This window comes from Ipomoea triloba, chromosome 6 (assembly GCF_003576645.1).
Source record: "Ipomoea triloba cultivar NCNSP0323 chromosome 6, ASM357664v1".
Classification (NCBI taxonomy): Eukaryota; Viridiplantae; Streptophyta; class Magnoliopsida; order Solanales; family Convolvulaceae; genus Ipomoea; species Ipomoea triloba.
Window position 1 is genome coordinate 16927751 of NC_044921.1, and position 110000 is coordinate 17037750.

General features: G+C 33.3%; 5 protein-coding genes, 2 long non-coding RNA genes, 3 other non-coding genes and 1 pseudogene across 13 annotated transcripts; 10 read left to right on the top strand and 1 right to left on the bottom strand.

Moving 5' to 3' along the window:
• Window positions 1-4794: 4794 nt before the first annotated feature.
• Window positions 4795-5100, top strand: LOC116023570 (CLAVATA3/ESR (CLE)-related protein 12). Its single transcript, XM_031264571.1, has one exon. The coding sequence runs from the start codon at window positions 4795-4797 to the stop codon at window positions 5098-5100; it is 306 nt and encodes a 101-aa protein (XP_031120431.1).
• A 16991-nt stretch (window positions 5101-22091) lies between these two features.
• LOC116022609 lies at window positions 22092-22833 on the top strand. Its single transcript, XM_031263379.1, has one exon. It carries the CDS (start codon window positions 22150-22152, stop codon window positions 22582-22584), a length of 435 nt encoding a protein of 144 aa, XP_031119239.1. The 5' UTR covers window positions 22092-22149; the 3' UTR covers window positions 22585-22833.
• Window positions 22834-26617: 3784 nt separating this feature from the next.
• LOC116023571 (protein LSM14 homolog B-A-like) lies at window positions 26618-41113 on the bottom strand. The gene is made up of 5 exons (XM_031264573.1): window positions 40972-41113; window positions 37010-37107; window positions 36790-36864; window positions 36317-36688; window positions 26618-26785 (listed from the first exon to the last, which is right to left on the bottom strand). The coding sequence occupies exons 1-5, from the start codon at window positions 41111-41113 to the stop codon at window positions 26618-26620; spliced, it is 855 nt and encodes a 284-aa protein (XP_031120433.1).
• An 11378-nt stretch (window positions 41114-52491) lies between these two features.
• Window positions 52492-54902, top strand: LOC116022567 (annotated as a pseudogene).
• Window positions 54903-56086: 1184 nt separating this feature from the next.
• LOC116022608 (protein Dr1 homolog) lies at window positions 56087-59065 on the top strand. 2 transcript variants are annotated; one of them, XM_031263378.1, is made up of 6 exons: window positions 56087-56300; window positions 56456-56517; window positions 57139-57228; window positions 57620-57714; window positions 58180-58248; window positions 58594-59065. In XM_031263378.1, the coding sequence occupies exons 2-6, from the start codon at window positions 56463-56465 to the stop codon at window positions 58747-58749; spliced, it is 465 nt and encodes a 154-aa protein (XP_031119238.1). In that variant the 5' UTR covers window positions 56087-56300; window positions 56456-56462; the 3' UTR covers window positions 58750-59065. The 2 variants fall into 2 exon arrangements, with proteins under 2 accessions (XP_031119238.1, XP_031119237.1); XM_031263377.1 differs by having other exon boundaries at window positions 56093-56300; window positions 56443-56517.
• A 1570-nt stretch (window positions 59066-60635) lies between these two features.
• TRNAG-GCC lies at window positions 60636-60706 on the top strand. The gene has a single exon. It is a non-coding gene; the product is annotated as a tRNA-Gly (tRNA).
• A 773-nt stretch (window positions 60707-61479) lies between these two features.
• Window positions 61480-61550, top strand: TRNAG-GCC. The gene has a single exon. It is a non-coding gene; the product is annotated as a tRNA-Gly (tRNA).
• Window positions 61551-69469: 7919 nt separating this feature from the next.
• TRNAG-GCC lies at window positions 69470-69540 on the top strand. The gene has a single exon. It is a non-coding gene; the product is annotated as a tRNA-Gly (tRNA).
• A 9364-nt stretch (window positions 69541-78904) lies between these two features.
• On the top strand, window positions 78905-80030 carry LOC116022621. Of its 2 annotated transcripts, XR_004099247.1 has the most exons (3): window positions 78905-78972; window positions 79516-79559; window positions 79700-80030. It is a non-coding gene; the product is annotated as an uncharacterized LOC116022621 (long non-coding RNA). The 2 variants fall into 2 exon arrangements; XR_004099246.1 differs by lacking the exon at window positions 78905-78972 and having other exon boundaries at window positions 79372-79559.
• A 4860-nt stretch (window positions 80031-84890) lies between these two features.
• LOC116022618 lies at window positions 84891-87158 on the top strand. 2 transcript variants are annotated; one of them, XR_004099243.1, is made up of 3 exons: window positions 84891-85181; window positions 85953-86043; window positions 86592-87158. It is a non-coding gene; the product is annotated as an uncharacterized LOC116022618 (long non-coding RNA). The 2 variants fall into 2 exon arrangements; XR_004099242.1 differs by having other exon boundaries at window positions 84892-85181; window positions 85953-87131.
• A 6316-nt stretch (window positions 87159-93474) lies between these two features.
• LOC116023572 lies at window positions 93475-97778 on the top strand. Its single transcript, XM_031264574.1, has 4 exons — window positions 93475-93577; window positions 94798-95289; window positions 96409-96900; window positions 97378-97778. Exons 1-4 carry the CDS (start codon window positions 93475-93477, stop codon window positions 97776-97778), a joined length of 1488 nt encoding a protein of 495 aa, XP_031120434.1.
• The last annotated feature ends 12222 nt before the right edge of the window (window positions 97779-110000 follow it).

Genomic DNA, 110000 nt, shown 5'->3' on the forward strand with positions numbered 1-110000 from the left:
ATATATATATATATATATATATATATATATATATATATATATATATATATATATATATATATATATATATATATATATATATAACATTTATAGATACTCCATATCTAATTTAAATATAATATACATTTAAATTAATTGTTATATGATGATTTTAATAAAAATAAAAATTAAATAATCATAAAAAGATATATATGGTAGGTAGATGTAGGTGTATATATGTTAATAGTGATGAAGTCATCAATGTTATAATTCATTAAATAACAACAACCTACGTTATAATGATGTAAGAATAATTTTGTCTAATAAAAATGTCGTAAGGACAATTTTGTTCATAAAAATAAAATGTACAAGATTTAGAGTGTAATGTATACCTTTATCAGCAAGAAAAAAAAAAGGACGAAAAGTAGTGGCATAGCCTGTATTGATACATATGATGTTTTAGATATTTGTGTATTATCACAAATCTAAAATTTGACATTTTATTTAAATCTAAATTGAACATCTATGTCATATCATATAATAGAACAACATGTTAGTATGGATAATATAATTTTAACTTTAATATTGCCATTAATAATAATTTAAAATGTAAATTTTAAAAATTTCAACAAAATATAATTAATCAAAACATACTTAGAGATGCATTTTAATTGATTTGATAGTAAGACAATTAAAACATTAGAAATAATTTAGAAGATCAAAATATTATTTATTTAGTCATATTATATTATTCATAATAAACTTATTTAGTCATAAATGTATCCAAGTAACGTGCAGTAATTAATTACATTAGTTCTCTATCTAAAATTGATTTTTTATTTTAGGGTACTTTTAAATTTATTATAACAGAGTCAGTAGTACTAATAATTTTTATCATTTTAACATTATATATTTTGTCATATTATTATTATTGTATCATATATAGTACTTCATTAATTACCACATCATACATTTTGCCATGTTAATTATCATTGTCACGTGATAAACATTATTTGTTTATAAAATTATAAAATTAATAGTATTAGATCAGACATATAAAAATATTGAAAAATGTTCAAAAAAAAAAGTAGTCACATATCTTTTTTTGAGTATTATTGACTCTGTTACAATGTAGTATATGTTCATAACTACTTTCTCAACCAAATGAAGCACAAAGAGCCAATATTGCCTCCAATGAGGTTCGAAACCACCCCTCCCAGGTGCCACTAAACCACAATGTGTTTCATCTTTGACAGTAAGTCGCATATCTATTGATTCAAATAATAATGACAAAGAAATGCATCTCTGGATCAAATATAAGAATGTTTAACATAGTCATACTATTAAAAGAAAAAATTATAGAAATAAGTTAATATTTTATTTTTATTTTATTTTTAAGATATGTCACATAAGCTTTAAAATTATTTCAAAAAATGCAATTCAACCATCAATTTATAAAAAAATTTAAATAGACACAATAAAGCTCATGCTACATTTCAGATTAAATTAATTAGTGCTTGATAGAAAACTACTCACAACGTTTAAATTTTGAAAAGTAATAAAAATAACTTTAACAACAACACAACATAATCAAGTGATTAAAAATAAATAAACTTCATTTCTAAAATAAATCTTTTTTTGAGATGCAATGCCTCCACTCTTTTTATTTTTTTTTTATTTTTTGCAAAAAATAAATATAAAAAAATTGAAAACATTTTTATTATATGCTAGATTTTTTTTTTACTCAATCTAATTAATTTGATGCAACCACTCTTACACTTCTTTATTTTTCTAAAGAGAGAAAATCGTACTAAAAAAATTCATGGTAAAGGTTGTCTCTAAGTGAGCAAGAAATAGACTATTTATATAAAAGTAAAAAGATTGGTGGGTATTATTTGATAATTCGAACTAGAGCTGTCAATACGGGTTGCATTGGCGATATGTGCTTCTGAGTTGTAAATTAAAGAGTTGGGTTTTGTGTTTTTTCCCTAGCTTAGACTGGTTGAAAAATTACGAAGGACTAAATGTGGAAGAATTTATAAGTGGGTCATACTCACTTTTAGTCCCTAAGTTATTATTGGCATTGCATTTTTCGTCCCTTTACTAATAAAACATTACTAAATTAGGGATGAAATTTACAATTTAAGTATAACTCAGGGACGAAAAGTGCAACGCCAATAATAACTTAAGGACGAAAAGTGAGAATGACAAACACCTAGGAACGAAATTTTACAATTGCCCTATTACTGACGAAAATTACAAATTTTATAAATATATATTAAAAAGTAAACATATTTCACATTTGACAACAATATTATATTAATTTTCAAAAGTTTTTTGGTTAATTTATTTATGTTATTTTTTGTTCAATGATATTAAAATAATAATACATAAATAATAAAATTAATATTTTTTTGAATATATCCAAAATAATTTGAAATAATTTCAGTATTTCACTAAGCAAACATATCTAAAAGTTTTATTACATGCACTACAAATCTCTACTCTCTCATTTTTACTCACTAACATGACAACTATTGCCAAGCACCTTGTGCTCAAATGACAGAGTAGTAGTTACCTCATATGGGAGGTCATGAGTTTGAGCTTCAGTGGAGTCGATATTGATTCTTTGTGCTCCAATAGGTTTAATATTTGTAATGTAATTTATATATAGTTGAAAGATGTTTTTAGTTGAAATGTTTGTCTACTAGTGTTTTGAACATAGATGCTTACTTTGTAATCCCAAGCTAAAGTCAAATCGGTGTTTTGTAGGTTGAGGTTCATTATAATTCCAAACTTTACAAGTAAATAATTTTATTTATCATTCCATAAGAAAGCACTACTTAACCTTTTGTCCTTTTTTAATAGGTCGGGATTTGAGCTTCAACAATTTGATAGGGCGTGTTCCAGATCAACTTTTCAATCATAGTCCGCTCATAAATTTGTAAATGATCCTATAAGTTCTTTTACTTTGAGTTTGAAACCATACTTTTACATGTTGTCGTTCCAATCTCCAGGTTTCTTGGTAGTAACAAGTTAACAGGTTCTTTGCCTTTACAGAAGAGCCAAAATCTGCAGGTTAGAAAGCTAAACTTTACCGGTCTAAATATTTATCCCCACTTAGCTCAAGCCATTAATTAACCTTTTAGATTTATATTTATATAACAATTAATTGTTCAATTACTCTTCTTATTATATCCGTTTAGTTAATCTGATTCAGTTTATCTTTCTCTTTGCAGTGCTCTGTCTTCAGGATTGAATTGTCTTCAGAAGAATTTCCAATGCAATCCGGAAACTCCCATTTGTAAGTTAAACCAAAATATGTTTCATTGATTGATATTTGATAGTTTATGCTTGAAACAAATATGGTGAATTTTGTAATGTTTTAAAGATGAAATTTCTACTCATTTCTCACTTCTGTTCTCTAGTTTTTTCTTCTTTTTTTTTTTTGTACTATAATTTTGCATACTACATACTGTGAAAAGGATGGCAAATGTTAGATGTTATACATACATATTTGGTATGCATATATTCAATATCTATCATAGCATGATTTTAGGCTTTTAGGTTTACAGATTGATTTCCCATCCTTACCATATTATTAGTTTAGTGTATATATATGTGTATTCCTTCCTCATAGTATTATGAAATATATAGATTTTTCTCTTGTTTACTGTTGAAACCCTAGGCCCTTTTTGGAATGGGTCCATTAGGTTAATAGTTTATTCATGTATAAATAGTAGATATCCGTACAATTCTTTACACGGAATGCTATGAATCCCTTTATTCTTCATATGATATCAGAGACTTAAAAAACCCTAAACAAAAACCTTAACTAAATTTTTCAAAACACATTTTTGGCACATCAAAATCTTATACAATTATTCTTAAAAATTTCTTTATGTTAGCAAACTATTTCATAACATTTTTAATATTTGCCAATGATCTAACATGCTTATTTTTTTTGTGACGTCTTGTTGCAAATGGAAAATAAAAAACGCAATATTGGTAGAGCCACTTCTCTCTCTCTCTTTTTCTTTTTAAATTCTTTAATATTTAGGGATCAAAAGTAGTAATGTACGTAGTATTAATTTGGGGAAGTGCCAACCCATGAACTCTGCAAAGTGTGTTGACCAAAATTACCAAATATTTTAATTTATTTGCATTTGTGGCCAAATTGGCACATGACCCATCACAAGTACACTCGTATAGTATATACACATATACACACACAGAGGACTATATATATATATATATATATATATATATATATAGATTTTTATTCAAATGTGGTCGCACCTTCCTGTGCGGTCGTGCGATTTACGCCACTCAATGTTAAGAAATGCACCACTCAATGTTACGAAATTCACCACAATGAAAATGCATTTCTTAATATGAAATGCACCACTCAATGTTATTTGTGTGGTGCATTTCTTAATATTGAGTGATGCATTTCGTAACATTGAGTGGTGTAAATCGCACGGCCGCACGGGAAGGTACGACTACACCTGAACATGACCCTATATATATATATATATATATATATATATATATATATATTATAAAAAGAGAAAATAATATAAAATTATCTAGCTAGCTCCAGCTCCATATAACACCTGTTGAAGGAGCTGAGTCTAATGGAAGCAAAACCAGATTTCCCATGTCAACCTTCATCACTTTAAGCTGTCAATTTCTTCCTTCTATCCTCAATTCAAGTCATTATTACCCTAAAACCCGCCTCGTTGCCTCTTCTTCTTGTCTCCATGCCCCCCTCTCTTCTCTTCTCTTCTCTTCTTCTTCTTCTCCTACCAGGAAATGGCAACTTCTTCTCTCACCAAAAACCCTATCTCTTTCATCGCCATCATTCTTTGTTCTCTCTTCTTCTTTTTTCTCCTCTTTCATGGCTTCTCCGATCATCATCATCACCCACGAGCTTTAAGAATAAGCTCTCGGCGGGTAATCATGGGCGTAGGTTTTGATTTTCAGTCGTTTCTGCAGCATCGCGGCCACCGGAAACATCTGGCTTCGGCGGCGCCGGAAAGTGATGATGATGAGATCGACCCGCGTTATGGAGTGGAGAAACGCCTCGTCCCCTCCGGCCCAAACCCTCTCCACCATTGATGAGGTTGACCTCTCCATCTGCAACATGCATTTCCTGTACAATTGTTAGTCACGTTGCTCATGAGTAAAAATATTATATTATTGTTCATGAAATGATTATTATTACCATTATTTTGTTGTCGTTCTATTATTGTTATTACTATAAATATTGTGTAATGATTTTAATTTTTTAAATACTGTAAATAAAATTTTGTTAAATCAACCAGATCTACATTAGTCTGAGTATGGTACAAACTTAAAAGTATCTGTTCACTCAGTCACTTGCTCAGGATACCTCGAGACCTGACAAAATAAAAAAATTAAATATGAGAAAATAACTGCATGTTGTTACTATTTGTTATGCATTTTTCTTATAATCTATAGTAATATATTACATGTATTATCATTATTTTAATTTAAAGGTATTATCATTCATATTATTGAAAATTTTTCTTTGATGGCATGAGAATCTGTATTGGTTTTTTTTCTACGTTTACTAATATTTTATATAATTAAGAATCTTGGATCAAGTAAATGATGAAATAATGATATTAAAATTTGTAAATTATATCTATTATGTGATTCAGCGTAAAGGGTGGTTGTGACGGCACGGCATGTCATGTGGCTGTGGGAAGGTCAGAGACGAAATAATTATAGAGAATTGTGCGCATTATAGTATTAGTATAGCGCATTATAGTATTAGTATATCATTATTTTTTGAGTGTAGTTCAAATTAAAGTTTTCACCGTCAAATACAGTGACCTATTAATATATCATTATTGAGGATTCGTTTTAGTGGTTAAATTTTAATTTTTTTGACAACCAAAAAATGTATGAAGTATTATTACGGGGAAAACGGACGAATACAAATTGGAGGGACAAGGTCCCATGTTTCAGAGCCAGATTGAGAGCCAACTACTTTAGTTAATGCGTGGACAACTTGGTTCGCGGTTCTCCTAATATACACACATGAGATTGAATCAAAATTTGTCATAAGACTAGAACATGATTAAATAATAAGACCTAGATGAGATCGGTTGGAGCCTGTGTACTGGTTAAATTTTAATTAATTTAATAGTATCATAGTTTTATGCTTGTTACTCGAACCCCAAATTGAGAAATATGTATGTACATATACTACAATATAACAGAATCAATAGTACTAAAAAAAGTATCAAAGTTTTATAATTGTTACTCGATTATATATAGTTATATACCGACAATTAAGGTTTTTTTTTTTTGTTTTTTTTTGTTTTTGTTTTTGTTTTTGGTTTTGTTTTGTTTTGTTTTTTTTTTTGTTTTGTTTTGTTTTGTTTTTTTTTTTGTTTTGTTTTGTTTTGTTTTTTTTTTTTTAAGTTGAAGTTTGAAGGTGTTGAGAAGTCAGTGGCATAAATATTGTTAACTTTGTTATATGTGGAATTTGTTTTTTATATTATTCTTTAATTGTGGTATTTTTACCCTACTAAACGTAACTTTTTTTTTTTAGTGGAATGCAAATTTAATAATTCTAACTACTGACTTTTATTAACTCGATTTAACACAAGTAGAATGACTAACACAATAATTGTTTGTTACTTATGTATAAAAATCATAATACATATTACAAAAAATTAATACTAATTTGAAATAAATAAATTGTTACTTATAATAGATATTGTAATATTTATATGTGAAATTGTGATATTTTCTCTATCTCATTTTATCTGTTGTACTTAATATTCATTGGTCAAACCAACTTTTTCTTCTTTGTTTATTTTCTTTATAATTTTTTACTTATTTTTAAATTTTATTTTTTGTGTTTAATAGTACTTTTAGTGTAATTTCTAAATGTATTATTTTTATATATTAATACTACATTTAATATTATGAAAAATTGGATTAAAAATAACTTCGGTCAAGCCTTGTTAAACAAACTACTAAACAAATAAAATGGGACGAAGAAAGTACTATTTAGGCTAAAATGATTGTTACTAATGATAAATATTATAATACTTATAATTGAAATTGTGATATTCAAAATGTAATTCTAATGTAAATATAATACTTATATGTGAAATGTTATTCCTGAAATAAATTATAATACTTATTATAGAAAAGGAAAAATGTTCAAATTAGCCACCCACTACATGCAAAAGTGTACTTGGGTCATTCAACTCAAAAAGTGCAATTAAATCATTGAACTATCCAAAATTATGCAATTCGACGTGTTCCTCAGGTCATCGCTGATGTGATGGTCATCCAAGTAAAAAAATAATATTTTTAATAGGATGTCTGCACCGCCAGCGATAATATGAGGAATAGGTCAATTTGGTCGAATTGTATAATTTTGGACAAAATTTGACCTCAATTTAACCCCTCCATTTGACCAAGTAAAAAAATAATATTTTACCCCTCCATTTGACCTCAATTTAACCAAAATTTGACGAAAGGACCAACATTGGAAAGAATTTGAAAGTCAAGGGACATAAATTGTCCAAATTAAAAGTCGAGGACTAATTTTGAAAAATCAACATAGTCGGAGAACCATTACTGAAATTAACTCATTTCTTAAATCTCCCTCTTATGAGTTTTTCACTTTTATTGATTTGACCATTCTTCAATAAATCGAGCATTTATCTATTTTTACCATTTGCACTATGGTTAAAAAAAAATAGAGTAAAACTGGGAGCCTAAAGAATCAAATTGAATGCATTTTAGCTTCTCTTACTGCATTTGTAAATTAAATGATCACAAGGTTGGTTTTAATTATTGAAATGCATGAAATATTGCATAGAATGCAATTGGGAGCCCTAATGGCTAAGTAATAATGTTATTCCCCGTCTCAACCATAGGCTGGGTTTCTGTATATATTGATTATTACATGCTATAATATATATCACAAAGGTTCATTGGTTGGATGAGGAGACTAATATATACCTTTAGACTGCAAATTATACCATGTACCAATGCTCACCTTTAATTGTGGATTTTAGTCAAAAATGACATTCATATTTTATATATATATATATATATATATATATATATATATNTATATATATATATATATATATATATATATATATATATATATATATATATATATATATATATATATATATATATATATATATATGCTGTTTACATGTTATGTACCTTCCATTAACAAATTATATATCTATAAATAAATCGAACATACATAATATATTAATTATAATAGGTATATAATTTAATAACTGAAGGTACATAATAGGCTAATTATATGTACATAATACATTAATTATAATATGTACATAATTTACTAATTGCAGGTACATAATATGTTAATTATAATATGCATATAATTTATTAAGTAAACGTACATAATATATTAATTACAAGTATATAAATGGAAAAAGGATTTACCATATTCATGGTTGATCATGATCCATAATATAACAATTGCATAAGATGATTTTCAATAGTTATACCATGGACTCGGGTTCACCTTGCAAGTTCGACCCATCACTATTTATATACGGAATGTTCACAATTTAAATTGTGAACATTCAGTATGTGAACGGTGTATTTTGGACTCAGATCCACCTTACAAGGTGGACTCGAATCTACAGAATAAATTGCCGATGACTTCAGTCGTTCTACCATTCCATGTTATTGGGCTTTGGTCTTCCGTTCAATATCGAGGTCCTTGATTTTGGGCTTTGCATGTTTTCTTGGGCATAGGCCGTGCCAAGGGGGAATCTTGATGGGCTGTGCAAGAGGACACATTGTTTGGGCTGAAAGACTGGCCCACTAGGCGGGTTGTTATGCCGTGGACCCAGGTCCACCTTGCAAGGTGGACCTGGGTCTACATTCACCCACACTATACTCTATATTTACAATTTGTAAACTCCACATTCACACATTACAGGATTATATGTTTAGTAACTATACTCTACATTCACATACACTATACTCTACATTCACAATTTGTAAACTCCACATTCAAAACTCTATATTCACAGGTCCTATACTCCACATTCACAACTTGAGAACTCCACATTCACACATTACAGGGCTACAAGTTGCTATAATTTCTTTACTCTATTACAGATTCACACATGTATAACTCTACATTCACGATTTCTATACTCTATATTCACAATTTGAAACCTCCACATTCACACATTTCTGGGCAACTCTACATCCACAAAATCATAAATCTACATTCACGATTTCTATACTCTACATTCACACTTTGAAACCTCTACATTCACACATTTTTGGACAACTCTATATTCAGCAATATGTTTACTAATTAAAAAAAAAAGAAGACAAAAACGACGTAGTTTTGGACCCAGGTCCACCTTGCAAGGTGGACCTAGGTCCACAGCATAATTTGCCGCCACTATACCGTGTGGATATTTTACCATCAAACAATTCTTCACCTGGTTTTTTAATATAACCATTTTAACTTGTCACAATAAATAGGCAATTTATATCGTGGACCAGGGTGCACAATGACGTCGTTTTGGTCATTTTAATTAATAATTTGTTGTTTTGGAAATCACGTTTCCCGTTTTGGCCGGTCAGTGTATTTATGTTAATATTCTGTGTATTATTTGAAGACATTCTGTGTATTGTAGACTACAATTCTGTGTATTCATGTTAGGGGTACTTAAATATAGGTTGTGACATGTTTTGTGTATTCGAATGTTAGGATGATGATTTCTGTATAGTTGTGTCAATATTCTGTGTATTACATCAAGTCATTCTGTGTATTCTAGACAATGATTCTGTTTATTCATGTTAGGGGTACTTAAACATAGGGGTGATGTGTTTGTGTATTTGGTGTTTTCATTTTCTACGTATTCTTTGAAGGCATTTTGTGTATTGTAGACTACGATTCTGTGTACTCATGTTAGTAGTACTTAAACATAGGTTGTGACGTGTTTTGTATATTCGAATGTTAGGATGATGATTTCCGTGTAGTTGTCTCAATATTCTGTGTATTCCCTCAAGTCATTTTGTGCATTCTAGACAAGAATTCTGTGTATTCCCTGAAGTCATTCGCGTCCACTGTCCACTAACATTCGAAACGGCGTCGTTTCGGACCAGGGTCCACGATATAACGATTGCAATAAATATAAGTCATAATAAAATAAAAACGTTATAGTTTCATTTTGTATTAAAAATACATGAATTGAGAACTTAAAAATCCCTTAGATTGGGTGTTATATGTAAGACACCAGGTTTAGTCATCCCTTAGATTAAAAACAACATATTAAAATGTCAACATGAAATTGTGAAGTCAGAAAATGATATAGTTACTTCCTTGTGGTCCATTTTCTACTAGAATTACAAGACTAACTTTATCAAAGCATAGATGAATGAAAATAGACACATTTAGATAGTTTGTGGACACCAATAATAAAACCATTCAATTGAATGAAATATTCTCCATTCTTACAATTTTTTTTTCTATTTTTTAAACTTGGACACACTTTATTTTTAATGTTATTTTTCATCTCTTTATAGAAATATCAAAAATTTCATTTGCTAATAATTAAATACACCCCTTATAGCCCGTTTGGTTGTAGAGAATTAGAATTCCACTCCCATCTAATTTCGAAGGCAAGCAAATTTCTTCATGTGGTTGAGTGAAACATTTTCATGAAATTAGAATCTCATGCTCCCCTGATATTTCAATTTTGCACTGGTTGGGAAGAAAAAAGATATCATGAGACAAAATTACTCTTCTATTTTCTAACATAAAAAAAAGATATCATTGAGATAAAATTATCCTGATTTTTTTATGTAAGCATTTAAAAAGCTAACATTATATTATTTTTAACTAAGTTATGTACTTTTATTTTTATGAAGTATTTTGGTGTGAGCTTATTAAGTTTAACGTTGCATGGTTAAGTAAATTTTGAGAGCTATTAATAAATATGTTTTAGTGGTACAAGTGTATATCCAAAGTGTCCAAATAACAATTGCATTGCATTATAATTTTGACACAAATTTACTTGTTAAATAATAATAATAATAATAATAATAATAATAGACATTTTGATCTTTATACTACTTATTCCCTTCCAATTTTCATGAGTACTAAACACTAGAATTTAAATTCCCAACAATTTTTCTCCTACAAATCTAAATGCTGGAATTAAAAAATTTACACTTTATTCCCATACTATTTCTATCATAAAATTGCAATTCTTTTCCCACATAATTTCCTTATTGCAACCAGACGTTCGGTTAAAGTTTGTCAATAAATTTAAAATTTCCCTTTTTGTTAATTGTATTCCTAGTAAAAAACCATACCTATAGCAACAGACAAATTTTGTGACAAGCATATTCATCACAATAAATGATTATGAGTGTGAAAGAAATTGATATAAAATTGCGACAATTGTGTCAATCTATTGAAATTAAAAAAAACAAAACAAAAAAAAAAACAAAACAAAAAAAAAAAACAAAACAAAATCGTATGTCTGATATGGTTCCCATAATTTTACCAACATATTAATGGCATGCATGTTTTTTTCGTAGATTATGATTTATGACACAAAAAAGGATATAATTCTCATAATTTTATCACGATATAATGTCATGTAAATTCACGGAGTCTTATTAAAATCTTTATCATCAAATACATCAACGGTACGTGTATGCTATAAATTACTTTCTTAGATTATGACACAAAAATTATATATGATTGCCATAATTTTATCAAGATATTAAATAATATTAACGACATGCATGCTCACCGAGTCTTATTAAAATCAATTTTCATAATCAAATACACCATTTGTGTTTATGCTATAGATTTCTTTCTGAGATTATGGCGCAAAAATGATATGATTGCCATAATTTTATCAAGATATTAAATAATATTAATGACATGCATTCATACTCACCGAGCGTTACTAAAATCTTCATCATCAAATACATCATCGGTACATGTATGCTATAGATTACTTTCTTAGATTATGACACAAAAATTATATATGATTGCCATAATTTTATCAAGATATTAAATAATATTAACGACATGCATTCATGCTCACCGAGCGTTACTAAAATCTTCATCATCAAATACATCAACAGTGGGTATCAGCGTATGCTATAAATTAAAGATATTAAACAATTAACTAAATTAGCTCAACTTTGACAATAACATATATATCTTTGTCAAGTTCACTATTTACCAATGAACTCACTCTCATCACCAATTTTAGAGGCTATTAAGAAAATTTATAGTAGTGCCAACTTGACGTATATATGCATTCAATAATGGAAAAAGTCAAATATGTTACATTAATCCAACTAACAAAAACGAAAAAGAAATTAAAAATAAAAAAAAAAAAACAAAAAAACAAAACAAAAACAAAGCAAATCTAAAACCGAAAACCTAACAGTCAACCTCGTATGTTCCTAATTGGGCACGAAAGTCCATTATTGCCTTTTCAAAGGGGTAAAGAGAGCAATTGGGAGGTGACCTAATTAACAAGCTAAGTATGTATACTCATGGGTTATATATATGTTGGCTACCTAAGAAGTCGTAAATATAATGCTTTATTAACTTACATGTTTTGGCCTCAAAGCAAACATACTTATATGCGAATATAAGTATATATATAACCCATGAGTATACATAAAATTTGAAATCATGTACTCTAATATTAGTATTTTAATTTGTGCGTTGTGACTTTGTGTTGTGTTTTGATTCTTTAAATGTATATACAATTTATAATTGTAAATGTTTTTTAGGTTAATATTTACTATTTTAGTATTAACTATTAAATAATTTATAATTATCAAGTCTTAAATAATTTTTTTAAAAAAATCTTCTTAATAAAAATATTTTTAGAAAAAATAGACGTCCGAAGAACGCCTAGCGACTTTCACAACGTTGGTAAGAAGTCCTATGCGCTTTATTGGGTGGTTGGGTGCAAAAATTTAAGAAAAAAAAAAAAAAAGGCAGCCGCCCATTTAAGCCATGGTTGATCACCATCTATTGTCTGCTCTCATCCCAAAAAACTAAAATATATTTTTGATTAAATCTAAAAGTTTAAACTTATAATGATAATATATATAGAGACACATGAAAACTTGTTCTAATTAAGAGAAAAATTAAAAATAAATTTTAGTCATTCATATTAAATTTTTTTAACATATATGATGCAATTTGTAAAAAGATGTGGTGGCATTTAAATAATTTTCTCTAACTTTAAAATTACAAATTTTAAGACTATAAGTAATTTGCATTTGTCAAGAAACTTTTAAAATCTAAACAAAAAACTAAATTATAAACCTAAATTAAATACTAAGCCCTAAATAGTAAAAGTTAAAAGTCCTAAACAAACTAAAAAGAGAAACACTAAAGCAAACCAAATATTTAAATCTTAACCTCTAAAAACTTGTTCTAAGTTACAAAGTGAAGTTGACGATAATTACGAAAATAACACTACATTTTTTTAAAATATGATTTGATCCGTCTGATTTTGTGTAAATAACTCGAACTTTGGTGCAAGTAACATGTGTTAAAAGTGGAAGTAACTAGTGCAAGTGTGCAGTAAAATGTGCAAGTAAAATCACATAAGAGTGCAACCATTCTTACTTAACAAATCATGTAATTTACCTTTTTTCACATTGGTATACCTAATGCTAATGTCTTTCATATTGGTGCAACTAATGATAACGTTATGTGCACTTAATATTATTTGTTGCAGTTTTAAGACATTTGAATTGCACTTAGTGCATGTCATGCACTCTATGAAACTGTTACTTGCACTTTTAAAATAATTTAGTTGCACTTCAAAGTTCAATTATTTACAAAAATGCCACCGTGTTTAACAAAAAAACAGTGTTTCTGATCCGTTAGATCTGGACAGATGGATGACTACGATGGATTCTCATTCCTTTTCTAAGCATGTGGTTCTCAATTGATCCGTCTATATATATATATATATATATATATATATATATATATATATATATATCCTAAATAATGGTTTTCCTTGATTTTATCATCTATAAAGTAGAGACTAGAGTATAATAATGCTTACTATATATTGCCATATTGGATCTTGTTAGCTTTTAGAATACATAATTGACAAAACCTAAAGCTTAGTCCTTCAAATGTTTCTAGACTATTTCTAGTACTAGGGTTTAGGTCCTTAATGGGACATTTATTAAACCTAACTATCGAGAATATATAGAATTCACCATGCTATGCGCAGGTAGTAATTATAACTAGAGCTGCTTAATCCATATTAGGCCAAAAAATTGATTCTTATAACAAACAATTTGTAAATTTGGATTGATATATATGCATCAATTTTTGTCCCTCCATCTCAACGGTATTTACTTAGTGATTCTTATTTAAATTTATACGTTTATAATAGGTCATTATTAATTAGAAATTAGAAATAATAATTGAACACTACAAAAAACTGATTGTTTAGTGACATATACTTAGCGGCGGTTATATATAACCGCCTCTAAATAACTAATTTGAGGCGGTTATAAAAACCGCCTNACCGCCTCTAAATAACTAATTTGAGGCGGTTATAAAAACCGCCTCTAATTTAATATGAAAATCTAAATAATTAATTGTTAGTGACAATTACTTGGGACAATTCATCATAACCGCCACTGAAACTCTTTCTAAAAAATTATGCTTAATATTCATAACCCTCCGTCAGTTTGCCCTTCTCCAATTCTCTAACACTCATTTAAGAATTTGTTTCCCTCAATTTCTTTCATTGCCTTCTTCCATCACCTTGTTTAGACGAGAAATCAAAGAGACATTGAATCCCTAAAAATCTAAAATCCCTAGCTGCTCGCCTCCGATTTCCAGTTCTGCTCTCCGCTAGTTCGTTTCATTGCGACTGCCCTGCGATTTTCGGTCTCTAGTCTCCGCCTCCGCCCTACGTTGCCACAGCACCGACGAGGTGACGAGATGTCGAGAACTCTGAAGTTTGAACTCCACCTTTGACGGAGGTTGGTGTTTCTTAGTTTTCTAGCGATGATGATAGTTTGGTTAAAATTGATGCCAAAAGACTTGAATTGGTGGTTTGGTCCAACAATACAATCACATTGCAGGTGTCCTGTTGTGAATCCATACTATTTGATGAATTAGATCCATGTTCTATAGATTTTGCATGCTTTCTGTCAGCTAGTTTAACACATTAGTATTGCTTTTCATTTTCATATTCTATCTTGGTAGGTTTTCATGTTCATGTGAGCGGCGTGAGAAAAGATTTATGAACCAAATCGTGGCACTCCGAGTACAGCAGAAAATAGGCCAAAAATAAAATTTTCCAGATTGAAATACCTTTCTCTTGATACTCGCTGCAAGTTTTGCTTCCAATAGTTTCACTTGAATCCTATACAATAATTTTGCTATCATGATTGGCTGAATGTTTTCTGTAGAAATTCAACAACGTGGTGGATAGGATCACAGGAGAATAGAAGATCTCTTAACAATTATGGAGCAATGTCTACATGATTATGCCTAAGAGCTAATAGTTGTGGTGTTAATCTGGTTACTGTAAGTTATAATTTGCTTTTGAAAACTTACATTTGCTTGTCAAGTTGCTAACTTGTATTGATAAAGTTATTAAATTCAAATGCAGAAATGGGCTGTTGATTTGAATCAGTATGCATGTGAATGCTTGAGGGACAAATGTAACATTATCCTCTCTAATTCATTTTCTTTTGTATGTTGTATTTAGTTATTTTGCCTTTCTGCTGATCTTTCTTGTTTTATATGCATTTTGTAGGAGATAGAGCCACCTGAAACACTTATGTGTAGCCAAAGGCCTTACCAGAAGCAGTCTCTTTACTGGATGTCAGAATTGGAGAAGGGAACTGAGGCAGAGCAAACAACCTAAGGTGAGGCTGGGCAAACTATAATGACAATTGCTCTAATACTTGCGAGGCTGGGCAAGGGTATCCCTGATAACCAATAACTTGCTAAGGATATGGCTATTACTCAGCATTCTAAGAACAGAAGGATTAAAGGTGACACTCTCATTGTTTGTATTATGGCATTACTTGGTCAATGGATGTGAGTTTATTAGTCTGTAGCCCCTTTCTTTCATGCCAACATGAAAATGTGACTGATATTGATCATAATTCTTATAACATGATGAACTTGAAGCTCCTTCAAAGCCAGATAGCAATTCTGTTTTTGTTCATTAGGACAAAAGTAATGACCCTAGAGTGTTAGCAAAACTAGATTGTTCTTGACAACCTATAGTCTTCTAACTGTTGTGTATAAGTTTGTAAGTGATCCTGCATTTTTTTTAGATCAGTATGAGTTCTGTTCATTTGGTTCTATGCCCACGGCTACTTGTTATGGACTATCTTGATTAACCAATTTCTAACTTTGATTTAGGATGGGGAGAGTAGCATATTCCTTAAAGTTGATTGGGGTCGAATTGTACTGGATGAAGCACACACCATAAAGAAATGGAGGACTATGAGTGCTAGGGCTGCATTCACATTGTCTGCACATTGCAGGTGATGTCTTACTGGTACTTCACTTCATGTATGTTCCACATTTGAGTGCCCCAATTATCATGCTTCTTAAAAAAATTAAGTCTTGTGTAAGACTGTCTCATGTGAAAACAAAGGAAACAAAGGACAAGGAAGGGAGGTAGTACATTACCATTTTTTCCTCATTTTCTTTAATGCCCAAAGTTTACTTGAGAGACAAAGCTTTATCTGGCAGCATATTTATGTCTTGTTCTTTTGAATTAGGCCAATTCTTGTCTTGCCGCCAACTGATATCCAAGTCATTGAGTGTGAACAGTCGAAAGCAGAGCACGGTTTCTATGATGCCCTCTACAAGAAATCTTTACCGGGGAGTCGAAAGAAATTTTCATCTTAAAGAAAATGGGAAATCTCTTGCATGATAGAGTCACGTTGAATGAACTACAATGCTGTGTTATATTTATCATATAATGCATATAATTGATTTTTTTTAATATGTAGAATTGATTTTCTTTTTGAATATTGTTAAACATTAGTATTTGGCAATACAACTTACATTTGATTTTCTTTTAAATTAAATGTGTATTTATTTGTGTTTTGCAATGCATATTTGAAAGTAAAGATTTACATCAAAAAGTAATTTAATGGCAATTAAAAAAAATATTACAAAAAATACCATGCAAATTTGAGTAGCAATTAAAAACAATCGCTATTAGATGAGAAAATACAAATAGAAAATAAAAATATATTTTAGCGACAATTATAAAATCATTATTAATAATACTAAAATTAAAAAGTATTCTTTTACTAGCAACACTTAATAACCGCCGCTAAAATTTATAGTAAATATTAAATAAATATTAGAGGCGGTTTTAAAACCGCCGCTAAATGCACTCAAAACCGTCGCGAAATAAGTTTTCCATTAATTCCCACACTTGTCTAAAACCGCCTCTAAATCCTTCGCGACACACTATTTAGACACGGTTGGGGAACCGCCTCTAAACAGTTTAGTGGCGGTTTTGAACCGCCTCTAAATAACAAATTAACCGCCACTAAATAGCCTTTTTGGTGTAGTGGAACAAGAAACGAAAATATAATTGGTCCATTCAATTTCAAAAAAAAATGTAATTGATTCCATCAACAAGTTAATTAAATTTGTACAATTAGATGCAAAGTGACTGATAATCTAAGTAAAAATTTAAAAATAAAATATCCCTCATCTTTGACTTAGAGACGAAGAGATAAAGAGACGCTCTTTATTTCTAGCTAGTTGGAGATGATTTTTTTAAATTGTTAAAATTTTAAAAATTTAATTTTGATATTTTTGTAAATAACTACTCCGTATTATTGTATTTATAAAAAAATGTCACAATCCATTTATATTTATAGTATTAGGCATAATAGTAATTAACATCTTTCGACATCGTAGACTTTTTTAGTTATATTTTGTATTTGATCATTGTTACTTTAATTTGTGGTATGTTCATCTATTAGTTGTTTATATTATACTGAATACTCATAATATCTAGAACAAAAAATCTTTGAATTCAAAGATATATCAACTTGGAATTTTGAATTCCAAATATGTATTATACTTTTTTAAAAATATGATGTCATAATGCAAATTGTGGCAACTGTAAAATTAAAAAAAAAAAAAAAGAGAGTAAGTTTCCTTAAAACTTTACACTTTAAATTTTTGTAACATTTTTTTTTTCAAAAAAATAAATAAATAAATTTGTAACATTAAACAACAATCCCGGCCACTATATATGGTCTCATTTGTTGTTAGTTCAAACTTTGAAAGTAAAGATGAACTTTTCAAAAGTATTTTCTATCTAGCTCCAAAATTGGGTTGTGGTTTGACTCCATAAATGTTTGATATATTCTTTGACATATTGGAGTTTTTCAGGAACAATTTTTGAGACGTTAAAATGACTCTCAAAGATGATTTTGAAACTTTTAGCCATGTAACTTTGTATACTAATATTAAGTCCTTGCAATTTAGGTTAGGTTAACAAATTCACTTTCGATTAACAAATTCATCAACAATTTATATTTTCAATTATTTTTTCAAATATATTTAATTAGCAAATGAGATACTGAATGAAAATTTGAAAAGAGTTACGTTGTGAAATTTATAGTTGACTAAATGTTGATTAGTTGACCACTACTTGAGCTGCTCCCGCAAAGCTTATATCCTAATATTTACATAGCAATCATTATCATGTTTCAATAACATGATGCTAGACTCGCTTGGCTCTGCAAGCCTGGAAGCAAGACTTGCATATTTCCTTATTAAGATTTTTGGTGGTTTATCATTGGAATGAAAAGCCAAGAAGTAAAAGGAAATTTTGTGGAATGTCTTTGTCACAAGGAATTTGAGGAAGAAAAGCTAAGTAGCAATAATGCAACTTTGTGAAATAGCATAAACACTTGTATTTTTGTATTAAGAGAATTACACTACCCGTCGAACCACTATAAAAACTTGTATTTTTGTATTCCTCTTGAAGATAAGGAGAAAAATAGATTAGGAGGATTACATCCCCGTTGAATCACTATAAAAACTTTCTCTTCTTACACTTTTTTCTTGGAGCATTTTTATCTTATGATTCATACTACACACATGAACACTTTTACAAAAACAATATTACAAACCAAGCTATTAATTTTCACAAATAAGGCAAACAAAAGATTTTCGTTGCACACACTCTTGTGATATTTTCTACAAACTTGAAAAACGTTTAGAAGTCTATTCAATCTCTCTCCCTTCCTTATTAGACTTTTAGTTTGCCCAAGACTGACACCATCTACTTGACAAGTTCTTCCACCAAATGCTAATTTTCATAGTAAAACACCTTTAAGCCTCCTTAGTTTGTTCCGTCATTAAAACCATATATAGCATCGTACCACTAGGCCAGTCTAAAATCTCAACCAATAGACAATTACATGAATACCTCTTAAAACACACTTACACACATCAAACTCTTCGTCACCATATTGACATGATAATCCTAAGTCTACAGGACCTCACCCTTAGAGTCGTTGCAAATGTAAATCGCAAAATCGCGCAATCAATTGACTGATCATACCCGGCCTAGTCTTCAAGCTATGAATCTAATCCACACCTTCCATCATCTTGAACTTTTTTATAATTCATGTGAGGTGACGATACACTATGCTAAGCTCAAGGAACAACAACATATTGACTTGTTAAATAATGTAACATGAATTTCCTTTAAAAGTTTAATAGTGACAACACACCACAAAAGGAAACCGACTATATGCAAAATCGGTAATTGTATTACCAATCAATGTAGACAAACTTTAGTGGTGATTTATATTATTGTGATAAGCACAACACAAAAAACACGAGTCACCAAACTGCACCAATAAATTATTTGGCATTCTTAAGTGGGATGGACAACAAAAATACAACCATTATATTAATTATTATAAACTAATCACACAGTTTACAAATTCTTGATGGAGATTTAAGGATAGAGACCATTGTGATTATGGGTGGGTCCAACCAAAATAAGAGCCCCCAAAACTTGCAAGTTGCAATAATTCTTAGGCATATTTCCATTAAATATAATCTCTCTAACAACATGACCCCATTCACACATCCCTCTTATTTAATCGTTGACTCAACCAACACCGAACGGTCAAACCTTCCCATCCGTTTTGTTTTTTTTTTAGTCAATCATACTTTTTGATAGTTGCAATTTTGCCCCACAAATTCGAGGAATCTGTCTAGGCATTCTACAAGTGGAATGCATCATGCATGCGATGTACACTTTAGGAATGTCCATTGGCCAACTACTTCCTCCAATACAATATCGACACCTACTCTCTCTTCACTCTTTCTAAGATCAAGTTATATAAACCAAAATGAATTATCAAAATCTTGCATTATTTGATATGAAATTATATAATTTGTATTTGATAAATAAGTAAATATTTTTTTATAACTCGGGAGTTGGGATTGACCAAATCATGATAACCAATAAATAAAAAGAAGATATGAATTTTGATGAAATTTTTAGATTCCTATAACTTAATCCTTCTTTCGAGGATACTAATATATATATATATATATATATATATATATATATATANATATATATATATATATATATATATATATATATATATAGCCTTACAACGGGAAAAATTGACTAAATCATATCAAATTTTAAAAAATACGATGGTATTTTTGTAATTATCACAAATTTGAACACTAAAATCTGTACTTTTCATAATTTTTCAAGTTTGCACATTTAGTTGTTACAAAATAGACATTTAATATTAATATATTGCACATCTAATATTAAAAGATTGAAGTTGTAAAAATGTGAAAGTGCATTGCACTTAGGGTTTAGATTTTGGAGTTGATAACTAAGTTTTTTTTTTCTTTGATTTAGAGATTCACTTTTTACTGCTTAGGGTTTAAAATTTATAGTTTAGATTTAAATTTTAGTTTTTCATTGATTTTTTTAAAATATAATTTATGTAGATTCACATATTTAGTTTTTACATAATGCATATTTAAGTGTTTAAGTTTGCAAATTGAAGTTGACGATAATTATAAAAATGTCACTGTTTTTTTTTTTTAATCTTATATGATCCGTCCGATTTTTACATATGTAATATTTAATGGTGTTTTAGGGTAATGAAACTATAAATTTATTAAATATGATTATTTTTATTAGATATCTTAATATAATAAACAAGATAATTTTCAAAGGACAAAGATATATAGATATTATTATTTTCAATTTTGAGTTTAATTAAAACCATATTTCTTACATACATGGAGTGTAAATCTATATATATATAAATAAAGATTAGTATACAATTTTTGCTTTAAAAAAATCACAATTATGTTTATGCACAATGATACATGATATATGAATATTTGACTCATTAAACGTGAATAATTTCATTAAAAGTGACTTAAATACATTTAAAGAAAACCATATGATACTAATAATGTAAATAAGTCATAATGCCTATACAAGACAAGTTTAGATGGATATTAAGTCATATTAGAATTGATATCCTTATTATGGAGAGCATTTGTTTTACTTTTAAAGAAATGTTATTCACTGTTCATCAAATTTTCTACTATTATTTAATTGAATACTTTAGTATGCCATTAAAAGTTGGCGAATTTAGCTAATTTATGAATATCTAATGATCATAAGCCACTTCAGAAAAGAATTTAAGTGCATCTCTAAATCTCAAGTGCAATAAAAAAAGATAGAAAAAGGAATAGCATTCTCTCTGGAGCTTGTATCTCCAGGTGCGTAGTGCGTGCCAATCACGTGCGGCCAAGCCCCAATATTAACCTTTTTTTTTTTTTTTCAATGGGTAAAAAACATTCTCCAATTTTTTATTTTATTTTTTTTGACGAAATTATATGAAGAAAATTGGGTATTAATCCAAACTAAAAACCGTTTACCGACTATTCCCGGTACAATTTTCGTCCTAAGGCCCCACCTTCGTTGCCTAATCCTCTCTATATATACGCCTCGTCCCGCAAACGCCCAAACCTGAATCTCCCGTCGCCAACTACCCACCACCAAAGTCTCAACGGAAAAAATGGCTCTCCTAACGCCCCCGGCGACTCCCGGCCGCGCCGCCGGTTCGGCGAAGCACCACGGCGCCGCTTTACTGGCCTCCGTCAACTCTCTTTGGCACCGCGTCACGAAGAAGCTGGGGAACGGCGGCGGCGCGAGAAGCAGCGGCGGTTGTTCCCCCAAATCGCCGCTCGCGAAGCCCAAGCAACTCCTGGCGACGATCAGCCTTCTGCGGCGGAAAAAGGCGGCCAACGACGGTGTCCTCGACGGCGACGACTTCGGCGACGGCGGGCTCTGGCAGCGCTCCATCCTGATGGGCGACAAGTGCCAACCGCCCGACTTCTCCGGCGTGATTTACTACGACAGCAACGGGAATCGCATGTCGGAGATGCCGATGAAATCGCCCCGCGCCAGCCCGCTTCCCGCTTATTTGCACTGCCCTTCCCCAAAACCATAGAGAGAGAGAGGGAGAGAGAGGAGATTTAGCTTCGCCGGCGATCAACACAGGTCGCCGGCGAGCGGCGTGCAGTCACCGTGTAACTTAGGTGCTTGGTCTGGGCGTAATCTAGCCATCTAGTTTATTTTATCTTATTTTATTTTCTCTTTTATCTTAGGGAGTTGATATATACTATGGTTTGCTTCCCTTTTTTCTTAAACAAAAAAAATAAAAAAAAAATTAATTTTCTGTATATTTTGAATTTCGAAAGGAGTAGTTTGCGACTTGCGAGTAAATTTTCTGATTTTATTTATTTTCCCATTATTTACAACAAAAAAAAAATCAAAATTACAAATTTACGGCCAATTAAGTTTTTGTTTCGAATTCATCGAAAAAATGTAAATTCCATCAATCAAACAACGTTAATTAAACTACAAACATTAAATTAAATTACACACCAAATGAGATGAAATGAGTACTATATCATTGTGCTATATCATATACTTTATCATATTATTCTCACCGCACGATTCACTAAATCTAAACATGTCATTAATAAGAAATAATGTAAATTATGTAATTTTGTGGGATCGAAAACGACACTTTTATCCCTTAATTGCTTTACTTTTTAAAATTTAGTCTATATAAGTTAATTTAAACAAACGTCCCTAAATTATTCGTAATGTTACATTTTTAGTCCTTAATATTATAAAATTGTCAAAATTCATTAATATATGTATCCTCCTATCTGTATCCGTGACCTCAGTGTTTTGCATTAATATACTTAGCTTGTCTTTGTCAAAAAAATTGTGAGTAAATTTTCTGATTTTATTTATTTCATCTTTATTAAAAACACACATACACATTACGGTAGACATCTTGCTTAAGTTTTGTTTTAAGTTCAGTCATTGACCAATAATTTTGAATAAATAAAACACACACACACAATTACGATAGACATCTTGCTTAAGTTTTGTTTTGAATTCAGTCATTCACCAATAATAATAATAATGAATGTTCACATGTTTAAAAGCAGAAATTTAGTTAATATTACTCTTTAAAATCAAGTCATTTATTAAAAAAAATCACTTTTTAAAATTAATTTCTAAACGTATCTTTATTGTATTAAATTTTAATTTTACATTTGATTATTAGTCAATTTTTTATTTTTTATTTTTTTAAAAATTCAGTGTGGGATCATTGGGTCAACCAGTTCATATATGGTCCATAAAAATACAAAGTTTTTTTTTTTTTTTTAAATTTACAAATAATATAACGTAAAGTATGGAATTAATCATGACCATCATTAATTTTACTTTCCATACTTGTCAATCCGTGTAATATATTTTAAAAGATTATTGTTATCATAGATTATATTAATCCGTTCTATAATATGCGACGTTATATATGTGTGTGATCATTTTAAGAGTGATGCTAAATTCTTCTCTTTTTTTTTCTTCTTTTATTTTTTTTTTTAAAAAAATTCTCTTAATTTTTAATTCTTTATTTGGTAATATGTGATTGATTTTTTAAATAATAGTATTTGATTAATAAATTATTTTTAAAAAAAAACTTTAACGCAAGATGTGGTCAGTCAATTTATAGTAATTAATGATTAAAAATGATTTTATTGTCATGAACGTTATGAAATAAAATTAGAAAAAGAATATCATTATTCATTTTAAAATACCTTCTATTGATGTGTCTCTCTCTTTTTTGAACTTAAAAAATTGAAGATATTTTTGTTAAAATACCTTCTATTAAATGGAACGTTGTAATTGGAATAAATTTTACTGATAATTAGTTTGAATATGAATTTGTAATATATTTCTTAAACTAATTACTTGTAAATTTATTCCAACTCACCTTAATAGTTTTTTTTTTTTTTTTACTATTAGTTCTAATTATACTATTAACTTGATTCACCTTATCTAAATAATCCAACTACTAAATTATACTACTAACTTGTGAACGTATTTGTTATTGGCACTGTCTTTGAATTCTTTCATAATCGTCAATTGTTATATTGATAGCTTTTTAACTCATGATTGGATGAAACTCTTTTTTTTTTCTTTTTTTTTTTTTGAAAAGCGATGGAATGAAATTCTTAAAACTAAATATAAGTTTTTAAAGAATTAGAGAAAATGACATTTTTGATTTTTTGGTCATTTAATTTTGGAAAAAGTGTCAATTAGCCCCCTAAGTATAATTGATATTGCAATTGAGCCGCCTAAGTGAAAAAAGCTCTATTAAAGCCTCCTAAACCGGTAAAAAAATGTAATTGAGTCCTAAATGACTTATTTAGTAGGTTACTAAAATTAAGTGTCAAATTTTATAATTTGTATCACATTGATCTTGCAATCAAATTAATTTATATTTTAAAAATGATTTAAATAATTTTTAAATAAACAAATTTTAAGAAAAAAAAAAAAAAGCAAAAGTCGAAGTTACCTTAATTGAAATGCATACAAACGCTCAAATTTTTGAGGAGAAGAGATCAACAAGTGTCTAACATAGTGACTAACTTTTTGACAATGTGCCTCTCTTTCACTTCAATATCACCACTTTAGACCCTTTGGTTCTCTAACCAATCAGTGCAAATGTATTTTACATCTCATATTTTATCTCCCGACGATCTACATAATTTAATTCTAATCAAGTTTTTGATGCATTTGTTTTAATTTTTTTCAATATAATGTTTCCATATAATTTTAAAAATCTAATCTTTAACATCTTTTTGAGCTTGTTTGGCTAATAACTTATCTGCTAATTTTTGACAAATGTGACCATCTTCAGTGGTTCTCTAAAGAAGCTGTTTGGTAACCAACTATCTATCCATTAATTTTTTTTAAAAAATTGTTGTTTAAAGAGAAGCCTTAAGCTTCTTTAATAATGAATCCCAATGCTTCTTTTCTCCTGTCCATCCGATGTGGGAATCGAATGGGCAGGGATGAATAAAGGGACGTTGAGCTCCCCTTTTAATGAGGGAGCTCAACACCATCTTCTTGATTTCTTTTCTTGTTACTGCTACTACTACTATTAAGAATGTTCTTTTGTGTCTTTTACAAATTATTCGCTACCATTAAACAACTAATTTTACCAAACATCTTTTTACAAATCGCTAATACAATTCGCTGGTCAAATCCGGTAACATAATCCGCTAACACAAATCGCTAATCGCTAATTGCTAACCGATGATTGCCAAACAAGGCCTTTGGTTTCATGCGAAGCAAAAAAAAAAAAAAAAAGTGTTTTTTGTGTATGTGTGTGTGTGTGTGTGTTTTTTTTTTAAATAGTGAAAATCTAACATAAAAAATTTATTTGCTTGGACAATTGGTATAAATAGAATACTGTTAAATCTTTTTCTAATTTTTGTTGTTATGTTGAATTTATTCGATATTAAATTTAAACCAATTAAGGGAATAAGAAAGGATTGGTAAAGCTTTTGTTAGGTTCTAACATTTCTATCTAACCATGCATGAAAAGAGCTACCAGGAGAACAATTGAAGGATGAAAAGTGGGCTTTTGTTAGGTTTTAACACTTCTATCTAACCATGCATGAAAAGAGCTACCAGGAGAACAATTGAAGGATGAAAAGTGGATATAAGAATAATTCAAGGATAAAAAATTTCATTTTTTCTAAGTTCTATAAAACTTTTGTTAAGTTTTAACTGTTCCATCTAGATATGACCTTGTGGGTGAAAAGAGCCAAAAACGGTTATGTGAAGAATTCAAGGACTGAATAAGCTATTATGAAACAATTCTAGGATCGTCAATTTTCCTTTATTTAATATGAACTTTATACCTTGAGGTGGTTAGCCAAACAAAGATTTTCAACTAATTTTGAGTTGATTAATTAGTCGAGTTGTACCCTAAAGTCTTATTGTCATATTTTTGGAACTATCATCACAGAGTAATTTTTCATGTACAACATAGGTACATCTTTCATTTTTTCCCCTAATACTTGAAGAGTTGTCTATTTTTGCACGTGTCATGTAGCCTTATTGTCTATTTGATAGGGATTATTTCCCGACCTATCGAACTCTACCCCGGTCTATTCTAAACCAACTGATCTACTCCCTCCTTCTCCATCTTCACTCTTCTTGCTACACAATCGCAACAAACCAAAGGCCTTCTTCATCTTTTCCGATTGAAAACCAGAGCTTATTTCCGATTGAAAACCATCATCTGGTTTCCGACCAGAAACCAGAGAGTAGACTCTCTGGTTTCCAATTGGAAACCAGAGACTCTTTGCTGGGTCTCTAGTTTCCAATTGGAAACCAGTTTTTTTATTTATTTTTATTTATTTTATTTATTTTTATAATACTGACTAATTTATTTGATGATAATAATTAATAGAATGTTTGTAATTTTGATATAATTTTAATTTTTAGATTACAATTTTTTTCATTTTCTAGAAAATGAACCAAACACATCAAAACAGTTTTCTGAAATGCAACCAAACACCGGAAATAAAAACAATTTTTGAAAAATAACTCATTTTTCAGAAAACATTTTCCATAAGTCATTTTCCTTCTTTTTAAACGCACCCTAAATACAAGGGATTTGATATCAATGAGTAATTCTACATGTACTCCCAAATTATATTCCCATGTTTTCTATTTCCTATGACATAGCATGCTTTGATTGCTTAATTTATAGAGAGTCATGATGTTTATCCCTTTCTTGTTTTCTTCCTCCAATCAAATTTGAACACAAGTGGGAGTAAAAGTTGAGGTAGGTTTTTGGGTGTCCATAAAGTATTTTTGCATATGAATCCTTATTCACTTATAATTAAATGTAAAAAATTCTAATTTCTTTCCAGGTGTATAATGTTGATACACTCTCATTTGTACCTATTTTACTTGTGTTTTTATGTAGGATTTATAGTTAATTGTGTGATAAAATGTTGTGTCCAATGCTTATTTCCTTGTTTTCATATTTAAAATGGTATAATGCTTGGTTTAAATGTTTTTGATGTGTTTAGAAGTGCATTAGAACCATTTGGGAGAAAAAGCCAATCCAAAGGAGCCAAAGAGTTGCAATTTCAATTGATTTGATCACAAGAGCAAAACAAAGGAAAGGTGGAGCAACAGATCAAAGAGTTGTAATTCCCGCTACCATGGCGACATCTTGGTAATCGGACCATATCTCTTCCTATGAATATCCAAATGAGATGATTCTTGAGCCATTGGAAAGAAGACTTCAAGGGCTACAACTTTTATACAGACATCAAAGTGTAGATCAAAAGGAAAAATGGTCAAAAGATCAAAGAGTTGTAATTCCTGCTAAATATGGCGACACCTCGGTAATTTGACCATATCTCAGCCTAGGAATATCCAAATGAGTTGATTCTTGAACCATTGGAAAGAAGACTTCAAGGACTACAACGCTTATGAAATCATCAAAGTTTAATTCGAAAGGGAAAAGGGTCAAAATCAGGCTGCAAGTTGGAGCTACGTCCCAGGCGGATTCTTGCCGTGGCGAGAATCCCAAATTTTGGGCAGTGACACTCTCGCCGCGGCGAAAGTTGCAGATCTGCGATTTTGCAGTTCTTTGAATTGCCATTTTTGCCCCCCATTCTCCACCCACTATAAAAGCATCACTTCCTATTAACCCTAACAAGCTTGGCTGCGAATTTGGACCAAAAAGGAGAGCAAGGAAGAAGATTTGAAGCTACAACAAGAGAGGAGAAGAGCTTGGAAGACACATTCGGGAGAATTTCTTCATCTCTTCTCTATTTTAAGCTTTAGTAAATCTTCCTTTGAATTGTTTGTTGTTGAATCTATTTTAGCCATGGTAGGCTAAACTTTCCTTTAGGATTTTTGGATTGATAAGTGTTTATGAACCTATGTGCCTAGTTCTTGAATTGTTGGAATGAAATATCTATTTGGGTTTATTACTCGTGTTGTAATTGTGGTTTAATTTCTTGATGCTTGTAGTTATGGATCCTAATTACTTGTTTCATTGCTAAATTTGTCTATGAATTAGAGCACCCACAATTGCACTTGATTCTTGTACCTCGAGAGAGGACATGTTGATTAAGGGATTTATTATGAATAGCTCACGAGAGTGAGTATTCCAATTGTGAATAGCCCACGAGAGTGGGTATTCCATTTATTGCTTGTTCTTGATTATAGGTTGTGAATAGCTCACGAGAGTGAGTATTCCAATTACTTTGTTTTGGGATTGAATTACGAGAGTAATCTTTCCCTTTTAGATTGCAATCATCCACACTTGTTGAACCCAAATGATTATTTCACTTTAGATTGGCACTAGGTGATTAAACACTTTGACACCCAAAAATCCCGCTCTTAATCTCTTGTATATAAAAGTCCGTTTGCCTTGCTTCATTTATTTTGTTTTCATAATTATAGATAAATACCCATTGTTAACGTAGGAATAGCTTCTCATGAATTAATTAGTAACTAGTGTTTGATACCCCGCTCCCCTGTGGATCGATAACCCCGGAATACTCCGGGTATTTGCTTGTACCTAAAAAAAGTCTACGACCAAATGTCTACATCTACAAATCTAATAAGAGCCAATAAAGTTAGGTCCCTAACAGAAACTAAAAAATGTTGGCGTAATTGTTTATTAAAATGAATAGTTTATATTATTTTGATTTTAATTTTTTTTTTCATACTTTGCCCTCTATTATATCATTTACTTTTCCTAAATACTTTTGTGTTCCGTCGGTATAAATTTTAGTAAAGGAATATTCGTTAACTATTTATTATTCTTAACTTACTGATTGATTTTCATAAAGATGGTTTTAGGTTCGAACCTCATCTCAATTTTCAGAATTGGTAATTGTTGAACATATATAATGAATATGTTAGAGTGTATTAAAAAATACAATATAAAATTTAACATGAACAATTAATTAGAATTGCGCATTGGGCATTGATGAAATTGCAGTGAAGCACACAAGGGACTAGATCAAATCAAGAATTCATTTATGGCAAAAGTGGCATCAAGTGGAAGCATGAATCACGCCTAATAACTTGTAAAATTAGTAGGATTTTGTGTTGCAAAAGCTATGTTTGGGTATTATCTAGTGAGGGTGCTTCGCTCTAAAACTATTATTGCACCCATTAATCCAATATTTCTGTCACATGTCAGATTTATGAATTCTTGAAATATTTACTTGTATGAAGAATTTTATAATCTTGATCTTGCAGTGTAAAATGATACTTTGATAATTATAAGTATGTATATACTTTGATACATTGGACATTGGACTATTCGCGTGTGTTTGCTAACTAGTACTACGTACTAATTATAAGTAGATATTTGAGCTGTGGTACGGTTTTTTGTATTATTCCATTGTTAAAAAGATTATATTAAAAGGACAATAATTAATAGAATAACACCACTTTCTCTAAAATATAAATATGGAGATCAGAGTATCCTTTCCGGTCAACTTTTTTTTTTTTCTTTTGTTGAAAATATGATATCACTAAAAAAAAAAAAAAAGAAGAAGAATTAACCATTCAACCACAGAAAAATACTAAGGGGCAGTGGGACACACTAATTAAAATACTAATAAAATACTATGACATGATATCCATACTATTGTGAGACTAATTTAGATTTGACATGAATTGCGTTTATAATGACCAAAACCAGAACTCTTTAATGTGACACATCTTTAAAAAAAAAACAAAGTTTATTATAGTTATATTAGCATGTTGTCTGCTTACCAACTCATTTAAGCTACTAGGTTAAGTCACAAATACTTAATAAATATAAAATTATACTCAAATATGTAAATTTATATACAAATAATATTATATTTTTCAATAACAAGTTGATTTGACCAATGAATAATAAATAGGACAGGTAAAATGGGACAGAGGGAGTATTATTTTTCTTTACAAAAATTACTTTTTGAGTGAAAATGACTCATCCATCCTTAACCAAATATCAATGGATTGATTATTGGCCTGGGACATGACTGCAAATCTGCAACCTTAAATTTTTAAGTTGGCTGTCTGATCTCACCTTAGAGGTGTCTAGCCACTATGTTTGACGGTGTATATGAATTAATTAGAAGAGTTTGCATAATAACTCAATACAAAAATAAAAAATAAATTAGTACAATGATAATATGTTACCGAGTAAATATTAAGATATAATTTTAGTACAATAATATAATAGTGACGAAGGCGGACTAGTTCAATATCCAGCAAAGCAGACTTTTTTCAGAGTAAGAAGAAAATGACACTTCCAAGTTGAATTTTTTGTAGTCAGCGTTGGGTGCTAAGTCAAATTAATTTCGAATGGGCAAACATGACCCAGTCAAGATACTCTCTTCTCTAGTCTATTCTTCTTTTTAAAATTATTTTTATCAGTTTACTTATATTTAGAAATTATGATATATTTATAGGGTAAGTGGAATTAGGTTGAAATAATTGAAAAAGAAAGCTATTTTTTGCCCCCAAATTTATTATTTTACTATTTATCTTTTGACATGATAATAAAAAAAAAATTATATTAATGATTACTCATAAATTAACCAACTTCACCGTGAATTAAAAAATGAATCTACTTCTTACTTAACTAATTTTACATGAGCATTGCACAACTGACTTAATGTTCAATGTTTATATTTAAATAAGTAATTCAAAATATATCAATGCAAGATTATAAATGAGAAGTTCATTATATAGATGATATTAAAATTAATGTTTAACTTAATTTGCATTTTTCAAAAAAAAAAAATTTAAATACTTATTGTAGTTGGTATGGTATTAGACAGTAGATACTACGTTTGATTGGAATGGCTCTAAGTTTTGTTAATTCGTTTTTGGACAAGTTTGTCACTGTATTCATCTTAATTCATTGCTTGTCTCGTCCACTTCTTTTTTTGTTCGTAGTGTCTTCCTCGTCACTTTGTAACCATTGATCATCCTAGATGGATCGATGGATCAAATGGGTTCACACTTATCACGAGAAACCTAGTTCACATTGATTATGATTATATATATAAAACTTTAATGATATAAGTACAATTTTGTCTGATAAAAAGTAATAATATAATATTTGTAAAGTAATATACAATTGGACCATTATAGAAATACAGACCAAAAATATTAATATCATCATGACATAAATCATTCCCAATAATGCAAAAACATAATTAAAATATTGAGTCTTATTCTAAATAATCAAAAGAAGATTAATTGAACGAAAAAAAAAAAAGAGTAAAAGAACTTAACATAGATTTGTTTTTAAAAAAATGCAAGAAACCAATTTTCAAACTGTATAGCTAAATTGCAACAGTTATTATTCTTTTACTAAAGTGTTCACTAATGGAATGTGAGAGTATTTATGAAAAATAACTAATATAATAGAGGGTAAAGTAGTAGGGCTAATTTTGTTATGTTAATTTCTAAAATAATAAAAAAAATACTAAAATCAAAATAATATGAGCCATTAATTTCAATAAACAATTGGACCAACATTTTTTAATTTTTGTTATAGGAACAAAAAAAAATCAAATATTGTAATATTAGGGGAGCAATGTTCAAAAGTAATTTTAGAAGGGAAATATAATGTAATAGCACTTGTCCCACTTGATACAACATATTCTTAGCACCACCAAAAAGGTGGACTATACTAATAAAATTAGAAAAAAAACTCTACTAAAATCAATTTTTTATCCTTACATAACATTATATATAAGACATAAAATAAAAATTATTTTATTTCATTTGCTATTTATGAATCAATTGATACCATTATGACTTAATAAAGAGCATGCAACAAAAAGAATAAACCTACGGAAGGTTATTATTTTCGGAAAAATAGTCAATCATTTTGAGGCTCATTTTAGGATTTGATTTGCACCCCTATGCACAAGAGAACCTCTATGCTATATTGCTATACAAGTCAATATGCCTTGAAAATGCTCTTGTATAAATAGCTATGCAAACTCACGTTTTTAATCAATGTGGGACAAAATCTACTTTAAAGCTTTTCCGCATTCAATTTCCATCTCAAATAGGTTTTACTTTGAGAACCAATTTTTCATTCACTCATGTATTATCCATTTTGAACGTACAATATATCAATCCTTTCATCTAACTACGAAGAACTCGAATTAACTTTGACCCGACCCAAATTAGAAGTGGACCCCACATATATTTGTACCACAAAATAACCACTTAAAATGCTATTTTGTGCTATTTTTCCAACAATAATAAAATAATTCAATATACTAATGTACCATGCATCATAAGAGTTGATTTCTGGATCTTGGCCACCACGGGCTGGACCACACCCGTGGTGGCACCCATGGTTGTTAAAGTTGCATTCTGATCTTGCCTCCATGGCTTGTACTACACTTGTAATGGTGCCATGGTTGTTAGGGACTACTTTAAAGTTTAATTTTCTTGGATTCTCTTGCTATTCTGGATATTGGGTGTTAGGAAAACACATGGTAATTAAACAAAGAAACAAATCATTTCATGTGTGCATCACATATACTTTACCAATTTCTAATTATCATGTATAAGCCACCTATGTCTCAGATAAAACTTGTGAGATATAAAAAACTGACAAATTACTTAGATTGCATCGAGATAATTCAACAAGAGGAGAAAAAGTTAAAGAAATATCTTAGAATTTTCTTGAAATTATACTGCAAAAACTAGACCTAAAAATAGGCAATAATGACGATAACAAAATCATCCTTTGACAGGGAGATCATGTGGGCTACAGGAAATTTTCAAAACTTTCACTGCCGACCTCTCATAAAGGAGACAATAATTTATGTAAAGTTTCCACAAAGTTTACCTGCAAAGTAAATCAATTTTACGTAAAGTTCTCACAAAGTAAATCAACTTTATGTAAAATTCCCAAAGAGTAAACCAACTTTACGGTACGTAACTATTTTGCACAAACTCCCGCAGGGTTGAACAATTTTGCATTAATTCTTCAGGAATATATATTAATACCATATGCTTTCAAAAAATAAATTAATATTGATCATATACTAAGACCCAATGAATTCCAAAAGGATCAAGACACAGAACAAACTCTTCTCAACAAATGACCAATTAACTTTCTTGATCCATACGTAATAAAACTTCCTACCAATTTGAAATAATATTTTACTAGGCAACACCATAATATTATTTAATTTAAGTTCTTAATAGCCACGATTGAAATTTTAAATACTCATTACTATATAAATCTTTAACAGGGGATTATGATATGACTCTTCAAAGTTTATCTTTTTCATTTCTACAACCTTTCATGACCATCGGAGCACGTTCATGTATGTAAATGGCTTCAAAATTCATCTAATTGAACTCAATCTACATGATTTTGACAATTAATACCTCTAGGCTAAGCCACCTAGAGACAATTAATAACTATAAGCATCCAATCTACATACTTTGCTACGTACTTCACTAGTCCTCTAACCCCTTTGCTTGCAACTTTTTTTTTTTTTTTTGAGTACTACTGACTCTATTACAACGTAGTATCTGTTCATAGCTACTTTCTCAACCTATTGAAGCACAGAGAATCAACAATTGCTTCCACTGAGGCTTTTCATGTGGAGTGTAAATCGGATGCCAGTAGACCACAAGGTCTTTGGTACTTGCAACTTTACTTATATCCTTGCTTTACTAGTCTGAACAGTATTCACCTTTAATTTACTGATCGAACTCTACTAGAGTATGTTCCACTTTACTGCCCTTAAAGTTTTACTCAAGTGCTTCCCTATAGTTCACTTCAGAGGTCATCTATATATATATATATATGCTTTTATTTTCCTGAAGGGTTACTCTACTGATCTGTTGAGAGTTCTACTATACTTTGCTGCTTCAGTAATTTACTACCCTTCACTTTGCTGATTCTGATGGAACTATACTGACTTGCTTTGAAGATAATTGCATCTACTTTTCTCACTACTTTATTATTATTATTATTATTTTTTATCAGAAAGGGACGGTGTAACCCGGAAGAAGGTAAAAGAACTACTATATTACTATATTTTGTTTTTCGCCTACATTATATAATTGTATGTTTTGTGTTGAACATTTTGTATAGATTTATAATATTATGTAATTCAATATTTAGTGTTTCTGGCAAGTTCTACATTCTTAATATAGAGAGAGATGGAGAATAAAGCCTAAATGACGCAACTGTGAAATGGTTAATCCTTGCCTTCCTTGGTCTGCTCTTGAATTGATGTATCTCCTCCATCCATGATGATAAAACAAAATATGAAGACCAAAATCTTGATAAACATGCGCGCGCACACACATGACGTCTTTTTCTTCATGGCAGAGACTTTGTCGAGCCATGGTTGCAGTAAACGCTAAGCCCTAGTCAGGCGGTAGAGGAGCGCCTAGCACCTAGACGGTCTAGGCGGGCACCGGATTAACTTAGTTAACTCGATTGAAATGGACGAGTTAACTCAACCGAGTTAGGCGCTAGGCGGCTGAGTCGGCCGAACTAGACACTAGGCGGGCGCCTAGGAGGGAAATCACCATGGTGTGGGCGCCTAGCGCCTAGGTGGCCATCTAGACCGATTTTTGCAACAGTGGTTTGTTGCAAGAAAAGGAATTATAGAAGTGATAAAAGCAAAGAAAAAATTGGTGGTTTAATTAGTGAAGAGTCTGAGAGAAAATAATCAATTAGGATGTATAATTAGAGGAGAATTGATATTATAGGTGCTAATAATATAATCCTTAGTATGAATAGATCCATTGCATATGAATAATGAGAAGACATAAATATAATATTCTTGTTCATGTTCTTCCGTGTTATTCTTAATTTTATTGGACCTCTCACACGTTCGAAGTGTGAATTTTAAGTTTGCCGTGATTCGAATACGGTTAGAACCAGAAATCTATCTGTTATGGTCCTATCTAGGATCGTAACATAGAATTGAAAGAAATAGGATTGCATAATTCCAAAAGGCAGTACAATATATATAATTTCTTGTGTTGTATACTAATGGATAAAACAAGCTAGCATAAAAGTCACTAGTCAGTATACCAGAAAACAGAACTGAAATGGGATCCAATATAATTTCAATCCCCAAGAGGGGGTGAGCGAGTGCGTACACTTGTAGCTGCTGCAGGTTTTGATAACAGCTTCTTTAATTTGCTTCTTCAACATTCCCATAGGGTTCATGGGTCAGGTTCTAATGCTGATAATTTGATGGTCTGATCTTCGATCGCTTCAGCCATTGGTTCTGCAAGTATTTAGATGAAGGTGAGTCCACAAATCTGGGGTAAATGGAAACTTTAATTTCTTCACACTTTGTCCATAGGTCCAAGAATATAGGCATGCAGCTTGCCCGTATGAGTAGCTCAATTACGGGTGACAGAGGTGAAATTTGTAGGTCAAGTCTCTCCAAAAATGAGGGGTTTTTTGTGCACGGTGAACAACAAGTTCAGCCTCTATTAGTCAATTGAGTTACCCTAATTTATCTCTCTATAAACTGTTGAACTAGGGTATGGGGTGCCTGAGTGAACTATTCCACTTTTTTGTCACAATAATAGATTAGAGGCAGCTTGTGGTAACCCAAACTAAGATGGTCTAATTATTAACTTGGTAACCACAAACTAAGTTACAAGTTCGACACCTAATGGGAGCGGTGTATTGGATGGTCACCTTTAATTTGTTTGAGCCTATAAGTTATGGACAACTTAAGACTGGTTTATCTCTTGTGGTTTTTGCTGGTCAGGGTATAAAAAAAGAAAGAATGGAGGGTTTGTTTAGTTACCGAAGCTGGAACAGCACTGACATTGTCAGCAGTTTTCGAAGCAGAACCCATTATCACTCCAGAAAGAACACCATGTGGATAATTTGGTGAGAGAGGTCCAGAGACAGGTGAAAACCCAGATTGTGGAGTAGCAACCTGTCCAAGACTGGATTGCAGAGACAGTGAAGCTGCAGCAGCCACATTAGGAAGCAAATCTGAGGGCAAGACAAACTTTCTTGACACCTTGTTCATCAGAGATGTACTAGGGACAGGTAGTAGTCCAGGAATAATAGAAGCAGCAGCTTCTTTAGTAAACTGCTGATTAGGTGCTTTAACAGCACTAGTAGATGCCAACAAGCCAGTATGCATCGGTGGAGGAAGTGAATCGCGAGACTATAAAGATTAAAATTAGAAAATAAACATCAGCAGATCGAACTCGGCATATATAACACGCTTTTAGCCTCTCAGATTCATCATATCAAATCAAAGCGTACCTCGATTATAGCAGGATCATCAAGCAGAGATGGGACACTTGGTGGAGAAGATGGCGAAGATATAACGCGCACATCCTGCAAAACCACCAGAACGGTATCATGGGATTGGCTCTGATAACAAATCGAAACATATGTCCCATCTCAACTAAAAAAAGTCTAAGCTGATAATTGAATTGCACATTTATATATTATATATATGCTCAACAATTACAATGCTCACCTTGATATCATTGCCATCGAAAACTATGTAGTCGTAGATTTTGTCGCTTGGAGAAACGACAAAAACAGGCCTTCGTCCCTCGGTTCCAAAAGATTTCACTGCAGCAGGTACAAATGAAGAACATGATTGGAGTACTAGGTAAAATAAGTTGATAATTTTAAGGATCCTGTCACACATAGCAATTCAATTGGCTCTTCTTAAACCTCACACCACAGCTCACTACAAGCCAGCAAATTATTCTGTTGATCCGGGTCCACCTTGCAAGGTGGTCTCGAATCCAAAGATACACAATTTACATACTAAATGTTCACAATTTACTTTTTAAAAATTCACAATTTGTGATTACCTTGTATTGTATTCACAAATTTTTAAAACTTAGAAACACAATTTATATTCTAAAAGTTCACAATTTCAATACTAAAATTACACAATTTAAGACCAGAATCGCCTTGTAAGGTGGACCTGTCCATGGTATAACAACTACTACAAGCCTACCTGCAGAATAATGACTATTATATTGCCTTCCATTATGAAGCACAAATTAATATTCAAGACCATCCATCCTTCACATTTATTTCTATTTTAAGGAGTTGGAAATTAACTCAACTTATACAATTAACTAAATCATCTATTCTTTCCTTTCGTGGAAGCATCTAATTCAAGTGGGCAATCGAAACTTTATAAAGAAAGCAATTGATCAAACAATGAAGTTCAGTTCACTCTCTAGTATAGTATAGTTTGATATATATTTCACTGAAGAAGGAACTCTCAACCACTACCCAATGATATGTACGGGATAAATCCCGCCTTGTGATCTCCAGCCAGTAAAGGATTACACGGAGCTGAGATAAATCAGTCTAAGTTGCACATAGCTGACCAACTCATATCTAGGAGGTTAATAGACCGCTCGAGTTGGAAATTGAACTTGCAAAGTAATCCTAACAAAAGCAACCTGCAAAGTGATCCTAAAAGAGCTGCATATGTCATAGTAAATGCCATAGTATTAACAATAGGCAAAGATGATCATGAATGCAACTTACTTTCTACATCAAAGGAAATAGACCATACTTCTAAGTCCTAACAATATATGAATTTGGAAATTTTTGAATAGGAAACTTTGGCCAAAACTCAATATTCAGCACTGAAATGCATTTAATCATTCATTCCCTGCATGCACATAAAGTCATTCTCTCATAAGGTAATAAGTCAAATAGGCAACCTGGTTGAGTTTAAAACTAAAAATCGTTTAAGAAAGAAAATAATTATATTATTAAGTTTCAACTTAATCGTTCCTCGTAGCTCCTACACTAGAGATCAATGGAGGAGATAAATCGAGAGATGTGCCACAATTGATTTATAAGCTCATAAATGCCTATAAACTAGTGTCACAACAATGCCAAATCCAATTATAATTATATTATTAAAAGTATTCCATGTGGCATTTCAAAACTCTTCCACTACGTTTATTAAACTAAACAACTAACCTTTTTTTAGGTTTATCAAACTTACCGCTCACAATATTAAAAATACTAGACTACTAGTTAAACTTAGTAGAATTTTTTTGGTCCTCAATATAATTCTTAGTTTTATATTTCTATTCCTTTTTTAATTAAAATTATGTTTAGAGTTACAATTTTTCTATTTGCACATTGACTCTCATTCTATATATTTTGATGAGTTAATTTTAAGATTCTTTAAAATATATGTATGTATATATATAGCCACATAGGTAATAGGTAACAAAATTTGAGTGGTGTAAATTAACCCCACTAGAAACAAAATAGCTCTACCTATAGATTCAATCATTGAGAAACCTAAAAAAAATTTCATCCATGCATCCATCTATATAAGACATTGGTGACTTGCACACAAGTGGAAAATAGGATGAAATCGGCTTCTCTAGCAACTTTTCAATTATGATGCCCTTCACTGCAATTTTTAGTCATACAAAGTATAACAACTCCTTGCATATTTAAGTATTGTTATTATGTATATTTATTTATTATTTAATTTTTTATATCTTAGTATTTTTGAAATAATTTTAAATTTTTTCAACAAATGCAATAAATTTTAATTTAAATTATGAAAAATATATATTCAGGATGGTAATAAGAATTGATATAATTAACTATATTAACTCTTTGAGAATTCCAATATGACTACAAAACATTATAACATAAAAAATTTCAAAATCTTTTGAGAATTCAAATATGATTACAAATACTAAAACATTTAAAAAAAACTTTTGAAAAAAAATAAGAGAAAATTATAGAACTAGAGTAAATTTTGTATTTTCGTTGCTTTGATAATTTGATTCAATCATTGATCATTTAAAATGTAAAAAATTAAATCATTTTAGTGCATGAATAACTAGGAAAAGCTAAATTTTAAACAATAAACCTATGCATGAGTGTGTATTTTATATTTTATCAATCATTGATGATTTTATCAAGCAAAAACTTCTTAGGAGATTTTTTTTGGTAGAATATTCAAGTCATTATAAATATTTTAAGAATATTTTATATAGTCAAATCTCCTCTATTTTATCAAACAAATCCTATAGGTTCATTAATAAGGCGAATGCTATATGTAGATGTGAATAATAATGCCAATATTATGTCCTTTCAAACAAAATATAATACCAATACATAATTTTTAAATTACCATTGAAATTTGTGAAAATGTAAAAAAATATTATGTAAATCACCGTTGACGAAGTAAAGAATAGATAAAATGTTATGTAAAAAAGTAAACGTTATTTTGAATTGTTCGGTATAACCCTACTTCTATAAATTTTGATAAGGTTAATTTTAAAATTTTTAAAAAATATATACATAGATAATAAGAAACAAAATATTAGTGGAGTCAAGTGACTTTGGAAATAAAATTACTCTTCTCCTAACCACCTAACAATAATAATAAACCAAGGTAATATGCATTGGTCATAGCAGTCGCCTCTATCATCCTCTATCATCTCTCAAAAACTCAACTCTGATCTTTTATCTTGGCACTCACCACTTTTTCTTTTAAGAGTTTTAAATGTAACAAAGCACTCCTTCCTAAACTCGAACATAAAATCCTTCTACAAGCTAGGGTCTTAATGAAATCTTTAATCAACCTCCTATAAAATTTGAGGTGAACTAAAAAAACTCTTTAAGCATTTGACACCAAATGAGGTGATAGAACTTGGAAGGCCATCTATCACCTAAGTTTTAGTTCTATCTAACTAAAATCCACTCATGACACTTTATGGTCTAGCAATATCTCTTCCACTTTATAGATATTTCATCAATGTATTCAAGCACTCAAGTTTTTCATCTCAGACATCTAATCCACATTCTCACTAACGCTCTAATTTGTGTCATTTCTTAATCTCCACCCGATACAAGCAATTTCTTCAGCTTTTTAAATTTTTAGTTTTCATGCAAGTAATCTTACTTTAAATCCTTCACAAATTAGTATATTCACCATTATTTTCTCTATAGATTAAAACTTAAAAAACTTTACTATAAAATCACATAAAATGAAAATTAATCATATATAAATCATTTTATATATATATATCTATACACACAAACACATATATGTATGAATATATATGAGTATATAACTACTAAAGAAGATAAACTAGGCACAAAAGCTCACGTAATCAAAAAGTGTTTTGCTTTGCTATAATTGTAACCAGTGAACAGTGAAAGCCACACAAATCCAAACAAACAAAGACAGACGCAGGATAAACCAATCAAGATAGTTAAAGATACAAACTTATAACTATAAAATTACAAATTTGAATTTCAGCCCTCTTATCAGTTTAAGCGGTCAGTTAGGGGTAATCAGTAATCTAGACTGATTTATCTCTTGACACCCTCTGATAGTGACTGTGGGTTTATTTCATTGCCTAAAAACACAGAAGCACAAAAACATAGAAATGAAAAGGAAGAAGCTAAGGAGAAGAGCAAAACCATTGTGAAGGGCTATGGTGCATTCCTGAGCGTCGACGTGAAGCATAGAGCCTTCGTATCTCATACCAGACTTCGTTGTTAAGCTTATGAGACTTCCAATGCAAGAATCCGCAGCAGCTTTAATGGCCGCCTCTTCCGCCATTGAACGTCAGCTCCTAACACTCTACTCCACAGCAGAAAATGAGGAAATTAAGAAAGAAAGAAACGGCCGCGGGTCGGTGGAATGGTATACGTGTTGTCACCTTGCCCGGCCCCGTTAATGAGAAATAATACTATTTCAATATAATCTTGGATCATCTTTTCTATATTTAGACTGAATTTTTATATGCTGTATCCATGTAATAAGTATATGATTTATTCATCAATTCATTATACAAACACACATCAAATAATAACAAATTTTACTTTTTTTTTTTAAAAATAAAATTTAGTCTATATAAATAGTCCAGGGGTCATGTATTAATATGAAATATCCAATTTAAACTATATACAACTGATTAAGTAATTTATACCAATAAGCAAACTATTAGACACTCCATATTTAATATGTGCAAAAGAGGAAAAAGATAATTTAAGCATTAACATTTTAGTAAGTAAATTATACCAAAATATACTAGCATAGCATATTTTCGATGGTATTTATTAGCAGTGTTAAAAAGCTTATTTAATTATTACACTTTTAATAATAAGAGTATTAATCGACTAGATTAATAGAATCGAGATTATTTTAGAAAAAAAAAAATGCTATCACATTTTCAATGGTATTTATTAGCGGTACTAAAAAAGCTTATTTAATTATTAGATTTTTATTAATAAGAGTATTAAATGGACAAGATTAATTGTATCGAGATTATTTTAGAATAGTATTTTATATTAAAAAAAATACTACCATATTTTCAATGGTATTTATTAGCTGGGCAAAAACGCAAATTATATCGTGGACCGTGGTCCACAATGCATTGTGGACCGCGCATCAAAACGACGTCGTTTTGATTAATGAAAACAGACAGATGAATTCGCGCCACTCACTTTCAGTTCATATACACTGCAGTTACATTTCAACACAACTGCAGTTACATTTCAACACAACTACAGTTACATTTTGATATAACTATAGTTTCATTCGATAATATAAAAACACAAATGTGAAACTGTTATTCAGTATCAGTTCATATACACTGCAGTTACTATACATTTCAACACAACTACAGTTACATTTTGATATAACTACAGTTTCATTCGATAATATAAAACACAAATGTGAACCTGTTATTCAGTATCAATTCATATACATTGCAGTTACATTTCAACTCATATACATTGCAGTTACATTTCAACACAACTACAGTTACATTTCGATATAACTACAGTTTCATTCGATAATATCAAAACAAATGTAAGGCAATATCTTTTGAGATGAACTGTAATGTCAATTACGGGCTCCGTCTCCCACTTACTGAAATAACGTCGTTTTGGGACCACGGTCCACAATGCATTGTAGACGGCGGTCCACGATATAAGAACTGGGGCAAAAAAGCTTATTTAATTATTACTTTTATATATATATATATATATATAATAATAATAATAATAATAATAATAATAATAATAATAATAAGAGTATTAAATAGTCAAGGTTAATAGTATCGAGATTATTTAGAATAGTATTTAAATCGTTATCATTTCACCTACTAACTTTAATCATATCAATCCTATTATTTACCTCATTATCATTTATCACTTGTGTAATTATCATTACTTACTTTCCTTCACTACAATCTATTTACGTGTAAATCTCACTAATTTCACATATTTACCTACTCAAGCATTATATATGTATTTAAAAAAAAAAAGAGTAATACTCAATTTGATTATATTACAAAAAGAAGTAGGCCATAGATTTTTATTTTTCTCATTTTTTTCCTAATAAAATAAGAGCATATAACAAGAATTTAATTAATTGACCAAAAATACACTTTTTCTTATACGAATTTATATTACCATTACTCTCACCTACACACAATCACCATCACAAAATAGTACTATCATTACCATCAGTGTTTATTACTAAAACTCATGTTGAGAAATTGAATATCATTTCAAAATCTTATTGGTAAAAAAGATGAACGCCAACGGAAAAATTTTGTCCTCTGAACGGTCTGCGGAAGATCAAGATCTTCTGGAGCGCAGTACGAAGAAATCGAAAGTGAATGCTGGTAATCCTGGCGTATCGGCCATGGATATTGTTGATGGTATGGAGGGGGAATCTAATGAGGGGGAGGCGGTGCCGGTTTCGATCGATCAAATGGTCGAGGAACCCTCCTCTGCCCCACCTGCGGACGGTAATTCTACTCCAATCTCTCCGATCGAGATGGTGCCTGAAACTCAAGTCGAGTCGGAAGGTGATCGACCGTTGGAAAATCTAGTGGATCCGATCGCCCCGCAAAACGAGCGATCCGGGGAGGTGTCTGTGAATCCCCTTCCGGAAGTAGGGGCTCAAGCACAACACCGATCGTATCTGGAGTCTGTAGTGGGTACAGGGATTAATACATCCCCTTTCTTTATTCCAAATGTTAGCGACTCAAAAGCCTTGGCGATGCAGATGATGACGATTCCGGGGATGCGAACGACGATCCGACTTGCCCTACCATAAGACTGACTGCTCAAGAGAAAGAAAGGATTAGGGAACCTTGGAGGCAATCTCTTATCATCAAGGTTATGGGCAGGAGAGTCGGTTATGCTTATCTCTCACGTCGCCTAACCTCTATGTGGAGGCCGAAATGCCGTATAGAACTGATAGCTCTGGAAAACGACTATTTTTGGTTAAGTTCGGCTCGGCAGAGGATCTAGAGTTCGCTAAGTTTGAGGGTCCATGGATGGTTCTTGATCATTATTTGATTGTTAAGGAATGGGTGCCAAATTTTGATCCGTTGGTTGATATAATTGAGAAGGTGCTTGTCTGGGTTCGCTTTCCGAATCTCCCTATCAAGTATTATAATCTTCTGACTATGCGCAAGATTGGGAACAAGCTTGGACGGACGGTAAGGGTTGATCACACCACCAGCTTAGTTTCAAGGGGCAAGTTTGCTCGCGTGTGTGTAGAAATCGACATTACTAAGCCGCTAATCTCTAGGTTTACCTTGGAGGGGAAGGTGTGGCAAGTCGCCTATGAGGGTATGCATCTTGTTTGTTTTTCTTGTGGGTTGTATGGTCACCGTAATGAGGCATGCCCGTCCCTTCGAACATCTGCTGAGGAGTCTGCGCCGGCTCAGAGGGACAACGAGGCAGTCCAGAATGGAACGAATCGTGGTTGTGACTCTGCTGATGGGGTTCGTTCTAGGACCACTCTTTTCAACCCGTGCTCGGCGCCTTATGGCCCTTAGATGATTGCGGAGAGGAAGGACCTGGGGCCTGGGCAGCCAGTGGGGCCTGGGCATACAGGGGAGCGGACTGGCTAGAGGGGTAATTCTACTGCTATGACTAATAATGCTAATGCCTCAAGGTCTAGGTTTGCACCCTTGACGGATGAGAATTCAGCTGATCGTGGCCAAGAGGGGAATGCAGTTCCACCACGTCAAACCAGGGACTCTCAATTTGCTACTAATCCGCCTGCTCTTGGAGGGAGATCCCGCCGTGCTAATGTTATAGCAAATGAAAAACAGATTGCTAATGAGACTCATGTACCTACAACGGTGGTGGCGGAAGATGCTCCTGCATCGGGTAGAAGATATATGGGTTCTAGTTCGAGACGAGCTGCAGAGGAGGACGAACATGTGGTAGTTAGAGGGGAACAAGGGGGCAACTTCATTAGTTCAACTAGAGTTTGTACGGGGGAGCCGACGGACGTTGCTATGCCGGTGAACGCGAATCTGCCTCCTGAACACCATGGAGATCCGCCAGATGGTTTCGACGACGAAGGCGATGTTGTTATGGACATTGAGGATACTAGTGATTGCGCTCACAGGGGGGAAGGCTCCGAAGCCGCCCCTGCTTGAGCTTTGTCTTTTTTGTTCTTTCTTTTCATTTCTGTTTGTCTTCTTTCTGTGTTTTGTTTCCATGAATTGCATTATTTGGAACTGTCAAGGCGCGGGGGGTCGAGTATTCCTCCGCGTTCTTAAAAATATCATCCAGACCCATACACCCACTATCTTAGGCCTTGTCGAACCTAAAGTCTCGGGATCCCATGCTACTGCTATTTGCAGGAAACTGGGGTTCACTAATTGGGTTCGGGTGGAGGCCGTGGGTTTTAGTGGGGGGATTTGGCTCTTTTGGAATGATGGTATTCATGTGTCAGTTCTTTTTACTCATCCGCAGTTTTTCATTCAGCAGGTTAAGGAAGGTAATCAGGACGTATGGTACTTCGCGGTGGTCTATGCCAGTCCTACACACCATCTTCGTAGGAGGTTGTGGGCTGAGCTAACTATGTCCAGGCGGGGTTTTACGGGACCTTGGATGGTGGCAGGTGATTTTAATTCGGTTATTTCCCAGGAAGAGACTTCTAATTACACTGCTTTCTCCGTGCAGAGAAGCTCGGAGTTTGCGGATTGGATCCATTCGGAAGGGCTTATTGATATGGGTTTCTGTGGCCCTAAGCATACTTGGGTTAAAGGCAATTCATCGGCACAAGTTAAGGGGGCACGTCTGGATCGGGCTCTGTGTAACACGCAGTGGAGACATCTCTTTCCCGACGCAGCAGTTACCCATCTTCCTAGGATCTCATCGGACCATGCCCCTTTACTTATCTGTATGTATGGGCAGGCGATGAATCGTAGACGGGCTCCTTTTCGTTTTCAAGCTGCGTGGTTGACAGATAACCGATTACAACAGGTGGTGGTCGAGTCTTGGAGCAAGGATTATTCTTTTCAGAATAATGTACCCCTCGTCACTGCCGCGCTGATGAACTGGAATAAACATGTTTTTGGAAATATTAATCAACGGAAGAAAATAGTCTTAGCGCGTCTTGGTGGGGTGTAGCGCCGTCTCGCACTTAATTTCCATGGCGGACTCTTTAAATTGGAAAAGAAACTTAATGCGGAGTATCAAGAAATCCTTTACCAGGAAGAGCTACTGTTGTTCAGCGTTCTCGGGAGGATTGGATTGTTTCAGGCGATAGGAATACTAAATATTATCATGCTACTGCTGTAATTCGGAATTCGCGCAACAAGGTTTCTAGTCTTCGTCTTGATGGTGGGGATTGGATCGTGGATAAGGATCTCCTTCAGGATCATGTCCGAAATTATTATGCTACTCTGTTTTCTTCTGATACGGCCAGCCAGAGGGCCATTGTTGTGGATGGCACCTTCCTGCCTGTCTCGCAATGTGAGTGGGGGGAATTTGGCGTGGCTATTACTAAGGATGAGGTACACAGCGCTCTTTCTGACATGGCACCTTTTAAGGCTCCGGGCCCTGACGGATTACATGCAGGCTTTTATCAACGCATGTGAGATGTTGTGGGGGACAATCTTTATGACCTTGTTCGAGATGCTGTTGACAGCGGTGTTCTGCCCGAAGGCATTAACGACACTTTGCTCGTTCTTATTCCTAAAGTTCGTTCTCCGGAGACTATTGCTCAGTTTCGTCCCATAAGTCTTTGTAATGTTAGTTACAAAGTGATCACAAAAACTATCACGAACCGGTTGAAACGTGTTCTTCCAAAGGTGGTTGGGCCATATCAGAGCTCGTTTGTCTCAGGCCGACAAATTTCGGATAATATCCTTGTCTATCAGGAAGTGCTGCATACTATGCGGACTAAGAGAGGTTCCACCGGACTCATGGCCATAAAGCTTGATTTTGAAAAGGCCTATGATCGTTTGTCTTGGGATTTTATCAAACATACCATCATGGAAGTTGGTTTTGATTCCAAATGGATTCGGATTATTATGAACTGCATCGAGTCCTCACGCCTGTCTGTCATTTGGAACGGCGATCAGTTGCCCCAGTTTCGTCCTGAGAGGGGTATCCGTCAAGGAGATGCCATGTCCCCAGCCATTTTCATTCTCTGTATGGAGAAGCTTAGTCAGATGATCACGCTTCGAGTAGTTTCAAGGGATTAGAAAGGAATCAATTTCACTCCTGATAGCCCGACCTTGTCTCATCTGTGTTTTGCAGATGATATGGTTCTTTTTGCGGAAGCTTCTGTAGATCAAGTTAATATTATTCAGGACTGCCTACATCGTTTTTGTAGTGCTTCGGGCCAGAAAATTAGCTTCGCGAAATCCAAAATTTTGTTCTCTAAGAACACGGATCCTACCCTTGCCATCGATATTGCGAACAGGCTCCAAATCGAACAAATTGAGGATTTAGGGAATTATCTTGGAGTGCCATCTATTCATGGGCGGGTTACGTGCAGCTCCTATAGTGCACTTCTGGAGAGAGTTAATGGTCGACTTGAGGGGTGGAAAGCTAAGACTCTTTCCGTTGCGGGTCGGGCTACTCTAGCCAAGGCAGTGCTCAATGCTATTCCGGCGTATACAATGCAATCAACAGTGCTGCCTAAAGGTATTTGTCAAGCAGTGGAAAAAAGCATAAGGCGTTTTATTTGGGGTAGTGATGGCCTGGATCATTGTAGTAATCGCCTGAGCCTTGTTCGGTGGGAGACTGTCGCTAGTTCGAAAGAGGTCGGTGGTCTGGGTATTCGCAAGCTTCAGGAAATGTATATGGCTTTTATGGTGAAACTAGGGTGGCGTTTACAGCAAGAAAAAGATAGCCTATGGGTTCGGTCTCTATCGTGTAAATATAGGAATGGGAGAGCTGCGAAGGTTTCTAATGCGTGGCGAGGTATTGTGGCAGCTACACCGTACCTAGAAGCAGGCATGACTCGGTAGTCCGCAGCGGGCGTTCTACGCGTTTTTGGATGGACAAATGGATGGGTCAATATCCTCTTCGTCGTTATTTGAGGACTCCTCTGAGTCTCCCTGCGCTTTATGCGTACGTTCATGAATATTGGGAAGAAGAAGTGGGCTGGAAATGGGAGTCCCTTCAGGAGCTCCTTCCTGCTGATGTTTTGCAGAAGCTTGCTGGCATAGTTTTGTTAAATGATGTTACAGCGGCTGATGGGATTGGATGGTCTCATGAATCGAGTGGCGCTTTCTCGATTTCTTCGGCTTATGATGCTATTGCTCCTTCTACACCAATCGGGAAACCGACCGATTGGCGGACTATTTGGTGACTGAAAGTCCCTAATAGGATTTGCTTTTTTCTCTGGCTTGTTAAACATGATCGTATTATGACTAATGCTGAAAGAGGTCGGAGGCGACTCACATCTGATATTTGTTGTGGTTTTTGCGCAGGACAAACGGAGGACTGTGAGCACCTTTTCCGCAGCTGTTGGGAAGCAAGAGGAATGTGGCATGCAGCTTTGAGTCCACACGTTCGAGGCCTCCTAAGACGCTTAACCTGGGACGATTGGTTGCTGGCTAATATTCGAGGTGACAGTAGAGTTGGGCTAGATGCGGAATGGCCAGAGAAATTTGCGAATAGGATTTGGTGGATATGGCGTTGGCGCAATGACGCTATTTTCAGTGGCCGGACAGTTCCCCTACGCCAGAAAGTTAACTGGATTGTCCAGAAAGATCTTGAGATTGCTACTACTTTCGCGAAGCAGTCTGTTCCGGGAGTGTATGCGATACAAATGACCCAGACCCTGTCGCTTGGAGAAAACCGCAGATGAGCTGGTTCAAGCTCAGCGTTGATGGTAGCTGTTCTCCCACGAGTGGTTTGGCGGGTTGCGGGGGTGCGTTGCGGGACCATAATAGCGATTGGGTCTGCGGTTTCATGTACACGATAGGTTGCTGCTCAAGTGATGAAGCCGAGGCTTGGGGAGTGCTACAGGGTCTTCGTATGTTGGAGACTTTGGGGGTTCGAAAGTTAATTGTCGAGAGTGATTCTATGATCATTATTGAAAAGATGCGCAATCGTGAACAATCACTTGGGAATCTTGGAAATATTGTCCACAGATGTCATGCGGCGGCGACTATTTTTGAGGAGATTCGCTTCGAGCACATATACCGGGAGCAAAATAGGCTGGCTGACACTTTAGCCAAGCGAGCTCTAGGTCTATCCAGGGGTTATCTTTTGGTGAATGAGGCTCCGAATGACCTGAGAGATTTGATACGTGCGGATAAAATTGGGGCTTGTTCTCAGCGTTGGATTCCCCGTGATCGGGGTGATAGTAGTTCTCAGTAGCCGTCCTTTGGGTTAACCCCTCTTTATTTATCAAAAAAAAAAAATCACTGTTTATTACTTTCTCGTAGTATGGTTTAAACTTGACACAAATTATTTATAATTCAATATTTGAATAATTTTTTTAGTATTTTTGTTAGACAATCTAGGCCAACAGTGATGGTAATTTAGGATCCAGCTACCATGGGAAGCATTCCCCAAATAAGAATTGTGGTATAATTTGGGTAAAAGTTAATTACATTTTTTGTCCTAAATTTATAGGGGACATTCCACTTTTAATCCTTTTTTATTAGAAAATTTACTTTTGGTTCTAGTATTATTGTGACATGATCATTTTTTGTCTTGTATCAACAAAACAGTTTAAATGTCGTTAAATACAAGGATATTTCGGTCATTAATTATGGATTTTTTTTAAAAAAAAACATATAGTGGGTCAACATATTTTGTATAAAAAAAGATCTAAATGTCATTGTATTTAAAGACATTTCAACGATTTTGTTGACAGACGACCAAAAATGGTCATGCCACAATAATGCCAGGACTAAATAAGGATGTTCTAATAAAAATGACTAAAAGTGGATTGTCACCTATAAATCTAGAACCAAAAATGGAATTAACTCATTTAGGTAATTGAAATTAGACAATCCAAGGTTGTGATCAAATCATCCTAATGTACTAACGCTGATTAAGGAAGATATTAATACATAAAATTGCTATGAAGGGCAATTTGGTCACCGGCTCCCCAACAGGTTCAATAGACTGAAAATATTTTCATTTTCTAGTATTTCGTTGAAAGTTAGAAACTAATCTTTTTCTGTTTGGCTGAAAGTCAGAAAATTGTTTTTTTTTCGTTTGGTTATTTTTTAAAAAATAAAAATAAATCTATCACTAACTTATTTCTTATAAAATATTAATTATTTAATAATGATTACTATTATTTATATTAAATTAAAATTTATAACAGTTATAAAAATTATTAATAATTATAACAAAAATGTAAACAAATGATTTTTGAATTCTAGCTTATTATAATAAAAATAAATACATAAATTATAAATATTATAATTCTAAATTAAAGAAATTGAAGAAAAAAATTTATTGTTTTGAGATGTGAGCTGAGTGCGGTTGGGATGAGATTTTTATTGTGTGACTCGGCCTAGTTCAACTCATATTTAGTTTGATATTGATAAATGTAATGACTTTGAACAAAAGAAATAGAAGAAAAAAGTTTTTTTCTTTTTGGGGGTTGTGGGTTAAACTGAAATTTTTATTGTTTAGTCCAATCTAGTCCAATTCATATTTAATTGACCATGATAAATGTCTAAACTAAGAAATTTAAAAATTAAAAAACTCTCTTCTTTTTAGAAATTCTTCTTTCGATGATTTTTCGGTGCATTATCGTCAGCCTCTAGCCGAAACTCTGATGGAGCTTTGAGTTGATGGTGTCCTTGGTCGCCCTCTGGAGAGTCTCACCAAATCCGAACAGGTTCCCTAACCCCTTTTATTTTTTCCTTTACTTTTTTTCTTTTAAGTTTTCTCTCTCCATTCTCTCTTGTTTGTGCTTCTCAGGTGTAGTTTGTAGTCTGCCCGGTGGCCATGTATTTCTGTCGGCGTGGCCTCTTTGTCCTTTAATATTTCTTTTCATTTTTTGTGGCTTTAAAATCCATACAAAAGTCCTTAATGACTTTGGTTTTGCTTTGGAGTTTGCCAATGGTGCAGGCTGCCTCCCACTTCTCCCTTGTAAAGCTTGAGTGGCTGTGGAAAGTGGTGTGGAGTGTGGAAAGTCTATTAGTGACTTTGAGGTTTCCAAAGCCAACTCGGTCATTGTTATTGTTTTTGTTATTCCACGTTGTTCTGTTATTTCTATGATATTTCTTGTTCTTGTCTTTGTCACAAGATGAGTTTTCCTCTATACCTTTTGGTGGGTGTTGTTGTTGTTCTGTTTTTGTTAACAGTGGAAGTTGGATATGTTCTTAGAGATGAAAATAAAGCTTTCATTACAGCTAAAGGAGTTCAGTGGAGAGGAATCTCTCACAAAGGGAAGCTGAAGCTGTGGCGGTTAGAGAATATTTTGCTAAATCAAACTCTCTACTAGTAGGTCAAGACTTGTACTTAGTAAGTGGAGCTTCTTATTTTCATCTTAATCTTAGAGATATCAAAAACTTAGTGGCGTTTTCTCTCATGTAAGTTTATCTTTCGTTAAGTGATTTACGATCCGAACAGCTCATATGATTATTAGAGCATCCTTATCAATGGAGCTTTTTCGCGGTAATTGATGAGTTTTTGTAAGTGTGATTAGGAAAGAGAAAATGGGGAGATATGGAAAAAAAAACAAAAAAAAATTGAAAAAATAAAAAATCAGACTTTGTCAGGCGCGCCTGACGCGCCCAGCGGGCGCGCTAGTTCGTGGCTGCAACTGGCTTCGAATTTCGTAGACGAAATTACTGTTCCAATCTCCCCATTTTTGCAGAGCAACCTTTTTTTTTCTCTTTCCTCATTTCTCTCCCCTCCAACTATGCATACACTGTACTATGATCTCCCAAATAAGCATTGATGTAGATGCTCTTAGTTAGTCCGTTTATACATCAGATTGTATGGAGTGATTTTCTAATCTATCTTATCTTGTGTAATATTTTATCAATGGAAATGAATTTATCTTGTGTTCAAAAAAAAGTTTTAAACTTTTGGGTTATGAGCAAGGTCGTGCTAAGAGTTTTATTGTTTGACCCAACACAACCAGACTCATATTCTAACTCGATTAACTAATCCAATTCAAATAACAATTAGACTGATATCTGGCCAACTTGCCTATTAGCAATCGTTATGTCGTGGACCCTGATCCAATACACATAATTTGACTTCATAATGTACATAATTCATGTTCATAATACACATACACATATACACGATATAATAAACATGAATTATGTGTATTCATTTTCATTATACTGTGTTTATGTGTATGTGTATTATGAACATAAATTATGTGCATTATGAAATCAAATTCTGTCTATTGGATCAGTGTCTACAATTATATGTATATGTATTATGAACATGAATCTTGTACATTATGAACATGAATTCTATACATTATAAAGTCAAATTCTGTGTATTATAAACATGAATCCTGTACATTATGAACATGAATTCTATACATTATAAAGTCACATTCTGTGTATTATGAATATGAATTCTGTATATTATGAAAATGTCTATACATTATGAAGTCAAATTCTATGTATTCGACCAGAATCGATAGTGCATTGTGGACCACGATATAAATTGCCGCCTATCAGCCTATTTGATATTTGACACCATTTAGAGGGAGAGGAAGAGAGAGAGATTAAATATGAGTGTATATACATATGCATTGTATGTGTGTATGCATAGGGGAACCAAATTAAACGCACGTCCTATAATCAAGGTTAAACGATTGGTTGATATGACTACTCGTTTACTTTCAACAATTACGTTTGGCCATGCCATGGCCAAAACCCAAACACTCAATCACCGGCAGCCACCTCTCCCGTCGTGAACCGCCACCACCGTTTTGCATGCCGCATGAACCAAGTCTTCCCATTTCCAACATAAACAACAATGTGACTCTTTTTCTCCTTTATTTCCCCTACTTTTTCCTGTGTTTCTGTAAATTAACGGTTCGCTATTTTCATGGCGGACATCGTGAAACAAATCCTAGCGAAGCCTATACAACTGGCGGACCTCGTGACGAAAAACGTCGACGGCGTCAGCTCCTTCCGGCAGGACTATTATGAGATCAAAGTGAAAACGGAGAAGCTGGCGGCGCTTCTCCGGCAGGCGGCGCGTGCGAGCGGCGATTTGTACGAGTGGCCTACGCGCCGGATAATTGAGGATGCGGAGCAAGTTCTCGATAAGGCGCTAGGGCTGATCTTGAAGTGCCGCGCGAGCGGGTTGAGCAAGGTGTTCACCATCATCCCCGCCGCTGCGTTCCGGAAAACCACCGTCCAGCTCGAGAATTCGATCGGTGATGTGTCGTGGCTGCTACGCGTGTCCACGCCGGCGGACGACCGCGACGACGAGTACCTCGGCCTGCCTCCGATCGGCGCCAACGAGCCGATCCTCTGCCTGATTTGGGAGCAAATCGCGATCCTGTGCTCTGGATCCTTGGAGGAGCGCGCCGACGCGGCGGCTTCCTTGGTTTCTCTAGCCCGCGACAACGATCGGTACGAAAAATTAATCAAAGGCGACGTGTCGTAGCTCTTGAAGCTCGCGAAAGATGGGCGATTGGAAGGGCAAGAGAACGCGTCGAGAGCGGTAGGGCTGCTCGGCCGCGATCCGGAGAGCGTAGAACACATCGGGAATGCGGGTGTCTGCCAGGTGTTTGCGAAAATTCTCAAAGAAGGGCATATGAAGTTCAGGTCGTGGTGGCCTGGGCTATAGCCGAATTAGCGGCTAGTTACCCTAAATGCCAAGACCATTTTGCCCAAACCAACACTATCCACTTACTAGTTAGCCATCTCGCCTTTGAAACCATTCAAGAACACAGCAAATACACCATCCCTACCAAACACCAGATGTCTATTCACAAAGTTGTGATGTCCAATTCGAATCCTAATGCACAAGAATCCGAATCCAATATTCCTCACCCGTTGAGTAATGGAATAGGGAAACAAATACACAATGTGGTGACAGACACATTGGCCATGAAATCATCTAATTTAGCCCCACAGGGTAATCTGCCTAATGAAGTTGTTGCCAAGGCCAAGGCCAATAACCCAAAAAGGGCCAATAACCCGAACAGCGCCAAGATAGCGAGGCAGCGCCAGGTTGCGTTTGCAGGCTCGAGCATTAAGGGCAGGGAGTACGAAGACCTTGAAACGAAAGCCGAGATGAAAGCCATGTCGGCCCGAGCTCTCAGTTATCTCTGCGGCACAATTTCACAGTCTACAGCTTTGTCACAGAGTCTAGAGCCCTTCTGTGCTTCTCGATTTTGCTCGAGAAGGGAGCTGATGACGTCCAATACTACTCCGCCATGGCGCTAATGGAGATCACACCCGTGGTCGAGCAGCACTCAGACTTGCACCGCTCTGCTTTCAAGCCAAACGCCCCGGCTGCCAAGGCCGTGGTGGATCAGTTCTTGAAAATCATCGAGAAAGCCGACTCAGACCTCCTCATCCCCAACATTAGGGCCTGTTAGTACCCCTCCTCGAGGACAGGGAACCCGAGGTGATTAGCGAGGCAGCCATCGCGCTAAACAAGTTCGCCTGCAACGACAACTTCCTCCATGTCAATCACAACAAGTCGATAATTCAAGAAGGGGGCACAAAGTCCATAATCCCACACATTTACTTTGGGGAGCAAATGGTTCAAATCCCTTCCATAATCTTGTTGTGTTACATCGCAATGAGCATCCCCGAATGTGAGCAGCTAGCGGAGGAGGACGCGTTTATAGTTTTCGAGTGGTCTATGAAGCAATCGCACTTGATGCAAGATGCCACTGTTCAAAGATTAGTACAGGAAGGCAGGAGGAGTTTGGAACTTTATCAATCTAGAAGTTCAAGGGGATATTGATTTTAATTAGTCAGGGCATGTAATGTGCTTTTTGAGCACATATGCCACAGATTTATAGAGCTTTTTAGTAGACATTCTCTTTTTGTGTATACATTGCACATACTGGCTTTTCTTGTTGGACGAACTAAGACTTCTTTTATTATTCCCCCTCCCCCTCCTTATGTGAGAAAGGATATTCGTGCCCGCACGTGTTAAGCTCACTGGTTCAGTAAGGGTCAATTTTATAGCAACATTTGACTGCTACCGTGATTAACGTCATTCCAAATACTCTCTCCGGCTAAAGTGTGGGGACTCCCTTGGGATTGGAGATTCAAAAAGAAGAAAGGATATTGGTGGCAAAAAGTGAAAAATTATATCCGTCGTCTACTCTGTTTGATCCAATAGTTGTAGTGTAGCTGCCTTTCAAGGCTTTATTCAAGGAATTCTAGAATAGGGTTATATGAATGGGAATGAGGACAAAGCTCAGTTTCCACCTTCAAGGGCGATGTGCTTTGTAGCAATTCTCTACTAGGTGGGTTAAGACAAGCGCTAGCCTCTAGCTCAAACACAAAATTTCAAAATAATTAAAAAATATTAAAGAAAATAAATAAAAAAAACAAAAATTGATTTGAACAATGAATGAATAGTAAGTATGATGGATAAAATGAGATAGATGGAGTATTAGATTTATACTTAAAAATTTAAATAATGAGATGCTTTAATTGTTTTGCAATTGTTAATTTAATCCTTTAATTTTCAATTTGGTCGAATTGACCCTCCAATTATTTTAAATTTTGTTAATGTCCCCTAGTCACTATTCCGTTAGTCAGCCCGTTAATTACCAAAACAGTGACTAGGAGATTTAATTTAAAACAATTGGAGGATCAATTTGATTAAATTAAAAATTACAGGGTGTTTGGTTGGAAGGAATGAAAGAATAAAGTAGAAATTTAAATTACATTGTTTGATAGGAAATAATTGAATTATTAGGAATGAGAAGAGAAGAAGCGATATAAAGACTAAAATATCCTTGTGTAATAATAATACAATAATAATCAAGGGTAACGAGAAATATTAATAATAATTAAGGGTATGAATTGCAATTCAACAAAATAAGAGAATTATAATTTGGTGAAATTGTAATTCCTTCCAACCAAACTAATTCAGGTGGTTAAAGAGTTATGTTCTAATTAAATTACAACTAGATACTACCAAATAGTCCATTAGAAACTAAATTGACAAGTACAAAACATTTGACCAACCAAAATAATTATTTTCCCGTAATAATTTGCTCGGAAACTACTCCATATATAAATAGTGAAATTGTATTCCGGTTGCCCCCGACTTCACGCTTGCACTCTCCGCGTGGTATCACGTCCCAATAACCAACCGTTAGATTTTTATCAGTACCTCATGCCCGCCCCACACTTCTTACCTGCAGCGCGTGGTAAATCCGTCCTTCTACGCTCCTTTGAGGAAATTTTGCCCTAATCGCAATTCCTCTGCTCTCTATATTCACCACCACCGGCAACCACTGCTACTTCTCCTCTAATCGGCCGAGCCTTTGCCGGATTTTTAATTTTGTCCCTTCTCCTGTCCGATCTTCTCGTTTTTGTAAGGTAAATTATTTGATCTTGATTTTTCTTTGGTTTTAGTAAGTTTTTCTCATTTCTTATCCTTGCGCTGGTGTTTAGATCTGCTAATCCGTTGATTTCTTCGCTTCTGTAATTGTAAATCTTTGTTGATTTGATTCTGAATCAGATTTTTTTTCAAGGGATAAGATGGAATCGATGGACATCGTTGGTAAATCGAAAGAAGATGCTTCGCTTCCCAAAGGTTTTTATTTTTCCAGTTTTGTGTCTTGAATTATCGATTTGTTGGTGCTGCTGTAGTTGATTCATGGTTTTGCCACAAGGATTTTTATGGTTGAATTATTCTGCAAAGATATTTTCTTTTCCTAATTTTTCCCAGTGAAGCTTATTTTTGTTAAAATTTGAGCTAATGGATGTTTTGAAAAATCAAGTACATGCTGGCTGATTTGTGTTTATTTATTTTGTAATTATTATTATTGCAAGTAAAATCAGCTATAGTGTTGGATGTTGATAGAGATACTCGACATGGATATATATATATCACCTCTAATCAAAATATAATGAGAGCTCAAAATACTGTGAACCAAATTACATGAGGCCTCTTTTTGTGTAGCTCAGAATACTGTGTACCCCTTGGACTTGAGTAAATTCACTGTCTTTGATGATTGAGGTATTTGTGTTGAAGTTGAAATTTACTTTTTGTACAATTTACTAATTTTGATCTTTAGAAAGGCAAATGCTATGATAACTGTACAAAAGGTTGAAGTTGATTTAACATTTTCGTATTTCTGATCTAATTAGACTTTAAACATATTGGTTTCATTACTAATGGTCTTACTTGACTAATCCCTTGATTTACTTGCAGCAACTATGACAAAAATTATTAAAGAGATGCTACCACCAGATGTTCGTGTTGCCCGAGATGCTCAGGATCTGTTAATTGAATGTTGTGTAGGTGGGTAGTCTTTTGCTGGTGTGTGTGGCTCATTGATCTCCTGATCCCTAATAAGATATCTGTTCAACTGTAAAATGACATGTTTTTTGACTTCACATTCTTCGAATACCTTGGTTGTGTCTTGTAATAGCTTTTTGTAGATCTTCACAAGTGCTCATGAAACACATCTATAATACTGTTATATACTTATCCTCCGAAACTTGTTGATACATTATGTAGGTTTTCAAACTTAATTAGTTTTTGCTTATAAAGCAACTTGGAATCTTTTTACACTCCGATGATAAACATAAGCTTAAAATTGCAATCTTACTTTTTTTGGATATTTATTTTTGTACGATAAATAATGATTTCCTTGCGTCTTAGAAATTCTAATTTGTTTATTCTCTTGCAGAATTTATTAATCTAATATCATCAGAATCAAATGAAGTTTGTAATAAAGAAGAGAGACGAACAATTGCTCCTGAGCATGTGCTCAAGGCCCTTGAGGTAATTGACTGATCCTTTGGTTTTTAGACATTGTTGGTTTATTAGCTGTGTGATAACCTTGCTTGTTATTTTATTTCAATGTCATATTGTAGACTGCTGACAGTAGATTACGACCAGTGCCTTTCTTAGTGTCTAATGTTATAAACATTCTTCATGCAAAAAGTCTGCTTTTGGTTTAAATTTTCTAAGTCATGCCATAGTTGTGGTCTTCTATTCTCAATGTTAGTATGTATATTTCATTTTATTATTGTTACTTAAAGTGGATGGCTTGAACTGCATGAATATTGTATTGCACGGGACACCAATTTGAGTTGTAGAGGCCAGTCCATTTTCCTGAGCAAAGTTTTAACTATTCCGAAAGATTTTGAAGTCACCTAAATTTTGACTTTTGCAGTTTTGCTTCTAGAAATGATTTAAATCTAATTTGAATACAACCTCATCATGTTTCAAATACATCTTCACCAGGTCCTAGGCTTTGGGGATTATATTGAAGAAGTTTATGCTGCATATGAACAGCACAGGCTTGAAACTATGGTACTGGCTTCTATTACCTTATTATCTTCAGTTTAGTTTCTATACAAACACAAATTAAATAGCTAAGTTAGAGCCTCAAGAGAGTTCGGGAGTTCGAACCCCCTCCTGTATGGAGAAACCAATCTGGCTAGCACTTTGTCCCTTAATTGTGTTGGTCCGGTGCAAACGAGGATTAATCTGAGTATGGTATGGGCTTAAAGGTGCCTCTTACTGTTAGGGCCTACTTAGGACACCTCGTGGTCTAAAAAAAAACACTAAGTTAGAGCGGTTCAATCCTAGTTTTCAAACTCGTTGATCAGTGGTTATGTGACTATATGTTTTTGGGTGTATGTGCTTCCCGTACAGGATACCGTCAGGGCTGGGAAGTGGAACAATGTAGCTGAAATGACCGAAGAAGAAGCGTTGGCTGAGCAACAGAGGATGTTTGCAGAAGCGCGGACAAGGATGAATAACGGCATCGTGGTCCCCAAACAATCAGACCCAGAGCCGGAACATAAATAAACTGCTAACTTGTGTACCTCCATCTTTAGGTTTAGGCAAGATCTGTTGCTTCATAGTTATTAGGATTCTGTCTTGCATTATCATGTACAGAAATCTCTTAGCTAGCCTGCCCCTCCTTTTGGCCTTACTTGTACTTCATGAATTTATGTCTATATGTTTATGTAGTTAGTGTTTTGCCATGGAACTTTGGTGTATCAGTGTTAGTGCAAAAGGTATTTCCTCTTGCCTGAACTCAGTTCAGCTAAGCATCAATCTAAATCTAGTTGATGTTAGTTGCAACATTGGCTGTTCAATGGAATTACTACTACCTGTTTTATTTTGTGCGTTTAGTTATTAACACTTTAAATTTTTGTAATATTTCATTTAGTGTTGATATATACAAAAAAAGACTTTAAAAAGTATCGTTTGATAAATGGATGGTTTGTAATTAATACCCGGGGACTTCCTTCCACTATGATAGTATTGATTTATATCTTGCCCGGCACGTGCTTACTTCACTAGTTCAATAGGTATTTGTCTAAGAGGTAGTATTTGGAAGAAGTATTGATTTAAATCAATACTATATAACATTCGTTGTTGTGTTTTGTGCTATTCGTTCTTGTGTCTTGTGTTATGTGTTATGTATTTTTTGTTTGCTATGTAATTTTGTACCTTAAGAATATTGATTTTGTACATGAATTAAAGTAAATATAAAACATGTGTATGTTCTTGTATTATGCGTTTCTGTGTCTCGTGTTATGCAATTCTGTATCTTAAGCGTATGGATTCTGTATATGAAATAGATTAGTAGTTGCGTATCACACAACATATTGTGTCATATTTTACGAATTTATGTATTATGTGCCAATAGGACATATATTATCTACATAAATCAAATTTAAGAATAAGTATCAAACATGTTATTCAGTTTTATTTTATAATTTATATACACTTAGTTTCATTACAACACAACTAAAGTATCATTTTAATATAACTACAGTTTCATTTAACAATATATACTCAATATGTAAGACATGTTATTCAGTTTCATTTTAAATATACTGTAATTTCATTATAACACAACTAAAATATCATTTTAATTCAACTACAGTTTCATTTAACAATATACATGAAAAATATGAGACTTGTTATTCAGTTTCATTTTAGATACACTATAATTTCATTATAGTACAATTAAAATATCATTTTAATATAACTACTGTTTCATTTAACAATATATACTCAATATGTGAGACATGGTATTCAGTTTAATTTTAAACATACTGTAGTTTCATTATAATACAACTAAAATATAATTTTAATTCAACTGCAGTTCATTTAACAATATACATGCAATATATGAGACTTGTTATTCAGTTTCATTTTAGATACATTATAATTTCATTATAGTACAACTAAAATATCATTATAATTTAACTATAGTTTCATTTGACAACATACATTCAATATATGAGACATATTATTCAATTTCATTTTAGATACATTATGTTTCCATTTTATTCTGAGCACATCATAAATATGAGATTAGTTAAGCATAACGAACACCATTTTGATTGCACGACTAATCTGGTGACTAATCTACGTCTAATCTCTTCTAATTTTGATTGCACGACTTGTTCAAAAAATTAATTGTTAAACTCTTCCAATCACTAGATTTTTTGTTCAAGTTTCTTATTTAAATTTCTATGCCCTCTAAGAATTTTGTTTTCCAAATTCTATTCCATCAAACATCAATTAATTCCGGAAAGCCCTATAGTATATATCTATTTTAGAAATAATTCATTTAGCTTTTAAGAATCATGATTGTTTACGAGTTTTAAACTTAGCATTCAACCTCTAAAGAATCATTTATTTAGAATTAAATAACTAAAGAGCCAACACATTCAGCACCAGTGGTCTAGTGGTAGAATAGTACCCTGCCACGGTACAGACCCGGGTTCGATTCCCGGCTGGTGCAGTTTATTTCTTTTTGTTTAACTACATGTAGTTTTACGATTTGGCGAGCTTTTTCTTTTACCGAACTAGCACTCTAGCAGATTATACCGATTAGTTATTTATTTATTTTAACAATAGTTATTTTTTATCAAATATAATTTAATAGAGTTTTACCAAGCCAGAGTTTTATTTTTAATTATTATATTTGAAAATTAATTAACTTTTGCATGCTCTTTTTTTCTACATAATTAAATATATTTATTGATTAATTGATTGTGTCATAAAAAATTGACAGTGCTCTACTAAATAAAACATTATTTTCTTAATGTATTTGTTATTTGGTTTTGAACATATATGATAAGAAAACAATATCTTATTGTCAAGATAACTAAATAATATATATTATAGACATAATAACCATAAAAATAATATCTAAATATTTTATGACCTATTTTTTTTATTTATATATTTTATTGATTATCTAGATATTATCTAGTTATATTTTAGTTGTATAAAATAATATTTACATAATGAATACAAGATAATAATTACAAAAATAATTAGTATTTAATAATAAAAACAATATCCAAAATCTAGCTTTACACACAAATACAATTATAATCTGTATAAAAAAAATGTTTTAGCTTTTAAGAATCATGATTGTTTACGAGTTTTAAACTTAGCATTCAGTCTCTAAAGCAGCATTCTACACGTTTTAGTCTTCATGAGGCACAGAAGTGTGAACCAAATATGCATTTAGTTCATTTAGGTCTAACTAAAAAGTGCAGGCATTCAGCACCAGTGGTCTAGTGGTAGAATAGTACCCTGCCACGGTACAGACCTGGGTTCGATTCTCGGCTGGTGCAACATGTATGTTTTGTTCAATTCCATGTAGTTTTACCATTTCGCGAGCTTTTTATTTTACCAAATGTTTTGTTCAATTCCATGTAGTTTTACCATTTCGCGAGCTTTTTATTTTACCGAACTTGCAATGTATAGCTGTTTTATATTCATTAATTATTAATTATTATGAAATAGTTTACTTCATTGTAAGTTAATTTTATAATATTTTTGAATGATAAAAAATTATAATTAAAAATTGTATAAAAACCTTAAGTAGTATTATATTGTTGTTCATACATGTATTACAATTGTATTGAATTTTTTGATTAGTAATATACTAATACGTAATTTTATTTTTTTTTATCAGAAAAGAGTTTCTCCACCCATCTCTAACTAAATTTAGGCAACAGGTCTCTCACATATTCAAGAGCCCACAATGGTTATATCCTACACCACGGTACACATAGCAATGTGCACCACATACGTAAACGACGTCGTTTCGATGTTAGTGGACGCGAACGCGAATGACTCCAGGGAATTCATTATCTATAATACACATAATCATTATCTAGAATACACAGAACGTATGTCTATAATAGACAGAATGTTTGCCCAGAATACACAGAATATTGACACAAAATACACAGATGTTAGTGGACGCGGACGCGAATGACTCCAGTGAATTCATTATCTATAATACACATAATCATTATCTAGAATACACAGAACGTTTGCCTAGAATACACAGAATGTTTGCCCTGAATACACAGAATATTGACACAAAATACACAGAACTCATCCTCCTAACATTCGAATGCACAAACACATCACAGCTTGTGTTAATAACATGAATACACAGAATATTGACACAAAATACACAGAACTCATCCTCCTAAACATTCGAATGCACAAACACATCACACCATGTGTTACTAACATGAATACACAGAACGGTTGCCTAGAATACACAGAATGATTGTCTGAAATACACATAATATTAACATAAATACAGAGATCGGCCGAAACGGGAAACGTGATTTCCAAAAAAACGGACGGTTAGTTTACAATACTCAAAACGACGTCGTTTACGTACGTGGTGCACATTGCTATGTGCACCGGGGTGCACGGTATAATTTGCCACTTAACACCACACAGAATTTTCGACTAGCTGATTTCTAAGCTGCCCGTCAAGAAACTTTTGCATGCTTTTCACATGTTTCATTTGTCAGTTCTAACTATAAGGATTAACTGCAGTATGGTAGTAGTGAAGGCTCTTTCACTACCATATTGAGAGGATTTCCTCGTTGCCTCATCCGTTGTTGCTTCATTCCTTAGGGTTGTTTCTTCCGGTTCCTCATCTCAGGTCATAACATAAATAGGGAATTCGCAGTCAGTTCGGTGGAGTAAATTGGAGACCAAGAATACCTAAATTTGAAATTACTAAATTATCCCTATACTTAACATCCTTTTGACGAATTAACAAACGGATGACAATATTGAGCGATAGCACAAAAGTCAGGGACTACATTATGAGACCAAAGTCGTTTAGAACGAAATTGAGAAAAATTACTATAGTCGATGCCAATTTTGGGTATTAACTCGATCTTATTTTTCATAAGAAAACTATAGATACTAATCATACTATTAATAGGTTAGAGTGTAATAAAAAAAAATTAGTTATTGTTTTCCAAATCCACTTGCATATATAATTAAATAATTAAAGAGATTCTTTGGGGTCAATTTATAATGTTACTACCTTTGATATTAATGGTTAAATGTTATTTGTTACTACATCTAAAAAAAATTACTGAGTAATTATTTATATAAAAAAAAATTAATATGCAAATTGGCCAGTTTAGCGCAGCTCACCTCGCTAGCCCACACCTAAATGGGTTGGGTTATAATTCCCGACCCATCTTAAAATAAACAGGTCGAGTTAAGTATAACTTATTTTCCTACAACTCGTAACAGGTCAGCCTCACTATGGACTTGGATAAGTAAATAGTAATTACTTAGCATGTTTTTTGAATTTGCATTACCCACATACCTACTTAACACTAAAACAACTCTTTTTGAGTTTGACACTAATTGAAGTTCCACATGTATTAATTTCAAATGTAACGATGATTTATCTTAACATATAACATGAGTTGGACAACTTTAACCAATTTTCTTTGAAAAATAACAAAATTTAAAGAACAGTGGTGGCTATGAGCTTACTTAGAACAGATATTGCATATGCGGTTTTACACCATTTTCAGACAACTCACCAAATCAGGTAACCTCCCTTAAATAGATTAATATAATTAATTCAAAGCCATTTATGCATGGATAAGTGGTAAGTAAAAGGCAAATATGAGACAATTTTATTTAAATTCATAACTTTTGCTAAAAAAAATTCCTAATAATGTATCCTAGCTAGTTTGTATTATATGAATTATATGTATTATATGATTACTAATACATTTGTTTGTTCCACCCAAAATGAATACAGGTAAAATACACAAGATGACAACAAAATATACAAATCAAAAAAAAAAAAAAATCAAAATAGTTTCTCTAGGCCAGTCTATATTATATTTAGGCAATGGATTTCGAACTTAACACCTAATGAAATTTTGCCTTGCTGGTTTCTTCGTGGCTATTCTTCGTATTTTGGTGACCGTCATGAAACTTTTGCATGGTTTCCACCTGTCCCTTTGAGTCGGCTCTTCCCACTATAAATTCATAGCTAGGTTATTGAAATCCTACTCAGATCAATAATATACCATTGATATATATTTGAGGTTCTATATATGCGAGTGTTTTGAGATCATCAGCTCCATTGCGTGTATATGGTTAAAGTTTTAGGCTTGTTTTATGTGTGGTAGAGAGGGTTGAGACGCTGGAGGCAGAGGTTTATTGATCTTTTCCTGAAACCCCAAGGATGAATTAGTGTTCAGGATTCGATCGATAAACCTCTGCATCCGGTGTTTCCCTTCATTGTTTGCTTACATATTTGATGTTTTAAAGAACCTAGTTATAATTTTTTTTTTTTTTTTGGGTTCGGTAATAATATGATTGTGTTATGAATGAAAAGGGGTTACAGGGATCATTGGGGGTATCATTTCTAATCTGTTTGGCTTTGATTTTAATCTTTTGTGCTGTCGCTATATATAGGGTTTTACAGTGCTAGAATTTGCGTGGTTAGATTTTAGTCATTAAAATTCATTAAGAAAAATATGTATGTCTTGCTTATTATGTGCTTGCAGATAATTATGTGTTTTCCTTAAGCGATAGTTTTAGTTCATCATGATTTACTAAGACAATCGTGATATTAAAGGGTTTAGTTGCAGATAAAAGTTCACTTTTTAAGTTGAAGACTGCACAAACTGGCTGGGCCAAGTCACTGTCACAGTTTCAGAAAAGTAATAGTTGTTTACAATTTTATTTGTTGCAAAGTTTTTTTTTTTTTTTTTTCTTTGCATGGTGTTTTAATTATGCCAATAAGCGTTTCTGAATTTGAAGGGTTGTTTGCCGAATTGAAGTTTCTTGCATGCTAAGCACAAGAAGAGCGTAAGGATGGTTTCGTGGGATTGCCCTTTGCAGCCTTGTAATCATTTGATGATGTTTCACATGATCCATCCAAAAGAGAGGTTTGTGTGTTTGATCTAATAATCTTATTTAAATTTTGATGACGTTAATGTAAGGTTAAACAAGTTAGAACCCCAATTTTATGTTGGAAGTATTACACTGATAACATATTACTGTAAATGTCTAAATAGGATTTAGTGTATCCATTATTTGTTGATATTGTCCAGAAGATCTAAGAGTGTATTTGTTGGAATGGGTACTAGGGTCTAAATGGTCCGCTTCGGAGTGGTTGCCAGTTGGGTTTGGACAGGTGTTCAGTAGATGACACAAAAGGAGTGAAGGCCCAAGTACATATGGCAGTTCAGTCGGTGAGAGTGATCCAGTTAAAGTTATGGAGAGATGATGATAGCAGCGATCAAATATTAAAGAAAGGCAATTACGGAGTATATAGCAATTGTGCAACTATGAGAAAACAATCATCCCAACCTAAATTAACTCTACTTCCCTAGATATCATTTTCTTCTCTAAATCACCTCCACATCCCATTAATTACACCACTCTACCATAAATAATTAAGACCATAACGAGACCATATTACCATTTGCACTACCTTCTTTTCCACTATAAAAGGCCATAATACGAGATAAGGAGCATTTTCATCAACTAGTTCAATCTTCTCTTCTTCCCAAAATTCCCTAAACTGTCCCAACCCTGAGAGCTCTCTATACAAAAATGCACATGTACAAAATCACTGCAAAAATAGTAGACTTTGGCTTGGCACCGCTGAAAAAGGCCCGTGGTTTTTACCTTAGGGTTTCCACGTAAAAAATATTGTGTCCAATTTATTTTTCCAAAAGTTTATTTTTATTCTATTTCATTATATTATCCGATCGGTTAAGTTGGCCAATTGACGATTGCTTAGAGGTCATAATACCAACAATATTCGTTCATTGATACAAGGAAGGAAATTTTGCAGATAGAATGGGAGTATATTTATTTGTTGATCGTGGTATCCTTACTTCAAGAGAAGTTATTCAATAGATCTTACTACTTACAATGCAACATTGATTCCGGCAGAATTTGATAGATCGAACATCACACCCTTTTTGCAGATACGATTAGTAAATGCTTGCAATAGCATATCTATATTAACAAATATTGCAAGTCAATGACAAATCACTATAAAAATATTCTCACTTTCTCTTCGAATGAAACCAAATCACACACTAAGACTTTTGAACATACACTATACGAAACAAATACAAAACAAGAGCTACGATTAAACTTTCTCAAGTTTAAGACTTTACTAGATTTTCGTGGCTGGTCTTTGTATTTCCACCTGTCCCTTTGAGCCGGTCATCCCCACTATAAATTCGTAGATTATGGTAATCTCACTCAATACTATATAGTTCATATATGAGGTGGAATGCGAGTGTTTGAGACCAACTCCAGTACTTGTATAAGGTTCAAGTTTTAGCCTTCATTTAATTTGTAAATGTCAAAATAAGATTCAGTGTATTCATTAGTAGATATTGTCTAGAAGATTTTATGTAGATCGTGGTCTCCTCACAATAAGTAATTCAATAGATCTTACTACTTATAATGCAACATTGATTCCATCAAAGTTTGATAGATCGACTGGCAAATCCTTTCAACAGATATGACCAGTAAATGTTTGCAATAGCATATCAATCAACTTGGATTAACAAATAATGCAAAGCAACGAGAAACCACTATTAAAATATTTTCTCACTTTCTCTGCGTTACTCTCTTGATCTTTACTTAGTTTCTTGGTTGATCAAACCAAATCCCAAACTAAAACTTTCTAACGCTCTATGAAACAAACACAAAACAAGCTAAGATCAAACTTTCTCATGGTTAAGACTTCTATAGCAAAATACATTGATAATTTATTTTCAGTTAAAAAGATTTTATCTAAACTTTTACTTTCCCTGGACCAACAAGCTAGCTAAGTGATATTAAAGCAATTGTTCGCACGACCAACTAATTAATTAATTAACTGAAAAGATCTTGTGTTTTTAAGAATCAATATTCTCTTTGTAGCTTACTTTTAAATACTTCCAAAATGTCAGATTTGATTTCATCCCAAATACTCGGAAAATTTGACGAATGTGTATTCATATGAATATCCACCTTATTGCACTTCATAGTTGTTTGTGACATGCAACCAAACGAATTCGCAAACTGAATACTGCACCACCATTAATAGATCTGTGCATGGTAAAAGTCTCTCTTTCACTCTCTTGTATTTTACTTTTTATATTATTTATTCGTGTAAACTAACTCCATACTCGTTTTAACGTACACTTATATGCAATCTCACAAAACTTAGCCAAATCACTTTTACTTGACAAGTTCAAGACTTCCGTTGCAAGGAAATTTCATTTCAATACTCTGTTTTTGAAATTCAAGTTCACTTAATTTAGTTTCAAAAAGGCCAAGTCTATTCAACTCCCACCAACACCCCTTCTAGATTTTAACTTGCCCGGAACTAACAAGATTTCACTATTGGAATTGGATCAAAACTTTACTTTTATTAGATAAGTTAAATTTCTCTTTCTTCACTATTTTTGCAATGCTTCTGTTTTCTTATGGCGACTTTGCTCATTGGTCCATAGATATGTGTGAGTAGTTGTCTTAGGGGCATGGTCCTCTAATTTAATGATTATTGCATAAGGGAGCATAATTGCCTACCTAACTAGGGCTATTTGATGTTTGTTTAAGTATTTCTTTAATTAGTTTTCTTGTTAATGTTTGGTGTCCACATTAATTAGCAGGAGGACTAGGAGGAAGTCCAACTTCAATGAGGATTGAGTTTGGGTTTCCAAGCCACACTTTACACACTCTATTTTCTTCAATATAGAAATTTAAATAGGTGATATAGAGGAATTTCATTGCTTAGTGTGCTTCTAGGACTAGAGTTGATTCACCAAGAAAATGGGACAAATCTTAGTACTAATCTCTATTTATATTCTCTGGAAACTACTATGTCACATGACCCTCTCACGTGTAATGGCGCCTCGTGACGTCATTGACCACCTTGCAAATGTTTTCTTCACTCGACATTGTCACGTGTGATAATAGCTAGTTGTAGCAGAAATCACCTTTCTAATGTTACCTTCACGAGCCCAAGCTACCCGTAATATAGCCTTGTGATAGCATAGAAAACCTTTTTGAAGTTTTCCTCATGAGCATCTTGTTATGCATGAGGATCACTCGTGATAGTAGAGACTGATTTTTTTAAGTTATTCCTTACAAGTTGTAGTTATACATAATGCCTCAGCGTGACGGCATCATTTTGACTTTCATCTTATTTTACTCATTTTTCTCTATTTTGCTATTCAAATTTCCCTTTTTCCTAAAAAAAAAAAAACACACACACACAATATTGCTTCCATAAACCTCTCCCTACATACTTTATAATATAACATAATTGACCATTTTGTACACAATTAAAGCAAAATTAACCAATAAATGCATATAAAAAAAATAGAACAATTAAGCACTCGTAAAAATTAAAAAGAAAAAAAGAAAAAAAAGAAAAAAAAAAGCATATCCTCAAAGGCTTAAACTCATACATGATAGGTGGTTTGATTTTGGTGCGTCTCGGTCTGATTTATCTCTGGCCAAACAATAATCCTGTAAATTCTTTGAACTCGAACTTGCTGCAGATGTGGAATTTGCAACTTCTTGTGTGTCAACGGTTGGTGGATTATCTACTCTCTCATTCAAAGGAATTCGATCTATAACTACATCTATTGTGCTATATACATCAACTAGTGCATCTCCTTTCTTCGGTTGAAGCATGGAATGCTAATCAAACTGTGCATCACTGCTAATTACCACCTTCTTATTTACAAGATCCCAAAACTAAGCTAGTATTCTTTTACACCTTTCTTGTTAAACTCTTCCAATCAGTAATTAAATTTTTGGTTCAAGTTTCATATATTAAATTTCTATGCATGTAAGATATATATTATTTTTTTTGGTTTAAAATCTATTCTATAATTCATCGATAAATCGATTAATTCTAGAAAATTCTATACTAAATTCTGTTTAAAAATAATTCATTTAGCTTTTAAGAATGATGATTGTTTACGAGTTCTTTTTTTTTTTTTTGGAAAAGAATTGTTTACGAGTTTTAAACTTAGCATTCAGTTTTTTTTTTTTTTTGAGTACTACTGACTCTGTTACAATGTAGTATTTGTTTATAGCATTCAGTTTCTAAAGCAGCATTCTACACGTTTTAGTTTTCAAGCTAGAGACACAGAAGTGTGAACCAAATACGTATTTAGTTGGATGCCATAGTTCCGTTAAGGACAAACTAAAATTCCTGTGCATCCATCCAGCACCAGTGGTCTAGTGGTAGAATAGTACCCTGCCACGGTACAGACCCGGGTTCGATTCCCGGCTGGTGCAGTCTATTTGTTTTATTCAACTTCATCTTGCGAACTCTTTCTTTTACCCAACTTGCATGGAAGTTTTTTGAAACTATCAACAAGGTTGACATGAATGCTTTTTCCAGACAAAGAACGTAACCTTACTACTTAAAGGAGCTGAAAGGGAACACTTGCATCCACTGCGAACTTAATGAGACTACTTTCATTAGATTTTAGATTCAGTTTCTTTTCAAGATACCATTTAGTAGCTAGTATCATATCATTATAATAAGTTTCAAACTTCTGTTAATGAAACCCCTCAGCCGCTCGCTTGTATGATTTTACTAAGATTATTTGGACTATACATTGTCATATTTTTTAACAGTACTATTTACTAATACATTTGTCAGTTTCACCATAAATAAATTAAATACAGGTAAAACACAAGCTAAGATGACAACAAAATTAAAAAATTAAGAAAAAAATTAACCAAAAAAAGAGTTTCATTCCCTAGGCCAGTCTATATTTAGGCAACGGATTTCATAGTCCACGGTGTTTAACACCTAATCAAATTTTGCCTTGCTGGTTTCTTCGTGGCTAGTCTTGGTATTTCGGTGACCGTCATGAAACGTTTGCATGGTTTCCACCTGTCCCTTTGAGTCGGCTTTCCCCACTATAAATTCGTAGCTAGGTTATTGTAATCCTACTCAATACCATACAATTCATATTTGAGGTCCTATGCGAGTGCTTAAGATCATCAACTCCATTGCTTTTATAGGGTTGGGTTAAGTTTTAGGCTTGTTTTATGTGTGGTAGAGAGGGTTGAGACGCTGGAGGCAGAGGTTTATTGATCTTTTCCTGAAACCCCAAGGATGAATTAGCGTTCAGGATTGGGTCGATAAACCTCTGCATCCTGTGTTTCCCCTCATTGTTTGCTTACATATTTGTGATTTATTTGGGGGCGATATAATGGGTTGTTTTTTCTTAATTTGTGGTTCTGTAATATGATTGTGTTATAAATGAAAAGGGGTTACAGGGATCATTGGGCCGGGGTGTCATTTTTTAATCATTAAATTTTTGCTGTCCCTATAGTATAGGGTTTTACAGTGCTAGAATTTGCGTGGGTACATTTTAGTCTATCAAGATTTATTGCGAAAAACATGTCTTGCGTATTATATATGTGCTTAGCTTGAAGATAATTATATATGTGTTTTCCTTACAAAAGTGATAGTTTTAGTTCATTAAGATTATTTACTAAGACAACCGTGATATTAAAGGGTTTAGTTGCAGATAAAAGTTCAGTTTTACGAAATTGAAGACTGCATGCACAAACTTGGCCAAGTCACTGTCACAGTTTGCTGGTTTCGTGGATTTTCCCTTCTCTTGTAAGCTTAAACTTGTTGATATGTTGAATCCATAAACATTTTCTTCAAGTTTTAGTTTTCTGATATGCTGAACTTGAAATTTTGCAGATAGAGTGGGACGGAGTATCGTCTCTCTTATTTACACTGCCTACTTTTCCACTATTAAAGGCCATAATAGGAGATGGGGACCGGGGCATCTTCATCAACCCGTTCGATCTTTTCTTCTTCCCAAAATTTCTTAAAATTTTCCAAACCCGAGAGCTCTCTATGCAAAAACAAAAAATGTACATTTACAAAATTGCTACAAAAATAGTGGATTTTGGCTAGGCACTGTGGTTTTTACCTTGGGGTTTCCACGTTAAAAATATGGTGTTCAATTTATTTTCCCACAAATTTATTTTATTCTATTTCATTATCGATTGTGTTGACTAGTCAATGGCCACCCAGAGGTCATAAAACCAACAATGTTCATTCTTTGATACAAGTAAGGAAATTTCGCAAATAGAGTGGGAGTGCATTCATTCGTTGATCGATCCACTAGCTTAGCACACACTTTTAGCAATTCAACCAATAAATGCTTGCAATAGCATATCTATCAACTTTGATTAACAAATAATGTCAGTGATTCTCATCACTTTCTTTTCCCGATCTACACTCTTTACTTATTCATTGATCAAATTAAATTACACACAGAGTTTCAAACGCTTTACTACACAAACACAAAACACATCACAATTAAATTTCTCAAGTTTAAGACTTGCTTGTACTGGTTTCTTCATGGCTCGTCTTAATTTGTATTTCAGCCACCGTCATAAAACTTATGCATGATTTTCACCGTCATAAAACTTATTAATAAATTGGACGGTTTCATCACATGCAAATAAGTACATGCATGTAAAATCATAAGATGACAAAAAATTTAATAAAAAATATGATTAAGAAAAGAGTTTTTTGCTAAATTTAGACAACGAATTTCTTACCTATTCCATAGCAGTCACAATTTTACGTCATAGGGAAGTTTGGCCTACCTAATTTCTCTAGGGCTGATCGGCCACCGTCACACACAAAACTTTTGCATGGTTTCCACCTGTCCCTTTGAGTCGTTCTTCCAACTATAAAGTCGTATATGAAGGTTTTATCAATATCTACTCCTACTATACAATATAGATGTGAGGTTGAATTCGAGTGTTTTAGACGATCAGCTCCACCGCTCATCTACGGTTAAAGTTTCTGCCTTTTGTGTGATGTAGAGATGATTGAGACGCCGGAGGCAAAGGTTTATTGATCTGTTCATGGTAAATTAAACTTGCTGTTCCATGGTGTCTGAAGGGCAGAATGGTATATTTGGATTCTGATATTAATCACACTCTTTGGCAAGCTAATCAAGTTTATCTACTACTCATGGACTTAATTTCTTCATGCTAATAATCAAGGTCAGAATGGTGAATTGAAATTTTCAATTCTCTGCAAAGTTTGCATTATTCAAGTAATGGATTTTGTTTTAAAGATGGAAAATTGTACGTGTGTCTATTACCCTATTTATTATTAATTACCATTATGATTTTGCATCCTCGGAATAATTGTAGCTAGCTTAGCTTGTTAATTGCAACTTATTGAGCTGTTAATTATTGCTTTTTTTTTAAAAGAGCTGTTAATTATTGCTAGTTATCATTATGTATTGCTGGTATATTATTGTCAGTAACATTGTTGATATTGAGTATTAATTAACGGCCAAACACATTATATTGTGCTCAGATGGCATGTAGTGACTCTCGAGGTAATGAGATCGAGCCTCATAGCTCCAAAGCTATGACCATTGCATGAGAGTTTGTTTCAGCAAAGATGTTTTGAAACCACGATCTCTCGCTAAAATGAGCGGAACCCATGCGACCCAAACTTGCATGAAAAGCTCCCGATGAAAAAGGAAATTGATATTACTAATTGATTGAAAATTTAAAAACATTAAAAAAAATTAATTACACTCTCGTTTTGAAAACTTTAAATTATTTAAACTTTTAAAAATTAAATAAACATGGATTGTTAGATTTTTTTATAATAATTACAATTAATTCATTCATATATGGAGGAGGAAGGAAAAACTAAATGTGATACGGTGAAAAAGAATATACTTAAAGTATAAAAGTATAATTGCATATATATTAGTCTAATAATTGACTAATAATAATTGTCTAATAATTATTCTTTTACGCAGAATTAAGCTAGACATTGGTCATTGAATTTTTATAATAATTATAATTAAATTATTTCTCATTTTTCCCATATTTATTTTAATAATAATATAATTACATAAGTCATATTACATATCGATATTTTTAAGATAATTGTAGACAAACAAGTCATATGTTATTCAAAATTAATTGAGTAATACTTTTGCACTAATCTTATAATCAAATAAATGTACAAGTTCAATATTAGATTTTTTTTTTATATAATTTCATCTTTCTTTTTTTTTTTTTTGAGAATAATTTCATCTTTATTTTTATTATCTAAATATATAATATAAAAAATGTATCCGTGCACCACACGGGTAATTGGACAATTATTTGTTCTAATTCAAGCAATGAAAACATTAAAAAAACATATTCGATCTAACTAATTTCATCAATTGCGCTATATAATATTTGATGTTATAATTTATATAATTGTATATCGATTCAAATATTCTTACAATATTATAACAAATACATTCCGTGCAACTCACAGATGAAAATACTAGTAATAATAATAATAATCTAAAAACATAATAAGTGTGAATGAAGGTTATACCCTTCGTTTATGTCAGTTTTTTCCGTTAAGTTTCTTTTATACATTATGCTATAAAAGTTATACTTTACAATATATTAGACAACCATACCCCTACCGTTATAACTTTCGTTATCTTTTCCACTATTGTTACCATACACATGCATCTACTATATATTTTCTTATTTTCTTCAATAATAATAATATGTTAGTTATTTCCTAAAATATAAATACACAATTTATAAAAATATTTTACATTATTATTATTATTTACAATAATTTAAATATCTAAAATCTAAAATCTAAAATATAAATATAAAATATAAAATATTAATATTGGGTACCTATTTTTTTGCGCATCGCGCATAAGAAAAACTAGTAATAATAATAAGTGTTGGTGATGGTGGTGGTAATAATAATAATTTGAAAACCAACCTAAAAGAGAATAGAAAATTAAAAAAGAAATTCAAAAAATGTACTACGCTTCAAAATCTAAGAAGACATTTATATCAAAATGTACTTTTTCTTTTAGGGAAAAGTGTTAAATTGGCCCCTAAGTCGGGGGATAGTGCAATTAGGCCTCCTAAGTGGAAAAAAAAAAAAAAGAAGAAGAAAAAAAATTTCATCTAAGTCCCCTAAACTAATAAAACTGTTCAACTAAGTCCAAATTGACTATTTTATCAAGTCAAATTCGTGAGGTGTTGACACGTGTCCTTTTTTATTTTATTTTTCAAAACAAATATATATATATATATATATATATATATATATATATATATATATATATATATGTTACAAAACACACCATTCTACGTACTAAAATACAACAGAGGACCGATAAAACACACCATTCCACATATTCACTTAAAGTTCATCATCAGTATACGTGATAAAACGCATCATTCTACGTATTAAAATGTATCACAACATGCCTCATGCCGGATTATAAGCATACACTACTTACACATTAGAAAATATGTGCTAAAATATGCACCATTCTACGTATTAAAATACACTATAATGTGTGTTAAAATGCACAATTCCACTTATTGAAAATCCCCATCACAGATTATAAACATGCACTATTACACTTATTAGAAAACATGTGTTAAAATACACACCATTCGACGTAATAAAATGCACCGGAGGATGGATTAAAACACTCCATTCTACAACACACTTATTAGAAACACATGCGTTAAAATATACACCATTCTATGTATTAAAACGCACCAGTGAACATATTAAAACACATCATTCCACAACACAGTTACACACCATTTTACATATGAAAATGCACAAGTGGATAGATTAAAACACACAATTTCACAACACAGTTAATGCACCAACATACGTAATAAAACGCACCACAACATGTATTAAAACGCACTACACCATGTACTAAAATGCACCATTTCAATTCACGTAATATAGATACTAAAATTAACATAATAACCCCAATTAAACATATGTGAATTGCAGTTGGATTAATGAAATCGGACGACGCAGAAAAGGCCGCATGACCGCACCGGAGCAATAGGCCGCATATGAATAAAAATCTCTCTGTCTCTGTCTCTGTGTGTGTCTCTCTCTCTCTCTCTCTCTCTCTCTATATATATATATATATATATATATATATATATTTATTTATTTATTTATATTTATATTTATATTTATAAATCTGTTCAAATGTGGCCGCGCCTTCCCGTGTGGCCGTGCGGTTTACACNAAGTGTTGGTGATGGTGGTGGTAATAATAATAATTTGAAAACCAACCTAAAAGAGAATAGAAAATTAAAAAAGAAATTCAAAAAATGTACTACGCTTCAAAATCTAAGAAGACATTTATATCAAAATGTACTTTTTCTTTTAGGGAAAAGTGTTAAATTGGCCCCTAAGTCGGGGGATAGTGCAATTAGGCCTCCTAAGTGGAAAAAAAAAAAAAAGAAGAAGAAAAAAAATTTCATCTAAGTCCCCTAAACTAATAAAACTGTTCAACTAAGTCCAAATTGACTATTTTATCAAGTCAAATTCGTGAGGTGTTGACACGTGTCCTTTTTTATTTTATTTTTCAAAACAAATATATATATATATATATATATATATATATATATATATATATATATATATATGTTACAAAACACACCATTCTACGTACTAAAATACAACAGAGGACCGATAAAACACACCATTCCACATATTCACTTAAAGTTCATCATCAGTATACGTGATAAAACGCATCATTCTACGTATTAAAATGTATCACAACATGCCTCATGCCGGATTATAAGCATACACTACTTACACATTAGAAAATATGTGCTAAAATATGCACCATTCTACGTATTAAAATACACTATAATGTGTGTTAAAATGCACAATTCCACTTATTGAAAATCCCCATCACAGATTATAAACATGCACTATTACACTTATTAGAAAACATGTGTTAAAATACACACCATTCGACGTAATAAAATGCACCGGAGGATGGATTAAAACACTCCATTCTACAACACACTTATTAGAAACACATGCGTTAAAATATACACCATTCTATGTATTAAAACGCACCAGTGAACATATTAAAACACATCATTCCACAACACAGTTACACACCATTTTACATATGAAAATGCACAAGTGGATAGATTAAAACACACAATTTCACAACACAGTTAATGCACCAACATACGTAATAAAACGCACCACAACATGTATTAAAACGCACTACACCATGTACTAAAATGCACCATTTCAATTCACGTAATATAGATACTAAAATTAACATAATAACCCCAATTAAACATATGTGAATTGCAGTTGGATTAATGAAATCGGACGACGCAGAAAAGGCCGCATGACCGCACCGGAGCAATAGGCCGCATATGAATAAAAATCTCTCTGTCTCTGTCTCTGTGTGTGTCTCTCTCTCTCTCTCTCTCTCTCTCTATATATATATATATATATATATATATATATATTTATTTATTTATTTATATTTATATTTATATTTATAAATCTGTTCAAATGTGGCCGCGCCTTCCCGTGTGGCCGTGCGGTTTACACTACTCAATGTTAAGAAATGCACCACAATGAAAATGCATAAAAACACCTCATAACTTCCCGTTTCTAATTGTGCATTTCTGAACACGGTGTGGTGTATTTTTTTCATACGTAGTGGTGTGTTTTTGGTGATGTGTACCTAATAGTGCATATTTGTGTGGTGTATTTTAACATTGAGTGGTGCATTTCTTAACATTGACCGGTGTAAACCGCACCGACCGCACGGGAAGGCACGACCACACCTGATTATGATATATATATATATATATATATATATATATATGATCATAATCAGGTGTGGTCGTGCCTTCCCGTGCAGTCGGTGCGCGTTTACACCAGTCTATATATATAACAAAAAACAAAAAAACAACTGCAGCCATGGAAGAACAAGTTTCTCACATTCTCGCATTCTTCGTCTACCGGTTTACCATATTCTTCTTCTTCGTCTCGCACGTCCGCCCGGAGGGAGAGAGAGACGGAGCTGTACCCTGCCATCGTCGTCGCTGCCAGTTCGACGTTGAAGGAAGAACCAGTTCTCGCCGCATGCTGCTCTTGTCGACCTCCCGCCAGAGATGAAACTAGATCGACCATCGCTCAAGCTTTGCCGTTCACGCCTGCCGCATCTCAGTTTGCCGGTGAGGAGAGGGACAATTTTGTGGTGGCTACGACGGGTGTTCGCGCAGCGAGGGGAGAGGTGTTCACGTTGCCGCCGCTATTTTTTTTAAATATTATTTATTTTTTATTTATAATAAATAATATTTTGTTTGCAAAAAAAAATATTTTAATAAATCCAAATATTTTTTTAAAAAATAAAATAAAAAAGGACATGTGTCAACACCTTTACAAATTTGACCTGATAAACAAGTCAACTTAGACTTAATTGAACAATTTTACCGATTTAGAAGACTTGAAATGAAGTTTTTGTCACTTATGAGGCCTAATTGCATTATCAACCTGACTTAAGGGGTCAATTTGACACTTTTCCCTTTCTTTATTGATGAGAATGAATATTTAACTCATTTCACGAGTTTTCATATGAACCTATTTTATATATTAATACATATAGAATTATAGATTAGCAGACAAGTAAAATTAAGAACAATTTTTTTTGTTTATAAGAAAACAGTTTTGTCCACGGCTCGTGTCTATATTTAGGCGACAGGTCTCACCGGATTCCATAACCCACAGAACCTAACGCCTTGCCACAATTTCCCCTTGTTTTCACTCTCTCTTTTGATCGCTTCACCCAAATATCAACTTGTTAAATTCTGCCAATCCCTACTCCATAGCCGATATTATTATGAAACTATACAGTTCTGTATACGAGAGCTTCCGTATTTTGGCGTATATTATGTATAATATATGAGAGATGTATTTCGGACTTTGCGGGTGATGGATATATGTATGTTAGGGATCTATTGGCTGTAATGTGAGTTCAGATCTGAGTTGATATGCGAGTGTTTTGAGATCAGCTCCATTGCTTTTCTATGGTTTTTAAGTTTTTAAGTTTTTGCTTTTTTTTTTTATTATTAATAATTCTGTTTTTGTGTGGTGGGGATGGTTGAGACACTGGAGGCAGCGGTTAATCGATCTGTTCCTGAAACCCAAAGGATAACAGGAATCGATCGATAAACCTCTGCATCCAGCGCTTTACCCTCTTTGCTTGCCTACATATTTCATATTTCTAGTTTTTTACTTTTTTTTGGTTTGGTATTGATGTTTAAAGAACAAATTGTATAGTTTATTTTTCTTTGGAGCTATGGAATTGTTGTGTATATGAAAAAAGGGTTATAGGAGTTTGGTTGAGACTTCATTTTTAATTATTTTGCTATAGCTATGATAATGATTTTTTGGTTATAAGATTGCTAGAATTTTTGTGGCTAGATTTTAGTTCATCTAGATTTACTAAGACAACCCTGTATCCAGTACCTTCTTTGAGATAGGTTAGTTTATTCATTATCTTTTTGTTTCTGGTAAAAATTCACAGTTTTATTTATCTTGCTCTTGTGGTTTGCAGATTTTGTTGGCCAAGTTATTAATTATTACATTGTGTTTTAATTTAACAGGTTACAATGATTTTATCTGTCTTTCTCATATGATAATTGTGATACCTTTCTTAATTTGCTTGTTGTGCATCAATAAATCTGCAGAATTCATGGCAAAAAAATTCATGGCAACCATTGAATGCAGGTCATTTATGGAAAACCTGTTTTCTCCTTCCTGTTATTAATTGAGATGCGGATAATACTATATATATGTAGCAAACATCAGTTTCTAGTTGTAAGTACGAGGATATCTTTAAATGCAAAGATATGTGAAATAATATTTGCACCAACTTTAGAATTGGGTATAAAATGGAGTTCTGCATTTCTGATGCAAACCTTTTTGTATGTTTCTAATAAACATTTGCTATCCATCTGATGTTGCTGTTAACTTGACTCCTTGATATTAGTAAGTCGGCATGAGATTTTTCTGTATGGCAATTTCTTTTCAAAGTACGACACTTTTAAGCTAAAATTGTGATTACATGGCATATTGGATAATCAATTTTTGAATAATAGTTGAAGCGTTGCAGGGAATTTATGCATCTTTCATGTGCATGTTATTTTATGCATTCTGTCACAAGTTGCTCATTTGGTCTATATAGATTTATGACTTTCATTCAAGAATCCTTCTATCATTGAATGCCTTTGCTACCTTATTTTTAAGAAATGGATTTTGTTGGTTGTCCCAAACTGTACAAACGAGTGGTTTGTCAAGCTTCCTGAATTATTATTTTAATCACTTTTTTGTTTATGCATTCCCTTTTTTGTCTTGTGTCAGGCACCTATATGGATGTAAATCATCATGCTTTTGATATTTATTAGGTAATAGCTCTTCCACAGTTGCGGTGTAATGTTTCAGAACAAAATTTGTAACTCTACAATAAGAACTCTATAGTGTTGGTTCAGTTTCCTTTTCCAGTACACTCTATGTGGTTTTGAAGTTAGATGTGCTATGCTTTAAGGGGGTATATGATTCCGAGACTGCTGCTCATGTCTTGTCGCACAGGGCACATCGTGCTTGTGAACAGAGGTATGACTAGTGTTGGCATTTCATTAGAATAAATGTTCACAGCCTTATTCTTGTTTGTTCACTGATCATAGTTCAGATGACAAATGCAAGAATCAAATTCCATCCTCTTTCATTGTCACAAGTAATTCTTTGAGGAGGAAGAGTTTCGTGTTGATCCGCGTAGTGCATTGAATCTTAGACTTTGTGATGTATTGGATATTTATAAGAGTTTGGAAATGGAATATATCAATATAAACAATGCACACAACTTTTATTTAGTCAGACATAGCTGATAGTTGGACTGCACATTTACTATTTATATTTATGATCAACAAGAACATGACCTTTTGCATGAGACTGAATGCTAAGTTGATAGTTGAACTGCATATCTAGTAGTTATCGGTCATAGAGTAATATTGCATGTATTCCGGTTTATGCGGTGCATTGTTTTGGTTGGTTGACTAAGGTAAAACTTTTACCATTGGGAATGTATGTTTGATGGGTATAAAATTACCTTTTAAAGAGAAAAAAGCCATGAAATTGGGAGGGAAATGTGATCCCCATGACATAGGAGGGAAGTACCATGAGAGGATGATAGTAGGAAATTACAAAATTGCCAGGGAGGAGGGAATCTTTGCTTACTAGGATGATGATGTGAAGGTCTGAGGAATCTGGTATCACATTCCTTTTGCAAACGTAGTCAAGAAATATAGTAAGCTGGACCAATCAAATTGTCCTTGTTTTTGTTGCCGTGATCTAAGTTGTCTCAATGTGATCAGCATCAGTTTAAAGTAAAGAGTGTTGGTCACTTTCAAGATAGAGATTCTTCTTTTGGTTGCTTTTTTTTTTTTTCTTTTTTTCAATGAATATCAATGGTGATTCATGTGGCATGCTCTTTTTTTTTTTCTTTTTTTTAGACCACGAGATGTTCTGAGTAACTGTAAGTTTTAACTGTAAGAGGCACTTTTAAGTCCGTGTCGGTTCAATAACATGGAGAAGCTTTAACTGTAAGAGACACTTTTAAGCCCGTGTCGGTTCAATAAAATGGGAAGCCTTAACTGTGAGAGACACTTTTAAGCTAGTGTTAGCTCAATAAGATAGGGTTCGAACTCTTGACTTTTCTTAAGGGACGAGAATGCACGACTATTTACATCAACCAGCTCGTTATTCAGCATGCTCATTTACTCTGTGTGATTACCTAGATTCTCAGAAAACTATTTATTTTGTACCCACCTTTGTGGGGTGGAAGATTTAGTAATGTGTCGTAGGCATACATGTCATTCAAAAATTTTTGTAGTTGAGCGAGCAAATAGCAATACGTAACTTTAAGGTAACATATCACGTGTTTTTTATCTCTACCTTTTCTTAGATATATCGAAAATAAATATAGTTGTACGGAAAAACATTACGCAATTTTTTGTGCCCAAGAAAAGAAAAAGGTAATAAGTGGGTAGATTGTGTAAATGATACTCCCGTATTACTTTATTACTCCTCATCCCGTCCCATTTTCACGTGCGATTTAGTTAATGAGACTTGATTGGATTTGATTGAAGTTATTTTTAATTTAATTTTTATAATATTAAGATTATTATTGCACTATTTATTAAATAAAAATAATTAAGAAAATTTTAAGGAAAATAAGCAAAAGAGTATATAAGTGCTCTATACATGATGCACAAAATTATAAAATTGTTATCGTATTTTTTCATCTTTATTTCTTTTCAACTATTGATCTGAGCGCATCTAATAGTCTAGATGAATCTGCATGTCCGTATGGGAACAAGGAGTCGTACTAGCATGACCCTATATATAGGTCCTTGAATCCTAATCATCCGAGAACAACTCCCTAGGTGAGAACTTGTGGACAAATCTGAACCATTAATTTGGAAGATCTGATGGAAGAGAAATGAAGTAAAAAATGAGCAGGGTCATTTTCATAAATATTACAAAGTTTTGTTTATTTTGAACTGTTAGATCTATTAGATCAATGGTTTGAATTTTGTCCGCACGTTCTCACCTGGGCATGATTCTCACCTGATTAAGGAGCTATATATATATATACGGAAGGGTTCAGGTACGGAGAAGGTTTTCCGTGCGGTTGTATGGTTATGCACCTAAAGCATTACAATGGCACATCTTAAGTACACAAACCACGCACTATAAGCACACAAACAAAGCACCTTAAAAATACAAACCATGCGCACCTAAAGCTTTAAGCCGACGCACTTTAAGTACACAAATAACGCATCTTAAGTACACAAATAACGCATCTTAAGTACACAAATCATGCATCTTAAGAACACAAACCACGCATCTAAGGTTTTAAAATGCGCACCTTAAGAAGGAAAAACGCACACCTTAAGCTTTAGGTTTACTCACCTTAAGTTTCAACATTGACACACCTTAAGTATACAAATTATATACCTTAAGAAGGAAAATTACGCACTAACAGCACAACCGCCCACTGAAGAAGGTCAACCGCACGAGAACTCATTTATATATATATATATACACACACATGAGACTAACAAAGTAATAATTCAATACGAGGCACTTTGAAACATGTAGTTGCAATAGTGTATTTTGTGTATATTTTAAATCTAAACTTTTTTTTTTGAAACAAAAATACACAATATTTTGTGCCCATGAAAAGAAAAGGGGAATTAAATTGTGTAAATGGTACTCTTTTTGTATTACTTTATTTGCCTAACATTCTTTTAGTGGAAATAAGATTTTTCTTTTTCAATAATACCTTTTTATTTCCACTAACTTTTTTATATTAGTTTCAATTTATTGCTTTTTTAAAGAACAAATTTGAAAAAATTATCACATTTATTTGTTTTTTTTAATTCTCAAATATTAAATATGACAAGTACCTTGTGGTTTAATTTCTTCCATTAGGAAAATTTTAGGTTTGAGTTGCATCCCAATCAGAGTTATATTGAATTTATATCACTAGTAAGTTAGAGAATTGGTTATTGGATTGAGTTGTTGATTTTCTTAATCTTTATAATTTTTCTTAGATTTGAAATGTAATGTCAAGAAAAAAGCATAGATGCAAGATTTTCATGTAGATGTTCACACAATTTGTATGGACAAGATCTATGAAAGCAAATTTGGCATCTTTTTAGAAAATACGCAGTAAGGTTCAATGACCACCTCATTGGCAAATTATACCGTGCACCACGTACGTAAACGACGTCGTTTTGAGCATTGTAAATAACCGTCCTTTTTTTTGGAATCACATTTTCCGTTTCGGTCGGTCTGTGTATTTATGTTAATATTCTGTGTATTCTAGGTAATCGTTCTGTGTATTTAACGTTCTGTGTATTCATGTTAGTAACACATGTTGTGATGTGTTTGTGCATTCGAATGTTTAGGAGGATGAGTTCTGTGTATTTTGTGTCAATATTTTGTGTATTCATGTTATTAACACAGGTTGTGATGTGTTTGTGCATTCGAATGATAGGAAATGAGTTCTGTGTATTTGTGTTAATATTCTGTGTATTCTGGGCAAACATTCTGTGTATTCTAGGCAAACGTTCTGTGTATTCTAGATAATGATTATATGTTTTGTACGTAATGAATTCCCTGAAGTCATTCGCGTCGCGTCCACTAACATTGAAACGACGTCGTTTTTCAAGTCTTCTAAATCGGTAAAATTGTTCAATTAAGTCTAAGTTGACTTGTTTATCAGGTCAAATTTGTAAGGTGTTGACACATGTCCTTTTTTATTTTATTTTTTAAAACAAATATTTGGATTTATTAAAAATATTTTTTTTTGCAAACAAAATATTATTTATTATAAATAAAAAATAAATAATATTTAAAAAAAAATAGCGGCGGCAACGTGAACACCTCTCCCTCGCTGCGCGAACACCGTCGTAGCCACCACAACAATTGTCCCTCTCCTCACCGGCAAACTGAGATGCGGCAGGCGTGAACGGCAAAGCTTGAGCGATGGTCGATCTAGTTCATCTCTGGCGGCGAGGTCGACAGAGCAGCATGCGGCGAGAACTGGTTCTTCCTTCAACGTCGAACTGGCAGCGACGACGATGGCAGGGTACAGCTCCGTCTCTCTCTCCCTCCGGCGGACGTGCGAGACGAAGAAGAAGAATATGGTAAACCGGTAGACGAAGAATGCGAGAATGTGAGAACTTGTTCTTCCATGGCTGCAGTTGTTTTTTTGTTTTTTGTTATATATATAGACTGGTGTAAACCGCACCGACTGCACGGGAAGGCACGACCACACCTGATTATGATCATATATATATATATATATATATATATGATCATAATCAGGTGTGGTCGTGCCTTCCCGTGCAGTCGGTGCGGTTTACACCAGTCTATATATATAACAAAAAACAAAAAAACAACTGCAGCCATGGAAGAACAAGTTCTCACATTCTCGCATTCTTCGTCTACCGGTTTACCATATTCTTCTTCTTCGTCTCGCACGTCCGCCGGAGGGAGAGAGAGACGGAGCTGTACCCTGCCATCGTCGTCGCTGCCAGTTCGACGTTGAAGGAAGAACCAGTTCTCGCCGCATGCTGCTCTGTCGACCTCGCCGCCAGAGATGAACTAGATCGACCATCGCTCAAGCTTTGCCGTTCACGCCTGCCGCATCTCAGTTTGCCGGTGAGGAGAGGGACAATTGTTGTGGTGGCTACGACGGTGTTCGCGCAGCGAGGGAGAGGTGTTCACGTTGCCGCCGCTATTTTTTTTTAAATATTATTTATTTTTTATTTATAATAAATAATATTTTGTTTGCAAAAAAAAATATTTTTAATAAATCCAAATATTTGTTTTAAAAAATAAAATAAAAAAGGACATGTGTCAACACCTTACAAATTTGACCTGATAAACAAGTCAACTTAGACTTAATTGAACAATTTTACCGATTTAGAAGACTTGAATGAAGTTTTTGTCACTTATGAGGCCTAATTGCATTATCAACCTGACTTAAGGGGTCAATTTGACACTTTTCCCTTTCTTTTATTGATGAGAATGAATATTTAACTCATTTCACGAGTTTTCATATGAACCTTATTTTATATATTAATACATATAGAATTATAGATTAGCAGACAAGTAAAATTAAGAACAATTTTTTTTGTTTATAAGAAAACAGTTTGTCCACGGCTCGTGTCTATATTTAGGCGACAGGTCTCACCGGATTCCATAACCCACAGAACCTAACGCCTTGCCACAATTTCCCCTTGTTTTCATCTCTCTCTTTGATCGCTTCACCCAAATATCAACTTGTAAATTCTGCCAATCCCTACTCCATAGCCGATATTATTATGAAACTATACAGTTCTGTATACGAGAGCTTCCGTATTTTGGCGTATATTATGTATAATATATGAGAGATGTATTTCGGACTTTTGCGGGTGATGGATATATGTATGTGTTAGGGATCTATTGGCTGTAATGTGAGTTCAGATCTGAGTTGATATGCGAGTGTTTTGAGATCAGCTCCATTGCTTTTCTATGGTTTTTAAGTTTTTAAGTTTTTGCTTTTTTTTTTTTATTATTAATAATTCTGTTTTTGTGTGGTGGGGATGGTTGAGACACTGGAGGCAGCGGTTAATCGATCTGTTCCTGAAACCCAAAGGATAACAGGAATCGATCGATAAACCTCTGCATCCAGCGCTTTACCCCTCTTTGCTTGCCTACATATTTCATATTTCTAGTTTTTTACTTTTTTTTGGTTTGGTATTGATGTTTAAAGAACAAATTGTATAGTTTATTTTTCTTTGGGAGCTATGGAATTGTTGTGTATATGAAAAAGGGTTATAGGAGTTTGGTTGAGACTTCATTTTTAATTATTTTGGCTATAGCTATGATAATGATGTTTTTGGTTATAAGATTGCTAGAATTTTTGTGGCTAGATTTTAGTTCATCTAGATTTACTAAGACAACCCTGTATCCAGTACCTTCTTTGAGATAGGTTAGTTTATTCATTATCTTTTTGTTTCTGGTAAAAAATTCACAGTTTTATTTATCTTGCTCTTGTGGTTTGCAGATTTTGTTGGCCAAGTTATTAATTATTACATTGTGTTTTAATTTAACAGGTTACAATGATTTTATCTGTCTTTCTCATATGATAATTGTGATACCTTTCTTAATTTGCTTGTTGTGCATCAATAAATCTGCAGAATTCATGGCAAAAAATGCTTATTTTTGTCTTCCATTGAATGCAGGTCATTTATGGAAAACCTTGTTTTCTCCTTCCTGTTATTAATTGAGATGCGGATAATACTATATATATGTAGCAAACATCAGTTTCTAGTTGTAAGTACGAGGATATCTTTAAATGCACAAAGATATGTGAAATAATATTTGCACCAACTTTAGAATTGGGTATAAAATGGAGTTCTGCAATTTCTGATGCAAACCTTTTTGTATGTTTCTAATAAACATTTGCTATCCATCTGATGTTGCTGTTAACTTGACTCTTGATATTAGTAAGGTCGGCATGAGATTTTTCTGTATGGCAATTTCTTTTCAAAGTACGACACTTTTAAGCTAAAATTGTGATTACTATGGCATATTGGATAATCAATTTTTGAATAATAGTTGAAGCGTTGCAGGGAATTTATGCATCTTTCATGTGCATGTTATTTTATGCATTCTGTCACAAGTTGCTCATTTGGTCTATATAGATTTATGACTTTCATTCAAGAATCCGTTCTATCATTGAATGCCTTTGCTACCTTATTTTTAAGAAATGGATTTTGTTGGTTGTCCCAAACTGTACAAACGAGTGGTTTGTCAAGCTTCCTGAATTATTATTTTAATCACTTTTTTGTTTATGCATTCCCTTTTTTGTCTTGTGTCAGGCACCTATATGGATGTAAATCATCATGCTTTTGATATTTATTAGGTAATAGCTCTTCCACAGTTGCGGTGTAATGTTTCAGAACAAAATTTGTAACTCTACAATAAGAACTCTATAGTGTTGGTTCAGTTTCCTTTTCCAGTAGCACTCTATGTGGTTTTGAAGTTAGATGTGCTATGCTTTAAGGGGGTATATGATTCCGAGACTGCTGCTCATGTCTTGTCGCACAGGGCACATCGTGCTTGTGAACAGAGGTATGACTAGTGTTGGCATTTCATTAGAATAAATGTTCACAGCCTTATTCTTGTTTGTTCACTGATCATAGTTCAGATGACAAATGCAAGAATCAAATTCCATCCTCTTTCATTGTCACAAGTAATTCTTTGAGGAGGAAGAGTTTCGTGTTGATCCGCGTAGTGCATTGAATCTTAGACTTTGTGATGTATTGGATATTTATAAGAGTTTGGAAATGGAATATATCAATATAAACAATGCACACAACTTTTATTTAGTCAGACATAGCTGATAGTTGGACTGCACATTTACTATTTATATTTATGATCAACAAGAACATGACCTTTTGCATGAGACTGAATGCTAAGTTGATAGTTGAACTGCATATCTAGTAGTTATCGGTCATAGAGTAATATTGCATGTATTCCGGTTTATGCGGTGCATTGTTTTGGTTGGTTGACTAAGGTAAAACTTTTACCATTGGGAATGTATGTTTGATGGGTATAAAATTACCTTTTAAAGAGAAAAAAGCCATGAAATTGGGAGGGAAATGTGATCCCCATGACATAGGAGGGAAGTACCATGAGAGGATGATAGTAGGAAATTACAAAATTGCCAGGGAGGAGGGAATCTTTGCTTACTAGGGATGATGATGTGAAGGTCTGAGGAATCTGGTATCACATTCCTTTTGCAAACGTAGTCAAGAAATATAGTAAGCTGGACCAATCAAATTGTCCTTGTTTTTGTTGCCGTGATCTAAGTTGTCTCAATGTGATCAGCATCAGTTTAAAGTAAAGAGTGTTGGTCACTTTCAAGATAGAGATTCTTCTTTTGGTTGCTTTTTTTCTTTTTCTTTTTTTCAATGAATATCAATGGTGATTCATGTGGCATGCTCTTTTTTTTTTTCTTTTTTTTAGACCACGAGATGTTCTGAGTAACTGTAAGTTTTAACTGTAAGAGGCACTTTTAAGTCCGTGTCGGTTCAATAACATGGAGAAGCTTTAACTGTAAGAGACACTTTTAAGCCCGTGTCGGTTCAATAAAATGGGAAGCCTTAACTGTGAGAGACACTTTTAAGCTAGTGTTAGCTCAATAAGATAGGGTTCGAACTCTTGACTTTTCTTAAGGGACGAGAATGCACGACTATTTACATCAACCAAGCTCGTTATTCAGCATGCTCATTTACTCTGTGTGATTACCTAGATTTCTCAGAAAACTATTTATTTTGTACCCACCTTTGTGGGGTGGAAGATTTAGTAATGTGTCGTAGGCATACATGTCATTCAAAAATTTTTGTAGTTGAGCGAGCAAATAGCAATACGTAACTTTAAGGTAACATATCACGTGTTTTTATCTCTACCTTTTCTTAGATATATCGAAAATAAATATAGTTGTACGGAAAAACATTACGCAATTTTTTGTGCCCAAGAAAAGAAAAAGGTAATAAGTGGGGTAGATTGTGTAAATGATACTCCCGTATTACTTTATTACTCCTCATCCCGTCCCATTTTCACGTGCGATTTAGTTAATGAGACTTGATTGGATTTGATTGAAGTTATTTTTAATTTAATTTTTATAATATTAAGATTATTATTGCACTATTATTAAATAAAAATAATTAAGAAAATTTTAAGGAAAATAAGCAAAAGAGTATATAAGTGCTCTATACATGATGCACAAAATTATAAAATTGTTATCGTATTTTTTCATCTTTATTTCTTTTCAACTATTGATCTGAGCGCATCTAATAGTCTAGATGAATCTGCATGTCCGTATGGGAACAAGGAGTCGTACTAGCATGACCCTATATATAGGTCCTTGAATCCTAATCATCCGAGAACAACTCCCTAGGTGAGAACTTGTGGACAAATCTGAACCATTAATTTGGAAGATCTGATGGAAGAGAAATGAAGTAAAAAATGAGCAGGGTCATTTTCATAAATATTACAAAGTTTTGTTTATTTTGAACTGTTAGATCTATTAGATCAATGGTTTGAATTTGTCCGCACGTTCTCACCTGGGGCATGATTCTCACCTGATTAAGGAGCTATATATATATATACGGAAGGGTTCAGGTACGGAGAAGGTTTTCCGTGCGGTTGTATGGTTATGCACCTAAAGCATTACAATGGCACATCTTAAGTACACAAACCACGCACTATAAGCACACAAACAAAGCACCTTAAAAATACAAACCATGCGCACCTAAAGCTTTAAGCCGACGCACTTTAAGTACACAAATAACGCATCTTAAGTACACAAATAACGCATCTTAAGTACACAAATCATGCATCTTAAGAACACAAACCACGCATCTAAGGTTTTAAAATGGCGCACCTTAAGAAGGAAAAACGCACACCTTAAGCTTTAGGTTTACTCACCTTAAGTTTCAACATTGACACACCTTAAGTATACAAATTATATACCTTAAGAAGGAAAATTACGCACTAACAGCACAACCGCCCACTGAAGAAGGTCAACCGCACGAGAACTCATTTATATATATATATATACACACACATGAGACTAACAAAGTAATAATTCAATACCGAGGCACTTTGAAACATGTAGTTGCAATAGTGTATTTTGTGTATATTTTAAATCTAAACTTTTTTTTTTTGAAACAAAAATACACAATATTTTGTGCCCATGAAAAGAAAAGGGGAATTAAATTGTGTAAATGGTACTCTTTTTGTATTACTTTATTTGCCTAACATTCTTTTAGTGGAAATAAGATTTTTCTTTTTCAATAATACCTTTTTATTTCCACTAACTTTTTTATATTAGTTTCAATTTATTGCTTTTTTAAAGAACAAATTTGAAAAAATTATCACATTTTATTTGTTTTTTTTAATTCTCAAATATTAAATATGACAAGTACCTTGTGGTTTAATTTCTTCCATTAGGAAAATTTTAGGTTTGAGTTGCATCCCAATCAGAGTTATATTGAATTTATATCACTAGTAAGTTAGAGAATTGGTTATTGGATTGAGTTGTTGATTTTCTTAATCTTTATAATTTTTCTTAGATTTGAAATGTAATGTCAAGAAAAAAGCATAGATGCAAGATTTTCATGTAGATGTTCACACAATTTGTATGGACAAGATCTATGAAAGCAAATTTGGCATCTTTTTAGAAAATACGCAGTAAGGTTCAATGACCACCTCATTGGCAAATTATACCGTGCACCACGTACGTAAACGACGTCGTTTTGAGCATTGTAAATTAACCGTCCTTTTTTTTGGAATCACATTTTCCGTTTCGGTCGGTCTGTGTATTTATGTTAATATTCTGTGTATTCTAGGTAATCGTTCTGTGTATTAACCGTTCTGTGTATTCATGTTAGTAACACATGTTGTGATGTGTTTGTGCATTCGAATGTTTAGGAGGATGAGTTCTGTGTATTTTGTGTCAATATTTTGTGTATTCATGTTATTAACACAGGTTGTGATGTGTTTGTGCATTCGAATGATAGGATAATGAGTTCTGTGTATTTTGTGTTAATATTCTGTGTATTCTGGGCAAACATTCTGTGTATTCTAGGCAAACGTTCTGTGTTTTCTGGATAATGATTATATGTTTTGTACGTAATGAATTCCCTGAAGTCATTCGCGTCTGCGTCCACTAACATTGAAACGACGTCGTTTTGGATTAGGGTGCACATTGCTATGTGCACCGTGGTCCACGATATAACGATTGCCACCTCATCCATTCATTTTTTTAGGTGGTAATAATGCAGTTTCAACTTTTAAATTATATCATTTTTTAGATGTTTTATATTAATTTAATTTTGAATTTATTCTTTTGATTATCACTTATTTATAATTTTAGTAATTGGCTTTTAAATTTACTAAATTTAGTCTTTCAATATTGAATCATTTTCATTTGTAATCCACTATAAGTTTTTTGTTTTGTTTTTTTTAATGTGTAAACTGTTATTGAGGTTGAAATTAGGATTACTAGACTAATAAAATTGACATAATGGCCATCACTGAAAGCTAACAATATATTACAATTGGAAATGATTTAATAATTAAGGACTAAATTTAGTAGTTTTAAAGTCAATGACTAAATTTGAAAATGAGTAATAGTTACATGACTGAATTCAGAATTAATTCGTTTTTATTTAATGAAGTTGTATTACATGCTAACCATTTTTATTAAGCGTGACAAAAATTTAAATAGAGATTAATTGTGACAAACAAACAAAAGTTAATGATGTAATTAGATAAAATTAAAATAATAGGATTAAATGTAACAACGTCACTATAGTTGATAATTAAAAATGTCATTTGATCTTTTTTCAATATAATAGAAGAATAGTCATTTGAAAGAGTAGATGAATAGTCTCTTAATAGTAATTTTGATATTCAATCAAATAATATTTCACTGATATAAATGCTTCTATAATATTTATAAACCTATAGGAATTTTTATTAAAAAATCAAGCTATAAATCATAGTGGAGAATAACTACAACTAATATATATTAGCACAACATGCACCCAACTAATCCCTTTTAAAAAAAATCTTATAACTTTTTTTTTAATTTAAAATTAGTTTTTTTCTTTTTTTACATAAAATTAACATTAAAAAATATATTATTAAAAAATTCTAATTAAGATCTTTTAAATTACACTCATATTGATATATTTTTAATTTTTTTAAAAAAATAAATCTATAGGTATGTAAATTCATTACTCTAGTGTAATGTTTATTTTTTTGGGAGTACTCTAGTGTAATGTTTATGTACATTAAATTTTATTTTTATGAACATATAGATGGAACATTATTATGAACAAAGTGAATGGAAATACATATAATGTATATTTAGTTTAATGTTTATGAACATTAAGATTTAAGTTTATTGGCATATAAAATAAATATTATGAACATAGTACAGAATGAATGTTATTTGACATTATGCATCTATAATATAATGTTCATGTACATTAAGCTTTGTTTTTATTAACATATAAAATGAAAATTACGAACCTACTATAGAGTGAGTGAAAGTACACATGATGCACATTTAGTTTAATGTTTATAGATATCAATGTTTAGATTTATAGACAATTAGGCATATAGAACAAATATTATGCACATAGTACGAGATGAATGTTATTAAACATGATTTGTCTGTAGTATAATGTTTATATATGTATATTAAGCTCTGTTTTTATGAACATATAGAAGGAACATTATAAACATACTATAGAGTGAATGGAATATATATATATATATATATATATATATATATATATATATATATATATATGATGTACATTTAGTTTAGTTTTATGGAGATTAAGATTTAGATTTGTGGAGATATAGAACAAATATTATGAACATAATACATGATAATGCTGTTAAATAATAAATATGATGCACTAGTTAAAAATCAATATAAATTGGCGTCGTTTGGACCAAGGTCTACAATGCAAGATGGACCTTGGTCCACACATCGCTGTGTGGACCATGATCGTCGAGTGAAACTGTAGTAGAATTAAAATTATACTTTAATGTTACTATAATGAAACTAGTGTGTAGAAAATGAAACTAAAAAATAAAGCACATTATTGTCAAAAAAAATATATTATAATTAAAATGATACTTTAGTATTACAATAATGAAACTAAGTTTGCATGGAAAATGAAACTAAAATTCAGAGTCATACAATAACATATATTGCCAAAGGCTTTGTGGTCAAGCAGCATAGTTGTGGCCCTCCCAAGTGAGAGGTCACAAGTTCGACCCCCAGTGGGGGCGTTGGCTCGTGTTGGCTCGTTGTGTTTCAGACATACTACATTGTAACAGAGTCAATAGACTAGTGTGAAAGGAAAATTAACTAAAAACATAACAATATTTTTAAATGAAACTGAAGTGTAATTAAAATGTTACATACTTCATGGTTCATGATGCTACATAGACGATGATCCACAATAAAATTTGCCAGTTTAGGTGAGAACATCTCTCATTGTAAAAAGTGTGGACACTTCTAAACTCTTCATCGTAGAAATCAAATGCTAGGATCTTACCATTATTAAATTTTTAAATTTGCAATAATTATAAGATGAACCATACTCTTAAATTTTTTTAATAATTATAAAGTTGACCCGTATTTTTGTTTTTACTAAAACCCTCAGTCATTGATAAACCATACCATGGTGGACGGCTTAGATTAGTCCTCATTTTTTTTACGCGACAACTTTTTAATTATTTAAACTGTAGTCAAATGGTAAAAGTTAAGAGTAATGCCACCCCTAAAAATTCTCCCCTCAATGTTTTTTTTCTCTTGACATGTCATTATTTGATTGGTTATTTTACTTTTTTATTAAAAGTTAGTGGAGGCCACCAATTCATGGCATCCAATAATTAGAAGTCATGTCATGGAGATAATTTAGGAAGGAAAAAATTAGGAGGGGTAAGAAGAGTTTTTCAAAAGTTAATCAAAATAATTAAAAAATGTATATAATAATAACAATTTTAAGGTGTTGGTACTTGATTCAATTGTATGTCATACTATATGGACCGGGGTTCATATTGCATTGTGAAACCTAATATAAAAATTGTGTACCTTCATTTAACACATCCTATACTTACAGTTTACAGTTCCGTAAACAAATAACTTGATAATTGCTGACACATAATATGACAGCTACAGGTACAGAAATTGTCAACTGCAGGTACAGAATGTATCAATTACAGATCCAAAATCTGAAGGTTATTTATGGATCAGGATCTATAATGCAAGGTATATCCTGGTCCATGGTATAATTTGCCTACTTGATTGGCCTGAGTACTTATATTACTACAGACTTTTCCTTAAAATATAGGGTAACACTTGTGTCAATCGTTATACCCTGCACCACGGTGCACATAGCAATGTGCACCACGTACGTAAAACGACGTCGTTTCGGTGTTAGTAGACGCGGACGCGAATGACTCAGGGAATTCATTATCTATAATACACATAATCATTATCTATAATACACAGAACGTTTGCCTAGAATACACAGAATGTTTGCCCAGAATACACAGAATATTGACACAAAATACACAGATGTTAGTGGACGCGAATGACTCTAGGGAATTCATTATCTATAATACACATAATCATTATATAGAATACACAGAACGTTTGCCTAGAATACACATAATGTTTGCCCATAATACACAGAATATTGACGCAAAATACACAAAACTCATCCTCCTAACATTCGAATGCACAAACACATCACAACTTGTGTTAATAACATGAATACACATAATATTTACACAAAATACACAGAACACATCCTCCTAAACATTCAAATGCACAAACACATCACAACATGTGTTACTAACATGAAATCACAACATGTGTTACTAACATGAATACACATAACGGTTGCCTATAATACACAGAACGGTTGCCTAAAATACACAGAATGATTGCCTGGAATACACAGAATATTAACATAAATACATGACCGGCCGATACGGGAAACGTGATTTCCAAAAAAAACGGACGATTAGTTTACAATGCTCAAAACGACGTCGTTTAGGTACGTGGTGCACATTGCACATTGCTATGTGCACCAAGGTGCACAGTATAATTTGCCCACTTGTGTGACATCGTCTAACGGGTCTCAATATGTGAGACGGGTCGGATCTTTGACCTCATCAATCAAATATCCAACCCCTCTATTGAAACTCTTAGACGGTCCCACACAAGTTTTTGCCTTAAATATAATATAATATGCATCTTTATGTTAAGAAATTTCAACTTGAGACTTTAAGTAATTAAATGTAGTATGTTATAGTTGATACAGAAAAGTTAAATTGTATTATTATATTCTATCAACTTACAAAGCAATTTATAAGTATTACTATAATTTTAATTGTAAAAGAAAATAATTACTTTAAAATAAATTATCAATTTAAAGCCCAAAAATTTGGTATATGCTTTTGAGTGCCAATCATATTCGAAAGGTCTTCTTCCATCAGTGATATGTGAAGAGGACCCCTCACCACAAAACCCTACTGATGGGCTTTTGGCCGTGTCCGACCGAGCGGTCAGTTCCGTGCTTGTCCGTGAAGAAGCTAAGGGAATTCAGAAGCCGATCTACTACGTGAGCAAAGCTCTTCAAGGAGCAGAGCTGAGGTACACAAAATTTGAGAAGACCGCGTTGGCGCTCTGGGTGACGGCCAGAAGACTTGCAGCTTACTTCCAAGCTCACCCGATAGTAGTGCTAACCGATCAACCGTTGGGGACGATCCTCAGGAATCCAACATCATCAAGGCGATTGATCAAATGGGCCATGATGCTCACCCAGTTCGCGATTGAGTATAAGCCCCGTCCTGCCATCAAGGGTCAAGCATTGGCTGATTTCATCGTCGAATGCACCGCATGCGATCCGGAACCTGACCGACCGACTGCCCTAGAAGAACCATGGTGGGAAGTTTCTACTGATGGGTCGTCAAGTAAGAAGGGATGTGGGGGTGGAATTGTGCTCACATCCCCCGAGGGCTTCAAGATTTATCAAGCCTTGATTTTCAAATTTCAANGAATGACTCAGGGAATTCATTATCTATAATACACATAATCATTATCTATAATACACAGAACGTTTGCCTAGAATACACAGAATGTTTGCCCAGAATACACAGAATATTGACACAAAATACACAGATGTTAGTGGACGCGAATGACTCTAGGGAATTCATTATCTATAATACACATAATCATTATATAGAATACACAGAACGTTTGCCTAGAATACACATAATGTTTGCCCATAATACACAGAATATTGACGCAAAATACACAAAACTCATCCTCCTAACATTCGAATGCACAAACACATCACAACTTGTGTTAATAACATGAATACACATAATATTTACACAAAATACACAGAACACATCCTCCTAAACATTCAAATGCACAAACACATCACAACATGTGTTACTAACATGAAATCACAACATGTGTTACTAACATGAATACACATAACGGTTGCCTATAATACACAGAACGGTTGCCTAAAATACACAGAATGATTGCCTGGAATACACAGAATATTAACATAAATACATGACCGGCCGATACGGGAAACGTGATTTCCAAAAAAAACGGACGATTAGTTTACAATGCTCAAAACGACGTCGTTTAGGTACGTGGTGCACATTGCACATTGCTATGTGCACCAAGGTGCACAGTATAATTTGCCCACTTGTGTGACATCGTCTAACGGGTCTCAATATGTGAGACGGGTCGGATCTTTGACCTCATCAATCAAATATCCAACCCCTCTATTGAAACTCTTAGACGGTCCCACACAAGTTTTTGCCTTAAATATAATATAATATGCATCTTTATGTTAAGAAATTTCAACTTGAGACTTTAAGTAATTAAATGTAGTATGTTATAGTTGATACAGAAAAGTTAAATTGTATTATTATATTCTATCAACTTACAAAGCAATTTATAAGTATTACTATAATTTTAATTGTAAAAGAAAATAATTACTTTAAAATAAATTATCAATTTAAAGCCCAAAAATTTGGTATATGCTTTTGAGTGCCAATCATATTCGAAAGGTCTTCTTCCATCAGTGATATGTGAAGAGGACCCCTCACCACAAAACCCTACTGATGGGCTTTTGGCCGTGTCCGACCGAGCGGTCAGTTCCGTGCTTGTCCGTGAAGAAGCTAAGGGAATTCAGAAGCCGATCTACTACGTGAGCAAAGCTCTTCAAGGAGCAGAGCTGAGGTACACAAAATTTGAGAAGACCGCGTTGGCGCTCTGGGTGACGGCCAGAAGACTTGCAGCTTACTTCCAAGCTCACCCGATAGTAGTGCTAACCGATCAACCGTTGGGGACGATCCTCAGGAATCCAACATCATCAAGGCGATTGATCAAATGGGCCATGATGCTCACCCAGTTCGCGATTGAGTATAAGCCCCGTCCTGCCATCAAGGGTCAAGCATTGGCTGATTTCATCGTCGAATGCACCGCATGCGATCCGGAACCTGACCGACCGACTGCCCTAGAAGAACCATGGTGGGAAGTTTCTACTGATGGGTCGTCAAGTAAGAAGGGATGTGGGGGTGGAATTGTGCTCACATCCCCCGAGGGCTTCAAGATTTATCAAGCCTTGATGCTCACATCCCCCGAGGGCTTCAAGATTTATCAAGCCTTGATTTTCAAATTTCCCGAGGGCTTCAAGATTTATCAAGCCTTGATTTTCAAATTTCCCGAGGGCTTCAAGATTTATCAAGCCTTGATTTTCAAATTTCAACCTACCAACAACGAAGCAGAATACGAGGCACTCATAGGCGGGTTGCGACTGGCTAAACAGATGAAGGCCGAACGGTTAAGGGCACGGTCAGACTCCCGGTTGATAATCGGACAGCTATCCAGCATGATCGATGCAAAGGAAGATCGAATGATACAGTACAAGGATATTGCGCTCGAATTGTTGCAACAATTCAAAAAATACGAGCTGATCCAAGTATCAAGGATGGAGAACACGGACGCTGACATGCTCTCCAAGTTGACTCAAGAAGCTCCTGAATACGTGTCCAAGATTGCACGCATTGAAGAAATTGAAGCGCCAAGCATTGATGTCATAGAAGTCCGATCGGTTGAGATAGGCGAGCCAGATTGGATGTACGACTTGAAGACGGTTGAGATAGGCGAGCCAGATTGGATGTACGACTTGAAGAATTACATCGCCAACGAGCCAGATTGGATGTACGACTTGAAGAATTACATCGCCAACGGCACTCTACCGGACGACTCCTCCCGGGCAAAGAAAGTTAAGTTAAGGGCACCATGTTTCCAATTGGTTGATGATAGGCTCTACAAAAGATCATACGGCGGACCGCTTCTCCGGTGTTTAACCAGCGACGAGGCAAAAGTTGTGATGGAAGAAGTTCATGAGGGGATTTGTTCTGCTCATCAATGACCGAGAACACTCGCGCAAAAGATCATTCTGATGGGTTACTATTGGCCTTCGATCAACCTGGATTGCGAGCAATACGTTCGACGATGCGCCACTTGTCAAGAATTTCACAGGTTACCCGGTCGACCAGCCACCTACTATCAACTAGTGAGCGAAGTAATACCTTTTGCAAGGTGGGGTGTAGACCTGATCGGAGCATTCCCGATGGCAGCCGGACGCAAAAAGTATGTGATAGTGGCGATCGACAACTTCACCAAGTGGCTGGAAGCAAAAGCGTTGGCAACCATCACTTCTCAACAGTGTCAAAAGTTCCTTTGGAAAAATGTGATTACTCGTTTCGGGGTACCTGTTCAATTGATCACAGACAACGGGACGCAATTTGACAGCCGACCGTTTAAGAACTTCATGGCTCATTTGGGCATAAAGCATATCCGAGTGGCCGTAGCATACCCGCAATCAAATGGTCAAGTGGAGAACACCAACCGGACGATCTTGGATGGATTGAAAAAGAAGTTGCAAACTGCAGGTCAAGGCTGGGTTGATGAGCTTTCATATGTTCTTTGGACATACCGAACCACCCCGCGTCCGGCAACGAATGAGACACCCTTCTCGCTGACATATGGATTCGAGGCAAGAGTCCCGATTGAAGCATGGCTCCCTACCACCCGGGAAAAAAAATTACGATCCAGAAGTGAATGATGAGATGCAAGGTACGGAACTCAATTTCATAGACGAAAAAAGGGACATGGCAGCTCGAAGGTTAATAGAATATCAGAGGAATGCCAAAGTAGCCCATGACGGTCGAGTGAACCCACGATATTTCCAAGTAAGAGATCTGGTCCTACGGCGGAGGGAAGCTAGCAAACCGACTGATCACGGAAAATTTGCCAAGAAATGGGAAGGACCCTACAAGGTCTCTGCAATGGTTCAACCAGGTACCTATAAGTTAGAGACTCTTTCTGGTCGATTAGTCGCCCGAGTGTGGAACTCTGAGCACCTTATTAAATTTCACAAGTAGTTTGGTTGTTGGAATGTAACTTGCATCTAGAATAATTAAGTCGCAGTGTNGAGATCTGGTCCTACGGCGGAGGGAAGCTAGCAAACCGACTGATCACGGAAAATTTGCCAAGAAATGGGAAGGACCCTACAAGGTCTCTGCAATGGTTCAGCCAGGTACCTATAAGTTAGAGACTATTTCTGGTCGATTAGTCGCCCGAGTGTGGAACTCTGAGCACCTTATTAAATTTCACATGTAGTTTAGTTGTTGGAATGTAACTTGCATCTAGAATAATTAAGTCGCAGTGTTTTTGGAATTTTTCACTGTAATCTTGCTTGGTGTAAGTAAAAAAAAAAAAAACGACCTGCACGAATCTTCGTTTGGGGTTGTGCTCGACCTGCACGAATCTTCGTTTGGGGTTGTGTTCGACCTGCATGAATTCTCGTTTGGGGTTTTTGTTCGACCTGCACGAGTATTCGTTTGGGGTTTTTCGACCTGCACGAATCTTCGTTTGGGGTTGTGTTCGACCTGCACGTTTGGGGTTTTGTTCGACCTGCACGAATCTTCGTTTGGGGTTGTGCTCGACCTGCACGAATTCTCGTTTGGGGTTTTTGTTCGACCTGCACGAGTATTCGTTTGGGGTTTTTCGACCTGCACGAATCTTCGTTTGGGGTTGTGTTCGACCTGCACGTTTGGGGTTTTGTTCGACCTGCACGAATCTTCGTTTGGGGTTGTGCTCGACCTGCACGAATCTTCGTTTGGGGTTTTGTTCAACCTGCACGAGTATTCGTTTGGGGTTTTATTCGACCTGCACGGATCTCCGTTTTGGGTTTTGATCGACCTGCACGGATCTTCGTTTGGGGTTTTGATCGACCTGCACGAATTTTCGTTTGGGGTTTTTCGACCTGCACGAATCTTCGTTTGAGGTTGTGTTCGACCTGCACGAATTTTCGTTTGGGGTTTTTCGACCTGCACGAATCTTCGTTTGAGGTTGTGTTCGACCTGCACGTTTGGGGTTATGTTCGACCTGCACGAATTTTCGTTTGGGGTTTTGTTCGACCTGCACGAATCTTTGTTTGGGGTTGTGTTCGACCTGCACGAATCTTCGTTTGGGGTTGTGCTCGACCTGCACGAATCTTCGTTTGGGGTTTTGTTTAACCTGCACGAGTATTCGTTTGGGGTTTTATTCGACCTGCACGGATCTCTGTTTGGGGTTTTGATCGACCTGCACGAATCTTCGTTTGGGCTTTGTTCGACCTGCACGAATTTATTCAAATAAATGTGCCATCAGAGCAGCAAGTTGTGCAAGTTTGATTAGCGGTATTGAGTGGAAGAATATACTACTTGAGAAATTACAAGAAAGCATAGAGAAGCTTGAAGAAATTAAGAGAATGTACTACTTGGAAAACTGCAAGAAATCATAGAGAAGCTTGAATATTATCTTATGTCAAGGAATTTGCAAGATGGTTGATCGGTCGAACAACACCTTGGAAGTCAAGCAACCTGTACCAGTCGGCTAAGCACTTCGTGCAACCAGCCCGGAAAATTTGACCACTTGGACGCCATGCAATCTGCTCGATCATCCACTTGGAAGCCTAGCAACCTGCAACGATCGACAACCACTTCAATGTCAAACGACTTGCAACAGACAAAGTGATATGTTGACCGACCATCCACTTGAATGGCAAGGACAAAGTGATATGTTGACCGACCATCCACTTGAATGGCAAGCAAATTGCACAGGACTACCAACGATACCAAGCGACTTGCACCAGAATAGAGTCAGCAATGCAACATGAACAAGTGTTATCAACTTTTAGACCACATGTAATTTTTTGGTTTGTGTAGATTGGACTAGTTGTACCACTTGTACTGGTTGTTAAAAAAAAAAATCGACCGATCCAATCGGTCGACGTCAACCGACTGGTCGACGTCGACCAGGGCTGGTCGACGTCGACCAACCAGTCGGCGTCCGCCGACTGGATTACAGGACCAGATCTGGTCCAAAAAAAAAAGTGTTTTTTGTTTTTTGTTTTGATAGCTTGGAAGACTACTGGTGGGAGCATTGTTCTTGGCAAGTCCAAAGTGTCAAACTGGAGGAAATATACACGCAGGTGGTCGGATCATAAAAATCACTCAGCTGACCGATAACAATCATGGTCGGATCATAAAAATCACTCAGCTGACCGATAACAATCACCCCATTTGGTCTGGATGCGCCTGGTCAAGTCAACCACTCGGTGATTCGTATGTGCTACCTTCCTCATCCCTAGCCGTGGAGAACTTGATTGGTCCGTCAACTATTACTTGACCAAGGTATCACCAAGGGAAGACCCATCTCCAAACCATGGAAAAGATGTGAACAAAATCCGCTGAATGATCCATTGCTCGACGATCGGAAACAACCAAGACAAACCCGTCTTTAATGATTATGCTTTCGGTTGTACTCTTTTTCCCTTAGCTAGGTTTTTTCCCATAGAGTTTTTCTTAGTCTGAGGTTTTTAACGAGGCAACCCGCGTAAATCACGCCCCTGCTCAACTCAAACTTGAGGGGTTCATCACGGACTATCAAGGCATTCAAACCAGGGAGACTTTACTCGCAACAAGTTAGCCGCCTAAGAGCATATTCTACTTCTCGAACCTGACGACTCTCGCAGATTCAAGAAGTGGGGGACTTGTGATGGGTAAATATGCACATGTACTAGTCGGTCCGTAAATCACCTGTCCGTCAACGGTCACCCAACCTGTCCGTCAACGGTCACCCAATCGGTCCGTCGACGGTCACCCAACCGGTCCGTCGGCCGCATGATTGGAGCAACACACCTTGTGGATTGGAGGCTCACGAGCGCAACAGTTGCTTGATGTGACGACCGACAACTTTTCGGGAACAAGGGATCCGTGTTTTCATCACCTCGAGTAATTCAACCACTTCGAGCGAATCAATGCGCATTTTGCGGAGTGACTGTTCAGCCCATGCAAATATGCCATCCACTTGCATATCAGACACCATGTGCATAGTGATCCACTTTGTATAAATATAGGGGCCATTCCCCTCACTAAGGATAACTCATCAATACTACACTAATACACTTGTGATTTGCTCATTCGTCTCTCTTGCTCTCTCCTTGTTACTGTTCGTCACCCTAGAGCTACATAGCTTCTTACCGCTCAGTCGTTAACCGGTAGACCGACCGATTGACCGGCCGAGCGACATTCTTCACCACACGTAACACACGTATTCGTAGCGTAATCGTAGACCCGTTTACATTTACGCTATCACCCCCAATGTCAAACGCTGTTTGGAGTTTTATGAACAATATTGTTTATACATTTTTATCTTGACATATTCTTATACAAAATTGACATAACTTTATCTACAATTGATGAACTATGATAGACGCACAAGAGATCTGTTCACTTTGAGCATAATCCTCACACTGTTACTACTGAAATTTAAATATTAATCTTTTTTCTCGAATACTGCTTACTAAAGTAATAAGCTAAGTCGGTACAGAATTATTACTCATTTTCTTTATTTTATGTTTTGATGTATAAAAATAAAAAGAAATAAATAAAGAAGATGAATATATTAACATCCACATGTCATAGTCATAGATTGTCACGCCTTTAAAAACATTTAATTTTATATTGAATAATGTGGACAAGTGGTGCATAGATGTATAGCGTGAGTGGCCCCTCCCCCACAAAGGGGCCAAAACACATTATGCAATTTGATAGAAAGGTGATAAGGAATATGACAATAATTATGACCATATTGACAAGTACCATGTGATAATTCAGTAGAAGAAAAGTATATGATAGATGGAAAATCATTATATAGTATCATTAAAATATCATGACAACTAAGGAGGGCTAATTTACTAGTCGTTAATGGGTTAACTGTGATAATTTTTTCTTCTTGAAATTTATTATTCCATTTTTAATGCGATAATAAACTTTTTATAGTAATAAGTTACTTTTAAATTTGTTGATTTTATCATAAACAAAAAAGAGTTTGCTTAATAATATTATACAAAAATAAAATATAAAACTAATTGAGTGATACCACAACAAGAGATGAATATTAAGAGATAAATTTCAAGAAAAGAATTTAACATTACTTAAGTAAAAATGTAGTTCTGATATATAAATTAATGTTAGACATAGGCCGGGGTGTGCATTTGGTTAACCGAAACGAATTAACCAAACTTTTTAAAATTTTAACTGTTAACCGAATCAAACTTTTTATTATTGAATTAATCGAATTGAAGTTTTTTTTGGGTTGATCAGTCGGTTAACTGATTAACCAAATCTTCTTTTTTTTTAGCTAAATTTCAAAATCTTTAAAATTATAAATAAAAATTAACACTACCAATTACATCAATACCTATAATAATACATCTATAAAAAAAAATATACAAAAACAATACAATAACAAAATTACAAATATAAAAGCACAAATTTAAAATGTAAGTATAAATAATAGTAAACAAAAGAATATATTTTATGTGTGTGTGTATTCTACTATACAATACAATCAATGCATGGAAATTACTATGCGTTTTTTTTATTTTTAATTTGTTTCTTGCCCAATGTGATTAGTACATATGTTTTTAATAATCTATGTTTTGATGTTAATAAATCATGTGGCTAATGAGTTTACTTAAGTTGGGAAGTTATGTCCTAATTTACTAATTATGGTTCCCTTTGGTTCAATGGTAGTGCAAATGACTCTAACACACGTGGTAGGTTAATACTTGTAAAGGTTGGGTGCTTGATTGTAAGCTCAAGTGATTTTCTATTCCTGACCTACCTTTAAAGTTCTTTAAGCTTAAAAATTATTTATAAAATCTTTAAAAACATATCTTCATAATAATTTTGATTCCATATTGATTTTTCTCTCCTATATATCAAATTTATTTTATAGCAAAAACTTTAAATTTAGCAAGCTTCCTTAGCTTACGACTTTTAGTTGTGTGTACTTCATAGACTATCAGGGGAGACTTTCAAGTTTCTATTCAAATTTTAAAGGTTATGAGCCTTATTTAATTATGTTCAAAAGAACGTTTAAAGTTCCACTCAAAGTTCTATTTAAATCAAACGTTAAAAAAAATTGTTTTTTGAACTTACCTCAAACATGATCAATTTATTAAACATGGTCAAACAACAAAAAACTAATTCAAAAAGTTGTTTAACAAAAGGGGTTTAAGGCAATAGAAAAATAAGTTCTAAATACAAGAACTAAACACCACTATAAGCAAAAGAAAATCCAACAAAGAGTGTATATATATTGCTAAACTGTGAATAGAATATTGTGTATATATCATGGAGATAAAGATTATGGCCCTGTTTGGTAAATAATCAGCCTATCAGCCAATTTTAGCTTATTTGACCACTATTAGTTGTTTGGTTAATAAGTTTTTTTGTAACTCCAAAATGCTAAAATTCAAAAGGCTACTCAAAGCAGTCTTTTCAATTAGCTTTTTGAGAAAAGAAATTATACCAAATAGCTATCAGCTAACAGCCAATTTATCAAACAACTTTCTACAATCAGCTAATATTATCAACAAATCATACCTTCTAACCCAAACAGCCAACCCAATCAGCCAACAACAATCTACCAAACAAGGCCCATATGCATATAGATATCGCATCTCCATTCACTAGCTGTACTACTATGACTAAATTCCTAGATTATTGTTAGTTATATCACACTTGTATAATGTCATGCATGGACACCTATCCCAACTACAAGAATCTCTTGACCAGCTTTCTCCCATGCAAAATTAAACAATGGCCACCAACTACCACAAGCCTTAGGTCGATTCCCATGCACACCTAGCTAGGTTGATACCCCCACCACACTCTCATATACTTCTTACTCCTTAGAGCATCCACAATAGAGTTTTTAGAGTGAATTTTGAGGAAACTTTTGATGACCATGGATCAAGATGTACCTTACATTGTGGATCCTGGTCCAAAATAAAATTCAAATTATGTGCATACAGTTGACATATTCTGTACCTACATTAACAGTTTATGTGCATGTAAATAAATTGATAACATATCACATGTTAACTATAAACACATAAACAGTTAAGTGCAGGTACATGCACATAATATGTTAACAATATACAGAGTATTATGTATCTACAGTTAAAAGTTAGTCTGTAGTTACCATTTTATACGTTTGTAATTAACATGCTATATGCCTTCAATTTATTTACAAACACATAAATGGTTGCTTAATTGCAGTACATAATATATCAAACTGCAGGCAGAAATTTTTTGACTAAGGTCCACAATGCAAAATGAACTCTGGTCTATGGTATAATAATTGCCAAAGCCCTTGACACGGAAAATTATACTATGGGCCAATGCATGTCCACCTTACATTGTAAATCGTAGTCCAAAACAACATTCAGATTATTATGTACCTACACATGATGTTTCATATTGTGTATCTTTAAATAACTGATTATGTGGTTTTCAAAAAAAAATAATAATAACTGATTATGTATTTGTAAAAGTGTAAATAAATTAAATGTACAGTGTGTGCGTGTGTGTGTGTGTTATAACTGCAGGTACATAATATTTTATTTGTAATATGTACATATAATTTTTTAAATGCAAGTATATAATTTGAATTGGGTCTACCATGCACATGATAGCACAAGTTATATCATGGACCTTAGTCCAAAACAACGTCGAAACTAGACACTTTGGTCCGGCCATTTACTAAAGAATTGGAGATGGAACAGAAAATCAAAGCATGTTTACTAGCACCATTTTTCATTTTGAAAACTAGAAACATTTTCCAATTTTTTAGAAAACTGGATCGGAGAACATCTTTTTTATATTCTAAATTGAAAACAGAATCAAAGTATCATCTATTTAATTTGGCTATACATCACTTACAACCATATTATCACCATTATCTATTTACATATTTATTCATTACTATGATTACATTCATTATCATCTTTTTTACTTATTATCAGTATCTTCAATTCTATCTTTTCTACTCGCATTTACTTATATAAACATACAAAGTAACTTATTTGCTTATTCTTAAAGTTGGACATTATTTACATTATCACAACTAAACCTTGAACTCTAAACAAAGTTTTAGATTTTTGATTGAACTTGATAGATTGTTGATTCATATATTTTTTGTTATGTTATATCCTAATCTAAGTTTGATATGGATATCATATATTGAAATTTCACATATATTAGACGTCAAAGTAAAAATTATATATGCATTTCACTCAAATGAATATATCCAAACGTATTTTAAATATTAGCTCAAAAAATATTAATAACATATTATTATCTAAACTAAATTTTATGTAAACTTAATAGATTATTGATTTGGATATGTTTTTAGTTATGTTATATTTAGATATAAATTTGGTTCAGATATCAAATATAAAACTCTTACGTATATTAGACTTAAAATTAAAAAATTATAAGTATTCCATTTAAACCAAACATATACAAAATATTTTAAATATAACGTTTAAAAATTACTCGAATTTAACTTGTGTTAATTTTATAACGTCAATCTAAAAAATAAATTTAGAAAAATGAATGTTAGTAAAGAAGTTTAGACTAAACAGAAAACAAAAAATGAAAATTGAAAAATTAATTAGGAGAGTGAACAGATGTTCATTCAGGAACATGTTCAATGCAATAAAACCCTAGTCCACAATTGCCTTGCCTTGACACCAATAGTTATACCAAGAACCTGAGTCCATTTACATATTGAATGTTACATTGTAGTAGCATCAATCTCATGACCTTCTATATGGAAAAGTCATTACATGTCATCTGAGCACAAGATGTTTGGCGAATGTTTACAATTTAAATTGTAAACATTCAATATATAAATTATGAATATTTAGTATGTAAATTGTGGACTTTGGACTCGGGTCTACTCCACATAATAATTTCCCCCTTGACACAAACTGGGTCATGTATGTTTAATTTGCATTAAAGCAGGCCTAAAAGGCTAAAACCATGATAGGCCTATAACACATACGACTTGGCCCAGCATTGCTAGCCCGCACCTGGATTGCACCCAAACCTGCTTTACACGCTTTCTACTTGTTATAGCCTACACGCACATATCGCACAATACAATTGTTACTCAATTAACAAATAGCCGAGGTAGCGTTATGCTGTTATGGCGTTGTAACCCAGGCCTATATAATCCCTTAGTCCATCGATTTTTGCTCCTAAGATAATGTTGTTACATCAGATTTGCACACTTAATATAAAACGGTGTCATTTTAAACCAAAGTTAACTATGCAAAGTAAATCATGTTTCACAATATAATTTCCTGCAAATTATCCATTATAATTTTTCTATAAAGTACTAATTAATATTTATAATTCTGTTATGTTATTATTTATTCCTTAAAAATGTGTATTACATTTATGCTATAAAGTATTATATATCAGACTTAAAAGTAATTATATATACAATTTTGTTATGTTAGTACTTTGTTTTTTATAAATTGTCTATCACAATTTTGCTATAAAATATTACATTTATACTATAAAATATTATATATAAAATTTTTAAATTTTATATGTAATTATACTATATTATTACTTTATTTCCTGCAAATTGTCAATTAGAATTTTGTTCCCTGATCAAAGGCAAATTGAGCTTTTGCCCAAGGCCCATGCTTATTGGAGGGGGCCAACCAACCGCCCTCTTTTATATATAGATTATATATTTGCATATAAATATGTAATATATACATATTCGTATAATTAAGTAATGATGAAGTAGTTTAATTGGTATTATTTCATTGAAGGTTGAAACATTTGAGTAATTTAATACTAATTTATAATGTGTTATTATTCAAGTTTTTCTAATGATGTTATTAACTGTAAACATTATTTAGCATGATTAATTAATTTATATATAAAATGTATGTTTTAATTTAGTTACTAAAAAAATTCAAATGATATTTTTTTATGTACATCATCTAGTTAAAGTAACTAGAAAATTTTATTACTGTCATCTTATTTAAATTAGGGAAAAGGGTCAAATAAGCCTTCCAACTTTACCTAAGGAGTCAATTAGGCTCCTGAACATTTTAAAGTAGCAATTAAACCCATCAACATTATATTTTGATGCAAAAAAGTCCATAAGCCTATTAATGACCTGTGATCACAGGTCATTAAGATTCCGGTCAAATTTTCGGCACACTCAGGCTATATTCCGACACAAAACCCAGTGGTTGCCTTCTCCAGTGAGTCACCGGCGACCGTCGAACGGTCGCCCTTGACTTTTGTGCCGGAATATGGGTGCTGAAAATTTGACCGAAATCCTAGTGACCTGTGATCACAGGTCATTAACAGGTTTATGGACTTTTTTGCATCAAAATACAATGTTGATGGCTTTAATTGCTACTTTAAAATATTCAGGTGCCTAATTGACTCCTTAGGTAAAGTTGGAGGGCTTATTTGACCATTTTCCCTTTAAATTATTTTAAAAAAACTTGAAAATGTACATAGCTAAAATAAAAATTATTTATAAGTATAATATCAATATAAGAGATGCGTGGTTAATAATGTTTTTTTATTCAATCAAATTATTTTATTTAGTTAACTATTTTGTATATTTTATTATTAAATATTTTATTAAATTTTAAAATATTTTGATTTCCGTCCCCAATAAAAAAGCGAAGAGGTTTTTGGCTCTAGTGCTCTACACCATGTAATCCGTAAGTTTCGATTAATAATTTTTTATTAACAATTAATTTATTATTTACTAGGATAACAATGTTATTGTTTATAATTTTGTTTACTTTTAATGTATTTATACATTTTTATAAACTATAAATATTTATTTATGAAGAGAATAATGTGGTAATTGATTATTTTGCATTTACAAATGTACCTAAAGTTTTTCCACTATTATTATTATTATTAGAACATTTTTTGGTATAATAGCATTTTAGTTGCGGGACGGTCCGAAGCCATGCAATTAAACCGTAGACGTTATGTATCGGAAGTGGTTTGGGCTAAAACAGTAACGTAATACAAATTATATAATATAAATTCAATTGATTAGACAACAAAACTTGTATATAATACTCTGCACACTTAACATCAAGTTCACAATTTCTTCCCTATTTTCTCAAATCTTTACAACATTCTCCATTTTCATATTATTAGTTTTAAAAAAAATAATGACGCAATAGCTTTTGCTAATTTTGTTATCAATAACAAATCTATCACTAACAAACTTGCAAAAAGAGCAAATTTATTAGCCTCTAATCTCAGCCATTATGCCACTTTATAAGTGACATAAAAAAAATTTGTTAAATTTGTAAATTTGCTAATGACTAACGCAAAAACTACTATGCCATTACATTTTATTTTTTATTAATAATTATTATATAATTAAATTTATAATATAATATAAATATAAAATTAATTTATAAAGAGAATATTACAAAGAATGAAAATAATAAAATATTCTAAATTTAATGATGTAAAAATAAAAGACCATTTTTGAAAGACCTATTGGCTCCTTATTCACCATTGAGTTTAAATTCTAAAACTTCAAGGCCTGTTTGCTTTTTCTCTTTTCAATAAAAACAACAAAAATATTGTTGTTATTACTCAAAAATATATAAATAAAACAAATGACTTAAATTTTAAAACTTGCCCAATCTAGTTCATAATACAATGTCAGCTGACAAATTATCATTTCTAACCCATTAAACCAAATTTTGCATTAAAGTCGTTACCAATGGAAATATTTTCAATATATATTTTTAAATCAAATTTTGTTCTCTCAACATATTACATCAACATGAGGGAATCGGTTAGGAATGAACAAAGCTTATTCTTTTGAGTTGGAATGAACAAAGCTTAATGTAAAAATATGAATAATGTGACCTTAGAAAGCAAAGTAATTTAGATCGCAATAAAATTCCAAAACATTTATCAATTACTTAAAATTAATTGAAACAAACTTAGTACAATTTGATTAAATAAACATTATTTAATGAACAGCGATGATATTACCAAAACAATATGAAAAATGTGACCTTAGAAAGCAAAGTAATCTAGATCACAATAAAATTCCAAAACATTTATCAATTACTTAAATTAATTGAAACAAACTTAGTACAATTTAATTAAATACACATTATTTAATGAACATCAATGATATCACCAAAACTTTAAATAACCAAAAA

Bases quoted from the DNA above. Each gene is read 5' to 3' on its own strand.
- LOC116022608 (XM_031263378.1), top strand. From the start codon at position 56,463: ATGGAATCGATGGACATCGTTGGTAAATCGAAAGAAGATGCTTCGCTT. The intron at 56,518-57,138 runs GTTTTTATTTTT...ATTTACTTGCAG, and splicing joins AGATGCTTCGCTTCCCAAAG to CAACTATGACAAAAATTATT. The intron at 57,229-57,619 runs GTGGGTAGTCTT...ATTCTCTTGCAG, and splicing joins GTTAATTGAATGTTGTGTAG to AATTTATTAATCTAATATCA.
- LOC116023570 (XM_031264571.1), top strand. From the start codon at position 4,795: ATGGCAACTTCTTCTCTCACCAAAAACCCTATCTCTTTCATCGCCATC.
- LOC116023571 (XM_031264573.1), bottom strand. From the start codon at position 41,113: ATGGCGGAAGAGGCGGCCATTAAAGCTGCTGCGGATTCTTGCATTGGA. The intron at 37,108-40,971 runs GTTTTGCTCTTC...TACCTGCTGCAG, and splicing joins CACCATAGCCCTTCACAATG to TGAAATCTTTTGGAACCGAG. The intron at 36,865-37,009 runs GTGAGCATTGTA...GTGGTTTTGCAG, and splicing joins TCGATGGCAATGATATCAAG to GATGTGCGCGTTATATCTTC.
- LOC116022609 (XM_031263379.1), top strand. From the start codon at position 22,150: ATGGCTCTCCTAACGCCCCCGGCGACTCCCGGCCGCGCCGCCGGTTCG.
- LOC116023572 (XM_031264574.1), top strand. From the start codon at position 93,475: ATGACAGCTACAGGTACAGAAATTGTCAACTGCAGGTACAGAATGTAT. The intron at 93,578-94,797 runs GTATATCCTGGT...CATATTCGAAAG, and splicing joins ATCAGGATCTATAATGCAAG to GTCTTCTTCCATCAGTGATA. The intron at 96,901-97,377 runs GTAAGAAGGGAT...TGACTCAAGAAG, and splicing joins TTCTACTGATGGGTCGTCAA to CTCCTGAATACGTGTCCAAG.